Below are 144,179 nucleotides of genomic sequence, written 5' to 3' on the forward strand. Positions count from 1 at the left end.
GACGGAATCCCTCATTTGCTCAGTGCAGGGGTAGGCAACCTCGGCTCTTTTATGACTCGTGGACTTCAACTCCCAGAATTCCTGAGTCAGCATAGCTGACTCAGGAATTCTGGGAGTTGAAGTCCACGAGTCATAAAAGTCATAGGTTGCCTACCCCTGGCTCAGTGGCTTCAGTAATGATCGAAGGGCAACGTCATGCATACCACGCGGAGAAGTCTCGCGGATTTCACGGAGTCCGGTTTCTTGGTGCGAATATTTAAAACTCCTTTCCTAAAAAAGAATGGGGTGGTGGTGGTGGAAGCTGAAACGTCAGTAGCGCTTGCTACATAGCTTCAGTGCCTGTGATTCGAATTCTGCCTCAACAGAGTATTAGTCTCAGTGGGGCAGGAATCTTTAATTCACCCGCGTCGGGTGCTCCTAGGAACACAGGGATGAAACCTCATGCAAACGATGACGTGGATTTCCATCCACGAAAGCTGAAGTCCTTTAGGAAAAGAAATTACAAGAGTAAAACTTGTGTCCTTGTACAAGTTACCGCCACCAAGGTAGATTTCCTAGATTCCACTCGCCAATAGCGCGAGTAGAGGATTGAAAAAAACAAAACAAAAACGGGGCGTTTTGCTCTTTGGCTTATAATCCCCGCTTCAAAATTTCCCCTGTTCGGTCCGGGAAAGAAGCGGCATCATTCCCAAAACCAAAATGGCCGCGGCGCCGACAAATTCAATCACGTGGGTTTTGCGCTTTCCTTAGTCCAGGGGTAGGCAACCTCGGCTCTTTTATGACTCATGGACTTCAACTCCCAGAATTCCTGAGCCAGCTTGGCTGGCTCAGGAATTCTGGGAGTTGAAGTCCATGAGTCATAAAAGAGCCGAGGTTGCCTACCCCTGCCTTAGTCTGTCGCTCTCGCGATCTTGCTCGGTGTTGGCGGAACAGCCGCCTACTCTCGATGGGGAGAAAATCATCTGTTTCTTCGGATCCCAATCGACCCTTCCTCGTAGGGTCCCTCGCCGATCCAGTAAAACAGAGAAGAAAAGGAGTTCACGCAGCCCGCATTTATCTCGAGCTGTAGCTTAGCCAAGGCCAAGCCTGTCCTCAAAAGGAGGAAGGGGCGTTATAAGACAGGTGGGAGCTTTGGCGGGTGGCTGAGCGTAATCCCCTCGGCTGTATTACCATGCCTGTGGCGGCTCCGATCATCAGCTCTGTGCAAAAACTGGTGCTGTACGAAACTAGAGCTGTAAGTAACCCCCCACAGCGCCCTCTGCTACCCTACTGTTTTGCCATTGATTGGGGGGTCCCTATAGGTTTTGGACTGAGGAAAGTGGAAGAATCCTGGTTATTCCCATTAAACAGAAGTCCCCTAAGTGCAGGTTTTAGTCTGACTGGTGGATTTCTACAGTGTCCAGTCTAGAAGTGTTGTTTTCTGCCTTACAAGGAGCGCAGCCCATTTACACCATGGCTGCAGTAATAGGAACGGTTGTGTGCTCATCTCTCGTTTTCCAATGAACACCTATTAATTACCATACCATACTATGGAGAGCTACGTGGAGCCACTTTTGGAACTGTAGAAGAGTAACTAGGAAAGAATACTGGGATGAGTTGCATTGGCTTGAAGTTGTATTGGATTTTGAGGCCTAGTAAACTGGACAGATAGCTAACTGCAACCTATCTATTTAGAGCTAGCAGGTACTAGTGGAAGGACCTTGGCTGTTGTCATACCTAGGTGCAGCTTTGTCAGACGCACAACTTTTTGCAGTTGTGTTTCCACATGTTAAGCCAACATGCTTGGTTAATGAGCATAGGAGATCAAGCAGCTTTCCTCTTCCTAGAGCTTGTTTACTATATTTTAACCAAGATAAATCTATCATCAGAAAATGGGAGCCATTTCAAGTTTAGATAATATGCTAAGTCTTAAACCTTTGTTGAAATGCAATCTCAGTGAAGGCAGGGAATAAGATGCTGACGCATGCCATTCACTGGAACATTTTTTTAGCGAGTCATGCAAAGAGAACCTCAGAAATCCCTGACTAAATTAAATCCTTGGTCTGATGTAGATAGGCTTTTGTTTAAACCTTTTTTTCTCACTGTAGAAGAAATGATGGAAGTCTGCACCAGCTGTTTTGCTCCAGAACAGCTGGCTAGTATGCAACACATTCCAGGTGGAGATATTGATCAGTACTATACATTGGGACATCAGTTGTAAGAAAAGTGAACTTTAGAGTGAATGTTTCAGTATCCATTGAGAATATATCTGCAAACTGTCAAGTCTCCTATCTATTCCATCCTCTTAGATAGCACCTTTCTTGAATGCAGAACTGTTCTGGTATCTGAGCATTCATGACCCAGTGCCCAGAATTGGCTGAGCTACTGTACTTGTATTTAGGGAATTAATGCATAAATGGGGCAAGAAAATGAAGGTATTTTATTATGCTTAAGGTTGATGTTAGTAATATTGATATTAGTAGTGATACTTTGTAATCATCTTTGTTTATGTGCAAGCAGCTATGTAGATGCTTTATATTGGGAAATTAGTTATATAAAAGCAAATGTTTCATGATTTAGGTACAGGGGATTGCTTACATGAAAAGAACATGGTAAGGGGAGGGGGAAAAGGAGTTATGGTGGAACCTGGGTTGTTGTGTATGAGTGAGTCATCATCTAGGAATTATTTTTCTGTACCTTTTGGTTCCTAGTACCAAGACCAGATCTCTTTGTTCTGGAAAGGTATAAAAGGTGGAAGACATCTTTCCTGGTTATTGCCTTCATCTCTCTACCAGCCATGAAGAGAGATGTGGCCACCCGACTCTATTTTGATCAAAATAAAAGTTGTTTGCTTGCTGAAACCTCGGCTCAGGAGTTTCTTTTGGCTCTTTTAAATTCCTGAGTAATGCTGGGGCAATTGTGAGGCTAAGTGTGAAACCTTACAAAAAGATTTTATGGGAACAAAGAAAAAGTGTGATATTAAATTAACAAATATATATTGGGTAACCTGAGTTAATATTTCTAATCCTATGCAGTATTTTGAATAATGGAAGCACACAGTTCCTGAAATCTGCTTGGATTTATGTTTTGGTAATGATTGGTGTAATGGATACAGTAATCCGCTTTTTCAGTATCAGGAAATTATTTAAATGTCTTGAAGTCTGCCAGCAGATTATATGTTGGATACTACCTGAGTAACAAACTCCAAATCCATTGTTTGGCAAAGTTAATGTATGGTAGTTAAAAATATTTGTAGGATTTATACTGAATATCAGATTTCTGGTTTGCCCTTTGAAATAACATCCCCCACACTTTGCAAGAGTCTAACCCGGCAAAGGTTCTGCAAGTCTTTTAAATATACCTTTCCTCCCAGGTGATTTTGGTGAAGTATTTTAGGTACTTTTTGTCATATATATATATATATATATAAGGTAAAGGTCCCCCGCACATGCGTGCTAGTCATTTCCGACTCTAGGGGCCGGTGCTCATCTCCGTTTCAAAGCCGAAGAGCCAGCGCTTGTCCGAGGACGTCTCCGTGGTCATGTGGCCGGCATGACTAGATGCCAAAGGTGCACGGAACGCTGTTACCTTCCCACCGTAGTGGTCCCTATTTTTCTACTTGCATTTTTACGTGCTTTTGAACTGCTAGGTTGGCAGAAGCTGGGACGAGTAACAGGCGCTCACTCTGTTAGCGTCCTAACCCACTGAGCCACCGCGTCCCCCATATATATATATATATATATATGTATATATATATATATATATATATATATATATATATATATATAATCTTTTTAAATCTTATAAATAATGACCTTTAAAATTCTATTTTTTCAGATGCAAATCAGAATGTTGTGTATGGTTTGCAATAGATAATGCTAATTCTGTAACCAAAAATATCTGAAGAAAATACAGCAGTAATAAGCATCTATATACAATTTTGTACTTTGTTGATTTTTCGTACATTTTTTAAAGTTCCCTGTTGTTTAGCAAAGGCTAGCCTGATAATATTGGAACCCACTTTAAAATGTTTTGTTATCCTTTTAAAAAAAAGGTTAAGATGATCTTGCGTTACATATCTGTTCAATTAGTATAAAATGTTTTCATTTAGAAATTATTATAAGCAATGGTCAGTTGTTTGGCTTTAGGTTTATTTTCTAAATTATTGCTAAATTTGTGCAGATTGAAGGATGTAATAAATATATTTAGAAATGGATCATACTAGAAACAGCGGAAAAGGGAGCCACAGTTTATTTGGGATTATTGTATCATCTGTTGATTTGATACAAATGATTGTATTGTTAAAGTTAAAAATTATACTTAACCCAGGGATTCTCGTACTGTGGGTCATGACTGCAATAAGTAAGCGGGGGAGAGGACTAGGCAAAATTGGATGCTGTCAAAACTCATTTGTACTTTGCCTGGTAAGCCTGCAGAAAGGTTCTGCACAATAAATGGGGAGCAAAAGCCAAAACGAGTTTTGAGAGAGGATTGTTAACATACTGCTAATGTGCACTTTCCATGCGGAGAGTCAAACAATTGTTTATTTAAGGAATGGCAATATTGCAATGTTGATAACCTCTAGTTTAAACTATAAAGATTCATCCCAAAGGTGCTTTTTTGAAGGTAACTGGACTTTCTTTTTTCCTTGAAGATGTTTTGCTTGTCATCCAAGAAGCAAAATTCTTCACTTCTGACTAAATGGTGGAGACTGGTTTATATACCTTGCAAGAAAAAGCACCTTAGGGGCAACCAAGACCTGGATGACTGAGAATCATATTATGTAGTCAGTATGGCATAAAATGCTGTTTTACAATGTGGGGATTGGTCCTTCTGCATTCACAATACTGCAAGATTCTTACCAGTCAAGATAGTTAGATAATATTTAACTTCTCTTCAGACATGGGCTTTAGTATAGTATGCTCAGCTCCTGTCAAATCTTCCTGTCCTAGGATATTTTATTTATTTTTTTAAAAAAAGTTTTAATAAATAAATGGAAATAGTGTATTTCAGACATGTCAAGCTCGTGCTGGCAATGGGGTGGGCACGGTTTCCTTGCAACGCGTCTGGCCTGCGGGCTGGCAGTTTGACACCTCTGTTGTATCTCAAGAAGTGAAATAAGTCCAAGGACAAAGAAGCAGAAGATTTTGCTTTTAAATTTGGGGAGTGTGGCTTACAGGAGTAATGTAATATAATTACTTCAGTTAGCCATTGCATTACAGATAGTCCTTAGTTTAGTGGCCATTTTAAATTACAACGGCACTGAAAAAAGTGATTTATGACAGATTTTCAAACTTAAAATTGTTGCAGCATCCCCATAGTCACATGATCAAAATCCAGGTGCTTGGCAACTGGCATGAACTTATGCACTGTCCTGGGGTAATGTGATCACCATTTGTAATCTTCCTAGCCAGTTTCTGATAAGCAGAGTAAATGGAGGAAGCAATTCCATCCAGTGGCCTTCCAAGTTTTATTTTGTTGTATCTCCTGTGATATTGAGTTATCTAAAAAAAATATTCTTCTCATTATGCCTTTTTGCTACAAGTTTTAGTTTTAGTTTAGTTTAGTTTTATTGGATTTCTATACCGCCCTTCTCCCTAGGGACTCAGCAATAGCACTAGACTTATATACAGCTTCACAGTGCTTTACAACCCTCTCTAAGCCATTTACAGAGTCAGCATATTTTCCCCAACAATCTGGGTCCTCATTTTACCAACTTCGGAGGGATGGAAGGCTGAATCAACCCTGAGCCGGTGAGAATCAAACTGCCAAACTGCTGCAGTACTGCATTCTAACCATGGGTTCTTCAGCGCCACCATGGCTCTTCAAGGCAACTAAGTTGCATCATAGAAATTATTTCTTTTCTTTTTTATCGTTCATTTGCCAGAAGGAAATTAATCTATTGCATAGACAGGGATTAGGGAGAGAAGACCAAATGACTCACCCCTTGGAAGATAGGTGAATGTTGTAGTAATTTTAAGCAGCTACATTGGGATATTATCCCCAAATTGGGATATTTAATAGTTACATGCTTTGAGGCTTTACAGGTTTTTTTTCCTGAAAGCTAATGGTCCACTCCTAAATATTTTGCGGATAAGATCCATGAAATTCAATGGGATTCATTTTTGAAGCAAGTTAATATATGCTTCATTAGTATGATGAAAACACTTTGTTAAGACAATCATTCCTGATTCTTTAGTGTTCCTTGTATAAACACAATTTACTTTCTTCCAATATTTTTGTCAAATCATACGTCTAGTTACAATTGGTAGGATGTCATTTTTTACCTCAAAATTTTTAGAATTATTAGAATCACAAGTGGTGTTAACTGATTGCAGTTAATGTAAGAAGGTTGAAGTCAGTAATTAAAATAGAATGTGGTAGGACAGTTTATTAAAAACGTAAAATGTATATTTTTAAAAAATCAGGATGATAAATTATATTTGAAGAGTATTGTTAATAGAAGAATTGATTGAACTACTGTAAATGGGATGAACTTCATTCTTGTAAATGAAAGATCATGTCAATATAATCACATGACTTGCAGTAATTTAACTATTGTTTTACTGTTAATTCTTTTCTTTTTTATATCCCCAGCGATATTTTCTTGTTGGAAGCAACCATGCAGAAACCAAATATCGTGTTTTAAAAATCGATCGTACAGAACCCAAGGATTTAGTTGTTATTGATGACAGGGTAAGTACTTCAACATTTGAGATGTTACTATTCAAAAGAAAATATAAGAATTCAATATGATATTGCATTGGATTTAAGCTGCATTTAAGTGCTATACCTTTTTCCTCTTTATTACTTATTTTCATAACATTAATTTATCTTGTTTTACATGGGTTCCTAATAAATGAGTTAAGCAACAGTAAATAAATTGTGTGGAGAGAAAGCTTGGTTGTAGGGAGGAACAATTTCTGAATAAAAAGAATTATGGCATTGCCTTCCCTGATAGTTTTCATTCCTTTGAAAGAGTTCCTTCAGGTGAAGAAAGGTCATCTTTGGGTAAAGCTCAATTGGAAACCATGTCTTAGGTTCATTTTTTTTGCTCTAAAAGGGAAATTAATGAATTTCATCTCCCGTGCAATAGTAATAAGCCAGGAGGGATTCTTATTTTTCCTAGATTGTGGTTCTGAGTTAATTTTACCTGAGTCATATTATTCAAAATAAATTGCCAGTTTTTCTTAATAATCTCCCACAAAGAATATTACAAAGATGTTTTTTGGGGGGGGTATTTGGAACTTTGGGAGAAAATATAAAACATTTTGAATTTTAGGCAGCATTTTTCTTTTACCTTAGTGTAAAGATAAAATTCTGGATTTCCTTTCCAATATTTACAGGACATATGTGCTAAAAACGAATGCTTCTTCCTTTTGCTAATTTTCACCTCTCCCCCCTTTATTCCATCTATTTGTATGTGGGAATATACATACATACATACATACATACATACATACATACATACATATATATATATATATATATATATATATATATATATATATATATATATATATAATCTTTGGTCATTCGGGTTTTTCCCCACATACAAGTGGAGGTATCAGGGCAACGTTTCGATGAAATCTCATCCGTCATCCTCAGGCTGGTGACTTCAGCTTCGTTCTTCTGGGAGAAGTGTGTGGTAGTGGCTGTTTCTTCTTTTTTAAACACACACACACACACACACACACACACACACACACACATGTTTTGAGCACCTTGTCGACTCAGGGTGGGCAGGGGCAGGGGCTGTCAATGTAAATCTAGAAAGCCTCTGATTATTTTTTTATCTAAATTTTTTATAGGGCTAGGGAGTGGGGTGGGAGATAGCGGTTGTTCGGCTATGGGGGGTGGCCGATCTACCATGGTTCAGACCAGACTTGGGTCTGATCGCACGGGGGGAGAACGGGGTGGCGTTGTCGCCGGGGCTCATGAGCGGGTCGTGGGATTATCAATTCCCACGACGGGGAATGGCAGCAGGCGGATAGACAGGGGGCCGTATCGCTACCGGGAGGGCCGTCCCCGCTACTTGCAAGCGGTGAGGCGCTCCGACCCTCTGCTTCTTCCCCGAGATCCCGGGAGCGAGGATGTGCAGCCTCCTGAGCTCCGGCTGGTGTACCTGAATGCCAGGTCCGTGGTTAACAAAGCTCCCCTCGTTAGGGATTTAGTTGAGGGTGAGCATGCGGACCTGGCTTGCATCACGGAGACTTGGTTGGGCCCAGAGGGTGGGGTCCCTTTGGTTGACCTCTGCCCACCAGGCTTCCGGGTGCTACACCGGCCACGAGCTCATGGTAGGGGTGGGGGAGTGGCGGTTACTATTAGGGAGACCCTATGCCCGCGGGAGACCACCGTTTTTCAGATAGTCGGGTGTGAGTCTCTCTTTATGAGATTTGGTCCTGGGGCGCAGTTGGGCTTGCTGCTGGTGTACATTTCGCCTAGTCACGCAGCGGCAGCCCTGCCCGAGCTGCTCGATATCCTCTCGGGTTTGGTGGTTGAGTTTCCCAAACTTATAGTTTTGGGAGACTTCAATCTACCATCCCTGGGAGGTTCATCTGAGCTAGCTCGGGAGTTCATGGCTTCCATGGCGGCCATGGACCTGACGCAAGTAATTTCAGAACCAACTCATGAGGGAGGCCACACTCTTGACCTGATTTTTTTATCTAGACGGTGGTTGGATGATCTAGGTGGGGGCTCTCCATTTATTATGCCCCTGTCATGGACCGATCATCATCTCCTGCGGCTGGTCTTCCGTTTTGCCACCCCCCGCCGTGGGGGTACGGAGCCAATTAGATGGTACCGCCCCAGACGCTTAATGGATCCTGATAGATTCCAAGCGGCGCTGGGGTCCCCACCTGCCTCCACTGCTCACAGCTCGGCGGATGCCTTAGTGGAAGCCTGGGAAAGGGCAGCCACTGAGGCACTTGACCGGGTTGTACCCTTGCGGCCCCTGACCCGGCGCAGATCCCAGCGAGCTCCATGGTTTTCCGCGGAGCTCCGGGAGATGAAGCGTCGGAAACGGGGCCTAGAGAGCCGCTGGAGGTCTAGCCGATCCGAACCCGACCGGTTGCGGTTAAGAACCTATATTAGGTCTTATCTCGCAGCGATGAGGGTGGCGAGGTGTAATTACTTCTCCACCCTCATCGCGTCCGCAGATAATCGCCCGGCCGCCTTGTTTAGGGTGACTCGCTCACTTCTTAATCAGAAGGTGAGGGAGGATCCCTTGCAGGGTCGTGCCGAGGAATTTAGTCAACATCTGTCGGATAAAATCGCTCGGATTCGGACCGGTTTGGACTCCAGCTGGGCAGAGTCAGGCGGTCAGGACACGGGCGGTCTTGTCAACGTTACCTGGGAAGAGTTTGATTCTGTGACCCCTGATGAAGTGGACAGGATTATGGGGAGGCTGAGCTCCTCCACATGTTTGTTGGACCCGTGCCCTTCCTGGCTGGTTTATGCAGCTAGGGAGAGGACACGAGGCTGGCTCCAGGCGGTTATATCTGCTTCTTTGAGTGAGGGTTATTTCCCCACCGTCTTGAAGGAGGCGGTGGTGAGACCTCTCCTCAAGAAGCCTGCCTTGGACACAGCTGTATTGAACAACTTTCGTCCAGTCTCCAACCTTCGCTTTCTTGCGAAGGTTGTCGAGAGTGTGGTGGCGCATCAGCTCCCTCTGGTCCTGGATGAAGCGGATTATCTGGACCCCTACCAATCGGGTTTCAGGCCTGGGTACAGTACAGAGACGGCATTGGTCGCTCTGGTGAATGATCTCTGGAGGGCTCGGGATAGGGGATATTCCTCTGTCCTAGTCCTATTAGACCTCTCGGCGGCTTTCGATACCATCGACCATGGTATCTTGCTGCGGCGTCTCAGGGGATTGGGAGTGGGAGGCACAGTTCTTCAGTGGTTCTCCTCCTATCTCCTGGGACGCTCGCAGTCGGTGTTGGCAGGGGGGCAGAGATCGGCCCCTAGGTCTCTCGTTTGTGGAGTTCCTCAGGGGTCGGTTCTCTCGCCTCTCCTGTTCAACATCTACATGAAACCGCTGGGTGAGATCATTCGTGGTTTTGGAGTTGGGTATCATCAATATGCCGATGATACCCAACTTTTCGACCCCAAACCACCCCAGTGATGCCCTCGCTGTGATGTCCCGTTGCCTGGAGGCGGTTCGGGTCTGGATGGGGAGGAACAGACTTCAACTCAACCCTGACAAGACTGAGTGGCTGTACATCCCGGCATCCCGGGACATTCAAAATGTTCCATCTCTTTCTATGGGGGGTGAGCTCTTACCCCCCGTGGATAGGGCTCGCAACTTGGGAGTCCTCCTAGATTCACGGCTTACCCTGGAAGATCATATAGTGGCCGTGACTAGGGGGGCTTTCGCCCAGGTCCGCCTGGTGCGCCAGTTGCGGCCCTATCTGGACCGGGAGGCCCTGTGTACGGTCACTCATGCGCTCGTGACCTCTCGCCTTGACTACTGTAATGCTCTCTACATGGGGCTTCCCTTGAAGACCACTCGGAGGCTCCAACTGGTACAGAATGCGGCCGCGAGAGTTGTCTTGGGAGTTTCCCGGTACTCCCATGTTACACCTTTCCTCCGCGAGCTGCATTGGTTACCAGTTGTCTTCCGGGTGAGGTTCAAGGTTTTGGTTATGATCTTTAAGTCCTTACATGGCATGGGTCCGGGTTACCTCGGGGACCACCTGCTGCCGGCATCAACTCCCCTCCGCCCTGTGCGTTCCCACAGAGAGGGCCTCCTCAGGGTGCCGCCAGTCAGGGAATGCCGACTGGTGGCCCCCAGGGGGAGAGCCTTCTCTGTGGGCGCTCCGGCATTATGGAACCAACTGCCGGTGGAGCTCTGGACGGCATCAGATCTCCGAACTTTCCGTCGTGGCCTGAAGACCCACCTATTTGAATTAGCTGGTCTGGCCTGATGGGGGATTATGGGTTTTAAATTGTTGTTTTAGAATTGTATTACTGTTTTTAACTGGGCATTGGTTTAATCTTTTTTAATTTTTGTATTGTCTTTTTAATATATGCCCTGTGAACCGCCCTGAATCCCTACCAAGGAGAAGGGCGGTATACAAATTAAATAAAACTTAAACTTAAACTTAAATATGGGCGAAATCAGAAGGGTGTGGCTGATGAGAGCAAAAAAGCTTGAAATAGCTACATCAGTCTCCCTTTAATTCTTTGTTAGCAATCCAAATTTTACACACACACACACACACATACACACACACACATACACACGGGGAGATATGTCTTGAGTATTTTGAACACCTTGCCGGCCCAAATACGGGCCAAATCTATTTGCCTGTATCAGCCCAAACTTCCCTTCCCGATGCAGCTGACAAAGTGAGAAAGAGCCTGTGGCCTAGAGGTTAAAACAACTGCCTAATATGCAATCGGCCCAGGTTCGAATCTCAGAAGGGTGTGGCTGACTGATGAGAACAAATAAGTGTGAAATAGCTATATCAGTCTCCCTTTAATTCTTTGTTAGCAATCCAAAAAAAAATATTCCCTGCCACTTGCACTAACTAGCCTACTTCTCAGGATGTTGTATGGCATCACTGCATCCCATTATCTCTCCTCTGGCAAATCACCCTTAAAATGTCCCTTGCATTTTTATTTCTTTAACAATGCTTATCAGTCTCCCTTGGGGTCAGAGGGATTCTTTGAAAAAAAAGATAATGATATAAATTAGTACATTTGATTTGAGTATAGTAGCATCCCAATAAAAATACTACTTTAAAAAATAATAAATATGTAAAAGTGATGTGAGACAAGAATCACTGAATATCTACAACCCTGATGGAAACTTGACTCACAGTTGACTCAGCCTTCCATCATTCCGGGGTCGGTAGAATGAGAGTCCAGATTGTTGGAGGGCTGACTCTAAACCACTTAGGGCAATAAAAGCACTGTGAAGCGGTATATAAGTCTAAGTGCTATTTGTAGTTATCAACCTGTCTACATATAATACAGGTAGTCTTCAACTTACAACCACAATTGAGCCCAAAATTTCTGTTAAGGGAGAGATTTGTTAAGTGAGTTTTGCCCCATTTTTCGACCTTTTCTTGCCACAGTTGTTAAGTGAATCGCTGCAGTTGATAAGTTAGTAGCCCAGTTGTTAAGTGAATCTGGCTTCCCTATTGACTTTACTTGTGAGGAGGTCACAAAAGGTGATCACATGACATGTCACATTTTTCAGTGCCATTGTAACTTTGAATGGTCACTAAATGAACTGTTGTAATTTGAGGACTACCTATACTAGAAAGATTCTTAGTATTGTTATGCCTTTATTGGCAAATTATGTCAAACAAAGGTAACTGCTGTCCCTGAGCACATGCAAAATAGGTTCTTCTGCCCTAGGAAGGTGACTGAAACAGCTGTGTAGAAGTTAGCAGTGAAGTTTTTAACTCATTCAGAAATATTTAGATGACTATACATTTTCATTTTCAAGCATGTATATACCCAGCAAGAGGTGAGAGAGCTACTAGGCCGTTTAGATCTGGGCAATCGGACAAAAATTGGACAAAAGGGCTCATCTGGATTATTACGTGCTGTCTCTGCTTTTGGGATAGTAGGTAAGTTTATTTTTTATTAGCTTGTTTTGATAACAGCCAAGGGACTGCAATTATGATTTTGAACATAAGCACAAAACACGTATGAAGCAAAATTCAAACAAAAGCTCTGCAAATCAGGATAGGTGAATAATTTGGAACAGTTAGGTGGATTCGAAATTTTTGTGGATCAGTGGCATCTTAGAAATCTCTCTTAATTTACCCTTGAAATACAATTCATAACATATAAAATACGTGATTTTATAAAATTTTAGTTTGCTTTTTAGCGCAACGAATTGTATGATCTATAATGTTAATGGCAAAAAATGTAGATTTTTTAAAAGAGTTTAAAGACAGAACAGCATCAAAGCAGATGCAAAATATTTTACACTCTCAGTAAAATATAGCAGACTTTATTGTACTTAAAGGCTACTGGTGATACATAATAGTGTGATGAGAAAGCAAGTGTGCAAAACAGATTTTTACTTTTCATCTTGGACCCTGGTGAATTAATTGATATTGAATTATAACTTAATACATCTATACCACAATAAAAATATATTTCACATTTTAATAAAAATACTTCCTAATATCCTTTTCATTCATGAAGAAAACATAAAGCTAAACATAAACCTTCATTTATAACAGAATCAAAAGCTAAAACGTTGACTAGAGAGTTTAAGCTGTGACATTTATTTATGAGAAACAATGAAAAAAGGATAACTATAGTCTAGTTAAAAACAAACAAGAATTGTTTTTTTAAAGCCTGTGCTCAGCTCTTCAGAATTAAAAATCTCAATTCTCAAAAAAGAATGCAAACAACATTCGAAAAAATACTTTTTCCAAAGACAAGATGATAAGCTCAGAACCAGGATGGACAGGGTTTTTTCCTCATAGAACGCTCATTTTGCAAAAAAAGAGGTCCCTCTATTAGCTTTAGGAGTAGCCAATCTTAGCTCTTTTTTTATAACTTGTGCACTTCAACTCCCAAAAATCCTGAGCCAGCCACGCTGAGGGGAAAGAGAGAGGTTTCCATGCTGAGCCATGCTGGCTCAGGAATTCTGGGAGTTGAAGTCCTTGAGTCATAAAAGAGCCAAGGTTGCCTACCCTGCACTAGAGGAGTACATTAAAATTATTTACAAGGTTACTTCTTTAGGAACTAAACTTTTAGAATCTAAAACGGCTAATTCACAGAATCACAGAAAAATAGAGTCGGAAGGAACCTTTGAGGTCTTCTAGTCCAACCCCCTGTAGAAGCAGGACCCTATACCATTCTAGACAAATGGCCATCCAATCTCTTTTTGAAAACCTCCAGTGATGGAGCACCCACAACTACTGGAAGTAATTCAAAAAAGCCAGCAGGAAAGAACCTCACATTTTTCATCTGCTTCTGTCTTTTGGAAGGTAAAATTAGATAATAATAATAAACCTTTATTGTCAAAGTACAACATGTGTACATTGAGATTAGCTGAGCCTCCCCCCGTGCTCTCTCCCCACAACACACAGTGACAACAAACCCTCCATCCTACCACACCATGTGAACCAACTACACCACACACCGGCCTCCCAAGTCAATTCTGCATAAGATTATGTCCCATTTAAAAGCCTAACAGCCCACGGATAAAAGCTATTTTTCAGCCTGTTGGTACGGCTGGCTATATTCCTATATCTATATTCCTATATCCTATATAACAAAGTAATCTATTTCCTATGTTAACATCTCTGCAATGAAATCAATAAAGGTAACAGGAAAGAAATGAGAAACATTTTTCTCAATGTATAATTTAGCTGATGCTAGAAAAAAATAGTATCTTTTGTACATACTCTATTACAACTAAACCACTTTAAATTAAACAATTCTTAAGAATGAAATATTCTTAATTTGGACTTTACGTTTACTGTTTGGACTGTTGTGTGTTTTGAAAAATAGATTATTTAGAATCTAGTTATGTTGCACTTCAGTCTTTAAATAATTAACCTAGTATATACATAACAATATATGAGGTTTTCCACGGTGAGCTTAACATCAATAACAACATTTATTAAAAAGGCTAAAATAATTTCTGGTGGTATTATCTGTACATTAAAATTTTGTTTAGTCACAATCTTTCACTTTTCACATTCTGGACAAGCAGTGGTCATATATCCTAGCAAAAGATGTTACATATGTGCATAAGTGTAGTCAGTAGCATATGCCTTTTTAAAAATATCAAACATGCAAAGAAACAAAAATAAGTCCAAAATATCTGTATTACATCCAGAAATGCCAACTTTGCAACCAATATTTCTCATCCATAACTATGGCACGCTAAGGATACCTGCATACATGCAAATGCTTCTGTGGGATCAGTAATGCAGCAGGGATTGCTTTTTCCTTCCAGTAACAGATTGCTGGGAAATGCCAAACATGGCCTTGAGAATTCTAATGTTTGTTACAAATTTTTCTGGATATGGTTGGAAAGAGGCTGTTTGGCACCAGAGACCACTGCCACAAGGAACACAGCTCTGGGTTGGGGTTCAGAGCAGCTCCGGATGGGGGCTCAGCATGGGCCGCGCCGTGGCAACTGCGGGGAGGGGAATCCCCATGGCGGCTGTGGGGAGGGGAATCCCCGTGGCATGTGGCTCCGAGCCGCAGAGGCAGGGGCGCAAAGGATGGGCGGCAACACCGTAGCAAGACACCGGCATCGCTCCCAGTGACAGCACCTTTGAGTTCCGGCACCTTTTTTTTTTTTTTTTTAGAAAAAAAGCACTGTATAGATATTAACATTTGAAATATGAACCACAGTAGTTGATAATCAACTTATAGCTTCTTTTTCAGACTAGACATGCTCTTATGAAAGAGTTTATTGCTCAGTCCAATACTGTTTTTGAGAAGTTGGATAGTGAAAGGTTTTTTCATACAGTCATGGCCGAAATTGTTGGTACCCCAGAACTTTTTCCAGAAAATCAAGTATTTCTCACAGAAAAGTATTGCAGGAACACATGTTTTGCTATACACAGGTTTATTCCCTTTGTGTGTATTGGAACACAACAAAAAAGGGAGGAAAAAAAGCAAATTGGACATAATGTCAAACAAAACTCCAAAAATGGGCCGGACAAAATTATTGGCAACCTTTCAAAATTGTGGATAAATAAGATTGTTTCAAGCATGTGATGCTCCTTTAAACTCACCTGGGGCAAGTAACAGGTGTGGGCAATATAAAAATCACACCTGAAAGCAGATAAAAAGGAGAGATGTTCACTTAGTCTTTTCATTGTGTGTCTGTGTGTGCCACACTAAGCATGGACAACAGAAAGAGGAGAAGAGAACTGTCTAAGGTCTTGAGAACCAAAATTGTGGACAAATATCAACAATCTCAAGGTTACAAGTCCATCTCCAGAGATCTAGATTTGCCTTTGACCACAGTGCGCAACATTATCAAGAGGTTTGCAACCCATGGCACTGTAGCTAATCTCCCTGGTCGTGGACGGAAGAGAGAAATTGATGAAAGGTTGCAACGCAGGATAGTCCGGATGGTGGATAAGCAGCCCCATGGAAGAGCCTTGGTGGAGCAGTGGGCTAATGCCTCCTTAAGTAACACCAGCTGCCTGCAATTAGTGCAGGTTCACATCCCACCAGGCTCAAGGTTTACTCAGCCTTCCATCCTTCCGAGGTAGGTAAAATGAGGACCCAGATTGTTGGGGGCAATAAGCTGACTTTGTAAAAATGCCACTTGGGGGCCCCCGAAAGCCCTAATAAGCAGGTATATACATAGAATGAAGGCTATTGCTAAGTACATTGTGCTTTAGATTGTAAGCCGCCCTGAGTCTTCGGAGAAGGGCGGGATATAAATGGGATTAAAAAAAAAGTTCCAAAGGAATGCAAGCTGTCCTGCAGGCTCAGGGAGCATCAGTGTCAGTGCGAACTATCCGTCAACATTTAAATGAAATGAAACGTTATGGCAGGAGACCCAGGAGGACCCCAGTGCTGACACAGAGTCATAAAAAAGCAAGATTACAGTTTTCCAAAATGTACTTGAGTAAGCCAAAATCCTTCTGGGAAAACGTCTTGTGGACAGATGAGACCAAGATAGAGCTTTTTGGTAAAGATGTGCATTCTACTGTTTACCAAAAACGAAATGAGGCCTACAAAGAAAAGAACACAGTACCTACAGTGAAATATGGTGGAGGTTCAATGATGTTTTGGGGTTGTTTTGCTGCCTCTGGCACTGGGTGCCTTGAATGTGTGCAAGGCATCATGAAATCTGAGGATTACCAAAGGATTTTGGGTCGCACTGTAGAGCCCAGTGTCAGAAAGCTGGGTTTGCGTCCGAGATCTTGGGTCTTCCAGCAGGACAATGACCCCAAACATACGTCAAAAAGCACCCAGAAATGGATGGCAAGAAAGTGCTGGAGAGTTCTGAAGTGGCCAGCAATGAGTCCAGATCTGAATCCCATTGAACACCTATGTAGAGATCTTAAAATTGCTGTTGGGAAAAGGTGCCCTTCCAATAAGAGAGAACTGGAGCAGTTTGCAAAGGAAGAGTGGTCCAAAATTCCGAGTGAGAGGTGTAAGAAGCTTATTAATGGTTATAGGAAGTGACTGATTTCAGTTATTTTTTTCCAAAGGGTATGCAACCAAATATTAAGTTAAGGGTGCCAATAATTTTGTCCAGCCCATTTTTGGAGTTTTGTTTGACATTATGTCCAATTTGCTTTTTCCCCTCCCTTTTTTGTTGTGTTCCAATACACACAAAGGGAATAAACCTGTGTATAGCAAAACGTGTTCCTGCAATACTTTTCTGTGAGAAATACTTGATTTTCTGGAAAGATTTCTGGGGTACCAACAATTTCGGCCATGACTGTACCTACACTTATACAATGACTAATTTCTTGGGACTGATGCATGAAGTATTTATTTGTGATAAAGTTAACAGTCTAACTTTCTTCAAGAGCTACAAAGTTCTCACTAATTGTCAAGAACACCTAAAAACATTTTTTCCATATGTTCATGCCAATGTACATCCCTGTTTACTGTCACAAGTAGCATGACCTGAAAATAGCTGCTATTCTAAATTAATGGCACTTTCTTCTATAGTCTGGAATGGAAGGGTAAAAGCCATGAGTATCACTGATTTGTGAATTCTCACAAGAACTGCTGCCGACAAGAATGCAGATTTGCTATGAAAATTTCAGTGGCGACTGGAAAAGCAGCTGTTATGCAATTACATGTTGTTGCTCAAGAATCCCATAAGATACTCAATGAAATGTTTATTGTTCAACTGGGACTGTGAAACAAAGTAATAATTGGGCATCTGACAGACCGTGATGGAAGACGACTAAACTGTATTGTGCTTGATGCATCATTATCTAGGCAGGGATAATTTGTATTGAAAGATCAGTCTGTACCCAATTCTGCATGTATATCTTGTTTTTCTCTGTGCAATTTACCATGACTTAGAGTGGGAATAGGCACAAAGATGAACCCTAATGTCTGTCATAACTGAAAGAAGCTGTGCTTGTCACAGTAGCATGGAGAGCCTTGCTTATAAAGTCACCAAGAGTCAAACACAACTGAATGGTTAAAACAATAACAATGTCTGTCAGCTTTATTGTGGGCAAATATGGGAGCTCTCCAAAGTATACAGTTACAGATTGCCCATTTTTTACTTAAAGGCTCCAATATCTCCTGTTCATTAAAAAACCCCATTATTTTTGCATGGTTTTGCATATAACACTTAAGACTGACTCAAGATGGCTTCTAAAAATATTTAAATATGAAGACAGCATCATTACATTTTCAGCAGCAGAAAAGTATAACAATAGTAGTGCAGTTTTCTAGAAGTAAATAATGGTACTATGACACCCATACTACAAGGTTATTTTCTTCCATAATTCTTAGGAAAACAATGCCAGGTACACTTTTAAAAAGCAGGCACAGAGACACAATGTCAGAAATAATGAAGAAAGAAATGAACTACATTTTTGCCTACTCAACTGTGCGTAAAAACACATAATTTTTTTCCTAATAATTTTGCAATAACTATTTTCTAAATATGAAACTAAAAATATCAATTATTGATTTTATTTTTTAAATCTGCGGATCAGTTTTTGCTTTTCCAGGTGGGGTTTACTCATGCTTCATTTCGAATAATGACAACTGTGTTTCCCTGAAAATAAGACCTGGTGCCTCTTATTTTTTTGCCTCCAAAAGAGGCACCAGGTCTTATTTTTGGGGGGAGGAGTGTCTTTTGCACTCTGGCACTGACAGCCCTGCCCAGCCGGCCCGTGTCTTCTGTTGCCAAAGGAGCAGCTTCATTCTGCAGCTGAGAATGGAGCTCCAGCCTACATTTCGCAATCAAAGGCCTTTCTGGAAGGCCACTGCAGCCGACAACCGAGCTATGGATTCAATCCATAGCTTGGTTCTCCACTGCAGTGGCTTTCTGGAAAAGCCTCTGACTGCGAAATGCAGGCCTGGGGATGCCATAGAAGAAGTGGGCTGGCAAGGAGAGGCGTGGCTGCAAGGTAAGTGGGTGCAGGGCGCGTGGGGCAGCTCCACCTCCCCCTGCCCTAGCTTGCTTTTTAGGCATGCACCTCACCCCGCTTATATTAGGCCAACCCCCCCCCCCCAAGTCAAGCTAGGGCTTATTTTCGGGGTAGGTCTTACTTTTGGAGAAACACGGAATTATTAACTACTAACACTTGGACATACATAGAAGATCTTCACTACTGCACTTCAATTGCTAGCATACCTGTGCGTACTATAATTCTGGCAGCTCTTAATTACTGTATGAATCGTGATCATTTTTATGTTTACAACATACAACCAATTTAGGTAAATTAAGGAACTGACTATTTTCAAAGATTAATATGTATTCCTCCCCTTAAACTGCTTTTATTTTTTACTTTTTAGTTGAAAGACAAGATTTAAGAGCTAGTTACTCTATGGTTAAAGTCCTTATTGATTATATGTGTGTGTTTTTTGCTCCCAGAACAAAATTGTCAGGTTTATAAATAATATCAAAGCCTTTATACCTTGAACCACCATGAGAATTGTGGCCAGTATAACAGAAGCACTTTCAGCTTTCTGGAAAAAAAAGCCTGTTTCCTCCCTGAGAAGTTTAGAAAAATATGCTGATGTTGCAATGAAATCAGAACATGAATTTCCAATCAGACAATTCTCAGATTAATATTATTTTACATAACTGACTCTTTTGTCATTGTAGGAATTTATTTTATAAGACTTTTATTTTTCTTAAAGCTAGTTTTCCTAATCATTTGTTTTTTAAAACTTATTTTACAATATTAAATCTTCTATGATGATAAAACTGTACTGATATCTTATCCATCTTCTAGTTAACGTCTGACAATAAGCAAGTATTGCTTATTACTAGGAATGAGTGTGCAATTTCAGTGAGGCCAGCATGAAGCCCAGTGGCTGCTCTGCATAGAAACGACTTTACATTTGAACCACCCTAATCCAATACAGATGTCAACACTGTAAACATTGGATGTTTCCACTCTGACAACTGATGAAAATTGCAGCCTTTTTCTCTTTGCTTTTAACATGCTTTTTCTTCTATTTAGAAATCAGGTGCAGAAAGGGGGTTGGGGTGAATGCTTGAGCTCAGCTAGCCATAATAATAATGCTGCTCTGTGGGAACCCAAGGACAAACCGATAACGTTTTGGCAGGCTGAGGAGCTGGGGAGAAAGCCTGCCTTTCAGGCTAATTGGAGAACGTGATTTATGACTGCTTCTTGGGGGGTGGGTGGGAATTGCAATTTGTTACTTTGTATCTGGGAGAAGGGAATCTAGTTTTGGGTTCAACTATGTAGTGCCGATACTTTGTTTCCTGAATACAATGTTCTTTGGGGAAGAATTTGTGCTTTGAAGTTCATTTGATGGGTCTCATCTATCAGAGCCATGACAACAGATTTGTTCTGTCTTGTAAAGTATTGATTACTTTGTAAGCTCACTTCCAGAGGAGCAACATTTGCCCATTCAAAATCAGAACCTCCTTGAGCAGAATCCAGTGTTGTGCAAATGGAAATTCCATCTTCAAAGTGACTTATGCAATTTCACCTGCAGCTGAAAAAGCTGCCTCCAAAATTATTCAGTTCTGTTTCTGTTCAGACAGAATCACTCTGACCTCCATTGCTTTCTATGCATCCCAAATCTCTAAAGTAACTTTAGAGGGTACACTGTGAAATGGAGGAGAGAAAAAATATCACTAGATATCACTAGAGAAATGATGTTGTTGGATGCCTCCCAAGGTGGTTACATTTCTTATGACAAATGCTGTTATCTTCACGTAAAAGGCCATAGGCAGTTTTTACAGCATTCCATATGGTAGCAGAAATACCAGTACACAGCGGGAATGCATAGCTATTAAAATATCATACTACGCAAGTATATTCAACTTATTTCGCACATTTGTACATAATTTCTACTTCACACAAAACGCAGTAGTATTTCTCTTTGAGTTTGATATGAGATTTACCTGAGCAAGGCAGAACTGCTCAATTTTGAACAATCAGGTGTGCCACAGCTAGTCATTCCTACATAAAAACATTTGGTGGAACAAATATTTTGTGGAATTAATGGGACCTATTGGCATGGCCAAGACATTGGAAGAATGAACTGATACGGTAATATCAACTACTCAGAACTTTTGTTTATTGCAGCATCTTCCTCAGATGAACTCTGGTCTCAACCTTGAGTATTTTTCTTATCCTTTGAAATTCTTCCCTTTTTCAGTTTTTTTTAAAACAGAGCTTTCAAAGTCTCTTGTCTTCAAATTAGTCTTTAGATCAGTGTTTCTCACCCTTAGCCACTTTTAGATGTGCAGACTCAAACTCACAGAACCTGAAAATGGACAGAACCTGTTTTAAATAATCTTCAGATTGGGCCAGGTCACCATCCAGCCACTGAGTGTGCTTGTCTACCATCTCATAGGCCTGCATGGCCTATGATTTGCATTTTGCATAACATTTGGCAAGCTTTGATGGCACTCCTCACATTTGAAATCTATTGTCCTGCAACCAGGAGAAAACAGTTTGTGGAAGTACTCCTGAAGTAGAAGTAATGATGTTGTAGAGAGATGACAGGAAAAAATCTGTTGCACCTGTTTGCTTTCTCTATATGCAGCACTGTGTACATTCCAGTTGAGTATATAACAAAAGGTGTTCCACTGAAAATAGTGCCACTATTGAAAAAGTTCAGTTGTCTGGTGCTTTTTTATTAGAAGCATTTGAAACAGGCTGATGGGGGGAAAAACCAACCTCTTTTAGAATGCACACAGTTTCACATTGAAGTACTTGGCTGCAACACTTGCGATGAAATTGAGCATCATACCGTTTTCAATTATTACAATATACAGAATGACTGTCTAAATAGACAGGTAACTATAAATCCTTTGTAGAATCACAATAAAAGGTCATTTGGCAGAATTCTTGATAACTGATGATTGAAGGAGTGAAAAGTTAATTTGATGTGTCATGTCAAATATTGTAGATTGAAAAATTTTCATTATGGGAAAGGCTAATAGTCTGGATTTGCTAGGAAATATACCATACATTGCAGTGCTGAACAGTTGTTTCAGATGGAGGCTAAAAACAACAACATATATCTGTCTTTGTAGTGTCAGGTATTAATGGAAGCATGTGAAATTAGATTTATCTATTTAGGAGTGGTATACTTCTGCGTTTATTTGGTGGGTGGGTATGGGTATGGATGGGTAAAATATAATTTAAAATGACAAATCAAGCGCTCTCCTCTTGTATTAACTCTTCCTAATAGTTTAATTATGTTTTCTCAATTTACTTAGCTGGACAATTAAAAATGTATTTAATACATTATATGTATTATACATATAATATTACACACACATGTATATAACATAAGTTTAAAGAAGTAGAGCACTGTGCTTATTTCCAGAATGATACTTTGCCACAGAGATCAGTGTCTCTCCTTTTGTGTATGCAATTATTTTCCTTTCCTTTCCTTTCCTTTCCTTTCCTTTCCTTTCCTTTCCTTTCCTTTCCTTTCCTTTCCTTTCCTTTCCTTTCCTTTCCTTTCCTTTCCTTTCCTTTCCTTTCCTTTCCTTTCCTTCCCTTCCCTTCCCTTCCCTTCCCTTCCCTTCCCTTCCCTTCCCTTTCTGTTGTTTCCAGCTCTTTTATCCTTCTCCCCTGTGTTCTTTATACAGAAATGCTCAGTTAACTGTTTACTTAGATTTTATCTCAGTGGGATATTTCATTTTCCTCAGTTTACCCCTGCATTGATTTGATGAAATATGCTTTGAGAATGCAGTAAATAATTTTTCAAGAGATGAAGTGAACAGCCATGTTGAAAAATACTTTTCAGTTTATATTCATTACTTATTTCATGTATAATTTAATAGGAAAAGGAGGTTAATTTAGCAAAAATTCTGTAGATTAAATATTTATTCAGGAATGACAGGTTTCCCCCCCCCCCCACACCAATCTCTAGTGTTATAAGGTGCCAGAAATACAAATAGTTATTGCAACCTTGACAGAATTTGTGCTTGTTTTTTAGCCTTCTGGTAGTGTAGTGAATCAAGTGACAGATACAAATGATACGTAATTTATTCTGTTTCTTGCAGGTTTTGTCAGATTCTTAGAAGGTTATTACATTGTGCTAATTACAAAGAGGAGAAAGATGGCAGATATTGGAGGACATGCAGTATATAAAATAGAAGATACAAATATGATCTACATTCCAAATGACTCTGTGCGAGTGAGTCATCCTGATGAAGCAAGGTAATTTTTAGTCTCCATTTAGCTTTTATGATAACAGGGACCAAGATGCGATAACCATATACTGTTTACCTTAGCTGATCTTAAAAAGCCATTGGCTAAACTAGAAAAAGAAAGTAATGTAAACCACTTCCATATTATTGCCAAGAAAACAACTTAAATAAAGCTTGGATCAAGAGAGTCTTTATACCTGTAGGATTAGAAACTTGGGCACCATATTATGATAGCTCATTAAAAAAGTAGATGAAGAGCATGGCACTTAATTTTCATACTGAGTTGATCAGGCTGAGATAATAGCATGTGGTAGGCACTTAATGTCGGTAGTTAATGACAGCAAAAAACCAGCAAACCTGAGCAAGAGCTTTGGGGGAAAAGAGAGGGGAAAACCTTTTGAAAAAACTGTGCCCAGCAAGTAGCGTTGGTGTAGGTTGTATGATTTATTGCTTCTCTTCCTTACCAGTGACACACTTAGTATTAGAAATAAATGTTTCTGCAATATGGTTTTCAGAGGATGTACATAACCAATACAGCCATTAGAAACTCTAGATTTTCTCCCTTTAGCTTGAATTAATGAGCAAAATTAAAACTTTAGACTTGCTTCTAGATTCTTGCTCCTGGACCATGCTGGCATGTTTAATTTTGAAAAGAGAGGTGAGATATGATAGCATTCTTCAAATACTTGAAACAATGTCACTTGGAAGATATAACCTGTTAGAAGGCTGCCCTTCACTATGTGTACTTAAATGGAAGGATACAGAAATCTGTTTGGGAGACTTTAATTTGGATTTCTGCACTGGGCAGAAGTTTGACTTCAAGGACCTATATGGCCCCATCCAAGTCTATAACTTTGGGTAATTCATTGGTATTTGGTGTGCATTAATATGAGACTCTTATGTTAATTACTAGCAGTTCTGTTATGGAAGTATCTATGGATTAAGAACTTGGTTCTTGTAACAAAAGGTATTTGTTTTATGGATACTGGAGTGACCCTCTCATCTTATATAATCACATTTTATATAATCTCCAAATTATATAAAAGAAACAGGTTAGGATTTAGCAACAGAACTATAGTAGATTGTCTACTTGGCAAGGTGTAATGCTAAATATAGGTTTTGTGAAAGACCATATACTTTATAAGAGATAAAGATCTATTTTAATTCAACTGCTATTCTTAGATAATATTTTTTTGCTAAAGAAAGTTATTATTATGGCATCTTCATTTTTATAGAAGAGGAAACACTTTGAATTCAGAAAGCAGAAATGTAAATTAAGTCATTGACAAGTTAATGAATAAAAACTAAAGTTTTAGTTAATACATGCCAACAACCCTGTATCCCAGTGTATATGCCCTTACATTGCCAGGGAGATTGAAACAATCCAATATGTCCTTGTTTACTGTAACATCTGTGTAATTATATCTCCCATTTTACTATGAGTGCTGAGGGGAATGGACAAGTTCTATATCCATTACCTCTTTCAGTCTCAAATCATGATATCACATAGTAGCTGAATTTATATCTGCAACAGTTGAAACTAGGCAAAAATTACCTTCAGACTTAACCTGATAACTTTGTGTCCTTGGACTGCTGTATTTTTCTTTTCTTTCTCTTTCATTTTCTTTTCATCCTATACAGTATAACCCAAAATTGTGATACTGATAAACAATTAAGTAGCTATTAAGTAAAAATCATCAATTATGCTTAATGTATTCCAGATAGAATTTTATTATTTTAGTGTATGCTTCTACATTTTGTCACCACATTTTGTTTATCTAAATTTTAATATATTACTATTTAATACCCTATAGACCATCATATAGGGACGCGGTGGCTCAGTGGGTTAGGACGCTGAGCTTGTTGATCAGAAGGTCGGCAGTTTGGCGAGTTGAATCCCGAGTACAGAGTGAGTGCCTGTTACTCGTCCCAGCTTCTGCCAACCTAGCAGTTCGAAAGCACGTAAAAATGCAAGTAGAAAAATAGGGACCACTACGGTGGGAAGGTAACAGTGTTCTGTGCGCCTTTGGCATCTAGTCATGCCGGCCACATGACCACGGAGACGTCTTCGGACAAGCGCTGGCTCTTCGGCTTTGAAACGGAGATGAGCACCGGCCCCTAGAGTCTGAAACGACTAGCACGCATGTGCGGGGGAACCTTTACCTTTTTTTTTAGACCATCATATACAAATATAGCTTGTACTTAATAGTGAAGTATTATTTTTGCTGCCTTACATTAAGTATAGTCTGCTACTCTTGTTCCTATATTTTTACTTTTCTTCTCCTTTTTTGTGTGTAATTTACTTACCTATATCTCATTCCCTGTGCCCTCTGTAATATTGTTACTGAACTGTATTTACATCTCATCATTGACCATAATAAAGGATGTTATTTGATATAGTAGTACAAAAGGTTTTGATAGAGAGTGCCAAAAACAGCATATTATTTCTGCATAAAATATCTTTTATTATCTTTTGGATTTTTTTTTCTATAGATACCTCCGAATTTTTCAGAATGTGGACCTCTCCAGTAATTTTTATTTCAGGTATGTTTCTAATTTGAAATATTCATTGGAATTATTAACAATAACACTAGCAATAGCACTTAGACACACACACACACACACACACACACACACACACACACACACACGAGCAGTTTATAATGTCAGCATATTGCCCCCAACAATCTGGATCCTCATCTACTGATTTCAGAAAGATGAAAGGCTGAGTCATCCTTGAGTTGATCAGGATCGAACTCCAGACTGGGCAGAATTAGCCTGCAATACTGCATTCTAACCACTGCCCAACCAGGGCTCCTTGATTTATTATTAATTGAGGTTGACCTAGATTTTTCATATTTCCTTCTCTTATTGTCTTATAATAGAATTCATAAATTGTGCCAAGGGCTGAAATACAACATCCCCATGAGCAAGTTACACAGCTCTCTCTCTCTCTCTTGCTTACCTTTTCCCCAATATATATAAGCCGATCTTTGTTGATCTACTATATTCTGTTCCTCTGGAGTGTACATATTTTCATCTGGTGTAGGAAAAGATCTGAAAGATTATGTGGTATTATTAAAGTAGGAAAAGCTTTTAAATTGGCAGCATTTAGAAGGCTTTGAATATTGTTTAGAAAAATAATAGAGCTTAAAGGAAACAATCTACCTCAGTGGGAGGAAATTAGAAGATGGCTTGTTACTAGGAATGATTTTTTTGTGTCAAAAGAAACTAAAATGGCTGTGCATAACAGTTCCTTGTGTCTACTTTGTTATATGAAATAAGATTTGAGTATTTGGGGGAAATATAATAGTGATCATCCTCATGTTATGACCTTCAGTGGCTGGTCAAACTTGCAATGGTGATAAAAGGGAGTTATGACAGGTACTTATTTCCAGTTGTCACAACATCTGCACAGTCACATGATTGTGATCTGGGTACTTGGTACCCAGCTCACAATTACAGTGTTGCAGCAAGCTGTGATCACATGATTGCAATTTCTGATGTTTCTTGCCAGTTTCCCACAAGTAAAGTCTATGGGAAAGCCAGGAGGATGTTGAAAATCGCAGTCACGTGAGGCTCTTGCTTAACAACCTGTGCAGTCATCACTTAACTATGGCAACCGGGACTGCCAGAGGTGCCATTGCTAAGCAACGTGATCACATAACATCACACTTTATAATCTTATCACTTAACAATGGTAGTTCCAGTCCCAATTGCTATTGTAACCCAAGAACTATTTTTAAGTTGGAATACAGTGAGATTGGAGATACTTAGTAAGTGTGCAATTAGAATTAGGTTAGGAATGAAGAAGTCCTAAATGAACGTGAATTGAATACAATGAACAATCATTTGGATGGAATTAATAAAATCCTCCAAAATGGAGAGATGAGAAGTTTAAAGAGCAAAGGATGATGTATGAATTAGTATATGGTAGAAAACAATTATGTTTTGTAAGTAGAGAAAGGTACGTAAAGAAATTAGTGTAAACTATATTCAGCTACTGCATATTCTTTTTCTTTTTTTCATTTTCAATATCTTGCATTTAATATCTTTGGTTTACTTTCCATCCTTTTGTTCAGTTGCTTACCCCCCAAAAGAATAATGTGATGGATTGGAATGCATGTATGGATGGATTCAATCTTGTCCTTATAATAAAAAAACTCCCTTTTTATAACCTTGTAATATACTATAAGATTATATTTTGTGAATAGATATCATCATTTTGATTTCTTGGACTGGACAATCTAGAATTGTGACTCATAATTCACTTAATTTGTTATACATTTGCACACATTTGAAATTCAGTCCATAAAGCATACTGATGGGTCATTATCATTGGATGAATTGGGATTTTATTACTATGGAACTGTACAATTAGATGATACAGAACTGTAAATTAGAGCATCTTGTTTTGGATAACTAAAAACTTTACAGAATGATGGCCAGTAATATTTTCAGATTTTTTTTATTTTTCTCCAAACTTTAGTTATAGCTACGATCTGTCCCACTCCCTTCAATATAACCTTACTGTTTTGAGAATGCCTCTAGATGTACTTAAAACAGAAACTACACGAACTCGTCAAGAGTGTTTTGATATTTTTGAAGATGAGGGACTTGCTACTCAAGATGGAAATTGTAAGTATCCCTTGCATGCAAATAAGTCCAATTTTGTAATGCTTTTAATTGCAGAGACCTCTTTTAAGTTAATTAGTATCACACTGAAAGTGTTCAGAGTTAATAAAGGATTACATAAAATATTGATTACACCTAGTTTGATTTTTAAAGTAAAACAATTTCTATAAATTATTGATCCCTTATTTTGGTTACGTTAGCATATAAGTTAAGATAATCATTTAGACAAGTGATTGTTACTATTTTACAAAAATTCATTTATATAAAAATATCAGTGGTTATGGATTTATTTATAAGAAATTTATAAACTAATTTATAATCTATTAGTGATATATAACTACTATCAATAGATACTATGTCCATATTAAATGGGAAAAATATTGTGGTTCTCTGATACCTTTGGGTTATAAACAATGATAATTGATTAAAAGCCTTCAGTTTTTAATTCACCGGTGTGAAGTAATTAAAATTAAATCATACTTAATTATTTATACTGGTTATTTCTTCCCACAAGTTACGACTGTAAATGTGTGAAAAATTCTCTTCAACCTCAGAATTTTCTACCAAGTTACAATTCTTTATATCTGGAGGTCATAAGCCTGGAAACATTATATAGGTCTATAGTCTCATCCAGGCAGTATGTAAATACTACATAATTGTGAGGAAGATTGCATATGGATTTCATTCTATAAAGAAAGCAAATGGAAGCCAAGTAGTGCCCTTTTACTAGTGATAGCTTCCCTAAATGTTGTAAAAAGGGGCGCATTTAGTGTCTTCCAATTCTGTCAAATGGTAGATTGTAAGATCTCATAAAGCAGGGGTGTCAAACTGGCGGCCCATGGGCCGGATGCATCACACACAGGCCACATCCACCCCAGCTCCACAAAGACAAAAAAAAAAGAAAGACATTGCAGTACGTAATGATACATCACATGATGCAATCACGTTTGACACCCATGTCATAAAGCATTTGGATTGGTATTTAGAATTAGGAACAGTAGTCACTTTTCCTATGCTGTTGCTGAAAGCCTTCTGTCAATAGAGCAACACACTTTTGAATTCTACCAGTTTCTTAAAGAAGTGGAGAAGAGTGGGAACTTTACTGCGTGTCTTTTTGTGTCAAGGAATATGCTCTTGAACAGTGGCTTATATACTTTCCCCCCTTTTTTCCCTTTAAAAACGTACAGGCCTTGCTTGCTGTTGTAGTGTAAAGGGAAGAACTCTACCATATCAGATCAAAAAGTAATATAGATAAATATCTTGTTTCCAGTAGCAGTGAACAAAATGTTTCTGGTATTCTGATCTGTCTAATCTTACGCAATGATTCAGATATTATATGGCTCTTTTTGTTTGTGTTCCATAACATCCTTAGCATGGCCAGAATCTCTGGCCTTTGTTTATTCACCAGTTATATTGCAAGTTAATAAACAAAGATACTTATCGAAATAGCTACTGCATGTGTGTGATATAAACTGACAATGATCGATCTAACTTAAGGTTCAAAATAATGTTCTGTTTTTCCATAATTTTTCAGGTGTATTTGGAATTTGCAGTGAACCTTACAGAAAATATGTATGGAATGGGAAATTGCTTGATGTTGTCAAAACTGCAGTTCATCGAGACTGGCTTTTGTATGTTATTCATGGATTTTGTGGGCAGTCGAGTATCCTTCTTCTGTTAGTTATTAATGTTTGTTTCAGTAACAGCAAATTGCTATTCTAGAAAGAAAACTGAATCATGGTAACATACAATAAAGTCCTTCCTTAGGTTCTTTGTATATAGCTATTAAACTCACCCACCAATTAATTATCTGTTTTAAAAAGAACCTCTTAGATCTTAAGAGCTGGAAAACAAATTTTCAGTGTTCATGTATATGCAGATAATGAAGCACAATGAAGGAAAATTCTTATTCTAAGCATGCCTATTACGAGAAATCATGAATGGGGTTAGTGTTGCCAGTGAAGAAATAAAGACCAAATAAAGACTTCATTTCCTACCACAATGACTGTGTCGGACTTCACTGTGAAATTAGCTTGCAGTGGAATAATTGAGCCTACTCCTTTTGGAGCAGATAGTAGAATAGCTAACAAAACTTGATTACTATTAAATGCATTTTTAATATAATAGAAAAATAGACACAGATATACCAAAGTAAATGAGACCTTATTTATTATTTTAGAGTACATACATAACTGTTCTAGGTTACATTCAACATTTGATTTAAGAAAAGTTCTACTTTTAGATCAGTTGAAGGAGCAATGTGATTTTTGTGCATTTCCTTTTCTTTTTTTGAAATAGTTGTTATTAAAAGATTTTATATAGATAATAAGTATATTCAAAGAAAAACATAAATGTGAAAGAGAGAAAAAAGAAAGAAAATAAAAAAGACAAAAGAGGTAGAAAAAAAGAACAGAACAGCAGACATGAACAGAAATATAAGAAATGGCTTCTGATCTTCTTGGCATTTATACATACAATTCTAATCAAATCCCTCTCTCTAGGATTACATCATATTTCTCTTCTTTCTATAGACTATTTTTTCTAATCAACAAAACCCAAAGTCAGAAAATCATATTTTTATATAAAAGTCCATAAAGAGTTTGCAGTCATTAATGACCTTTCTCTAATCAAAGAATTCAGTTTAGTTATCTCAGTCCATTTTACCAATTATTCATGGTTGGTAGTGCTGAATGTTTCCATCTTTGTGCATATAATAGTTTTTGCCCAGTGATCATAAATTGAAACAGTCTTCTAAGACTCTTTTCTAATTGTGTATCCATCAATTCTAAGGGGAAAAGGTCTAGCTTTAATTGAATATTACTCTTTACAATCCTTCGTTTGAATGTGTTTATTTTAATCCTTTTTTTTTTTAAATTTTTTTTACATGTTTACCAAGCATGATACAATGTCCCTTCATGTTGCTCGTATTTAAAACAGACATTTAGAATACCTGGATATATTGTAGATCAGGGGTGTCAAACTTAATTTCATTGAGGGCCGCATCAGCATTGCGGTTGCCCTCAGGGTGGGCGTGGCCTACTGGGTGGGCGTGGCCAGCTCTACATCGTTCGCATCAAGGGTGCCTATGGGGGCCTGGGCAGGAGTGGGACAGATCTGAGGGTCTCTGGCAGAAGGAGGGTCTCTGGGCCAGGACCAAGGCAGTGGGGCCCATTCCCTCACTGTTTCCAGGATGGCCATGAAACCACTTCACGGGGCGGATCTGGCCCCCGGGCCTTGTGTTTGACATGTCTCTTCTAGATAATATCTCTGACATTACCTACCAATCATACATCAGTTTATACTTTTGTAGCCTTTCAATCGTGGCTTTTGGCAATTCCCCCACTCTTCCTTACAGAAATTGTCTAGCTCAAAAATATTCTTTAAGGAAAACTGGGAAAATGCCATCATGTTAATATTTAATTGAATCTGTTCTTTTTGTCTATGGAGATTCTCAGTCATCCAGGTCATGGTTGTCCCAAAGGTGCTTTTCCAGAAGGTAACTAGACTTTGTTTTTCCTTGAAGACATTTTGCTCCTCATCCAAGAAGGTTCTTCAGTTCTTTGTTTTTCTCCTTGAAACATCTTCAAGGAAAAACAAAGTCCAGTTGCCTTTTGAAAAAGCACCTTTGGGACAATCTGTTCTTTTGTTTGGCCACATAATATTTACTGTATTAGTGGCTGTTGCACAATCTCAGAGAGTAATAAGGCCACTCCATGATTAATAATTGGCAAGATGATATTCTAGTAGAGATTGGTTTACTATCTTGTCCTGAATTCAACAGCTTAAAAATTTGGTCTTTTTAAGCAGTGTTTCTCATAGTTGAAATTGCCAACTGAAAGTAGTTAGAATTTTTTTTAATAAACCTTACCCTGATTTGTAAGAGTGAATTGCCTTCATTTTCAAATCCTTGGATAGTTGCTTAAAGGAACCCATGGTTATTAAAATAGAACAATGATCACAACCAGAGATTTACAGTTGCAAGAAAAAGTATGTGAACCCTTTGGGATTACGTGGAGTTTTGCATGAATTGGCCATAAAATGTGCTCTAAACATCATGTAAGTCACAACAATAGAAAAACAGTCTGCTTAAAATAATACTACACAAACATTAGCTGTTGTCATGTTTTAATTGAACATAAGATGGAAACATTCACAGTGCAGGGTGGAAAAAGTATGTGAACCTTTGGACTTAATAACTGGTTGACCCTCCTTTGGCAGCAATAACCTCAACCAAACGTTTCCTGTAGTTGCAGATCAGACCTGCACAACGATCTGGAGTAATTTTGGACCACTCCTCTTCACAAAACTCTTTTAGTGTAGCAATATTCTTGGGATGTCTGGTGTGAATCGCTCTCTTAAGGTCATGCCACAGCATTTCAATCGTGTTGAGGTCAGGACTCTAACTGGGCCACTCCAGAAGGCGTATTCTGTTCTGTTGAAGCCATTGTTTTGTTGAATTACTTGTATGCTTTGGGTCATTGTCCTGTTGCATCTCCCATCCTCTGCGGAGCTTCAGTTGGCGGACAGATGGTCATATGTTTTCCTGCAAAATGTCCTGATAAACTCTGGAATTCATTTTCCCATCACTGACAACAATCCGTCCAGGCCCTGAGGCAGCAAAGCAGCCCCAAACCATGACGCTCCCTCCGCCATGTTGTACAGTGGGGATGAGGTTTTGATGTTGGTGTGTTGTGCCTTTTTTTCTCCACACATAGTGGTGTGTGTTTTTCCCAAACAACTCAATTTTGGTTTCATCTCTCCACAGTATATTTTGCCAGTAGTGTTGTGGCACATCCAGGTGCTCTTTTGCAAACTTCAAACGTGCTGCAATATTTTTTTTTGACAGCAATGGCTTCCTCTGTGGTGTCCTCCCATGTACTCCATTCTTGTTTAATGTTTTCCTTATTGTAGATGTGTCAACAAAAATGTTAGCATGTGCCAGAGATTTCTGTAGGTCTTTAGCTGACACTCTAGGATTCTTCTTTACCTCACTAAGCATTATGCGCTGTGCTCTTACAGTCATTTGTACAGGACGACCACGCCTAGGGAGAGTAGCAACAGTGCTAAACTTTCTCCATTTGTAGACAGTCTGTCTTACCATGGACACATGAACATCAAGGCTTTTGGAGATACTTTTGTAACCCTTTCCAGCTTCATGCAAGTCAACAATTCTTGATCGTAGATCTTCTGAGAGCTCTTTTCTGCAAGGCATGGTTCACATCAGACAGTGCTTCTTGAGACCAGTAAACCCAAAACAGGTGTGTGTTTCTAAAGGACAGGACGGCTGTCAGCAACACATCCAATATCATCACACTGATTAGAGTCAAGGTTGGCTCACTCCTGGCTCCAATTAGCTCTTGGAGAAGTCATTAGGCTAGGGGTTCACATACTTTTTCCACCCTGCACTGTGAATGTTTACATGTTATGTTCAATTAAAACATGACAACAGCTAATGTTTGTGTAGTATTATTTTAAGCAGACTGTGTTTTTCTATTGTTGTGACTTACATGACGTGTAGAGCGCATTTTATGGCCAATTCATGCAAAACTCCATGTAATCCCAAAGGGTTCACATACTTTTTCTTGCAACTGTAGAAGAGTCAAGAGTATTTATTTACCTCTGAAAGTCTGGCTAATTGTGCCATAAGCATAATGAGTAACAGATTTGGAGGCCTGATTGATAGCTTTACTATATATAGTGTAGTTTGTTTGTTTTTCAAAAAGCAATACTGAATCAATTGGAATGGCATCCAAGCTTGTGCAACTGCAGTATTCACTGTTTTCTTATTTTGAATCTTTAAATGGTTGAATGTACTTCAGATTTCCCAAAAGATACAATGTTTAATTTTTTTTTATCATGCAGAGGTTATGTTAACTTGTGTTCACCAAGGAATGCACAAAACACAGTTTGACCAGCAGGGCCTGATATTTTTGCATTCAGCTCTTAAATAGAATTTCTGCCTTTCTTGTTTTTTGTTAGGGTAGTTTGAAAGATTAAAATGTCATATTGCTAGACTAAAAGAATATTCTTTTTTTAAAAAAGAACTGTACACCTGCTTTGTGTTTATATGCCAGGACTAAAAGGGAATTAAAAGAAGAATGTGGGGTAGTGAATGACATATATTTATAAACCTTATCTTGGATTCCAAGAACTGCTTATTTATGGTCGTCCAGTGTATGTCACTTTGATAGCTAGAAGATCAAGTAAATTTGCTGGAACACGGTTTCTAAAGAGAGGAGCAAACTGTGAGGTAATACATATAATAGAGGTTTTTTCATTGTTATATGAAAATGTTGCATGAGATGTACTCCCCCCTCCCCCCCTCCAGGCTTGGACTTGGTGGTAAGTGTTTTTTGCCATTTAGGCAAATCTAAAATTCTAAATCATATTTTTCTTGGTTTTGGAAAGTGTATATAATGAGGTCCAAGACAAGCTAGTTTATACTTCATTTGTTTTATTAATATGATCAATCATCTTAAATAAAATTACAAAACCTCTGCGTAATTTTATGATTGCAGTGTATGTGTGCCCAGAGGAATGTTCATTTATGCATGTCAGATTTAAGATTTCTTTGACAAAACATTGCAAGTTAGTAGAATTTAGATTTTTATCATAAATCCACAGGAGCTTCAAGGTCAAACTTTTTGATCGAGTTGCAAACTTAGGGACTTACTCAAAACTGCTTGATCTTCTTTTTCTTAATGTCTGGAAAAATATTGATACTCATTTACGCAAGCAAATTTCTTAAATATGCATTAAGGTGGAAGGGCTTTTTCCCCCTGAGTTTTGGAGATCAGTTATTGTGGTATGATATTTTTTAACCCCTGTGGGCTTTCTCTGTTCTGCTGTTGGTATCCTCCTTCACTCTTTTCCTCTCTCTTCTAATTGCCCCATGGACACTTCAGATAACCAAGCTCCAAGCAAATATGAATCATATCTAAGAATTGTAGATATTAAGAATGTATGTTATTTAGTGGTAGTGTATCCATCAATACAGTGCCACTTCTGAATCAATCATATTAATACAGAATTTAAATAGAGATATGTTTAATGTCATGATCATCTGGCTCCATCAATATCAGTCTACTGTATATCAAAGTGACTTTCTGTTTCTAGTTGCACAGCAGAATTCTTTTCAGGGGACCACATACCACGATGGAGGATGCATAGTTAGATACTTCCATAGCACAGCGTTCTCCTGTTGTCACGATATCTGGTTTGGAGTAACGGTAGATTTAGGAACAGAAGGAAAAACCACAATTTCAGTGTAGATGAGAGCAAAATGAAATTAGTGAGACATTTTTCCAAATAAACTTAATTAGATCTAGAGTTACAGAAATTATTGTTGAATGAGCAAGACAACGCCATGAATCATAATCCATCCCGTGAATCAATCAATTTTTCCTGTGCTAAAATGAAAACTCGGGTGACAATTGAGTGATGATACTTTTGAAGAGGATGTTGATAATTTGAAGTATCATAAAGTTCCTGCTTTTTTCATGCAGGGAGATGTAGCAAATGAAGTGGAAACTGAGCAAATACTTTATGATGCTTCAGTAATGTCATTTTCTGCTGGAAGCTATTCATCTTACGTCCAAGTGCGAGGTTCAGTCCCTCTGTATTGGTCTCAGGACATATCGACTATGATGCCTAAGCCACCAATTACGCGTACGTACAAAATATTGATTTGTCGCTTGTTTGCAGATTATGTGTTGGTAAATTACTGATTCTTGTGCTTCCAGCTGTAGTTTCAAGATGGAAAAAATAATATTTTGACCAGTCAGAGCTAATTGCAAATTGTACTGGTAAAAGTTTTCTAAGTGATAGCATTAATATATACTCTGGTTATGCAATCTATACTATCATGGGAAAGTGGCCATGAATCCTTTTAATATTTTATAGACAAGCCATTTCAAGACATAGACAAATATATTTTCTTCCTCATACCCACACCTTAACACACCTCTTTTGTCTTTTCTAAGGGCAGCCACCTAGTTTTGCAGATAACCTCCCAATTGAAATTTAAACAGGATCATGTTGTTACATTAGGAACAGAGCTTTTGTAGGTAGGTAGTGAGGGAAAGGCTATTCTTTCAAAATAAATATGTTAATTAGACACAATGTGAGGTTCAGCTTTCTTAAAGAGGCTGCTGGCCTCATAGCATCCTTGTGTTATTCTCCTAGCAAGGAGTATCTCTCGCAAGACTGTAGGGGGCTCTGATTTTTAAGGAAGTTCTGTTTGTTTGTGGAGTGTGTGGAGCCTCCTTAAAAACGCTGCTCACTACAGTCTTGTGAGAAGTACTACTTACGGTACTAGGAGAATAGCATGACGTTGCCCTGAGGCTGTAATCTACAAGAAAGTTGAGCATCACACTGCATTGCATCTCATGGGAGCAGGCCGAACCCTGGAGAGCCCCTAGGGACAAGAAGCAGGGCACCAGGTGCCTCATCTGTGGGAGGCCTCGGCAGGCAAACCTGGTCCTGTGCTAGGCTTCTAAAGGCCTCTCCCACCAGATGCTCCATTTAAAAACCCACATGCTCATTTAACAATTGAATTGGAAGGGTCATTAGATAAGATACTTCACTTAACTGTGATGACATAATGGGCTGACTCCATTACAGTCCTAAATTGAGGACTACCTGTAATAAGTATTATCCATGCAGGGATGGGTGTAGTGTTGGACCAACAGAGCTATGACAGTTTTTTAGAAATTCAATAATATATTAATCATTTAGTTAACTGGCTACCAAAAGCATTTACTTATCTTTATTACCTATCACTTACATAGAAAAAATAGTATTCCTTGCTTCTTCTGGTAGGCTGCTTAGGTTAACAGAACAGAACTTAAAAGACAGAGACTAAATCAGGCATAAAACCATTGCTGCTTTGTTGTCTTCTTTTGCTCTCAAATAGAAAATATGAAATATTGTGTTATTGAATTATGGATTTGTTTTATCTATCACAAGTAGTTATATAAGATGGCGCCAGGGGATTAAAAATAAGTTGTACTGTGTGTTTTAAAACTCATCAAAAAGGAAAGTAAAAAGGCAATTTTATCACTTCACTGATCCAGTAAAACTTCAGATACTGAAATTAAGAAAGATTTCCCTCTTTTACCTTTATCCCATCTATGCTGCCCAGTTGGTTAAGCTTTTTGAACAACATCATTAGTGGGATAGGAAGCTGCAGAAAGAAGTAAAAATCATTGGAAATTGTATCTCTGCTGGTTGCACTTTGATAAGATAGTGGATCAAACCATTCTATCATCCAAGTGATAATAACTGACTGCAATCCATTATTTGTTCAGTTTTTTTCTTGATGAGATCATTAAGTTAGTAGGTAAAATTGAAAGGGTCAGTACCTCATACTTACCATTCTGAACTCCAGGAGAAACAGTGGAATTTAAATGCAACAGATAAAACCATAGTGAAGTGGGAACTGTGACAAGGTCATGCTCATTCATCTAATTACAGCTAATTCAGAACCTATGTCTTATTCATACTTCTGTGTGGCCAAAGTAGAAACCTAAACCAGAGTCCCCTTCTGCATTGAATTCTTCCAAATATTGTATTCCAACACTGTCAGCCAAGTGAGTTGTTGGGAAATATTTGCTTAGCATGCATCTCACTACTTTTTTCTGGTATAGGTTTGTTAAAAACAGATCATGCAAAAGCAATCTTATTTCATTCTTTGACAAAGTGACTAAATTAATAGACTACTGAAATGCTGTGGACATAGTATACTTAGACTTCAGCAAGGCATTTGACAAAGTAGACCATAACCTATTTCTTGGTAAGCTAGAAGAATGTGGGATCACCACCAGATGGATTTGTAACTGGCTAACAATCTATACTCAACAAGTAGCCCTTAATACGACTACATGGAGGGAACTAACTAGTGGGATACCACAAGGTTCCATCTTAAGCCCAGTACTCTTCAATATCTTCATAAATGACTTAGATGAGGGAATGGAAGATGAGATAAGATAAGATAACCTTTATTGTTATTTTTTTTACTGTGGGCACAACGGTACACATGAAAAATGAAATTTAGCTGCCCGCTCTCAAAGTGGAACACATACATGACACACACGTAACCATACGATATACACATATGTACAGACCCACAAATAAATATTAAATAGTGTGTGTGTAGGGAAATCACTTCAGATTTAGAAAAAAATATTAAAAAATAGTCGAGAGGAAAAGAGTATTATCTGTCCTGAAAATAAGCTCAATTGGTTTCCATCTACTTTGTAGTTTCCATGAAGATTGCTAATGAAATGTGTAGCACATGAAGATCTAATAAGATCCTAGGACTCTGTTCATGTAATATGAATTACTCTTTTTCTAGTGGATCAGGCAGATCCATTTGCTCATGTAGCTGCTCTTCACTTTGATCAAATGCTCCAGAGATTTGGCTCTCCGATCATCATTTTGAATCTTGTGAAGGTAAACATTTTTGCTTGTGTTAATTCCTAAATGTTGTCAGCTCTTGGAGATAGAGATAGAGAGAGAGACCATAAAGACCAAGATCTTGGCATTCAGAAAAATCAAATAAATTATATATCTTATTAAACCATTCAAAAATATTACAAAAAAGTGTTAATGTACATGGGATCATTTTCCTGATTTATTTTCAGGTAAGTCTTTATGATTTTGTGAAATATTTTTGCTTTAATATTTTCAGTACATTCTAATTATTTATTTTATTAATTTTTAACGTTGACTATAAGCTGCATTTATGGAAGGTATTATTGCTACTACCTTGTGTAGGGAGGCTTGTAATTACTTCTATTTTCCAATCCATGTAGCATTCCCATGGAAAGCTGCTACAAAAATTCTTTGACCTTTCAGAGACAAGTTCTCAGAGCTATGCTTCCCTTTTGCAGTTTTTTAATTGTAACTTGTCAGTGAGTAAAATAAATTATTGCTTTTGGTAAAGAGTTTTAAATAAATATGGCTAGTGACTTAATGCAGTGTTTTGTTCGATCAAGAATTTCTGTCGTCTTAAGGATTTCAGCTATGTCTTTGCATATATGGAAACTGAGTACATTAGTACATTTTGAAATATAATTCCTAAATGTTCCTAAATGTGCCAAACAGAGGATAAAAGTCAGTTCTTATAATAAACTTTCTGCTTCTTCTAAATATTTTGCAAAAAATACATTTCTTAAGAATCCACAGTTAGCTTGTGTATACAGTATATCCTACATACCAGTTTCATATCTCAAGATTTTAGCAAATGATGCATGGATGTACAGTATATTCAGAAACTATTCAGATTCCCTTTACTTTTGTCAATGTAGAATCAGGCTGCAGCATAAAAAAACTGTCAAAAGTGAAGGGGGTCTGAATACTTTCTGAATGCACTGAATATCTTTCTAGGCACAGCTGTAAGGAAAGGAGTGTCTCTGAAGAAGCATGCAGAGTTTGACTGAAACAACCAATGCCAACATCAGTTTGGAGATTAACCATTATTAGCCTACTCTTTGGAGGTACAGATTAAGGGAAAGACATTTTTAGTTCTTCAGTATGAATTAGATGGAGGAAAAAGATGTTTATACGAAGCAAAGTTTTTAAAAGTTGCCATGAACTTGCCAAAATTGAATTTGATAATAAGCAATCGTATAGAGGTTCTCTATACAATTCTATTAGAGGTTCTCAAGTTGGAATGCTTCTTTTATTCCTTATGTGTTAGAAGAGAAAATTGAAAGTTTTCAGCAGCGATCAAAAGAAGATAACAATTGCATTATAAAACCATAGTGTTCATAGTTGATTTACTTGCTCAGTTCCAAATCTTAGTTTGTAAAGCCTGATCTTAGTTTATGATTTTAACATGAGGTTAAATTGCTCTTCTATACTGAGGAATGGGGGAAGATTAATAGTGTTCAGGTACATTGTGGCATCTGAATTCTGATATCAATGAATCATCAATCAAGTTCAACATTGTCTATGCTGATTGGCTACATTTCAGCTAGCAGTTTTTCTGAGCCCTACCTGGAGATGCCAGGGTTTGAAGGTGAGATTCTACTACAAAGGGTTTGCTCTAGTCCAAACCTATGGTCCCTCCGTCTTTAGAGAGATCTTTTGTAGGTTTCCACTATAAGAATGTTGCATCATTTCTGGTAGCCAACTGGCAAGCCTTAAGCTTGCATTCTAATAGAATTAGCCTACATTATTAATGTAACTTGTTTATTTTAAACCACTGTTTAAAATACTGTATGGCAGTATTTTACATTTGTGATATTGTAAACTTGTACTAGAATTCAATTCACATAATTTTAATATCAAAAATAATGTTAAAGAGCAAGAATTCCAGTCTTTATAATTGTGTCAACACTTGAATTCTCCTAATTGTTCTTTTTGTCAGCAGCCACTGAAGAGAAAACTTAGACACACAATATTTTTTTAATTTTCTTTTTCAGCCACATTAATTAACAGGCTGGCCCTTTGATCACTTTAGAACACGGGTGTCAAATTGCTGGCCCGTGGGCTGGATGCATCACGCCAAAACCGCACCCACCCCATTGCCGGCAATGAGGAAAAAGTCATGATACGTCACAACAAGTCACATGACATTTAAAACCCCTGCTTTAGAACATAAATTACTCACTGAGAATGACACAGTGGGGAAAAATGAAGCAAATAATTTATTTTCACTTGCTTTGTTGTAAGTTTCTTACAGAACAGCTGCTCAAGATCCAATCTGACATTCCAAAAAGCCATTTATCTGACAGAATATACTGATCCCTAGGAGTATTTGAATGCTATTCTTGCTTACACCCTCTCAGCATTATTAGTGGCTGAGCCAAGGAGAAAGATTAGTGTTGTTATGTTAAAAACACTATATAACCAAGTTATACAGGTACATATACAGAGCCAAAATGCTTATAATCTAAATGGTGGAAGTATTTTTAGCTGCCATTGTTCATAGAGTTTAAAAGTTCAAACCCAGTGATAGAAAAAGAATGATACAGAAAAGAGGCTAACTTAGTAAAAAGATGACCCTAGTAACAAATCATGATGTTAAATTACCTGCATTTTTTGATTATCCCCGATTTTCCAAATGATTATTCCTTTGTACATTTGCGGGATTGGGGGAGAGAGAGAAGAAAATGTAGAAGAAAATATCTTAAGAGTGAAGAGTTCTGATGCATTTCAAGAAAGTCTGAAAAACCTCAAACAGATATGCAAGCTTCCTATAGAAGCTTGGGATGTTGAAGATAGTGTGTCAGTTATTTGTTATGAAGAAAAGTTCCTCCTCTGAGAGGACAGAAGTGGAAAAGATGTGAAGTGATTTTATGATCTCTGTCAATTGTTGCTTCCTTGGTACCCTAGAATCCCTCATGGGATTGTTGATATTACAGATAAAATTACTGAGTGCATAGCATATGTGCAGCATTACTCAGTATATCATTATTTATATTAATAGCTAACTGGATAAACATGTTTTCTAGGTGATATAGTCATGGGTAGGGAAAGCATGCTTAAAACGAAAAATGAAGGTAAGATATGTTAGGGTTCTTTGCTCTCCAAGGATTGAGCACAACACAGCATATCAAATACTTGATTGCAGCACACAGCTTCCCTAATAATAGGCCATTGCTCTGAATCTACTCCATCCTTCTCAGACTTTGCAAAGTGAGGCTGCCACGTAACTATCTCTTCAATACGCAGGTTCTTTGTATTTGGTCTGTGAATACTCAGTGCAAAGAACAGTCCCAGAGTCTTTAAAGTAACGTCAACCTTTGCCATATTCCAGAAGTTCTTATATTACATAAAATGGGGTGCCGTTTCAATGTGCTTGCTCCTTTTCTAGTGGCTGCCAAGCTCCAGACAAAGCTCCAAGCAGGACTCCCACCAGGATATCCAGCTCACCCGTAGTTTGTGATCCTGGCAGTGGACTGGTAGTCTTCTTGCCTGCTTATAACAGCTGCCAATCTTCAGGTGTTTCCTCCGCTTCCCTGTCTCTACATTGGCTTATCACCTTTTTTTCCCTACACTCCTCCTCACTTTGTATTAGTGTGTGCTTTTCTTAGCTAAGAACCTGGGTGAGGAGAAGTTGCCTCTGGACATCAGTAGTTCCTTTCAAAAAAGCAGATGGCATCCCAACGTCACTCCCCCTCACAATATCTGAGTAGTACTTCACATATGACTTCAAATGTCTCTATTATTGGTAGAGGAAAGCTTGGATTTAGCCCAAAGTGCTTTTGTGTTGTAGCTTTTTAGAAACTGGAAAAGAAAGGAAGGAAGTGTCAAATTAAGAGTAAAAGAATACTTAAAATAATCAAAACTCCTTCTGAAGTTGCTGGAAAATCAAAAAGTAGCAAATGAAACAAGATTTCCAGCTACAATAAAAATGTTAGTTAAGAGTCTGCTGCCTATGGTAAAAAAAAAAAGCTAGTGATGATCGTCTCTGTAAATCTCAGCATACGGTAACAACATGAATGAAGGCTACTGCTAAGCTTGTAAGCCGCCCTGAGTCTTCGGAGAAGGGCGGGATATAAATGGAATTAAAATAATAAATGAATAACATGGCTAGTTTTGTTCACAGAGGCTAAGCAGAAAGAGGTCTGCTTAAATCTGGCTTCCTCGTTGGCTTTGTTTGTGGGTAGTTTGGAAACGGTGATCGCGTGACCCCAGGACACTGCAAAATGTCATTAATAGGAGTCAGTTGCCAAGCGTCTGAATTTTAATCACGTGACCATGGGGAGGATGCTACAATGGTTGTCAATGTGAAAAACAGTCTTTAAGTCATTTTTTCCAGTGCTGTTGTAACTCTTCACGGTCACTAAATGAACTGTTGTAAGTTGAGGACTATCTGTAAGATGCCATCCTGCATACACATGTGAGCTGCATTCAGTACCAAATCCATGAGCTCCCTTCTCCCTAATTCATGTGAACTTCTCCCTAATTCATGTGAACTGCTTCTCCCTAATTCATGTGAACTGCTTCAAGTGCTCTTGGAAGGAAACATTCACAGCAAGCCAAATTGACCCCAAGCTAGGCAACAGAGGGAGGTGTTGTGATTCAGGGTCAGCCTGTGGGTTCGGGAGTTGGGTCGGACGACTCGGAGGAGGAGGGGGGTGTTGAAGAGCTTGCTGAGGGGATTGGACAGCTTGATGAGAGCCCCCTGCAAGGCCCCTCTCATCTGGTCATGATGCAGACCCAGCTGTGTGAGCCTGACAGCGTGGATGAAGATGACCCACAGCTGGCCCTGTTCAAGGACGCCCGACGCAGGAGGCAGTCAGTCAGGAGTAAACAGAGGGAGGCAATGGGGCACCTCGGAAGGAGGCACAGAGAGGCCACGCCCTGAACTGTATTTAAGGGGAATGTGTGGGAGGGCTGGTTTGCTGAAGGCAACCGCTTGGATTGTTCCTGCGTCTTAGCTCGTGTTTTATGGTTGGTGTCTTGTCTTGCTCTTGTTTTATGTGAATAAATTTGGCAGGCTTTATTCCAGCCTCTTGCCGTTTGTAAAGGGGTCGTCCCTGCTTTTGCTGCAGGGCCGGTAGCAGGCTGGTACAGAACAGGAGGAATCAGTGAGGAACAAGTGGTTCAATAAACCAGATGGTTGATATTCACTGACCACATCTCAAAAGATAGTATAGCTAGTATGCTAACCCAGAGAGGGATAAAAAGTGACACTCAGGTGGGTTTGTTAAAACCATTCCACTGTCATGCAGTATAATTTGCACAGTATCTGCCTTTTAAAAAAAAATCTTGTGTTTGAAATGTAGTGGGTCAAAGGTGTGTAAGCCATGTTTCTGCTTTCGCTCAGGTCTGCTCAGCAAGCTGCCAGGGTTTTGCTGGGAGCCTGGTGTACATTGCAGTTGTTTGCAAACCTAATAGATTTACATTGTATCTTTAAGGTGATATGGTTATTTTAAGTGAACCTCTATTGTGGAGACTATTTCTAACACAGTCAGAAAAAAAAAACACCAGCCTGAAACTGAAAGAGTTTCTTACTGAATCAAGAGGCAGGTGGAAAAACTATCTCTTATCTAAGAAAGAAAAACTTTAAGCTCATTGAACCACATTCTGCCCCAAATCTATGTAAATTATCAGCAAGATGATTGGCCTGACATATTGCATATTTTTAAAGTTCACAAATGACAACATGCTGACGTGTAGCCATTCAGACCTTGTTTAGTTACCAACCATACATATTGCCATCTTGTGCCTTATCCTGCTTTGTATCTGACGCCTTACATTTTCTATGGGAATTTCAGGCAACCAGATGGATTTTTCTTTTCAAAACTTCAAAGAAATGTACTGCTGACCACCACAATCTAGAACAGTTCTCATTGCTATTAGGTCTTTCTACTTAATTCTTACCTTACAGACGCTTTCCCCAAAAACTCAATTCCAAATTTATTGGCCTGTTCGCTTTTATTAGCACAAATCAACCCAGTTGTTGTTCACCCTTTCGTTGCTTCCTGATCTCTGAATATATTGCTGTCTAACCTTCCCAGTCTCAGTTACAGGAAGGATGAATTTGTGGTGAAAACTCTTGGATCCTTGAGACTGGAAGGCCAGACGAATATCTGGTTCATTGGAAGATATAAACAGAGGCACAGACTCTGGGAAGTAGCAAAGGTTATCCAGGCATGGCACCTTCTTCAGCAGTTCCATTTGCCATATCCACAGTAATTAAAATCTCCTAACTGAGCTTGCAATGTTGCTTAATCACTTACTTAGTCTTGTTCTGTCAATGGACATAACTACGGTCATTCAGGGATACAAGAGCTACTTTACTGTAGAAAAATTAATAAAGTCACTACAAAAGAATCCAAACTACTGCAACTGTATCTCAGATATAGGTGCTATTGTTGTGAAATCAAGCTTCATATTCTTATGCCTTTATTTCCTGCCATGCAGTGCAGTTACCTTCAAACCTGTCTCTTTTGGGAGCAGGGGATAATTTCCATCTGACTTGCTTTGTTAACACACTAAGACACAGCAGTTGATCCACTCACAGTAATAATCCTTTTGATGTCAGCCAAATAGGACAAAACCCAACCATGTGAAGTATTGTTCCAATTCCTGAATTGTATTTCCAATGACAAGATGATTGAAACCAACCCCTATTCTCTGAGGTGTCCAATGTTCATAAAGCCATTTTTTGTTGTTGTGTTAGCCTCATTTTAAGTTCACAGAAATTTTATATTGTTTAAATTGATCTCCCTCAGTTTACTAGGACAGAAACATTCAAGATCGTTATTCCATAGTTTTTCTTTTATTGCGGGTAGACTGCATATGCACACTGAGAAGCACAACGTGATCTGCATGTCCTTCTCTCTGCATCCCATTGCCAGAAAAGAAGGAGGCTTAGAATCGGGGAGGTAGCAGCATTCTGAGCAGCTCCCCAACTATTTCTCCCACTGGTTGCATTGGGGGCAATCTTTCCTTTTCCTGTCATGTTTTACTTTGCAGCCTTGTCCTGATTTGGTCCACTCTTAACTCACTTTTCCAATTTCTTTCCTCAGTTCAAAGTTAGTCCTATTTGGGCTCAGCTGCAAAATCATCTGTAATAGCTGTTTGAATTAGCTTTTGAGCATTAACATGTGAAGGGATGAATAGACAAAGTTCTGAATTCCATTACAAAGTTTCCTTTTGTATAGCTGTGAACGTTTTAGTAGAGACAGACTACTGTGTGAGAATTGGAGGACGAATATAGAAAAATGAAACGGGGGAGGAGAAAGAATGAAATCGATTTGAATCTAAAGCATTCTCATCATTTTTGAACTCCCTTGTTTAATCATAAAAGTGTTGGGTTGTAAAGAGAGCCAGTACAAAATTTCAAAGAAACGTTTGCTTTGATTCAGTCTTTGAAGCGCTCCTTGAATTAAACTCCACTAAATGTGGAATGAACTGCCTCCGGAGCTGCGGACGGCCCCTGACCTTCGGTCAATCTGCCGTGACCTGAAGACTTGGCTATTCCAACAAGCGGGTCTGGACTGACTATGTTTTTTAAATTTGGCTTTTATTGAGTTAAATTGTCACGTATCTATTACATTTATTGTTTAATTCTTTTTTAAATTTTGTATTCAATGTTTCTTAAATTTTTTGTTGTGAGCCGCCCTGAGTCCTTAGGGAGAAGGGCAGCATATAAATTCAATAAATCTAATCTAATCTAAATGTTACTGCAGCAGTGATTCTGCACTATGTTAACATAGCCATTTTGTTGGCATCCAGTAAATGTCTGTACACACGTGTGTGCATAGAACAGTGGTTCCCAACCTTTTCTATATCCTGCACCCCTAGAACGCTTCTGATATATTCTCAGACCCTTCACAAAAGTTCGAAATAGCAGCAACGAATTATGCATATGCACTATAATTTTGAAAACCCAAGTTTTTGCACCCCCTGGAATATCGTCTTGTACCCCCAGGGGCGGGGTCATCACCCCTGGTTGGGAACCCCTGGCATAGAAGTTATGTCTATTAAAGCAAACAGGAACGGACTGCCTCCATTCATTGGAAGCGCTGAGGAAGAGATCCTGGTTCACTATGTTGGGGATGGGGGCACTTGGAAGGGCAGAACTGAGCAGATCAAAGAGGTACCACTTCATAGAACTCTTAACCTATCTCATAGCGTTTCTGTTGTTAAAGTGTACAAAACAGATAACAATGTATTTTTCTTTATCATCTGTGTAATAAATTGCAGATTAACTGAGGGTAAGAAGGAAAGTTGGCAGTTTGAGACCCAAGCACCACATAATGGGGTGAGCTCCCATTCTTGCCTCAGCTTCGGTCAACCTAGCAGTTCAAAAGCATGCAAATGCAAGTAGATAAATAGGTACCACTTCAGTGGGAAGGTAACTGCACTCCATGCATCTCAATGTACAGTCATGCCGGCCACAAGACCACAGAAGCATCTTCAGACAACTCTAGCTTTCTTGGTAGGAAAGGGAGATGAGCAGTACATCCTAGAGTTGGACATGACTGGACAGGAGAAACCTTTTTTTTTTAAAGAAGGTTTAGCTTCTTGAATCAGGCTTTCTTAGCAACAACAAAATGATGCTACAGTTATTAAAGCTAAGGGAGGAGGCTGTTCCTTTGAGACAGCAAAGAATTAATCATTCAGTTAAACAGAACTACAGTAGCATTTGTTCAAGTATAGTGCCAGTGTGCCTGTTTTGTAAGTTAGACTTTTTAAACAAATTAAAAGCTAAATGAACAATTGCAGTAGGTAAAAAAAATAAAGGAAAACATGCTTCATGTAGCCTGTGGGCAATAACTAGCCTAGTATCCTCTGGCACATTAAAGGTGGAACGGAAGTGCAGGCAGAAGAGGTTGGGAAAAGATAGTGGCGAGAACTCCATGCTCTTTCTAGCCATCATTGGATCAACTGGAAGAAAAGAAGCTATTGATTTGCTGAGGAAGTAGCAGCCCAGGATGAAATACTGGGCAATAAGCAGCCAGAAGAAGAGTCATGGTACCAGGCACTATAGCAAAACAGAGCTGGGAATATCTAGCAAGTGAATCTCCTGGAAGGATTTTAGACAGCTTAGGACAGAAAATGGCTTTATATATAGGGCAGTGGTGGCGAACCTATGGCACGGGTGCCAGAGGTGGCACTCAGAGCTCTCTCTGTGGGCACCCGTGCCATGCCCCGGAGGTGGCAACTGCCCCTCTTCAACCAGCCACCTGCTAATTTGCCGAGATCCCATGTGGCTGAATGCATCCCGGCGTGGCTGGTTTATCTCCTCCCCATCCTGTCCATCCTGGCCTTGCATGCTCTCCTTTTCCCAGGCACGACCCACTGCATCACCTCCTCAGCTGTTGGCCAACCATCCATCTCGGAGGCGGCTTCTTTGAGCTGCTGGCGATGGGCTACGGAACCCCAGAGTGTGCCTGTCGAGGGGCTGGCAGGCTGTGGCTACTGACAGACACCGTTGGCCCCAATGCGCTCGCTAGCCTCTGTCTGCGGGGGCCAATGGTGTCAGGCAGCAGCTGCCCCAGCCCTTGCCTTGCCCCATGGCAATGGCACCCACAGGATGAGTCTCCTGCCTACCGCCCCACCTGCCAGAGACCTGGAGCTCCCCAACCCTGCCCACCCCCCACAGGTGCCCCTCCCTAAGAGCAACATTGAGGTGACCACATCAGCCTTGGCCACACCCACCCAATCTTCGATGAGCACCACAGCCACACCCACCCAGTGGGCCATGCCCACTTGGCACCCAGCGATAAATAAGTGGATTTTGGGTTGCAGTTTGTGCACTCGGTCTCTAAAAGGTTCGCCACCACTGATACAGGGATTCATTTATAGTGGAGTAGGAGTGGGTGGAGAGTTATCCATTTCGTCACTCAAAATATGGTTAGATGGCCCATACCAGTGATGAGGAAAGTGCTGGTATAGAGCACAGATCTGGCCTTAGTTCTTTTTAGTATTTTGAAGGCACTTTATTCCTGTTCCATATTGTCAGCCTATGAATGTACCTCTTGTGTTTCTGAAAATGTGCAAACTGAGACTTTGTGAATCAATCAGCCAAAATGTAAACAGATTCCTCTTCCCCCCCTTCACACACGCCCCCGGCCAATTTGGAGATAACAGTTTCCAGAAGCTGAGCTGGAGGCTGTTGTAAACAAATATTAGACACAGTTAGTAACAAAATGGTGTTGGCTGTTAAATTTTTTGATTTAATTACAGCTGTCATGTGTATCTAAGCTCACGTGACTCTGCCAGGTGAATCATTGTATGCTGTTATTCACAGGGCTTCTGGAGTATGGCTGAAAATGCGCTTCTCTGAAGGTGCTCAGTACTAGAAAACCCCATTAACAATTTCTTGTCATTTATGTGTGGGAGAAGAGGATATTATCCTAGACATCTGAGCCAATCTTGAATCACTTGCCTAATCAGATGTAGAGCCTATGTATTTTTACTTAGACACATAATTTCAGAAAAATGTTTTTTAAACAATGATTTGCTATTTAGTAAGATGTGAAAATAGGAAATAGTAAAGCGCTTTCTCTGTTATTTGCATACTTATCATTTTCATAGGAAAGGGTTTAACACTGTTGTGAAGCTTCATGATTAGAGCAACATGAGCTTCAGGAGTTGGCATCTAAAACATTTTTATGGGACAAATAATATGAATTTGATTTTTTAAAAATCTGATAAAAATAAAGTATTCTTGGCAAAAAAAATCCATGAAATTCATGATAACTAAAGTTTATAATATAATTCAGTTGTATTCTTTTATATTAATTGATTATCATCAATGTTTTTGAGTTCGTGTTTAGGGTGTAGAACTAAAGGATAGTTTGTTACAAATGTTGTTAAAAAGAGAAAAGTGGATATTGGTCAGTTTATATGGGGATGCTTTTTCTATTCAGCACCATTGCCACATGGAAATGTATTTCAAAGAATCATAGAACTGGAAGGTTCATTTAAACTTTTGAGTTCAACATCCAAGTGCAATGCAGGAATCCAAATTAAAGCATCCTGGACAAATGGCTGTTTAACTTTGTTCAAACAGACCCAATGAAAGCTAGACTGTTAGATCGCTTTTATTGTTAAGTATTTTGCAACTTTCAACTGAACATATCTTAGTGTAGCTTCAATCTATTATTCCATGCCTTGCAATCCTGGAACAAGAAGTAATGAGTCTTAATTTTATTCCTTGGGAATCTTTTCAGATATTTGAAGGGTGAGTTCATAATTGTCAGTCTCTGTTCTTTTCTCAAGGCTTAGCATACTGTATTCAACTCAAAATGACTTGAGGGAGCACCTGTCCAATCTATATCCTTCTAAAACTCTTGTATTTGTAACCTTTAACCGGATGAAACAATGCATGATAGGACATCATTTTTTTTGAACCAAGTTACTGCAAATGGGCTAACTTATAGAATGCATCCAAAATCTGAGACCTAGGGCTCCCATGGGATTGTAATTGCGCAAATTTGTGATTACTTCAGTGGCAGTTAGACTTCCATGCTTCCACCCAGAGGTTCAGTAGACCAGTTGTTCTGAACCAGCCCTCTTCTCGCACCCCTAATCAAAAGAAGAGACTGGAAAGCGTCCAAGGCTAAAAGGCTTCTGCCAAGATTTAATAGTAAACACACAAGAGCTTATCTTCTCAAGCAAAAGAGTTGCTTTCAGCAACCAGCCCCTCCCCAAACACTCCTTTTATAGAGAGCTCAGGGCGTGGTCTCCCTGTGCCTCCTCCCGAGGAGTCCCATAGCCTTTCTTTGTTTGTCCCTGCTCGACTGCCTCCTGCGTCGGGCGTCCTTGAACAGGGCCAGCTGTCGGTCATCATCCTCCGCACTCTCGGGCTCACACAGCTGAGCAGAGGTTCCAGGCTGAGGACTCTGCAAAGTCTCCAAATCATCATCAGCCGGTTCGTTTCCCTCCTCCCCCACATCTGAGTCCTCCGATACATCGGAGCCGGCTGTCGGACCCACAGGCTGACCCTGAGTCACAACACCAGTCTCTCTCTAGACTGCTGGAGGCTAGGTCCACTATCACAGCGGTCCCCAACCTTTCTGGCTTGGTTGTGTGAGTGGAGCTGTGTGTGCATGCACCGGCCCACCTCTCATTCCACCTGGTTTCAAAAAGGCCACAGCCCGCTAGTGGATCACAGCCTGGGGGGTGGTCAGAGTGTGGTCAGTTGTAACCAAACCAGCAGAAAGTCAGAGGTTGCTACTGCTCCCATTGCTTTTTTTTTTTTTTGCCCTTGGTCAGGGGTAGCCAACCTTGGCTCTTTTATGACTCGTGGACTTCAACTCCCAGAATTCTTGAGCCAGCCACGCTGAGGAGAAAGGGAGAGTTTCCAAGCTGAGCCATGCTGGCTCAGGAATTCTGGGAGTTGAAGTCCACAAGTCATAAAAGAGCCAAGGTTGCCTACCCCTGTCCTTGGTCATTCTGTGTTTCCAGTTAGGTAAGGAAACACAGTACAATGCAAAAAACGGAAACCAAAGGCAATTAACTAGGGACAAAAATAACCCATAGCATAATATAACTTCTATGCTCCCAACTGAGTATGCTGTTATGTGGTGTACCATATGGTGTGCCCTGTTTGGGTGGATATATCTGAGGTGCACTTTTTAAAGTTGTTGTTAGTTCTGTGTCACTATAGATTTCTGAAAGAGTGCCCTGACTAACGATTGGCCACATTTTGAAAATGCAAAAATTGTTTGTATTCTTCAGTGTTTTGTTTTGTTTACTAATATATATAGTTTGCTCTAGCAGAGGTTTTTTTTCCTCCCTAAGAGCCTAAATCATTTAACACACACACACACACATATATATATGCCATTTCACCTAATGCTTTCTTTTTAAGGAACGTGAAAAAAGAAAACATGAAAGGATACTAAGCGAGGAGCTTGTTGCTGCTGTAACTTACCTCAATCAGTTTTTACCTCCTGAACATGCTATTGTATACATTCCTTGGGATATGGCCAAATACACAAAGAGGTACGCATGGTTGTGAGTATGTTTATAGAGCATATGAACAAGTAAAGCTTACCCACATGTGCAGCCCTTGCCTTTGGTAAAAATTTGGTAGGTGCTTTTGCTAATTGTGGTACAATATGTAAATTTAAAAAAAAGTTGTCTAACTTGATATAATGCTACAAGGCAGGGGTAGGCAACCTTGGCTCTTTTATGACTCGTGGACTTCAACTCCCAGAATTCCTGAGCCAGCATGGCTCAGCTTGGAAACTCTCCCTTTCTTCTCAGAGTGGCTGGCTCAAGAATTCTGGGAGTTGAAGTCCACGAGTCATAAAAGAGCCAAGGTTGCCTACCCCTGGTATAAGGAAAGGTCTTAGTAGACAAGGGGAAGAGCCACAGCCAAGGGAACAGTCGAACAAGAGGTAGCTTAGCCAAAAAAAAGGAATGTGGATGTGGTAAACCTCTCAGAAGGGACCTTCCCTAGTTTCTTGGACTGTAAAGGCAATAGGCAGAAATATGCTTTCAGACTTGCAAGATTCTATTATTAACCTTATAGTAAAATAGAATTAGCCCATTTGATCATGTTTCCTGTCTGGATCACCTCATTAACCTGATTCCTTAATACTGCCATAATTTAACAGATGTTGGGGAGTGCAACTGAAAAAAAAAAGTTCTTCCAGCTTTGGAACATACAAAAGAACACCAGCAGTGAACTGCTGATCTAACCCTGGCCTCTCTAGTCCAGCAGTTCTTCTTACAGTGGCCAATCAACTGGACAAGGAAACCTCCTAGTGTCCCAGCAGATGTCCTTCAAATGCAATCCCACTGCCATCAATAGCCCTTGATCCCCAGAACTTGCTTCAGTTGAGTCAAGCTGTTTTTGAAACAGCCAAACTGTTAGCCCATATCACACCTAGTGGTAGCAAATTCCAAAGCTGTATTATGCATTATGTGAAAAACTATTTCGTTCGTCTGTCCTTTTTCAGGATTCAATTTCATTGGATGAACTCTTTCAGTATTTTGGGAAGGAAAAAAAAGCAGTGCGTCTTTGTCCATGTTGTCCATGCCATGCACAATTTTGTACTCCTCAATTGTGTCCCCTCTCGTTTGTCTCACCAAAGCACCAAATGGAAGCTCCTCCAGCCCTGTGATCATCTTAGTTGCCACCCTCTGTATCTTCTCTAGCTCCACTGTGTCCAGGATTGCACAGATTGTTCCAAATGCAGTCACATCATTGATTTATATAAGGGCATTACGATATTGGCACCTCTATTTTCAGTACTGTTTCTTATTATTGGCAATGTGCTATTGATCTTTTTTATGCGGATACACACTATGTTGAATGGTTTACCCGTTCAGTGCTTTATAAAAGGTCTGAAAAAAGAAGCATTTTAAAGGCCTTTAAAAAACTTATGAGATTAGGATCTGAACATAGAAACCTATAAAACCACATCAGTTTTATTTAGAGGGATCCGGATGGTTTTTAACCTCTTACGACTCTTTCCAGACCAGTTTATGACATTTATTTTTACCATCTTTCATTTCGTGTATGATAGGTGGACTTCTGCATTTACACTATCAGTGCTTGTAAATCAGACAATAAAACAAAAGTTATTCTTGTATTTTAAAAAAATGCTTTACATTTGATTCAATAAAAATATTTTCAACAAAAGGAAAAAAAATACAGTTTTTACTTTTATTCTCACCTAGCAAACTGTGCAATGTCCTTGATCGACTAAATGTGATTGCCGAAAACGTAGTGAAGAAAACTGGTTTCTTTGTAAATCGATCTGATTCCTTCTGCAATGTTTTGCGACCAGATGAAAAGTAAGTATTAGAATGGCCAGAGTGCTAGATATCATTTGTAATTGCTCTTTAAATACCCTTGTAAAAATCTCTGTTGTCTAGTACATTAATATCCAGACATGCCTCGAATACAAAATTATGGTCCATGTGTTTTCATACCAATTAGAGATGACTTGTAACTTTATTCAACACACATCAGTGTTGTATGCAATGGTGAGTAAATGTAGTATGAGTTTTAATTCTCAAAATAGCGTACAATCTGACATAAAAAATAAGACATATCAATATATTGAAGCATAGTCAAAATTATTATAGTTGGATGCACAATCAGCCAGAAGTTTAACTGCATTTTTATCCACCTATCAAATCTTTCCCAAAAACCTAAGATAGGCAGGTATTGTTGTTTAATGGTGTTAAAGGTATTATCACAAAGTGTAAGCTGTTGCAATTAAAACTGCTGTTTGCAATTGACTGATGGTGATTTTTGTCAACGCTAATGGTGTTTAAACAACGTTTTGGAATTGCATCTGCCTACCGTTACTTGTATAATCTTTGCTTTTCTTTGCCTTAGTCATTCTACTTCTATTTGCAGATCTTTGTAGTTTTTCTCCAGTTCTTTCCCTTCTATTCTGCTGACACCAGGTATTGCAACATCCACAATCCAAACTGATTTGTTTTTCTTATCAACAATTGTTAGGTCTGGGGTATTATGTGGTAGGTGCTTATCTATTTGAAGAGTACTTTAGCTTCTTCATTTTTTTTTATTACTTTCTTTATTGTATGGTCCCACCAATTCTGGCTTGCAGGCAAAAGGTACTTCTTGCAGATGTTACAGTGCAACATTGTTGCTACTTTGTCACTTTGTAGCTTGTAGTCAGTCTGTGTAATCTTGCAGCAGCTAACTAGGTGGTGCACTGTTTTCTTTGACTTCTTGCAAAGGTGGCATTTATTGTCTGTTGCTGTCTTCTCAATTCTGGCTTTGTATGTATTTGTTCTTATGCAGCCAGAATTAGCCCCTTCAATTTTCTAGCCCTTAGCCATTGCCAGTTTTGTTGTTATCTGCTTTGTCTTCTATTTTTGTAATGTAGTGACAATGTAATACTTTGACTTGCCATGTCTTTTTTCGATTTTCTTTATTGTTCCTCAGGTATAGACAGATATCTTGCTAACCTAAGGCAGACCATTAGCATCATTAAACATGCACTCTGATAATAATAATAATAATAATAATAATAATAATAATAATAATAATAATAATAATAATAATAATAATAATAATAATAATAATTTAATTTCTATACCGCCCTTCTCCCGAAGGACTCAGGGCGGTGTACAGGGCAAATACAGTAAAAATACAATGTACAAAAGTTAAAAAAGAATTAAATAATATAGCCCAATTCCAATAAAATTAATATAGTTAATATTAAAAAACCCCAACCCATCAGACCAGGCCGGCTTGTTCAAATAAGTATGTTTTTAGGTCACGTCAGAAGGAGCGAAGGTCGGGAGCCGTCCGGAGCTCCACTGGTAAACGGTTCCAAAGGTCTGGCACGCCCACAGGGAAGAGAGAACTAGGGAAGAGCCGTGTTAACTCTCTTTCTCCCACATAAACTTATTTTTGCTCCTCTAGAATACACTCCCTCCCTCCTGACAATCTGCATTACATTTCACCACACTCCAGTACTTAGTAAGCCTTTATGGTGTATTAGCTTCAGTGCATCTTCAGATATTTTTCTAATGGCCTTTTTTCTTCTTCAGTTGTCTGGTGTACTTGCAACATTCCTCACCCACTGATTTTCCTTAGTAAGTGGAATCTGCCAACTTCACTGCATGGATGAAGGGCATGATTCATAGTCATTATTTTTCTCGTCTTCCTATCCAGGGCTTTTAGTTCTGCTTGAGTCCAGTCCACTATTCCAGCTGTGTATCTAATGACTGGGGTTGCCTAGTTGTTAATTGCCTTAATGGTATTTCCTCCAGAGAATTTGGACCTTTGAAATCTTTTTCACTCTCATGATATATTCACTTCTAACCTTAGTTTTGACTTTAGTGTGCTTGATGTTTTCAGCCTGAACAATGCCTAGATATATATAGTGATCTTCATCCAGACTCTTGATGTTATTTTTATAGGGCATCTTGATTCCTTCAGTTTACACTGTTTTTCCTCTGTCGATAGTGAGGGTGGCACATTTGTCCAGTTCAAACTCCATTGCAATATCTTGGCTGTTTACATGGACAATGTTGAGTGATGATTCTATTTCATATGGTGTTTTTCCATACAGCTTCAGATAGTCCATGTAAGGGAGGTGGAATAGTCTGGCAGATGTTTTTGATATTTGAAAGCCATGGCCCGAATTCTTTGGTATTGTTGACAGAGGAATCAGTGCAATAACAAACAGTATGATGGTATTATTATTTAAACTTAAATATATTTAAATTATGCTGCCTAACTCCAGTGATTCTGGGTGATTACAAATGAAATGTTAAAAACAAGAAAAATGCAGTGATAGAGAAAAAAGCTTAAAGATGTCAAGGATGACAGAAAAACCCCCAGACACGAACAAAAAAACCCTCAAATCCATACAGTCCAAAGGGAATTTTACTCACCCTCATCAAAGGGTAAAGAAGCCAGTTTTCAAGGCTCTTTGAAACACTAGCAGGATGGAGGACAGCCAGATCTGCATAGCAATCTCATTCCAGAATCAATCTTAGAGCCAAATTTTAATTCAGAGTTTTATATGAGATGTTTACTCGCCCCACTCCTAATTGATAGAAACCTATTCGTTTAATTGAACATATGTGTCTCTGAACTGGTCTACTTTAGAAAAAAAATGTGGAGAAGGCAGACAAAAATAGTAAGAGAGTACATGACTTTTTTCATAGTGGAATAGCAATTAAAAGAGTTGAAATCCAAATACATCTAGACGACACCAGACTGGAGAAGGTACAGTATGTCTTACCCATAGAATACAGTGTTGTGGACCTGAACACTAGTATGTTTTTGGTCATTCTTTTTTTTAAATTGGTTCAGAGTATTATATATTGTTCATTATAAATGCAGCAGACATTTAGGAAGCAAAATAAAAATCTTTAAAATGTATATATGTCAAAAGGACTATTGATTCTTCATTACAATTCATGAATTAATTTGGGTATGTTACACAGTTATTGATCAATTGCCTAGAATTCCTTAATACTGCTAATGTATCTTCATGCATTATTCAACAGCAAGTAAGCCATTAATATTAAAGAATAATATTTAATATTAACAGTCACTTCACTTATTAAGGGCTGTATTATGAGACAATCTTGGGAACAATTTATCTTAAGGTTTGAGCTTTCTATTCCCTGCCAAACTTACAGCTAGCTTCATCTACATGTTAATGCCATTTCCCAGTAACTACGCAAAAAGTGTTTTCTCTAGCTGGAAGCATGATAAGAAGTCTCAGCTCTTAGAGTTGGCAAAAAAAAAACACCAAACCCCCCTTTTAATAATAGAATCAGTATTTCAGAATTCCCATCCTTTAGATTATTTATGAGAGGACATGTCTGTGATTCCTTTTTCAAGAGCTCAAGGGTAGGACCAGGTCATGGAAAGGGTTTTCTGTGTGAGGTTGCCCCAACCTTATGGATACTGTTCTCTTCAAATTAGTACCCCTTCAATATCATTTCAGAGAGTTGAAGACTATCCTCTTGTGCTGGGCTTATGGATTATGTGTGGTTATAAAGAATGATTCTACACTCTGTGCCCAATCATTGTTTGTACTGAATCTGTATTTGTTTTTTATAGTTTTTACGTGTTCTTCATTGCACAATGTATTAGCTAATAGCTGTTGGTTTTCCAACAGCACAGTATTTAAATAGAATCGTAGTATATTCATGAACCTTCGTATGTTTTGAAAATTAGCATCTACTAGAGCCAGAGAAGAATGCCTGTAATTTAAGGAAAGGAATGCTAAATAAAGAAATCATAACAGTGTGGCTGGATTGAATGAGGAAGTAAAGCTTAAAGATTTTAAGTATTTTTTTAAATTACAAAATATAAGAAGAGCACTAAGATGAACAGCAATAATAAAATTAAAGCAAAACGTGCAAAAATGAAAAATAAATTTTAACAAAATTAAAAAAAACAGGCAAAATTATAGTTATTGGTTCACAAAAATATAATACAATATTATAATCAGATAAAAATAGTATTGTAATTATGCCAACAAAGAACGTATTATTTCAGCCTCTGGTTAGTAGAAAATACAGACTTTTCAGGACTGAAAAGTTCTTTATTTCCAAAGGCCACTCGTTAATGTTTGAAATAATATCACATTTCCAATTTCTCAAAATTATTCTTTTTGGCAACTCCTCACCCCCTCCCCATCATACCCCCCCCACCTTATTCACTACTACCATAATTCCAGAATTCCTCCTAGTTAGATATCAGAGGTCTGATGTATAATTGACATTAATTTCTTTAGCATTTAAATATTTCCCCAGAAATCTACTTGCATACATTAAAATACCATTCCCAAAAATGTCAACAATTTGTGGCTCACATGGTTAGGATCTACGCTGGAGATTAGCAAGCCCACGTTTGAGACCAGAGTGCCGCTGTATGGTGGTGAGCTCTATTACTCTCTCCAGCTCCTTGATGGGGACATGAAATGACCCCTTCCATGGGGGTCCCTGGGCAACTGTGATGGCTAATTGTTTCAACCTGGAAACACCATAAATGTGCCTTGACACAAATGCAACGGGATCATGTGAGTGAGTGAATCCTCAATTTTTTTACAGAGAAAATCTGATGCTCATGATATGATAGACATGGGAGCTTGCAGAGTCCCCTGAAGTGGGTAGGGCAAATCTTTTGTCCTGTTTTGTATGAGGGATTAAAGAACAAAATATGTGTCTTAAGTCTTGCAAAAGTGCATATTATCTTTTAACACACAAACTTAGTCCAGTTTTTTCTGATTCTGAATCTATTCGGGGATAGCTTGGCTCCTCAAATATCCCCATTCCCAAAGAATTTGCCCAAATTTTGTCTCTTCTTATCTGTTGACATAGTACCATTAGTTACTCTACTGTACAAGGAATAATACTTCCTTCATAAGAATGCCTTCTTAAAATTCAGGCAATTTTATTATAGGCGTTATACAGCTTTTTTTGGAATTTGTTTATTTTCTTAAAGTCTGAACAAGATTTTTACATATAGAAAACTGTAGGTATGCTTTTGTTTTGTTTCATTTTGTTTGTTTTTCTGATTTTTACTTTTCATGATAAAACAATAAATAATATTTGAAAAAAAGATGTTTAGAAAAAATAGAAAACTGTATGTTATAAAGCACTTATATTTCTACACTACAGATGGAGTGAACTAGGAGGATTCGTAGTTCCCAGTGGCCGTTTACAGGTAAATGAAACGAACTTTTTCAAATTGTTGTCACAGTATTGTCGATCAGTATTCTCAGATAGCTAAGCTTTATTTATCACTAGAGAAAGCGGTTTTTTGAAGAATTATTGTGAATTTACATAAAAGTGATGCTTCTAATTTAGAGTCATAAAAGCATTTTAAAAATGCTACACTATGAGTAGAAATACAGCACATCTCATAACAAGGAAGCTCATAATAAAAATATTTGATCATCTGCTCAGTGTTAAGGAATTTGGACACCTGAGAAAAAAGTATGAAAAAAATGTTACTTGATTACAGCCAATATAGTTGATCTTGAATCAGAAAAAGGAAGTCCAGTATATCCATACACACAACTTTCCTCCCATAAACAAGATGCTCATTCTTTTCATACAGAATTGCATTGGCTGCAATACGTTTCAATAAACAAAATTGTGAAAACTCTACAAGTTTACTATGTATCCAAATTGTTTATTTCATTCATTTAATTTAATTTAATTTAATTTAATTTTTAATTTATTAATATTTCTATACCGCCCTTCTCCCGAAGGATTCAGGGCGGTGTACAGGGCAAGAATAAAACACAAAGCTACAAAAATTAAAAAGTAATTAAATACATGCCCATAAAAAACAATAAATACATTAATAAAACCCCAATAAAATGATAGTAAAAACCCCACCAATCCCCCCTCAGGCCAGGCCGGCTTGTTCGAACAGGTATGTTTTCAGATCGCGGCGAAAGGAGCGAAGATCGGGCGCCGTCCGGAGCTCAACCGGTAACTGGTTCCATAGCTCCGGGGTGCCCACAGAGAAAGATCTCCCCCTGGGGGCCACCAATCTACATTCTCTGACCGGTGGCACCCTGAGGAGGCCCTCTCTGTGGGAACGCACAGGGCGGAGGGAAGTTGACGCCGGCAACTTATATGTTGCATTTATTTTTTATTATTATTTTTGCATTTGGGAAAATCTGCACAATAGACAAATGTGCAGCCTTGTAGATTATGTTCTCTGGTTTGAGAGCAAAAAACCAAAAACCCTATCCTGGAGGAGACTTTGGCATTTCCTGATGTGTTTTGAGCTAATTACAGACACTGCATTTATGAAAATGATTTTTCAGACAGGAGTTCTTCGAACCAATTGTGTGGACTGCTTAGATCGCACGAATACGGCCCAATTTATGGTTGGAAAGTGTGCTTTAGCCTACCAACTCTATTCCTTGGGATTGATTGACAAACCCAATCTTTTATTTGACACAGATGCTGTTAGGTAAGACTTTCCTTCTGAAACATTAGTAAATATAGCCATTTGTTTTATACTAGTAATTCTTTTCTAAACCTCTTATTTCTGCACACCATTTCACGTTAACGTGAATATTTTCACATATTTAAATGGAAATTTGTTTATCTGACAGCTGAAAAATCTTTTACTGTTCCCGAAAGCACAGATGGATAGATGGATTTATTTATTTATTGTGGAAACAGCTTTGCTGCTCCAGTCTAATTAAAGCAGCTTTTGTACAGTACCAGTTGACTTTAAATTGACATTTCATCTTTCTCAAATCTTTTTTGGTAAAAATTAATGTAAGCTTTGTGAAATTGGACAGGTTCTTCAGTTCCTATGAGGTTGAATGACAGATGATAATGGGTATTGGTTATGAGAAAAATTAAAGTGCCAGTTGATAATTACTCTTTTTACTGCAGAAAAAAATAATAAAAAATAAAATAAATCTGTTTGCAACAAGCTTCCCTAATTTAATACCTAAGAAGAATATTTTTATGTTTGGCTTTTAATGCTTTCCTCTATGCTCTGTTTTTGGGAAATGCTTACAGATTCAAAGCTCAGTTGCCCATATGGATCAGGGGAAATTGAGATAGTAAAGTGCGTTTTTACAAAGCTTGTGTTATAGTGATGTCCATAAAGAACTCTGTGTCCATTTTAGCTAGGATTTCAGTCAAGCGAGATACATCTTATCAACGTTTTGTTTTAGCTGATAATTGCTGAGCAGGAACGACAGACAAAGCAAATGTCTTGTGTGGGAGCTTTGCTATTGGCCACATGAGGTCAATATCAATTATTCTTGCTTTGCTTTGAGTGATGGTTTTAAATCCATACTGTCTGGATATAATGGAAGTTTTTAGCTTGCATTGTATCTAAGATAGTAATACAATCCTAAAGTTACTGCATGTCAATATATTTCTGCCTGCTCAAGAAATAGCTAAAGTTTTCTCATTTGTATCTGTTCCACTAGATGCAATTCTAAACTATGTTGTTCCTCCTGCTTTAGATTATTTGAAGAATTATATGAAGATCATGGGGATACATTGTCACTCCAGTATGGTGGCTCTCAACTGGTTCACAGAGTAAAAACGTACAGAAAAATAGCACCCTGGACCCAGCATTCTAAAGATATTATGCAAACGCTTTCAAGATACTATAGCAATGCTTTTTCAGGTATTGAATTGAATTCTGGTTTTGAAGATTTTTTTTTCATATCACTTAAGAGGCACTTTAGAGGTATTTTTATAATTAATAATAATTAATAGCAGTCCCTTGTAGGACCATGGGCCACCTAATAAATAACATGCTTTCAGCAAGGACCTTTCAAGTCATCATGGGCGATAAAATTAGTAAGCAAAGACATCTGAATAATGGACTCCCTCAGGGCTCTGTATTGGCCCCATCCCTATTCAACTTATATATTTCCGATGTACCACCCATGCTATCAACAAAGTTCTCTTACGCTGATGACTTGGCATTAGCATAAAGCAACAAGGGCATCGAAGTTACAGAAGGTGTACTTACAGCCGACCTTACAACTCTGAGCACATACTTCCACCAATGGAGGTTAATCCCAAGAGTAAGTAAGACAGTCACATCATGTTTCCACCTTAATAATAAACTGGCAAAAAGAGAACTCAATGTGTACCTAAATAACAAATTGCTCCCATATGAGGCAACTCCAAAGTATCTGGGGGTCACCTTACACAGGACCCTGTCTTTTAAAAAACATATTCAGAATATGGCTGCCAAGGTTAACAGCAGAAACAACATTCTGCAAAAACTACGCGGAACAACTTGGGGAGCTTCAGCTCCAACTCTTCGATGCGCAACCCTTGGCCTTTGCTACTCTGTAGCGGAATACTGTGCACCTGTATGGATAAACAGCTCACATACAAGACTTGTTGATGTTCAACTCAACCATACGATGAGATTAATTACTGGGTGCATAAAATCTACACCTATTCACTGGCTACCAGTTCTTAGCCACATACTTCCCCCGCACTTACGACGACAAGAAGCTCTCATTCGGGAGTATAGTAAGATCCTGCTAAACTCCTGTATACCCATTCATGCCTATACCTCTGATCTCTTAAGATGTCGATTAAAGTCAAGAAATCCACCACTCCTCACAGCGCTTAAGCTGCTGGCCGAACATCAGAGCACTATACAAAAGTGGATGGAAGCATGGAGTAGCTATACCTCCCAAGATATTTCTGAGCATATTAATCCTAATAGTATACCTCCAGGATTTAATCTACCCCGACACATATGGGTGACATACAATAGAATTAGAATGACTCATGGGGTGTGTGCCGATTCTCTGTATAAATGGGGAAAGACACCTTCAGCACAATGTGATTGAGGGGCTCCCCGACAGACTATCCAACATATAGTGAGGGAATGCACTAATAGAAGATACCCAGGAGATTTTAAGGACTTCCTCTGCGTAACAACGGCAGCTACTGACTGGATCTCCAAACTCGACATTAACCTCTGAAATGTTATTTCTGTTGTCCTCTTAGGTTTTATAATTGCTTCTTTTTTAAAAAAAATTGTTTTAACTGTTCTAACTTGTAAATATGAAGTCCTTTTAATTCTGTGTGTGACCAGCCATACGCTAAATAAATAAATAGCAGTCAGGTTTGACAGAGAATATTGTTTTGATTAAAAAGAGCCTTATCAAATAAAAGCAGTATGGATATGTCTAGGTAGTCAACAATAAATTTTGTTTTATGAAAATGAACGTATTCTCAAGTGGAGATAAGTTATTGTACATACGTACAATTGTATAATAAGTTCAGGGTGTATCCAAATTTAATGTTCCACGTATTACTGTACTGGAAATTAATTTACACAGAATAGCCAGGATTATAATACTCTTGCTGCACATAAACTGTGAGCTGTTGAATAGACTCGGCATGATTCCTGTTTTGCTAAAGGAAAGTGTATTAGTTAAAGAAGAGATCATTTTTAAAGTATAATAGGGAAGCATTGAAGGAATAACCCAGCTTCCAAGTTTAATGTAAAGGAAATACATTGGAAAATAAGTTCTCTAGTCTAGAAGATAAATCTATAATAAAACTGAAATAAAATAAAATTGATTTTAAGGGGAAGGGAAATGGAACTTGTGTTAGGCAACATGGAACAGCATATTAGAAAAAATATGGAAAGGCTGTAGGAAACACACAGATATATATTCCATATGCATGGAAATTGCTACTGTATTGTGTTCTCTTGTAAGGAGAATACTGGGCTACAGTTGCAAGAAAAAGTATGTGAACCCTTTGGGATTACGTGGAGTTTTGCATGAATTAGCCATAAAATGCGCTCTAAACGTCATGTAAGTCGCAACAATAGAAAAACACAGTCTGCTTAAAATAATACTACACAAACATTAGCTGTTGTCATGTTTTAATTAAACATAAGATGTAAACATTCACAGTGCAGGGTGGAAAATGTATGTGAACCCCTAGCCTAATGACTTCTCCAAGAGCTAATTGGAGCCAGGAGTGAGCCAACCTTGACTCCAATCAGTGTGATGATATTGGATGTGTTGCTGACAGCCATCCTGCCCTTTAAAAACACACACCTGTTTTGGGTTTACTGGTCTCAAGAAGCACTGTCTGATGTGAACCATGCCTTGCAGAAAAGAGCTCTCAGAAGATCTACGATCAAGAATTGTTGACTTGCATGAAGCTGGAAAGGGTTACAAAAGTATCTCCAAAAGCCTTGATGTTCATGTGTCCACGGTAAGACAGACTGTCTACAAATGGAGAAAGTTTAGCACTGTTGCTACTCTCCCTAGGCGTGGTCGTCCTGTAAAAATGACTGCAAGAGCACAGCGCATAATGCTTAATGAGGTAAAGAAGAATCCTAGAGTGTCAGCTAAAGACCTACAGAAATCTCTGGCACATGCTAACATTTTTGTTGACACATCTACAATAATGAAAACATTAAACAAGAATGGAGTACATGGGAGGACACCACGGAGGAAGGCATTGCTGTCCAAAAAAATATATATTGCAGCACGTTTGAAGTTTGCAAAAGAGCACCTGGATGTTCCACAGCACTACTGGCAAAATATACTGTGGAGAGATGAAACCAAAATTGAGTTGTTTGGGAAAAACACACAACACTGTGTGGAGAAAAAAAGGCACAGCACACCAACATCAAAACCTCATCCCCACTGTAAAACATGGCGGAGGGAGCATCATGGTTTGGGGCTGCTTTGCTGCCTCAGGGCCTGGACGGATTGTTGTCAGTGATGGGAAAATGAATTCCAGAGTTTATCAGGACATTTTGCAGGAAAACGTATGACCATCTGTCCGCCAACTGAAGCTCCGCAGAGGATGGGAGATGCAACAGGACAATGACCCAAAGCATACAAGTAATTCAACAAAACAATGGCTTCAACAGAACAGAATATGCCTTCTGGAGTGGCCCAGTCAGAGTCCTGACCTCAACACGATTGAAATGCTGTGGCATGACCTTAAGAGAGCGATTCACACCAGACATCCCAAGAGTATTGCTACACTGAAACAGTTTTGTGAAGAGGAGTGGTCCAAAATTACTCCAGATCGTTGTGCAGGTCTGATCTGCAACTACAGGAAACGTTTGGTTGAGGTTATTGCTGCCAAAGGAGGGTCAACCAGTTATTAAGTCCAAAGGTTCACATACCTTTTCCACCCTGCACTGAATGTTTCCATCTTATGTTCAATTAAAACATGACAACAGCTAGTGTTTGTGTAGTATTATTTTAAGCAGACTGTGTTTTTCTATTGTTGTGACTTACATGACGTTTAGAGCGCATTTTATGGCCAATTCATGCAAAACTCCACGTAATCCCAAAGGGTTCACATACTTTTTCTTGCAACTGTATGTGTGAACTTATCCAAAGTGATTGCCTGCTGCAGGCAGGAAGAAATGCCCAAAATATAATGATGGCTTTTCAGTGTGCTTTTGCAAATACGTTAAGAAATAATTTGAAACAAAAAATCTGTTTGCAGTTATAGACCTGGGTTTCTATAATGTTAATCTTCTGTCATTCTAACTCTACTTCCGTCTTTCCCCATTCTGATTTTAAGCTTTCTGGCAGTAGAACTAATGATAAATTTTGAGAGAATATGTATTTTTTAAAAAATAAATTAAATCCCTTTCCTTGTATCTTTTAGATGCTGACCGGCAAGATTCTATTAACTTGTTTCTAGGAGTATTTCAGCCTGAAGAAGGGAAGTCTCATCTCTGGGAACTTCCTACTGATTTTTATTTGCATCAAAAGGATACAATGAATCTTCTTCAGACAAGGCGAAGGTATTTTATTTCAATATTCCCTAAGCACAGAAAATCAGTTCCATTCCATTTCCTTCTACCTCCATCCTATGATTTAGTGGGTTATAGGGACTTTCAAGAGACATAGCATAGGGTTTTTCTGCCATTTTTACTGACAGAAACCTGTGCAAGAATTTTTATTGCAAGCAGAAACTTCCATTAATACATTTTACTTTTTTGAAAATCTTTCCATTCATAGTTTATCTATCTATCTATCTATCTATCTATCTATCTATCTATCTATCTATCTATCTATCTTATCTTATCTTATCTTATCTTATCTTATCTTATCTATCTATCTATCTATCTATCTATCTATCTATCTATCTATCTATCTATTTTATGCAGTTCTGCCCTGTTCTATCTCAAACAAATGTATTAGACATGATTTTCCCTACTGTTATTGGCAATTTCTTTCTGCTCTATCTATATAATTGAAATAAGTAATGTTTAAATATATCACAATGAAAGGAATTGGCAAGGGATCCCTCAAAGAACTTTTTCAGGACTAAAGTATTCCAACTTCTTTATAAATAAACTGGACTTAGCGGCATGGAGGCATATTGGCTGGTGACAGTTAATTCAGGGTGCTAAAAACAAAAGATTTCCAAAATTGTGTCTCCAAACTAAATAAAGATTGAAATGAAAAACTGTGTTTCAGTAGAATTTATTGTCATACACTGGGACAAAAATAATAGTTTAGAATTGGAAAACATGCTAATACTTACTGTATAGCAAAATCATTAGGAGTATTGAGCAGCTGTACTATGAGGAAAAGTTTCAACTTTTGTAGAGAGAGAGAGAAAATGACGTGAAATTCAGAATACAGAAGAGAAAAGTATGATAAATTACAAAGTCATCATAGGCAGTATGAAAGATAATTTTAAAAGAACCAGATAAATTTATGGATGATATGACAGTGAATGGCTACCACTCATAAATGCTCAATACTTATTGAGCATTTATGAGCTTACTGCATTATTATATGCTCAATACTTATTGAGTATATAATAATATATATAATAATATAATAAGTATTAATGCTCAATACCTATTGAGCATTATTGAGCTTACTGCACTTGAATATTACTTATTGTGGAACAACATGAGTAAGGTTATTTCATTTATGTTCTGCTTGTAAGGTTCCCAAAAATATCCCATTGGACACTATCAGAAGCAATATTAGTTGCATAAGTTGTATTATCATGATACAGTTACAATATGAAGATAGTTTATACTGGAAACTATAGATCTAGTATTTTAGTGTCAGTTTAGTTGATTGCCTTGAGATATGATTCAGAATTACAGACTTGATCTCAATTTGTACAGTCAGAGTGACCATGATGGAGAAAGCAGCTAGAACTTATTCGTTGATTATATTGGTTTGTAAAATGTACTATCTTTGTAGAGAATGGCTTTTTGATGACTAAGGATAAGATTATTATCCAGATCAATATGAGGAGACATATGTTTAGTCATCTTCAGAGATTTCATCATGCCACAGAGAACAAAAAGCAAGAACATGGCTGATAGCCAAAATGACACACATACAGAAATTGAACAGTGTAAGGATTTGTCAAGAGTAGAAGACAAAGAAGCTTTTGCATTGGTGGGAAATACCTACTATTTTTAAGGATAGCAGATACATTAATTTGCTTCTAATATATTACTTTACAAGGGTTCAAAAGGTTTTTCACAATAGTTATATATGCCAGATATAGTACTCTACAACTACTTGTATATGATCATTTCCATTTGCCAGCAGAAAAATGAAACTTTTTGCAGGATTTGGGGGAGTAAAATTAATCCTAGGTCACTGGTCTGAACAACCCAAACACTCAATTAACACTAAAACAGCAAGAGAAAATGTCAGATTAATTTTATTACATTTTCACAATACACAGTTGATTGCCTTGGAATATTTCCCAGCAAAGTTATTTGTAGGCCCTCTATTAAAGACACCCTTCCAGTTTAATATATCTTCAAATAGTCCCAAATGTGCTTTTTTTTCAAAGGATAACTGGACTTTCTTGGGGTTTTTTTTCCTTTGAAAACCTTCCACTTCTCATCCAAGAAGCTTCTTCAGTTTTCACAATCTCTTCAAATAACTTTTCAGTCTAAGGTTTTCTATTATGAGACCTGTGGAGTGAGAAAGCATACTGTAACAGTTGGCTAAGTTATTATGAATTTTTAAATCATGAGATTCCATGTGCATGGTAACAGCATAAAGTTGGCAGTCGGAAAGGACAACAGTTACCATATCCAGAGCCGTGGTTTTACTTTGTTGACATATTAATAAATAAAAGATACTGATGCAAAAGAAGATATTTGAAAGCGAATGAAATAACCTCAAGTTCTAAACAGAGAGGTTATGAATTATTAGTAGTGTTTTAATGTCAGATATAGCAAACTAGACTAGCATAGTAGTGTCTTCAACAATTGGTTCTATTTCACAAATGGCAGAAACTGAAAGAGATGGAGGTTGGGACAGGTTCATCAATGCTAAGTTAACACATTTGAAAGGAACTGTGCAGGCACTACAGCTCTACAGCAGCCAAAAGCTAAACGTATGTTATTCTTTTATTCAGAATTAAGATAGTTTACACTTTTACAAATGCTTTGAAATCATTTAATAATCAGTGCAAATATATAGTTTTTAATATAACTGAGCAATGTTGTAATTGTTTTATGTCACAAGTTATAATGGAAGGGGAAGATGCATATTTTTGCTACTTTAACACTAATTGCCTATAATTGAAAGTTGGATTATACATAGATGGTTTCTTAAGGATGTTACGTTGTTCTACTTTAGTAGGCTGTTTTGTTAAGAAGGATATACATTCTTGACTGAAGTAAGGAATGTATTATATGTAAAAGATGGGTGTTAAGATAGATAATTATTTAACCTCAACCTCACAGCTAATTTCTCATTTATCTTTATAATAATATTAATTTGCTGCATAATATAATAAAGTATTTATAATCTAAAATTTGGATAATATAGAATGTGTAATTTCATCTACATATATTTGGGCTTAGCAGCTGTAGAGCATGAGGAATAGAGTGAGGGTTTGGGTAGAGGGCTCCAAGATCAGCAAGATGAGAAGCATCATGGGCCAAGAGGCAATTGCAAATATAATATATGTGAAGGATGTATGTATGTTTTTTTCATTTTATGTTTTTGTTTTTTTTTGCTTAAAGCTACACTTTTTGGTGGACTCCTGGTGTTTTAAAATATTTGCCACTGCCTTATGATGAAGGTAAATTATATTTGTATAATAACGAACACTATATAACTTGTATAATATGCATCATAAAGTGGGCATAATAAAAATGTTCCTGAACATAATGGTGAATTAAGCTTGAGTATTGTTAATGAGGCATCTCTTTATGTAGATATATGAAATATGGATTTAGCAGTATATAATTCTCGGATTATCTCTCTCATCCATCTTAATATATTACGTTTCCCCCATTTTTCAGTTTCATGCATTAATATAACTGTCAAAAAGCATAAGTACCAAAAAATTGAAAGAGGGGCAGATAATTAAAACAAGATACCAGCAAATAGCCTGAATCTGCCAGGACAGAGTCAGGAAGGCCAGGGCTCAGAATGAACTAAGACTTAAAACAAACACCAAAAATAACAAAAAAAGTTTCTTTCAATATGGAGCAAAAAAAATATATCAAGGAAACTAATGGAAGAAGATGATGATAATAAGATGATGGGTATCAGGGAGAAAGCACAACTGATTAATTCCTTCTTTGTGTCTGTCTTCACGCAAAACGGAAAATAGTCCAACCTATCAAAAACAGCACTGAGGGAGACAGAACAGGAATGCAGGTCAAAATAGGGAAGGATCTGCCTAAAGATCACAGAATGTGATAGTACCACTCTATATTGCACTTGCAAGGCCACATTTGGAACACTGCATCTAGTTCTGGTCACCATGATGCAAAAAAAGTCCCTGGAAAGAGTGTAGAGAAGAGCAGCAAAGGTGATAAGGGGTCTAGAGGCCAAATCATATGATAAATAACTAAGGGAACTAAGTACATTTAGCCTAACAAAGAAAAGACTTAGGTGAGATCTGATAGCAGTCTTCCAATACTTGAAGCTGTCACAGGGAAGAGGGGTTTATACATCTGAGGGTAGAACAAGAAGCAATGGGTGGAAGATCATCAAAGGGAAATAACGAGGAATTTCCTGACAATAAGAATAATCAATGGAACAGTTCCCTCCTGGGGTTTTGGGTGCTCTGTCACTGGAGGTTTTCAAGAAGTTTGGACAACCATTTGTCCAGAATGGTATAAAGATGCCTCGTTTGTTCAGGGGGTTGGATTAGAAGACCTCAAAGGTCCCTTCTAGCCCTATGATTCTAGATGGACCTAGTTGGCTATAGAGCAAGGCTTTTCAACCTTTTCACCCATTGTACCACTTTTAGGATATGGCAACATCCGAGTACCACCAGTTGCCTAGCAAGGTGTCAAAAACCTGACCAAAAAAAGAGGAAAAAAGTGATGAAGTACAAGTAGTCCTCAACTTACAACAGTTCACTTAGTGACTGTTTGAAGTTACAGTGGCCCTGAAAAAAGTGCCCCCAAGCCATAGTCGAGCAAGACGCCTGCCTGCCCGGCGGCGCTCTTTCTCCTGTCCGAGGTTTTCATTGTGAGCATTTCTGTTGAGGATTGGCAGTGGGGGTGGGGTGGGGTGGGTGTTTGGTTTTTATTCCCCCCCTTCTGCTGGGTGGTTGCAGCAGGTTTTGGTCACTTCACATGACCCTGGGACACTGTGACCATCATAAATATGAATCAGTTGCCAAGCATCTGAATGTAAATCACAAGACCCTGGGGATGCTGCAATATTCCAGCTGATCGGTGCTTCTTCTGGGCTCAGCAGAAGCGCCAGGATCAGCACTGAGCTCCAGCTGGAGCCTGGCGCATCCACTGAGCCCTGACAGCCCTGCAGGTCCAGCCATCTCTCGCTCAGGCTTCTGCGGTGCTGCCACCGGTCTAGCTCATTCCCCTCCCCCATTACCACTTCTAGGATGGTTGCGTACCACCTGCTAGGTGCCAGTATACCACAGGTGGTACCCGTACCACTGGTTGAAATGCCCTGTTATAGAGGACTGTTCTGTGTAGGAATGGTCCTTCAGGCCAAAAACCCAATTTGTTTTTGTAATATATGTACTGTCACCTAAAGTCACTAACAGAACTTGGTACCAGAAATTGGCTGGGAAAAATGGGGAGGGAGTTATTTGCTACTATTTTTAAAAAGAGAAGGGGGAGAGAGATTACACATTTTAACCTGGAAAATGTACAATTCTCAATATGCCAATAATAAAAATATTCATAAAATGATAAAATGCAACATTTAAGTGTTTGGATTTAATGCATCCAGAAATCTACAAATTAATGCAAGCTGTATTTTTCCTTTTCACTTCAAACTGTATATGCCTCTACTTGTTTTAGTGACATGTGCTGAAAACCAGAGGAAGCTAATAGTGAAGAGATTTCGTAGGTTTGATGAAGAGATTGACATTCATAACGATTTTTTTCGACCGTATGAACTCAGCAGTTTTGATGAAATCTTTTGCTTGGCAATGACAAATTCAATGCGGTATGTTTGTTTCTTTTTTAATGATGTTGCATTTTGAACTTGCTTTTTTATTCCAAACTCTTATTCAATTTTCCTTAAAAAGTATATAGTAGAAAATATACCTTAAGATATTAACAGCAATGGATGTTAGAAATTACGTACTATTTCTCTTTTAATTCAATAAATGATGTGCTAAAATTCCATAGAATTCTGTACTGTCAGCTTCCAGTTTCAAAAAAAACCTTAGTTCTGTCCAGTTTCCATCACACTGCATTTATAAACCAACCTAGTTTTGCAGGAATCCACTAATATAAGACATTCTGAAATATTTGCATTTTGCTGGTAAGTGTGTGGAATAGGTTGGCTGTGTGAATCAGTTATCAAAAAGTGAATTTGAAATGATTTTGGTTATTTAACAAGAGAAATATAATTTAATACATGCAGAAAACAGTGCTGTTGGAAATGCCCAATCCAGCCAGTAATACAAATAAGTCACATCATAACTTGAATGTAAAAAAGAACTTCTCTATATATTACATTTGAATTTGTTTTATAGATTTTACTGACGGGACTTAACTATGACAAAGATATTTGGGAGGCTCTAAATAGTTCAGGAAAAAACATACATTTTTATGGCAATTATGTCTGAAGTTCTCTATTTATTCTATAGAAAAATATAACTTCAGAAAAGTAACATAGCTTTTTATTTGATTATTGATTTTTCTTTCTCCTACACATTTCTTCAGAGATTTTATGCCCAAGAATGTTCCCATTGATCCCAGCCCATTTACTGTACGTAAACCAGATGAAACTGGAAAATCTGTTTTGGGGTAAGGAAAGAATCACTGTAAAAAGCATAATATTGCTTTATTTATTTAGCTATATTTACATTATCTGCTATTGTTTTGATGTTGGATAGAATGCAGTGTAAATTGGACCAATGACTATTTTTTGTGTTAAAAAGATATAAGCAGATTAGGCACAGGGGTGAAATGGATGCACAAGGCTGGAGTTTGAATTTCAGCTTCTAAATCTAGAATAGAATAGAATAGAATAGAATAGAATAGAATAGAATAGAATAGAATAGAATAGAATAGAATAGAATAGAATAGAATAGAATAGAATAGAATAGAATAGAATAAGGAAGGGATTTTGGAGGTCTTCTAGTCCAGCCCCGTGCTCGAGCAGGAGAACCTATAGTAGTTTAATATATTTACAGTAAACCATCTTTCTGCCTGCAAAACCCACAAAAGATTGGCATCTGTCTTTGCTTCTGTCAGAGAGATTTATGCTGGACTTCTACATAGACTAAACTAAGATAATACCAAGTAGTGGAAGTATAACTAGCTGCCAGAGTGCATTCAGTGCTTTTTCTCTAAATGTAAATACTCTTTTATAATAGGGGGAGTAAAAAACTAGAATAATCTGACAATTGCAGAACTAGTCCAATGTCTTATTGCCATTTGATGCATGAAATTTCATTTTAGTATTTCTACTGTTAAGTCCTTTATAATAAAGGTAATAAGTGTTTTTGCTGATTTACCTAGAGTCTACCTTTATACCTAACAAAAGTTGCTTGGTTAGCAACATTTCCGTTATTGGGGTAGAATTCAAATCAAATTTGAGATAAGCATCCTTCTTCTGTTTTCTTCTTCGTTTTTTGCATTAGTACTTCACCAGCCAGATCTTGTCTTAGGAAAAATTCATTCTTGTTTCTTCAATTAGGCTTATCTCTAAATCTTACCATACTTCAAGATAGACAGTTACTGACTAAAGAGCTTGGCATTGTAGCAGCTGGTAAAGTAAGAATTATACAGAAGTATGTAACATTGCAAGAATTTTTAATATGGGATAGATAATGTCCTCGGGGTTCAGAGTATAATTTAGCCTTCTGACTCGCTTGTAAGCTGCAGAAGGCCTTCTGGTTGCTTGTGATCCACAGACTGCTCATTTTAAAGCAATAGATCTTTTTTTCTCCAGGAAAAAAAATAAAGTGTATTTCTACACATACAAATAAATAAAATATGTTTATAAAAATATGTTTAGTTTCTAAAAATAAAAAGCAGAATCTTATTCAGATAATTATAAATTGACAGTATTGATCACATTTACTGTACCTTTCTGAATATTTTCCAGGCTTCTGCATTTCTAATGATATACTCCTGTTCGCTGATCTATTCAGCATACAATATGTCTCTCTTTATTTCTGTGTATTTAAAATCTTATTTTGCTACCAATGTTACTATGAGGTACAGGTCCTGTTATGTTTTAGAAAAGTAACTCAGTTACTACTATCAGATCCAGCTGAAACAAGATGAGTCAGAACATCGTGTCCATTTCGATTTATTTTTTATCTATTCCACAGTCTGAATTGAATTGGACTTTTGGTACTTACAATTCAACACATATGAAGGTCTGTAGGTTGAGATAAGTTTATACAGTCTGCATACTTGTTGGTTCTATGCTGGATTGCAAGAAAAGACTAGTTCCAAGTGTCTTGCCTTTTGCATAATAAATCTTTTGAGCTATCTTCACCTGTGGTGTTGAGAAGCATGACTTCTACAGATATGTTTCCCTACTAAAATTTATTGTTGCAACACTGTACTAACATAAGTCCGCCCATTCCCACAGTGCATTAAGCAGTCTTAAGGATTCATAATAGATCTAGAACTCTACCTAAAAAAATTGCAGAGATAATATTTAGTTAATGGTCTTGTGACAACTGAAGTTACAGAGTTTTCTGCGTTGAGAGATCTTCGAACTCTGATGATTATCCTAGTTTTGCTCAAATATTTTGTAACGTGCCTGGTGAAAGAGTTTACTTTTAATATTATAACTATTGAATCAGGACTAACTACGGCTTCATTTGAGTACATCCAGGAATTTTTTTCTTAAATTTTTACATTCTGTTCTTATTTTTGTCCCTTTTTTTAAAAAAAAGAACATAAGGGTAGTTTCATTTCTTCATCTCGCTCCTCAGTCTCTAAAAATCCATTTGCTGAAAGCAGCATTCTTATATGTCCTTAAGGAGGTAATTGCTATAATTGCATGCAAGGGATCAATAAGATTATCTGTTCTGAAAATCTAAAGTCATATTTTGTTCTTAATATATCATGCCTCATAGAGAATAGATCAATTGCATTTTTTTCCCTCTTGAAATAGGTCAGAGACTTTAAATCATTACTCTTTCAAAGATATCAGTGTCAAAATGTTCTGATCTTGATCTGGAGCCATTTAACCACTAGTTTGCAAGTTATTGTTTTCTAGGCTGGACTTTTATGTGATGGCAAATGACTCAGTTCAGCTAACAAAGCCTTTGAAAGTCATCCTTTGCTCTCACCTTTGTTTGTAGAGCTTTACCTGATAACCTGAACATTAAAAGCCATTTTAATTGGGTACTTGTTTCCTAATGTTTTTGCACCTTAGATTAAAACGTGTAGTCAAAATTATAGATGACATTAAGGGGCCAAGTGGTCCAGAGGCAGAACAAACTGTAGTTATAGCTGGAACAGAAAGTCTAACAGAATTTAGCCTCAGAGGATCAAGGACTCTAGCAAGTGAAAAGAATCAAAGCATAGCATGATATTTTATGGAGAAATCCATGAAGCTTCTCTTAAAGAGGCATTATGTGCCATGTCTTACTGCAGCTATAGTGTTCCAGATCTGTTAATCAAGAGGCATATCAGGGATAGTGGTGTCTCTCCCTCCCCCCCCCCCATTGTTCAAGTTTCAATGGTTTATTTATTTATTCTAGAATATTACTAACCATCAGTATTTTAGTAGTTTACTAGAAAACCATTAAAATTCAAGACGTTAAAAAAGCTCAAATACTAATGTTATATGTCAGCTCTTTGAGGTAGATCAGGTCAGGAAACAGAACTACTATGCTATTGTAAAGTGTATTAACATAAACTTAAAGACTTGCAAGAATCTTCCCTTTCCACCTCTTAAACCAGAGTCAAAGCAGGATGATTTTGATCTTTCCTCTCCTCTTCTAATACTCATCTTATTTTACTCCTTATCTTATTCTTCCACACCCACAAGCTCTGCAGAAAATGCTGTTCAAAGAAAGAAGGCTCAAATCTTTTCCAAACAAGCTTGTGACAATTTTAGGTGAAATGAAAGCTACATTAAGGATGGTTTTTTTCTGTTTGACAAAATTGTATACTGCACAATTCCCAATAAAATCAGCTTCTAGTAGTTAATAGTGGGAAACACAACAATGCATAATGTATCTATCTTACATTTTGGGAGGAAAAAAAACATACCATCCACCCTTGTGTTCAGCTACAGTTATTTCAAGATATATTATTATTGTACACAATGTTTTCTCCCTTGATCTTATGAGCTTTTCTCTTCCTAGTAGCCATAACTATAAGCTGGATATTATTCATTCATTCATTCATTCATTCATTCATTCATTCATTCATTCATTCATTCATTCATTCCATTTCTATAGCTCCCCATCTCAACCAATACCTCTGAATAGCTTCCAGTTCCAAAGATATAAAAAAGCCTTAAAATATTTAGAACAATAAAAACATCTAAAATAAATATATGCAAATATAATTAACCAGTAAATAATAGAATAGTAGAAAATAATAGTAAAGCCAAGAAATGGATCCCTTAACACATTCAGAGCCCTAGGCTTGGGTACAGAGCCAAGTTTATAAAGCCTTACAAAAGGCCAGCAGGGTTGGGGCCATTCTAATCTCTGAGGGGAGACTATTCCACAAAACAGGGCCTTCTCAGGAAAGGCCCATCTTCAGAGCCCCACCAGCCGACACTGCTAGATGAAATTGGATATTTTATTTCCCTTTGGATCAGTGTTATTAAGAATATTGGTGAGAGATTGAGAGCAGTCCCAGGGGTTCTCATGTTCCTTTACCAGAACCTCCGTTTTAAATGAATGTTTTCCCACAACCACCATTTATAGTTAATTGGTTTAACAATTAACATAAGCCATACTTCTTTCCTACTTATGTTTATTTTAGGGAAATAGGACTTCCTGAAGAGAAAAGAAACTGAAAATTTTTACTCCTATCCCCAAAGTGTCAAATGTGTACAGAATCAGGATGACAGTCAGGCGCCCCCCCACAGACAAAAAAAGCTGTGGGTGAACTGATGAACATGTTTCCAAAGTTTATTAAATATCAATTGTTAAATCACAACAAAAGACAAGCTAAGAAACAAGCTACTGTTAATTTCAGTTCATTAACTATTGAATTTTAATGAGGTTTAAATGAAATTCAATCAGATTTTGGTATGGATCTTGTCCATCTATTATTTTTAAGTGGGTGACTTCTGGCACGTTAGTCAACAGTTAAGTGCAGCTTTGACTCTGATGAAATATCAAGAGGGACCGTTAACATAAGGAAAAGAAGAAGAATTCTTTCCTTCTGGTTCTGTTTTTTTTTTATTCACAATTCTGTTTTTCCTCAGAAACAAAAGCAACCGAGGAGAAGAAACCGTACTGCAACGTAAAACGGCTGCTAGTGCTCCTCCACCCCCCAGTGAGGAGGCCGTGTCCAGCAGCTCTGAGGATGATTCTGGAACTGATAAAGAAGACGAGGGTGCCACCTCTCAGCGTTCAACACCTGTGAAAATATCAGATACTGGAGACAATACCAAAATAACAGAAGTAAGGAATTGGGGTGCCACAAAAACAGGCATTGTTTTGTATGTGCTCTTCTGCTTTGTATTCAATATGTACCGAAGGCTTACACATCTGATTTTCTCTCTCCATTATGGACATATTTTTTTTTGCTAAGATATAAAGGCAATCACAAGAAGATAAAACCAAAATAAAAACACTGAGGAGGGGCCTAGGAAAGCAGATGGAGTACTTAAAAAACAATTTTAAAAGGGATTGTGCAACTGATTAGATTTCATGCAGAAAATATACCGTGAAGTACTTGATATGTATCAGTGTTTTAAATTAAACTAGGTAATTTAGCCAGGATGAAAAACGGGTTAATAGAATATTGCCTTAATATAGAAATATAGCTTACTACTACATTTTCAAATGGGAATACTAATTTAGCCAGACGATACCCTTGTGCAGACTGATTCACTACCATTATAATGCTTCAATATCTGGTGATGTTAATGAAGACATGTAAACACAATAAGATGAGGCATCTTGGCAATTTTTTTTCAGCACAATGCAGACATTTAAGATTGTACAAGGAAAAGTTCAGAGCACAACTGTATGGACAATCAAAGATCAAAAAGTGTGTTGTCTTTCAAAACATGATATGCAAGAAGAATTTTATATTTCTGGCCAGATTGGGACTATGAGCCATAGTTGAGACTGTGGGTGGGTGGGTAGGTGTCGGTGTATCTTGGGATTTACTATCTCTGGTCTTGGATGGGGTTGCTCTGCCCTAGATGGACCTAATGTGTAACCTGAGAATCCTCCTGTACTCATGATTCCTGCTTGAGGAGCAGGTAGCAGACAGAGCTAGGAGGGCCTTTGCAGAACTTTGAACTATGTGACAGCTCCTTAATTAGGAGCCCTTCCCTCAATCACTCATCCCCTGGTCATCTCCCACATGGACTACTACAATGTGCTGTACATGGGACTATCCTTAAAGAGTTTCTGGTAGGAGATACAGGAATATAGCCAGCCGTACCAACAGGCTGAAAAATAGCTTTTATCCGTGGGCTGTTAGGCTTTTAAACGGGACATAATCTTATGCAGAATTGACTTGGGAGGCCGGTGTGTGGTGTAGTTGGTTCACATGGTGTGGTAGGATGGAGGTTTTGTTGTCACTGTGTGTTGGGGGGAGAGAGCACGGGGGGGCTCAGTTAATCTCAATGTACACATGTTGTACTTTGACAATAAAGGTTTATTTATTTATTCATTCATTCATTCATTCATTTATTTATTTATTTATTTATTTATTTATTTATTTATTTATTTATTTATTTATTTATTTATTTATTTATTTAATTTTATTTTATTTCCAGAAGCTGCAGCTGGTGCATGTAACCTCTGCTGCATGAGCTGCACTGGATGCTTGTTTGCTTCCAAGTCCAAACATTTTTGCTTTTAGTTTTACATTAATCAGGACTTACTGTGATTCCCAAATTTGGAGAATTGTAATATGTTCAAATTGTAGTTAGTGAGAACAAGTGAGCGCCAAACCATGTTCTTATATTAAACAGATGCTGTCAAGTATGGGTTTCATCTAATACCTAAATATTAAATATTTAAATTTACTGTATTTATTGTTTTATTTACTTTATTTACTTATAAATTAGTTTGAATACATTTATATTTGAAAGTTTATTTTCCCTTTCAGATGCCAAAGAGGAGGTTTGGTGGGGTATATAGCATAATATTCTGAAATCCATGGAATATTAGGTTTTTTTAGTCTCTTCATCTGGGAAAAAACATATGGCCTCTTTGGAGGTGTGCATTTGAATATGCACACATAGACTCTTTCTCACTGCTGATCTTTTACCTGCTTTGATTTTGCATGGCTAGATTGCATAGGTTGAGGATTAATGGGAAAAATCTTCATTATTGCAGATTATTTGTGGGATCCTTCTTGTACACATCATCAAACATCATCTGAAATGTTGGCCCATTTTTTTAGTTCTTTGCCCTAAATGCTTTCAAAGAGGAAGTCTAATAGCCTCCCCAAAGCTGAGTTGCTGTGCCTTACTGAAGTTGGGGGAATTAGATGGAAACATGTGTGTCATTGAGCTGTGGCTCTTAATTCCTTTTACGCCAACCTTTGCCCCAAAATCACTACTCTGCTTCTATGTAGATGCCTAGATAAACTAGAGGAGGATTTTATTCTTTTACTATGAGACCAGTACTCTGAGACCATAAAGGAGATGGCAAGGTTCTTTTCTGTCACTAGTCTGATACATTGCTAATTACTGGAAATGCCCTAAATTGAGTAATAGTAAACACTTTGTGTTGAGCACAAGTTTTGTGATAATTTTTTTTCTTTTTTCTGGAATCCTGACCATTGATAGAAATATATCATGTCACACTTAAGGGGCCCTAATGCTCTTAGCACCACTCTTTCCCCACCCCAAGCAGCAGGGCTAGCAAATTAACTGACCGTGGTTTGTTTAAAATTGCATGTATTCTTGAGAAGCAAAATGAAGATGATTTTGGCTGGAGCTATCTGGAGAACACAGCCGTCATTTGGTAATCCATCTTTTATCCAGTTTTATGATTACACATTCTACTGAAAAAAACCCCATGAAGAATTAAAATTAAGCTGGTCAAAAGAATAGATAGCACATAGATATATTTTTATAAGAAGAAAGATATGGTTTATAATTAAAATAGCACTCTCTTTTGATATGGGAATTACAAAGGCACTAGGATGGCTTGCATAAATGAAATCTCTGGCTACATAAATGTAACTAATTTTGAGAAAATCATAACTGAGATATTTTGAATACTGATGGAAAATTAAACTTAAATAAGAGCTCAAAAAACAGGACATTGATTTAATAAGGAGACTTTAATTGCAAATACAATTTAAATATAAAGTGGTCAGAGAAGAGGTTATAAATTGGTACTATTGTTATTTGTATAAGACTAGAAAAATATGAAGAGGATGTGTATATCTAATTTTGTATTAATAGTAGTAAGAACTGTATTTAATGTTGAGAAAATGAAAACACTATGGGAAGAAGAGAGGATCAGGGGAAAAAAACCACTGGATTGTGTAGCATTGAACAGATTTATATTGAAGTTAAGATGCAATATTGAGTAACAAATATACCCGGACATCACATTTGTTTACTAAATATTTATGATTTATAATTGTAGCGGGGCTGGCTGAAAGGCTTTGCGGGAGCCTGGCCGGAGAAAGGGAAGTAGGAAGCTCGGACAGGTGCTGCCGGTTTGGGCGCAGCGGGCGTGGATCGGGCGGAAGGAAAGAAAAGGGGAAGGAGAAAGAGGGGTGGGTGTGTGGTTGTTGTTGTCAGGGAGAGACCAGGTGAAGCTGAAGAGGAGTTTGGGGTTTTATGTGATTCTTTTCCTCTGAAATAGAGGGAAGCAGAGAGAGAAAGCAGAGTTTTATTAATTTCTTTCGCAGGGGGATATCTCGAGCGAAGGGAAGAGTGAGAGTGAGAAGAGGGAGAGCTTGGTGGGGTTTTAAATCCAGGTTTTAACTAGAAAGGAAGGAGGGGGGGATTTGGCATAAGAGACCTGGGACTACGAGTGCCGACAGAAGAGAAGGAGAGGCTGGTTGTTACTGCTTCGGAGACCAGCAGCCATCTGAACTTTGATCATTATCACCTGTGCAAGCTGTAGACATTGTGGGGAGCTGCCCTCGCGGGGCAAGCTGTTGCTGCAGAGCGCTGACTACCTTTGCTCTTGCTTTCCGTTGCCTGGAGCCGGAGGGCCTCCCCCCTGTTTTCCCAAGAGGCTGCTATAAGCCATTGACTATTATTGTCATGACTGCTAGAGGGTTGATAAACACTGTCACACACTGCCGTGGCTGGGGGTTGGTCATCTTTGTTCCTGTAAACCCCCTTTGACGCCGAGTACCTGCCACCCCTTCACTCTGCGTGAGTTCCCGATAAAAAGAACATTTTGTCAACGCCTTGAGAGCGTGGCTGCTGAGCGTAACTGAAGGGGGGGCTAGGAGCGCCTGGGTTTTGGTGGCCTCTGAGGGGGTTACGTTACATAATAATAGAAAATGAATAAAATACTTATTTAAAAAAACAAGAATTAATCTAATTGTTCAGTTAGGAACCAGCAGCCACAGTATGTGTGTCCTACAGATACTTCCAATAAGAACAAAATTGACTATAGATATCTAATGAATAGTACTAGATCAAAAAAGAAAAAAGAAAAAAAAGGATCAGCATTAATATGTTATTTATTACCAGTCTTTTGTGGATTGAACAATTGTTTACACATATAAATGAAGAAAAGGTTTTTTTTATAAATTTATACATTACATGTTCTGTTTCTTTTCATCCACTATAACATTATACCTCTGAAATACGTTTTTGGATATTACTTACTCTTCTCTGCTGTTCTTTGTATTCTTATATTTACTCTTTTTTTTCTTCTAGTTATTTCTTATTTCATTTCTGTTTCCTTTTCTCCTTTTCGTGAAGGTTGCTTTACCTTTCACCACAGGTGTTATGTCCTGAAGACACTATTTTACATAAGACACACTTATTCCACTACAGTTTTTCCCCATGTATCCTGAAACGTTACATCCTGAACTCAGATCATTGCTCTCCTGCCTGCTTGTCTGTTGGCTTGCCATGAACTTTGGCCATTTCTTTCTCACTTAAGCACCTATTTGTTCCTGACAGCATGGCACAAAATTAACCTTGCTCCATTACCTGGCTGGCTCATCTTCTCTGCCCTTCACACTTGTAACTGGAGAAAAAAAATGAGTCACAGGAGCTTATGGGAACATACAAGAGACAAAGAAAAGTAATTCAAATAATTGTTCCAGTAATTTAAAAATGCAAAAATGTCCCACAAAATAATTTGGGTAAAGTTAACACTTGTAGCGTTGACACATGCACTGTAGTGTAACATTGCAACCAATTTATACTTATTTTTAAAAAAATTCTTTTGAAATTCAATAAAATTATTTGAAATCTCAGAAGTAGCATCTAGTTTTCCTGTATAATAAAAGCAGGTATCTACAACATTTTAACTCCAGCTCATTTATCTGTGTTCAGAGATCCTAAAATTCCCAAGTAGCCTAACCTATTTTTTTACTAGCATATGAAAAAAACCCTTTTTAAAAAAGAAAAACCTGCATCAGAATGTTGAAATGCAGTGCACCCCTGTGAAAGGTTTTAGATAGCTAATCGTGTAAGATTTCCCCCATACCTGAGATTCTATTCATTTTCTTCTCTTCCAATGCATTTCAGAATTACCCTTCTTAATTGGACATGTTCTGTCCTCATTTGCTTGTTTGTGATGGCCTCAGACCTCTTAGGGTTTTTCAGAAGTATTGGGGGAATTCTTTTGATTCTATTGATACATGTTCTCCATGTAAAAGTTACTTTTTAAGTGTGTTGGAAGATGTTGCCCTATTGCAAAGATAGAAATAAGACTTTGTGTGTGAAATGGAGTAAAGAAGCTCTTGTTTTTGTTCTCTGGCATGAAAATGTTCAAATATTGTCTCTCCATAGGCTGTAAGATACAGCATAGCATTAATGTCTAGCTAACATCTCTCATGCAAGCAATATATTCTAATTAGTAGCTTCTTTTACAGTAAAGAAAGAACAGTAACTATGAGAGGGATCTAGGACTCCTAGTGGACAACCATTTAAGTATTAGCTAGCAGTGTGCCACAGCTGCCAGAAAAGCCAATGCAGTCTAGTCTGCATCAACATAGGAATAGTAGGAAGATCATATGAAGTACTACCACTATATAGTGCTTTGGTAAGACCACACTTGGAATATTGTATCCATTTTTAGTCATTGTGATACAAAAAACATATTGAGTCTCTAGAAAGAGTGTAGAGAAGAGCAACAAAGATGATTAAAGGGTTAGAGGCTAAAACATGAAGAATGGTTGCAGGAATTTGGTATGCCTAGCCCAGGGGTAGGCAACCTCGGCTCTTTTATGATTTGTGGACTTTAACTCCTAGAATTCCTGAGCCAGCTATGCTGGGAGTTGAAGTCCACGAGTCATAAAAGAGCCGAGGTTGCCTACCCCTGGCCTAGCCTAATGAAGAGAAGGACTGGGGTGACATGATAGCAGTCTTCCAATATTTAAAGGATTGTCACAGAGAAGAGGAGGACAACCTATTCACCAAAGCACCTGAAGGCAAGATAAAAAGTAATAGATGGAAACTTAGAGAGAGATCCAACCTAGCTAAGGAGAGATTTCTTGTCAATAAGAACAACTAATCAATGGAACAGCTTTCCTTCTTAAATTGTGGGTGCTCCATCACTGGAGATTTTAAAGAAGAAGAGATTGGAAGCCATTTGTCTGAAATGATTTAGGATTTCATGCTTGAGCAGGGGATTGGATTAGAACACCTCCAAAGTCTTTTCCAACAGTTATTCTACATTCTGTAAATCAAACCCAATAGCCTAATTCTTTTTCACTCCCCTTATGCAGGGTAGTAAATATCACTAGTATGTGAGAATCAGATTTATGCTTTTGCCCTGATGACATTGCCTAGCTTTGAAATCATTTTAAAATGGCAGATGTGCCTATAAATGGCACTCTCTTATCACAGCCATGTTTGCAGCTTTTCTCAGTCTTCATTGAACCTTGTTTTCTTTTGTGAGGAAGCTGGAGATACAGATACTATAGCTGTGCATCAAGCATTCCAGCTTGTGGTAGTTGGTGAGATCAGGTCTACAGTCTGAGTCACACTACGACTACTTTGGAGAAACACAGGATAGCCAAGGCAGCCATGCTTGTAAGTTCTTTAGTTGGAGCAAATATATCTGTTGTTGAATATAATAAATGAAGTGGGGATGGAGAGTTGAGAAGCGATGGAGAGGTCTTGAGATTGGGAGCTAAATGGATGGGTTTTGTAGGATGGAGGCTCATTACAAGGGGAAAAAAGCTGTTAGAGAGTGAATGAAGCAGAAAAACAGCATGAGAATATAAAAAGAGCCTGCTCTGTGAGGCCAATCTGACCAAAACGCAGAAATATCAAACATGTCAACATTCATCTTACACATGAAATAGCTGTGTAATTGCTACCCTGACTGTGAAGAAAGTTCTAATGAGGAATTTGCTTTATAAAGGAAGCCAAATTTTTACCAGGACTCTGGACTGTTAACTGCAAACCCAAATATACCCAGTATATAACTTTGTCTCAAAAGGAATACTCCTGATGAAAGATACTTTCCCTGAAGTGTGGGTGGGACCATGTATGCAGGGAGATCTCCCTTCCTTTCTCTGGAGAGAAAAATGGTTGGTATTTTTGACTATAGATTAGAAATGGCTGGACAAGAGGCTGGGAACCAGTAAGATTTATTATTTCCATTCAGCCTCAGCTTGAAATGAAAATTGGCAGGAAACAGGATTTCTGACACAGCATAATTGACACTGTGGTAACATATGCTCTAAGGTTAATGTAGGAAAATATTTGCTAAGAATTTCTTTCTCTGTATACTGTCTGAAGAAATTAAGCTCTGGATTCATGGTCAATAAATTATGTGCTTTTATGCAATGTGGAACCTTTATACATCAGAGTTCAGACTAACAATATCTTGTGATTACCCAGAACCTTAATAGACTTTTATGGGGTTGTGAGAAATTCTTTTCTGAGGTTCTGTCTGTTCTGAATGGTTCCATATTTGCTATTGAATGTTGTACCTATGTCTTAAATGTTTGTATTTACTTCCCCACTCCTTTTTTTTTTAAAAAAGCTAAAGAAATAAAGTAATTTATTGCTTGTGAGATTGCTCTGTCTCCAAAGAAGGTGGGGGACTGATTATCCCTAGTCACACTCCTCTTGATACGAAAGTAGGAGGTGGCATTAGAAATTGTATTTCCTTTTTTATCCTCTTATTGTTTTTATTATTTGTCAATAAAGCATCCTGGCTGTGAGGAAGGTTAAGTGAGAAGAATTCTACGTAAAGGCAGTCATCCTCTGTGGAAGATAGGTGATGTAAGTAATAACTACCTTCAGTTATACTACAGCAAGAAGGTAGCCAGAACGTGTAAACCCAGAGTCCTTCTGGGAGAAGAAGGTTGAGCCTCCCTTTAAGCCTATCAACCATGTTGCTACAAGGGATAAATATGAAGAGCGAAGGATAATACAGGATATATTTTGTAGCAACTTTCTCACAAGTTTTGCAGAGATAAGTGAAAGCTGATAATTCTTTTGCTTGGTCAAGTAAGATATTCTGTTCAGATGCCTGAAAAGCAAAAATCAGGAAAGTACTAGCATCTGAACCCAGTAACTCCAAAATTGAATGATAAAGTTGGTAACTAATGATAACAGCTTAATGTACTGTACTGGGTAAAAAGTGATTGTGCTGGATACACATTGTGCTGGATCTATAGTATTAGGAGGAAAAGTATTGTAGTACCATTTACAAGTCATAGTGATGCCTTTTTGAGCCACATATACTGTACAAGGGTTTGTCATAAAAATTTATTTTATGGCCTTGGTTTTCCTTGTATGTAGCTTCAGTGGAGTCTGGATTCTGATAATGCTGATATTGTGGCTAAGAATATTGTATTACATCATGTACGAATAACATGCTCCATAATATATGCTCACAGACTCACATATACATATACATAAACACACATGTCTATCTATAACCAGATGCCTCTTTTTTAAAAGCTAAAAATGGTTTAAGTTGTCATATTTCTTCTTAGGGGATATGTTCTAGGCTTCTAAAATTATTTCCATAATAACATGGTCATTTTTTGGCATATCCCCTAGCTCCATGGTATCATTGTTGAGACAGTAGCCCCAATTATATACTGTAATCAGTAGAGTTACACCCAAAAGTTATATTAGGAAATTGTTGTATTGGTAGTTTTATACCCAGTCCTTCTATGATATGCATTACATTTAATAATTATTGAATTCTGTATTTATGTTTGATTCTCAGGTGTATTATACAATAATAGTTGGCTAATTTGAACACAATACAAAACCTATCCTTTCAAATTTCCTGTTTAAAGATTATTTCTTTGGGAAGCACTTGTGTCTCTGCTTTGCTGGTGGGTTTATTGCATTTCATTGTCTTCTTGGAGAAGGGGGTTAGCTATTGCTGCTTTTTAAATTGTATTTCTTAAAATATTTGAACAAACATATATCCGTCCTAAGGCATGTTGCCCTTAAGATTTTTATCTTGCTTTGTTTCAGAATGTAGTACAACCTGCCAAAGATGTCTATGGGATTAATTTTTCAGAATCTCCTTCAGAAGATGATCTCAGCATATATACAAGGTGGGTTTTCCTATTATCTTGCTAATCCTGATAGAAAGCAAACCTAAATATTTGAAAATGAAAAGAAAATGGACATGTTTCAATCAGAAGTATGCACATTTACATTTTACTCACCTCAGTGAGAGAATCCACAGATTGTTTATTTTGCTTAGGTTAGTGAGTATAGATCATTAAAGATTGTTTAATCTTGATTGTATCTAAAATAAACACCTATATCTTTTTTTAAAGAAAATGTCTATCTCTAAGAAAATCTGGAAGTAAAAAGTATGGATGATAGTTCTCATCATCATGCTTAACCATTTTTTTTATTTAAAACAACAGTATAAAAAATAGATCACACCATTGGCTGCGTTGCTAAATATGATTTTAAATCTAGATTTCCACAGTCTTAAATCCAAGATGCTAGCCACTCTAGCTTTGACTTAAAAAGCCTGCCAAGTGATACTAAGCTCTGCTATCTATTGCATGGCAAATCACTCACCTTGTCCACGATTTCTTGTTATTAAGAGCAAATCTCTATTGTCTATGGATTTCACAATAATGTATGGAAAAGAGTAAGGAAGACTCCAATAGATATTGCACCTTTCTGCTAATGCTGGTATTTTTAAGCCTGGAGCTAGAGTATGGTATTTAACCTGCTGGGTAATAGGCCTCATTGGAGCCAATTACTGAGCAATATCTAAGCTTTTGAGTATTAAGTCTAGTTCAACAAGTGAATTGACTAGCTAGTGTTCACACGAAGACTTCTTCAACTCTCTCATTCTCACTAGATGAAATCTATGGAAAGAACACATATATATTTCTACATGAAAGATACATACTAAAGTCTTACCTTTGTACATTAACATGTTACTAGAAAAAGGTTGTCTTTATTTACTCTGTGATCCTTTGAATAAAATGTATTTGGCTTTTAGTGAAAGGAAAGCTATGAAGAACCTCAAATGTAAATTACACTAGCCTAAAACTATTTCAACACTTGTATTACTCACTCACAAATTAACGTCAATGAAAGGATATTGTATTTTCAAGCTGCCTTTAATGGAACTTGATGTCCCTTACTGATGTATGACTCTTACAAAGTCTGCAAGAAACATATTATTTTCATTATTTCAGACAGTACTTTCCACAGTGTGCTTATTCTGTCTCTGTTCATAGGTTTGTTCAGTTGGGACAGAGTCAACAGAAGCAAGAAAAAAGTTCCCAAACTTTCTCTCCTAAAAACTTAGATGGAGTTATACAATTGTAAGTATGAGGTGCTCAGTCTGTCTACTTAAATTGTTTCAAAAGTTCTTTTCCAATCTTTTTCTGATTAATAATTAAGGATGAGATGATATTATTGTTGTTGTTGTTGTTGTTGTTGTTATTATTATTATTATTATTATTATTATTATTATTATTATTATGGTCTTTTTTGTCACGAAGGAAGATGAATATATGTGTCCTAGGATAATGTTACAGGATCTAAAGAGGTTTTGTCTTCTGAGTTTTCAGATACATACTGGAGCCCATCTTCAGGGAACTTCTCTTTCCATTTACCCTGAAGATAGGCTCCATCGTGAGTCCAAAAGTTCAGAAGACAAAATCTCTGGTCCCGGTAACCAACCCAGATTGGATCCTTGTCTTTTTTGTATTTAACAAAACAACTAGTAAACATTAAAACAATACTTTTTTAAAAAGTAACATCTATTTCTTGGAGGAACAGAATTATAATTTATGCTTTTACTTTAGTAAGATAATATATAGAGACTCTACAGAAACTTAAGTTATTATCTTCTAGTTTATTTTCAATATTAAGGGTTCGCAGTGTTTTCATGAAGTTGACTTAGGAATAGTAAAGTCATAGGTGGTGTCATTAGGCAGTTCCTAATATATAGAATGACAAAGACAAAAAGCAGAATATTTTGAAGACTTTTGAATGGTGGGATGGGAAGAGCAAAATTAGTAACATGAAGTGCACTTAAATGTAAGAATAGAAATCTAATAGGAAACCATACTATTAAGAGAGTTTGGCCTGCATGTGGGATCACAGAAAAGCCATTATAGAGCCAGGGTAGGACATCACATATTCACAGTAATGAAACAGATAAAATATGGTCATAGTAGAATGCTGCATAGCCATGAAAGCCCCAGAATAGATTGAAAAGTAGAAAGAGATGTCTGCTATGTTAATACTGATAATCAGTCATGATCATGAACATAGGGTTTTAGAAAAAAAGATGAGAAATATCTTTGCTGAACTTGCGCAAGACAAGTTCCTACGTGTATTCCTTTTACCAAAATTGGTGTTACTAGTCCCTAAGCCTTCAGAATCAATTTTAGTAATGACAGGGGCAGCAAAGGAGGAAGATTTAACTGTCCCTCTTCTGTTGACTAAAATAGTTGCATAAGCAGAGCAATAGGTGCCCAATTAGATTTTATACCATTAGTATTATGACATTGTTTGTCTTTTATATGTCCCATCTTTCTTCTACAGCCCACTACTGTGCATAGAGGTTTCTATTTATTTTAACTACATAATAACACTTAAGTTGATTGGGGTGAGAATTAATTGCTGCTCCAAAGTTGCCTCATGAATTCCATGGTGAAGGGATATGAACTAGTCTGTACAGTGTCATTCCAACACCTAAACTACTATTGAACAACAAAATGAAATTTCGTTGATATTTGTCAGACTTCAATAACATCAAGTGACATGGGAATAAGGTAGAATTAAAAATAAAATTAAGGTAAATAAAATAATCCCAAAGGAGCTTCTTCACGAGGCAACTGGACCTTCTTGTTTTTCTTTGAAGACGCTTCGCTTCTCATCCAAGAAGCTTCAAAGAAAAACAAGAAAGTCCAGTTGCCTCGTGAAGAAGCTCCTTTGGGATAACTATAACCTGACTGATTGAGAATCTCCACAGACATAAATAAAATAAAATAAACATAGCCAGCACGGATATAAGTTCCTTAAGAGACAGACCATCATAAATTGTAGCAAAAAATAGGGAAGCAGGAAAGTTAGCAGCTAGTATAACTGCTAAATTTTGAGAACAGGCAAATTCTTCCAGGTTATCTGACTACATCATTTCCTTCTTTTCTGCATGCTGACGTTTTGTGAGCTACAGTTCAGTAGCAGATATTTTGGATACAGGAAGCTTTTAAAAATCTTTAACAATGTCACAAGATAAAAACCACAGAGGACAGTAAAACATGTAAGGCATATGTCACTCACTTTTTTAAATATTACCATGTGAATAATTAAGAAAGAGAAGCCTTTGAATGGTATCGTTGATGTCTACAAAAGAAAATCTCAGATTAGAATTTCTATCTTGCCTATTGAAATTTCTCCTGAATTTAACATTTATTTTATTAACTTTTCACAGAACACCCATCTCTGCTTTCTCCCAGGACAACATTTATGAAGTTCAACCACCTAAAGTAGACAGGAAATCTATTGAGATTTTTCATGCTCACATCCAAGCAAGCAAGGGCATTATGCAGCCTTTGGGAAAAGATGACATCTTCCTGTACCGAGAATATATTAGAAACAGATACCTGTGAAAAAATGACAGTGCTTCATCTCTTCTGAATGTAACTGCAATGAATCTTAGATAGGTGTTGCAAGGAAAGTTAGGAGGAAAGTACCATGAATGCCTCTTATATGTATTTCTTCTTCCCACAACTCCCAAGGAGGACAGATGACTTATTCTTTAATGGCTTTGTGGTACTAATACAAATAATTTGAAGTGCAAATAATTAGTTAAAAAATGAACTGAATATACCTATTGAAAATGATTCAGATTATTAAAGATTTTGATCAGCAGTATTTTGTACAAATGAAAGTGCATACACATATTGTCTGTGTACACGCATGTATAGATATCCGTAAGTAAATTTAGATGCACAGTTTGACATAGAGAGCGAAAAGTTGCCACCTAATTAAATTGAAGTTCAACCTTTATGCATGCCCAAAGTCCCGGCAACATGCCTAAAAAGATCTAAAAACATGTTCGCTATAAAGTAATTTCTAATAATTTTCTATTAGAGGTCAGGGTAAGGAAATTTTTATTTGATAAAGAAGAGAGGTGTTTTATAATTTAATAAATGTATTAGAGAAAATTGGATAATGAAATATCTGCAAACATACAGTCAGCTCAGAGAGCATCAAGGACTCCATAGTTTCTAATTTACTGTCCTCAATCTTCATTAGGCCCAACTGATCAGAAAATAAAAGGAATGCTTAGCAATTTTTGTGCATTGCTAAGTGGATTGTGCATTGTGTTTCTGTGAGAGCACAACTTGCAGAGTCAATCCCAGTCTTCACTCAAGCAAGTACAGTAGGCATGGCAGGAGACAATTTTGTTGCCATCTACTGTGAAGTCCTTGGAATTGTTGTACAAGCTTCAGAGAGGGATGTCAGTTTCTATTGCATCTGAATCGCAATCATATTTATTTATTTTATTAAATTTATTTATTTTATTAAATTTATATACTGCCCTTTCCCGAAGGACTCAGGGCGGTTTACAGGGCATTTAAAACAAACAATACAAAAGTTAAAAACAAATTTAAAAAGATTAAATCATCCCTAGAATTAAAAACCCCAGTTAAAAATTCTCAGCCTGGGCCGGAGAGCTCAAAGAGCCAGGTTTTCAGGTCCCGGCGAAATGTGCGGAGGTCGGGGGCAGTCCTAAGCTCCACGGGCAGCTGGTTCCAGAGGGCAGGCGCACCCACAGAGAAGGCCCTTCCCCTGGGTGTTATCCACCGACAATCTTTTATCAGCGGCACCCTGAGAAGACCCTCCCTGTGGGAGCGCACTGGACGAAGGGAGCTTGATGCCGGCAGCAGGTGTTCCCTTAGATATGACCATGGGACCACTGTAAGTCCCCTCATTCATTAAAGTTTGAATGGTCGCTGAATGAGTGGTCATAATCTGAGGATTACTTGTATCAATATGAATCTTTATAGAGATTGTGCACCAGATATAATGGTTCACTCCACATTGTCTTCTGAAGTAGTGTGTGATGTATTTCTGATATAATCTATGAAATTTCTGTTCCCTATGAATAATACCAACTTACAGTAATAATGCCAAATAATAATTAACACCAAGATTAATATCTGACCAACAATCAAGAAGTAAACAATATCCCAATCAAGGAACTGTCAAACAAACAGTTAACAGCCCAACCCAAGAACCACCAGGACCACTCTCTACTAACACTGACAGGGCAAGCCACTGGAATATAAATTGAGAACAAACCTCACTTCTTACTAGCACTGATGATGTTACCTAGTTTGGGTAAACCCTAAGCTACAAATATTCTCCTTTATCAGACCTGTTGATACAGTTGAGCAACACTGTTTGACTATAGAAGAAATTAATGCAGCTTGGAAACAATATACTGAGAAGTTGCTTGCAAGATTGTTTGATATTAAAGTAGAAGATATAGAAAACAACAAATTTTATTGGATAAAATGCTGCATTACAAAAGCAATAAGGAAAACGATGCTCTAGATCTGCAAAATTGTTTTACAAATGAAACCAGTTGATGTTTTAATAATTAAAGGGGATTAAGTGTCAAGATCATCCAGAAAACAGCGCACTAAGCAGCAGGATGAATTTTTCCGCCAACAAGCAACAGATTTTGCTTTCAAACCTGGCTCTTTGGGAGTGCGCTCCCCAGATTTCAACTGGAGCACCTATGAAAGACTCAAGACAACTCATATGACTGTGTACTAGCCTGAGAATAGGAAGCTAGACGATTGCACTTCTCCATAAGAGCGACCACAGGGTTGGGTCTCCATCTTTTCCTATCATCATTTGATGTTTTTAAGGTGTGCCTCAGTTTTAAGTATCATATCATTTTGAACATTATTTTTTTTGCTTTTGACCTATATTTTTAATTAATTGGTTGAATGCTGATTTATTTTATACCCCCTTGCTGGACTGTGAACATTTTATTTTTTTTATTGCTTTGCTTTGGAGTCAGGAAACATTTTATTTTTGCTGAATGGAAGGCGACAGCACAAAGACTTTCTCCTTGGTAGTGAAAGTGATCTGATTTGATTTACATCTGCACCAGTCTACTGCAAGGATTTTGTATTTTACTAGTTTTTAAAAGAACTTTGTTGCTTTATTTTGTTTTTCTATATCTTTTTGTCACTTTTTTTCCTCTGAAGAGATGGCAATTTTGTCTTTTTTTTTTACTCTCACGGGAAATATCTTACCTTTTTCTGCAGACATTTTGTTATGGAACATCTGCTTCTTTTGTTTTTTAGAAGAATTACCTACATTTTGTTGTGAAAGTCTGGCAATAAGAGAAATTTGAAGTATATTAAAAATGAAAACAACAATAAATTGAGGATTAACAGTACATATTATATACTCTTTACAATCCCCACAAAAAGAGATACAAAAGAAAGGCAAGAGCCAGATCAATTTCATGTCAAAGTCTTCTTGGAAGTCTTCAAAAAAAGATGCTTTTCAAATTACAAGCTCTGAATGAAAATTTAAATAAAAGATTTGATGATTTAACAACAGGCATAAATCAAACTAAGCATGATATTCAGATATAGTTAATAGCAGCTACAGTACACTTGCAGTTGGGTGGATTGGTGCAGTTAGTTTGCTGACAGAATTAAAGGAGGAGCTTTGTTTAAGAATTGCAGGTTTGTTAGAGAAAGCTGAATGGTATGAATTTAAAAGGCTTAGAGATGGCAGTATGGATTATTATTATTATTTATTATTTATTAATTTAATTTATATACCGCCCTTCTCCCGAAGGACTCAGGGCGGTGAACAGGGCAATACATAATAAAAACAGGATACAAAAATTAAAAATTATTAAAAGTAATTAAATAGCAATGCCCATAATAAATTAGTACAAATTAAAATTAAAACCAATTTATAAAACCCAACCCCAACCTATCAGGCCAGGCCAGCTTGTTCAAAAAAGTGGGTTTTAAGATCACGCCGGAATGAGCGGAGATCAGGCGCCATCCGGAGCTCGACCCGAAGATGGTTCCATAAATCCGGCGCGCCCACAGATTAGCAATGAACTCGACTTTCTTAAGAAAACTGATGGAGATTGTGGAATAGATGTATTATATTCAGTCAGAAGATAACTGTTAAAGACGTGATTCAACTTGCATGAAAAACTACTGAACAACAAGTGTTGTGGAGATACAACAGAGAGCTATTACTTTGGGGGACGAGATGCAATTGTTGGAAAAGATGCCAATTATAATTTTAAGAAAAATGTTTATTATTAAGTATCAATTGAAAATACTTGATCCTGGACAAATCAATGATAATGATTGCAGCGGTTTATGGTAGATTAGAAGCCACTGTGGACTTTCTGCATGTGAAATACAATAACAGATTGTTAATAGAGGGCTTTGAAGTTTAGTTTTGTTGTCGGCTTTACCTGTTAACTCTTTTTTTCAGTAAATAGATGGTAGGTCAAATTAGCTTGGCAAATAGAGTTGTAGAAATTTATGAACTGTAGACCTGTTTTGCAAGGGAGAAAACAATTATTGTTGAAATGTATCTATCTGGGGTACAATATATGTATATGTTCTTTTTAATGCACTTTTTTGTCATTTGATTTTTGCTTTGTTGTTTCCCTTTTTTCTGTTGAAGTTTGTATTTTAAATTTGAAAATAAAATTAAAAATAATTAAAAAGTCATGCAAATAATAAATCAAAATAAAGACTTGGAAGGTCCTCTCCTGTTGGGTTTACAAAAAGAAGTTGTTCAACTAATCAAACTGTTCCTAAGAGTAGACAAAGAGAAATTATTCAAGCTATTCCTAAAAAAAGACAAATAAAAAATGATAACTAATCTATTTCTGGGATATTATTTAATGGGATTGAAGATTATCCTTTTAAAAAGGAAAACAAGATATATAAAGTGAATTTATCTGATCAGAATTAAAATATATACACTGCAGTTTTTGGTAGGTATTAATTGGATTTCTTTTTGACCAGTATTGAATGATGAGGCTTTAAAGAATGGTTTATAAATAGAGACTTTTTTTGTTTAATTTAGGAAAAGTGATAAATTTGATTAAAAAACATTTATTTGATTTAAGATTAAAATATATAGTTACTATTCCTGATAGCTCTTTAGCTGATTAGGACTGAAAGATTTTTGTTAATATAACTTTATATTGGTAAGTGATGAGATATGGGAAGGAGAACCTTTTTTATTATTATTGACCTACAAAAAAATATGTTAAGTTACTGAAATTGCTTATACTTATTTGGAGTGTGAAGAGAGTCATATCAGGCACGAGCAACCAAAAACATTTGTAAATAGCCTCAAGCCGAAATTTTATTATCACCTGTGTTACGAGAATCTTAACAAACTTTGCCTTCCCCTGAGAACAACCAGGTAAGGTTTCATGGATTCTGTGGGAGGCCATGCTTACGGCATTTATAGCAATGTAATAACTCCAAGCTCGGCCATCGTTTGACTTTGCAGTCTAGCTGAAAATTCCTTCGAATTTTTATCTCTTTTCCTTTCTCAATCCTTTTTTTTCCAATTTTCATATCTTCAGTGGTTTTTATTAGTTTTTATATTTATAAACTTTAATTCTTATGTCAAAAAACAAAAATTTAGTGTTTGTTGTTTTTATTTATGGTATGCCACCCAGTGACACAGCTAAATAAATGTGTAAATCAATCAGGAAAAGAAACAGTCCAATTTCTTTTCCCGAATTATTTTTGTGTAAGTTCATGTCTTATTTTTTTAGACAATTACAATTTCCATTTTCTAAAAAAAGCTCCACATTTTTTTTAAAAACCCCCTGGTTTTATCTATTTTTTTAAAAATGGCTTATTAATCATACTGGTGGTGGTGTTAATTTAGTGATTCCTTTCTAAATCTTTCCTACATTGGAATTATTGGTAAAGGAATTTGTAACATGATAAAAATAAACTAAAAGTTCCTTTAAATCAAGCTCCATTCCTAATGAAGGCATCAACATTGTATTCCAGCTGGATTTGCTGTAATCACATCCAAATTCTGACCAGACCTAACAAGGCTTGGTTTTCAAGATTAGCTAAAATCAGCTATGTGCTGCCACTGAATCAGATGCTCTTTTAAGAATTTTTTCATAATATGAAAGTGATAGAAATATGCAATAAAATTTGAGATTCAAACATCTCTTTTGAAATACTGAGTTCATTGTACATCAGTCAAAATCCATGGGAACTTATGTTAGCCAACATTAACTGTTGACAATTATTTTCCCTTTGCCATATAAAGTTTAGGCACCTTGAACATTATTTTCTTTCCTTTCCCAGAAAAATTGAATACAACATTCTTGCTTTATTGACCATTGTCCCCCCTCTGCTTGCCTCTGTTTGAAATTACTCTGATTACAGTGATCTCTATTGCCGTTATATATTTCACTTGCTATTTTCACTCCTGCTCAAAGAATACTCATTTTTGTAGCATCAATCAATTCTTAGTTCAACATAACTTGAATTTTGTGAAGCAACTGCTAGTATCCTGCAGTCATAAAAGATTTCATTATGCACTACAGAAGTGATGGTTATTCCATAAATCCCCAGAGCTTGTTCTTATACACATTTTGCTATCAATCAATTTTTTTTGTCTTTGCCTACATTTAAATTTACTGTCCAAACACTATATTCTCCCATCACTATTAGTATCAACTCATCCATGTTAACATGTTCCACTGAATTTGCAAACCACTGAACATTATAGTGATAGCTTTCCTTTTTCAGAAATAGTTTAAAATTTCTCTTATGATTCTCTTAAAGCTCACCAACTGCGTTGTTATTCATATCCTAATAATTTTGTACTGAATGATTCCTGTCTCCCCTCTCTTTTGGCCCCTTGACCCTAGGTCACATTAAATAGTTATGCCCAAAGATTGCCTAGAAAACATTTTTGTGATATATACCTGAGCCTCTCTCAAAAATGCCACTTCAAACTAGAGGAATTGCCTTTTATTTTTAATTTTGATTACTACTTATTGTCAGCCAGATGTTCAGACTGGTTGTTATGGGGAAAATAGGAAGAGGAAGCTATGTGGGATATGTCTGCCACCTTGAGTTATTTGTAAAATTAAGAAAGGCAGGAAATAAATGAATTACGATTATTGTTTTCTACAAATAACCCAAGGTAGTGAATATATCTACCTTTCTTTTATTGTCTCCACAACAACAACTGTCTGAAGTGGGTTGGCCTGAGGGACAGTGATTCGCACAAATTCACCCAATAACTCAGTCCCCAAGGCAGGATTAAAACTCACACAGTCTTGATTTCTACCCTGGTGCTTTAACCACTAGGCTAAACTGGCCCTCTCAGTTCATTTTTTGCATATTATTCAGGGCAAGATTGACAAACAGGTTTGGTAACTGCAGTGTGGCATCTTTGGATTGAATGGAAGAAGAAAAAATACTGTAAACTACAGGCTAATCATTTAATGAATGTTGATTATAGATATTTCATATTTAAGTTGCAGAAATAGTAGAGAAGATTTTTTTATTCTCTGACTGAGGAAGAGATTAAACCGATTAATCTGCCTCTTAGAATCAGCCAACTATTCAGAAAAGCTATGCAACCCAATGACATTTTGAATGGACTCTCATGAAGGAGCATATGATCATCATTGCCTTACCTGACCCAAAATTTAAAAATAACATTTAAATTTCATTTTCACAATTTGTCAGGGAAAGCTTGAATATTTAATATAATAAAGCCAGAACAAAAACTCCATGTACCAAGCTTTAGTAATCCAGTAACGGTTAGGGTTCAAAAGAATAATTTGTCTATATATGACAAATGTCCACACCTTCTTTTAGAGAACATTTTTCTGTTCCCTGGATGAAAAAAAAATATGCAGTGTGTTTTCTGAGATTATATACTATACAACTAATTTGATTTTAATTAGGTCATCTGTTCATTATCATCTCTTGCTCTTATTATAAACTTTTCCACCATAGTCCTTTCATATTCTTAATTTTCTAAGCTCTTCCAGAGACCACATCTAAATGTGGCAAACCTTGTTGGAAATAGAGAACCATTCTTCTCTTGTCAGTTGATTTCTCAATGTATTTATTAGTGATGAAGTTTCGGTGTGACTCTGTTGACTCAGTGATAGAAGTGCCAATCAAAAGAAAGAGTCCATTGATATTGGGCTGCTCCTACCAAATGCATACAGTACATTCCAGCAAAACGACAGGACTAGGAGGAGGTATTCATGGAAGTATGGATCTGAGGGAAGCTCAGAATCTAAGCCTAGAAAAGCTTTAATCTGTCAGGGAGTTTGTTTAAGAATCTTTTTAGGATTGGGCTAGGCTAATACTGATGAGATACAGATAACAGATAAGACACTACTTTTTAGGGCTAAGAGAGAATGAGTGACTAGTTGGCTTTGTGCCTAAGGTGTATCTAGAACTCACAATCACTATGTTTCTAGTCCAGGGTCTTAATAACTACACCAAACTGGTTCTGTCTCCCAAATTCAGCCATTTTTACTCCTTTTTTTAAGCAACAGACCATGTAACTTTTAATTAGCATTTCTACATTTTAATAATTCTTCTTCCATTTCTCCACCTTTAATAAACATTCTGTCAATGTACAAAGATTTGTCTACTTCCCCTAGTTTTTCATAATTTATGTGCAACTTGAAATTGTTCGTTCCATTTTCCCTGTCAAATCCTTGGTCTTTAATACATTAATATTCAGATCCATATTCCTCATTTAATTGTACAGTCTGCCTAACATTGCATGAATATGAAAGTAACAGAAAGGATATGGATTAAGTAGCCTGGTTATGATTTATTAAATCTGTACATTTCCCAACTCCTAACAACTCTAAACTGGTGGATTAATTCTGTAAAACAGAGTTGATACATACATGCAGGGAAATGAAGATGTAGCTTTTATTCAGATTGTTTTAAGGGGATAATAATGTGGAATTGAAATCAGTGTAATAAATGTTAAGTCATCATCATTTTAGCCATTGTCTATCCACTGCAGGATGAAGGCCTCTTTTGGATGCTTCCAACCAATCCTGAGCTTGCTTTTGCCAATTGGGCCTGCAATACTTGATGATATCATTGATTCATCTTGTTTTATGTCTCTTTGTGGATACTTTTTAACAAGTGGGATCCATTCTATGACTGCCTTGGTCCACCTGCCATCAGTTCTTGCTATGTGACCAACCCATCTCCATTTCAATTCTTTTACTCTCTTGATGATATTGTATATTTTCATTTGTTCTCTAATCCATATGCAGATCTTTCTATCTTCTCTTGTAATGCCAATCATGTCTTTCCATGGCTCTCTGTGCCACTTGTAGCTTTTGTATCTCTCCTAAAAAATGGATGAAAAGGAAATGATAAAATGCTATGAAAACATTAAAAATGGCAAGGAAGTAACTGGTGTAAGAAGAAAAATCAGAAGAATGTTGTTATTGTTCCATTAAATAGAAAGATAACAAGAAAGAATACAAGTATACGGGGATTCCATCTTCTCATCCTAACAATTGCTACCATTTATTTGTTTTCTCTTGGTATAGAGTTACTCTCAGTGAGAAGAATAAAGCCATGAGCCGCCTTCCGTTAGAATCAGAAGTCTTCAGAGGTTGGAACTGAAGACCTCTACAGAAACAGGATACTTAACAGATGCTCAAGCATTCCATGTCTATCTGCCAGAACATCTTGCATTCATTTGCTCTTCACGTATACTCCTAAGTGTTTAAAGGTTCTATATTTTTAACCTTTTTCAGCAGTTGTGTTTTCAATGAAAGTGTTGGTTTTTAATCTCACACTGGTTAATCACAAATCCAGTTAAAATATTCAGTAACACATTTGTGATCTTAAGGTGTGCTTTTTAAGTTGGCTATTGTTACAGATTGTTTCTTTCTCTTTCCTTCCTAAGATCTTAAGAGACAAAACTGGATGTTCAGTTAAGCAGAAATTATCCAAGTTTCAATTATCAAGAGAAGTTGTATTCTACTGTACTTTATGCTGCTTTGGATAACATAGCTGTAGCTTGTTCTTTGTAATTAAATTGTGCTTATGTTAGTTTATTCTAAAATAAATTATTCAACAAAATTTACTTTGGAATAGTATACCAGAGTATGGGGCCTTGATGTTCTTAGATTTGCTTGTTCAGTTGCAGAAGTTTTCTTATCTGATTAATAACCTCGTCAGTGCTTTAGTACGTAGAACAACCAAGTTCAGAGAACACCAAGGACTCTGCAGTTCAACCACAATGCTGCTTGTCATTCATACCCTGCTTGCACGTTTCTCAGGATAATCACAGTCAAAGACAAAATGCTGCCCTAATGTATCTTGGTATCATCAGAAAGATAATATTTAGAGAAAACACATCTCTCTCCCAAATTTATACACATTCTGAACTTGATATCAGTCATGCTGACAAATCAATTGCATAGAAGATAGACAGAAAATAGAGCCATCATCAGGAAGACGTTCATGCATAATCTGAAGAAATCTTTAGAAATAAGATATATATTATATAAGACAAAATAATAATAATAATAATAATAATAATAATAATAATAATAATAATAATAATAATAATAATAATAAAAAGTTGGAAGGGACCTTGGAGGTCATCTAGTTCAGCCCTCTGCTCAGGCAGGAAACCCTATACCATTTCAGACAAATGGCTGTCCAGCCTCTACTTAAAGACTTCCAGTGTTGGAGTATTCACAGCTCCTGGAGGCAGTTTGTTAATTAATAGATAGCAAAGTATTTTGTTAGGTATTCATTTTTAAATCTAACTAAATTAGAAAATCAGTACTTTGGGATTTTTTTCATAGTCTAGATTGCATGATGTAATTCTGAATTAATAAAATATATTTAAAAGCATTAGTAATAGGGAAAGTAATAGCCAAAATATATAAATAAGCAAAGGGTATGTGAGAAAGCAAAAGTGAGCTTTCTCATTTTAAATAGGCAAAAAGATATTGTAATGTGCAGACAAAATATTATGTCATCATTGATTTTTCAGTTTTCTCCATTTTGCTGGTCATTTTTCAGATCTGGTGACATTACAAATGTGTCTAGTCTTTCAGTCCCAGATCCAGGCTTTTAATTCTTTTTCACTTTTATCCACTGAAATTCCTCACTGCTGGCATTCTATATATTGACATTTCACACTATATGAATCCTGCTGAATTTCTGAAACCATCTCAAAGGACATTCTGACACATACTGCCAGCTATGGTATAGTTGAAAAGGATTTTCATAGTTTGTGCTTGACAGAACATACCTCATTTGAAATTATGCCACAGAAGGCCAAACACTGATTGGACTTTCATTCTTTTATTTTTCTATTGAGAGTTAAAAAACACACAGCTTTAACATCAGAAGGCTACTGGAAAAATAAAGACAAATCACTCGGCTTGTAGCTTTTTCTTAGATTGCATCTAAAAAGAATGAGTTTGTTTCATATGAAGGAGATGTGGGCAATTTTTTCTGGTCATCAAACCACATTTTTTAATTTATTTTTTTATTTCCCTTTTAAGGGTCATGATGGTGATGGAGCTTTGTTAATGAGAAGGACTTGGCTTTGTATTCACCAGGCTGCATGTTCCAAATAGGCATTGTACGTCTATCAAAAGCTTAACATACCTATGTGACTTCTTAACTCCTCCTCCTCCTCCTCCTCCTCATCATCATCATCAGCAGCAGCAGCAGCAGCAGCAGCCTCATGATGTTCATCATCTGTATATTCCCTATAGACTGAGGGTAGCATATGTGGCTTTTTCAGGGTTCATGTAGCATAGGGGTGGGCAACCTTTCATTGGTGTAAAATTGATCAGGATGATGGGGATATGATCTAGGGCAGGGCAGCATAGAATATGCAGAGATACTGTCTAGGTTGACTCTCAAGGTGGTTCTTTCTGCTTGCAACTTGACAAAGTAGCTAAGGGAGGGGGGATAGGTATGATTGGAATGTGTGGGAAGCTGGGAGGAAGAAAAGGAATTTATGTGAGCCGTTTGCAGCCTGGGAAAATCTTGCAACCCCAAGGTTAGACGCTGAAGACTTTTGAAAGGTGCAGACTGTTTTCATAAAATAAAACCTTAACCTGGATTGGTGAACAGTGGACATTGGGCGGCCTGGGAAAGGAAATAGGGTGTTTTACTATGCTGCGCTTCACACCAAAACCTTAGAACTGGCTTTGCTTCTTATGTGCTTGTACAGATCTGTCAGTAAAATTTTACTCCTGATAACAAAAAAATATCCCAGGAGTTTCTTTTCAATGTACATGCCAAAGGGACAGTTGACAGATACAAAGGGATGTCATTTTGCATCTCCTTACAGAGGACAGCCATGTGATCTCAAGAAAAGATGCAGCTGCTTTAAAGAGTCATAGAAGCATCTGCTTACCTTTCAGTCCCCAGGACTGTATAATCCTTATGTGCTTTAGTGGATGGATTGTTGCTTTACTCATAAGTAAGACCAGGATTTCCTGCATTTTGCTGGTTTTATGACATCTCCTTGTATGAAAGACAGCCTAATGGCTCAAAAGCTGCAGAGCACTCTGCTTGGCATATGGAGCCCACATTCTGGAAATGGGTAGGACCAGGACCCTTTGGGAAGTTTTCCTGGGTTTTTAAATAAAGGAAGGGAGAGGAAGCAGATGTCGGCAAGGCCACATTGCTGTGCATTTTTCATTACCTGTGCTCCCCTGCTGGCAAGGCTATTGCATGAATAATTGTTTAACAGATCTTTTCAGAGCATAAAAAAAATCCCTGTCTTTTTTGCCTTCTTCTGGCAATAGAAACACTAATTCACACCCTGGAACAGGCAAAGTCTGCCTTTCATTTATTTGTCCAATCGCTAGAAAAATACGGCAACCAAAATCAATTTCACTCAATTGTTCCTCTTCAGAGATTCAGCACCAATCCAATCTTGGCCTGTGTAATTCACAGAAATACGTACCAATATGAAATTTGGACTCCACTTAAAAAGAGGCAATAGCTCAGTGACAGAGCACTATTCAGACATGTAAACTTCACTCCCGGTCTAATCTATGGCATCTGGGACTGACCCACCCCACTTGTGCCTGCAGAAAAGCCACGCTGTGGGCTCCTTCAGCCAAGGAATTCTGGCTGGCAGGGTTCAGGACAAGAGCCTTTTCTGCTGTGGCACTTGCCCTTTGGAACATCTTACCCCCAAAGTGACATCTACTCCTTCCCTTCTGCCCTTCCATAAAGACTTGAAGACCTGGCTCTGCCAGCTAGCTTGGGGCCCCAGTTGGAGAGTATTGTGGTGGAGGTGGTTGATGGATATGTCAAGGTTCCAGCTAAGGATTCCAAAGAAGTAAATCCACCAGAGCCATTTAGATCTCTAACGCAAGACTTTATTGGATACATCATACTGGCACTATTGAATTGAAAACCAGCTCTGACAATATGGTGGGAAAAAGATAATTAAAAGAGTAAAACTTTCCCTCTCCTCTCTGACAGGTCAGGTCACATTGTCCAATTAATCCTTGAGCAGTTGTTATGAGAAGAACATCTCTGTCTGCCACAACATTCTTCCGGGGGCCTTGGGTCCCATCTGGATAGAATCCACCTGTGCATTCCAAACCTTCCCCCCCCCCCGCAACTGTAGGCAAGCTAGAAGTAGCATGGCAGCAATCTTCATAACTTGACAGGATCCTGCCCCTTCCCTCCCCATCTTCCAATCTTTTCCTGATTGTAATGCCATGTTATTATTTTCAGAAATATTTATATGTTATGGTTCTATAGCTTTTAATGTTGTAAGCTGCCCATAATCACCCCAAGGTGAGATGGGCAGCAAACAAATCAAGGCAGAGCTGGAAACATTTCTGTTTGAAATAGCAGAAAGCTATAGTGATCATCAGTATCTCCCAGGCTTCAGGCAGACTCATGGCTGGCTGACTGGTTGCTGCTTGGACATTCACTGGGTGACTTTAGGTCACTTGCCCTGTTTCAAGCCAGCCTACCTCACAGGGTTGCTACTGGGATAAAATGAAAAGAGTTTCCTAGGGAGGTCATCTTCAACTATACTATTGTAATAGAAGACTAAACAAATATACAGCAAGTTGTAAAGTAAAAATAAATAAATAAATTTATCTTCACAGCCTCTGGAGCCCTCGGATACATAGCACCAATACCGAGTAGCAAAAGATGATCCATTCAATACTCTTACTGTACCATTTTTGCCTTTGAAAAAAAATAGCCAGCTAGTCAAAAGTCAGCCCCCCCACAGAAGAGCAAGACTGTTGTTGTCCTCCTGGGGCTGTTACTGACACAATCCCTTAGACCAGGGGTGTCAAACTGCTGGCCTGCAGGCCAGATGCATCATGCCAAAACTGCGCCCACCCCATTGCCAGCAATAGGAAAAAAGTCACGATACATTGCGACACGTCACATGACATTGCGAGTTTGACACCCATGCCTTAGACCTTCCCAAACTAACAAAGTTAATCCAGCCACAAAATGGTTGTCTGTCCATGAGCTAAACGCCAGCAGTCTGTCCCATCTAAGACAAGTAACCTGGAATGTAACCCAGTTAAATCCTGGGTATTCTGGAGGACACCTTTTTCTTGACAGGTCCATAATGTGAACTTTTTAAAAAACAAGAGCTCCGTGTTTCTCACTGATCCTGTCCAGCCCTAGCAAGAGGCTGGCCAGGAACCGGTCCATGCAGATTGAAAAAGGCGAGCATGCTGAAGCAGCAGGCAGGCTCTCACAATTGTCCAAAGCTAATGCAAAAGTCAAGCGTGAGGGAATCAACAAGAAGAATAAATTGCCAGCCAGTAGCAAGATGTCATTTTTATAAAGCTCCTAAAGCTAAAACCACTGAAATTTCATACCTGTTTCAGCAGTCCCATTAATCCCTCCAGAAGCAACATTTCAGAAATGAGCTTTATACTAGAATAAAATCTTACTTCCAAGAAGGCCAATTAATTGGTCTTTGGCTTTGGTCCTTGACTTTGCCCTAGGATTTGCAAATGAATGGGTAAACCTTGTTCCCTCCAGAATTTGCTGTATGCAAGCAAGGAAGCTGAGCAGCCTTGGCATCAAGGACCCACAGGGAGGTCAAAAGAGACATTTGATTGTAAATAATTAATAATAATAATAATAATAATAATAATAATAATAATAATAATAATAATAATAATAATAATAATAATAGACCTTGGAGGTCATCTAGTTCAACCCCCTGTTCAGGCAGGAAACCCTATACCATTTCAGGCAAATGGCTGTCCAGTCTCTTCTTAAAAACTTCCAGTGTTGGAGCATTCACCACTTCTGGAGGCAGGTTGTTCTACTGGTTAATTGTTCTAACTGTCAGGAAGGTTCTCCTTAGTTCTAGGTTGCTTCTCTCCTTGACTAGTTTCCATCCATTGCTTCTTGTCCTGCTTTCAGGTGCTTTGGAGAATAGCTTGGCTCCCTCTTCTTTATGGCAGCCCCTGAGATATTGGAACACTGCTATCATGTCACCCCTCACCCTTCTCTTCATTAAACTACACATACCCAATTGCAGCAACCGTTCCTTATATGTTTTAGCCTCCAGTCCCACAATCATCTTTGTAGCTCTTCTCTGTACCCTTTCTAGAGTCTCAACATCTTTTTTACATCGTGGTGACCAAAACTGGATGCAGTATTCCAGGTGTGGCCTTACCAAAGCATTGTAAAGTGGTATTAGTACTTCACTTGATCTTGATTCTATCCCTCTGTTAATGCAGCCTAGCACTGTGCTGGCTTTTTTGGCAGCTGCAGCACTCTGCTGGCTCATATTGAAGTGATTGTCTACTAGGACTCCGAGATCCCTCTTACAGTTACTACTATTGAGCAAGGTACCATCTTTGCTATACCTGTGCATTTGATTTTTCCTGCCTAAAAGTAGAACCTTACTTTTTTCACCATTGAATTTCATTTTGTTAGATAGCGCCCAGTGTTCGAGTTTGTCCAGATCCTCCTGTATTTTAAGCCTATCTTCTGGAGTATTGGTTATTCCTGCCAGCTTGGTGTCGTCTGCAAATTTGATGAGTTTCCCATCTATCCCCTCATCCAAATCGTTGATGAAGATGTTGAAGAGCACTGGGCCCAGAACAGAGCCTGGGGCACCCCACTACACACTTCCTTCCATGTAGATGCAGTCCCATTGAGGACCACACGTTGAGTACAGCCTGTCAGCCAGCTACGAATCCATCTGGTGGTGATGCTATCTAACCCACATTTTTCTATCTTATCAAGTAATAGGTTGTAATCTACTTTATCAAATGCCTTACTGAAGTCCAAGTAAATTATATCTACAGCATTCCTCTGGTCCACTAATTTTGTCACTTGGTCAAAGAATGCAATAAGATTTGTCTGGCATAATCTGTTTTTGACAAACCCATGTTGGCTTTTAGTGATGACTTTGTTTGCATCAAGGTGTTTGCTGATTCATTGTTTGATTATCTTTTCCAGAATCTTCCCAGGTATTGAGGTCAGGCTGATAGGTCTGTAGTTTCCTGGATCTGTTTTTTTTCCCTTTTTTGAAGATGGGAACTACATCAGCTCTCTTCCAGTCCTCTGGTAGTTCCCCAGTGCTCCAGGATCTTTGAAAAATATAGTTCAGTGGTTCTGAGATCACGTCTGCCAGTTCCTTGAGAACCTTGGTGTGTAATCCATCTGGTCCTGGTGATTTGAACTCCTCTAGGCTGTACAGGTGCTCACTTACCATTTTCTTGCCTATCTTAACTTGTATTTCTGTTATGCTTTTTATGGCACTGTTTTTGGTAGGTTGGCCTGTTTTTTCCCTTTGTGTAAAGACAGATGCAAAAACCGAGTTAAATAGTTCTGCTTTCTCCCTGTTGCTTGTCACCTTCTTGCCACTTTCCCCCACTAATGGACCAATCATTTCCTTAACTTTTTTCTTGTTTTTTACATGTTGAAAGAAGCTTTTTTTTGTTATTTTTGACTTTGGTCGCAAGCCTTAGTTCATTTTGAGCCTTAGCTTCCCTCACTTCATCTTTGCAGGCACAGGCTATTTGCTGATATTCTGCCTTAGTTATGTGCCCCTCTTTCCACTTCTTATACTTGTCCTTTTTATTTTTCAATTTATCAGAGAGTTCTTTATGCAGCCATGCTGGTTTCTTTTGAGAGCTGTTATTTTTCTTCTTTGTTGGTATTGTACTAGACTGGGCCTTTATTATCTCACTTTTCAAAATTTCCCAAGCTTCTTGAGTTGTTTTCCCCTTTAGGATTCTCATCCATGGAATTCTTCCCAAGGTCTCTCTAAGTTTATTGAAATTAGCTCTTTTAAAGTCCAAGACTCTAATACAGAATAGGTGATATCTGGCTCAATAGTAGTAATTGCAAGAGGGATTTGGAGTCCTAGTGGACAGTCACTTAATCATGACCCAGCAGTGTGCTGCAGGTGCTAAAAAGACCTAATGCAGTCCTAGGCTGCATTAACAGAAAGATAGAATCAAGGTCACGTGAAGTGTTAGTACCACATTGTACTGTTTTGGTAAGACCACACTTGGAATATTGCATCCAGTTTTGGTTGCCACAATATAAAAAAGATATTGAGAATCTAGAAAGAGTGCAGGGAAGAGCAATAAAGATGATTAGGGGACTGGAGGCTAAAAAGTTTCATGAATTGGGTATGTCTACTTTAATGAAAGACTAGGGGTGACATGATAGAAGTGTTCCAATATTTAAAGGGATCCCATAAAAAAGAGGGGGCCACCCTATTCTTCAAAGCATCTGAAAGCAGGACAAGAAGCAACGGATGGAAACCAATCAAGGAGAGAACCAATCTAGAACAAAGGAGAAATTTCCTGACAGAGCAATTAATCAGTGGAACAAATTGCTTCTAGAAGTTGAGGATGCTCCAACACTGGAGGTTTTTAAGAAGAGATTGGACAGCCATTTGTGTGAAATGGTAAAGGATCTGCTGGTTAAGGAGGAGGTTGGACTACAGTAGAAGACCTTTCAACTCTGTTTTTCCATTATTCTATTTTTGAACCCTAGCCTCAAGAAAGAGCGGAAAAGTCTCTTCCGGGTGGCAAGGCTCCGTTGACAGCAGCCATTTCAGCTGTCAGCCCTGCTGTCTCCGTAGAGCCTCCAAAAACAGCGACGATCAGCTGTTTGGCGGCTCGGAAGCCCGCTCCTCGGGAGAAGAGGAGGGGGTGAGCGCCCAGGCAGGGGTAGAGCTCCCCCGGACCGCCAGAGTTGAAACTCTGGTGGTTGAAGGGTTGAGCCCCCCCGCACCCTGAGTTTGCTCCGGACTCCGGGACGCCTCTGCTCCAATGCTTTGGAGCAGAGCAGGACACTGCAACCATCCCTGCCAGCGAGAGTGAACTTTGGATTACTTGGATGCAGGCAGAGCTGTGCAGGAGAATGCTGTCAGAGCAAGTATTTGAACTTTAACTCAATAAACTTTCTGGAGACTTTTAAAAGTGAAAGTGCGCAATAGAATTAAGTGGGTGAAAATGGCTGCCAAGTCAACTAAAGTTCCTAGAAGCGCGTGGGCTTCGCCAGTTCAGCAATCTTCATTACAGGCTTTAATGCCCCCCCCTCCGGCACCCGCACCCGCACCAGCCTTGACAATAAAAGATCTGCAGGATGTTTTGCAAGAGGCTTTGAAAAAGCAATCTCAGCAATTAGCTGAGCTTATTGAGGAGAAGAATACAGAAATAAGGGCAGACATCTTACTTGCATTTCAAGGCATGGCTGTTTGTATTGAACGTCTGGATGAGAAAGTGGAAGAACTTAGCCAAAATAATATGAGATTAGATGCCAAAATGATGGATGCTGAAACAGTGATGGAAAAGATTGACGACAATTTGTTATTGGTCCAGCATAGAGAGATGGAGTTTGCTGTGAGAATTAGAGGGTTGAAGGAAGACCCTAAAGAAAATTTGAAAAAAGTAGTTTCAGAAGCTCTTGAACAGGTTCTGGGGCGCTCAGCAGAAGATATTGTGGTGGATATAGATAAAATATTTCGTGTTAATTCCTGGATTGCCAGACAAAGGAAGCTACCTAGAGATGTGGTGGTTTATTTTACAAAGAGAGCAATTAGAAATGAGGTTATTCAAGCCTTTTATAATAACAAATTTACAGTTGCAGAGCAAGAAGTTCTAATTTTAAAAGAGATCCCTCCAAGAATTTTAAGGAGAAGGAAAGAATTTGCTTTTCTGGCAGAAGAATTAAGAAGACGGGATATCCAGTTCAGATGGGAGGTCCCAGTAGGTATGGTGGTGATGCATGCAGGCACGAGATACCGTCTTCTCACAGTTTTACAGGCACGTGATTTTTATGCCAATGTTTTGAAGGCAGGCCCCATACCACTTCTGGAATCTAAAAGGAAGAATGGCGAAGGAGAGCGTCAACCACAAAGGGAGAGTATACAAGGTGCTGAAGGAGTTACGCAGTTGAAAGATGGAGAATTCCAGAAAGCTACAGGAGTGGATCAGATTTCAGTACCAACGGAGGAGGTCAGAGACCAAAGAATGACACGCGCTGCAGGTAGACGAATGAGATAAGAGCAAGAACAGCAGAGTGCTATGATTGCATCTCAAAAACTTACTTACAGTGAAGCAGTGGGAGGAGCGAAGCCAAAGAGAGTGCAGGTGATGTTGGAAGAGGCGCTCCAAAAGCTTCAGGTCGCAAAAGATGGCGACAAAGCTTGTAACTTGGAATGTTAATGGTCTAAATTCACCACATAAGAGAAAGAAAGTATTTCAATATCTAAAGCAATTTAAAAGCGATGTTATTTGCTTACAGGAAACACATATTTGAGCGGCTGATCAAAAGTACTTGGTAAACTTTAGGTTGGGCACACAGTTTATCGCTTCTGCGCCTGATAAGAAAAATGGAGTTGTTATTTATGTCAAGAATACTTTAACAGCGAGTTTAATTGAAGCAGACAAACAAGGAAGATATGTTATAATTGAATTATTAATAGAAGGCAAGAAAACGCTTTTGGTTGGATTATATGCTCCTAATCAACAGCAAGGAGATTTTTACAATTTATTACACAGCAAGATTATTCAGTGGGATTATAAATCTTGTATTTTTATGGGAGATTGGAATGGTGTCTTGGATGTACAAATGGACAAGGGAGGTCTTTTTAAAAGCACGCCAAGTCATGCTAAACTGCCTAAATCTTTTTTCGAGATGAAGTATGACTTGGAATTGAGAGATGTTTGGAGAGAAAGGAACTTGCAAGAAAAAGACTTTACTTTTTTCTCTGACAGGCATCAATCTTTTTCCAGGATTGACTTTGTATTAATTACTAATGATTTTTTTCTAGGATTAAGAAGATCAAGATTTGTCCAAGAACTATATCTGATCATAGTCCAGTATGGTTGGAGATAGAAAAAGATAATGGAGACAGACGGTCTTGGCTTTTAAATGAAAATTTGTTTAGATATCAGGAAAATGTGGAAGAGTGTAAAAAACAGATGAAAGAATTTTTTAAAATTAATATGCATAAAGGTACTTCTATTGAGATGGTTTGAGATGCAAGTAAAGCCTATATGAGAGGTGTATTAATATATTTGAACGATAAACATAGACGTAAATTGGAATTTAAGAGGAAAGAATTAGAGGATGAAATTAAGGAAAAAGAAAAGGCTTTAATTCTGAATCCATCTGATGGGAAGATCAAAGAGGTAATTACCTTACTAAGGGGTCAGTTTGATATGTTAATGGCAGATCAAGTGGCAACTAACCTACGGTATGCTAGACATAACACTTTTTGTAATGCTAATAAACCGGGTAGATGGTTAGCTTACTTGTTAAGGAAGAAGCAAAGAGCTTGCAATACAGATAGAATAGAACATAAGGGTAAAGTAGTGTATCCGCAGAATCTTATTAAAAAGACTTTTGTTGATTTTTATTCTAAGTTGTATGCTAGAGATAAAATTAGAGATGTAGATATAGATGGATACTTGATGAATGCTAATATTCCTGTTCTTACGCAAGAACAAAAGGAAGGGATGAACCAATTGATAACTGATGAAGAAATTTTTCTAGCAATTAAACAATTAAAAGTGGGTAAAGCACCGGGAACTGACGTTGGCTGCCGTTTATTATAAAAATTTACAGTTAGAAATGGTGAAACCCTTAAGAGAATTGTTTAAGACAATTCAATTGGGAGGAGGAGTGCCTCCATCGTGGAAAACTGCCTTTATTTCATTGATCCCGAAGGAAGATCAGGATGCTACCCAAGCCAAAAACTACAGACCAATATTGCTTTTAAATACTGACTATAAGATATTTGCAAAACTTTTAGCCAATAGATTAATGAAGGTAATGCAACAAGTGATTCATAGTGATCAAACTGGATTTATAAGTGGTAGACAAATGAAGAATAATGTGAGACATATTGTAGATCTATTGGAATTCTTGGAAAGAAATAATCAGATTCCCGCAGCGCTGATCTTTTTGGATGCGGAAAAAGCTTTTGATCAATTGGATTGGCAATTTTTGATGAAAGTATTAGAGAAAATGGAATTTGGGGAAAATTTTTTACAACCTATTAGGGCAATATATCAGAAGCAAACAGCTCGTATAATAGTAAATATCAGTTTGACAGAATCATGCAATATGGGTACAAGACAGGGGTGTCCGCTGTCACCATTATTGTTTGTTTTAACATTGGAAATATTACTGATTAAAATACGAGATTCAAATAAAATTAGGGGAGTTCAAATAAGAGATCAGGATTACAGATTGAGGGTGTTTGCGGACGACCTGGTTATTACAGTAACTCAGCCGGATTACTCAGTTGTAGAATTGATGGAGATAATGTTATATGGGAAAGTTTCTGGATTTAAGATAAACACACAAAAAACTAAAATATTGTCTAAGAATATGACTGTACCACAAAAGGCTGCTTTAGAAGAGCTAACAGGATTTGAAATAGTTAAAAAGATTAAATATTTGGGGATATATCTGTCAGCCTCAAATGTGAAGTTATATAAAAATAATTATGAAATGTTATGGGGAAAAATACAAAAAGAATTAGATAGTTGGAAAAAATTACAATTGTCTTTATTGGGAAGAATTGCAGCAGTGAAGATGAATGTTTTGCCAAAATTTTTGTTTTTGTTTCAAATGATACTTAAAAAGGATTTAAATCTGGAGGAATGGCAAAAAGGAATTAATAAATTTGTTTGGGCAGGGAAAAAGCCACGAGTTAAATTTAAGATAATGCAAGATACGCGTGAAAGAGGTGGTCTTAAAATGCCTAATTTTAAATTATATTATGAGGCTGCTGCTTTGTCATCGATAAGTGACTGGTTTAATTTAACACAAGGGAGATTATTAAATCTTGAGGGTCATGATTTGTTATTTGGTTGGCATGCATATTTATTGTATGATAAGAAGGTGGATAATGTGTTTAAGATACATATTTTAAGGTATGCTCTGTTGCGAGTTTGGAAAAAGTATAGACATAAGTTAAATTATAAGATACCAATTTGGGCAATACCTAAACATGCAATAGAAAATATAAATGTGGGATTCAAACAGGATGAGACTACATATAAGGAAATTTTAAGTCTAGAAAGGAATGTATGTCAATTAAAGCCATATAATATTTTAAAAGAAGAAAAGATTGTACAAACTTGGTTTCAGTATGGGCAATTACAGGCAAGATGGAAAGAGGACCAGAAAGCTGGCTTTTTGATGACTGATGAAAATTTGGTAAAACAAATTAGAGATCAAGGTCAAGCACATATTAAAAGGATATATAATGCATTGATAGAAATTGACTCAGAAACGGAACTTGTTAAAGATTGTATGATAAAGTGGGCCCAGAATTTTCAAGAAGTTATAACAATGGACACTTGAGAAAAGATCTGGGTTAGAAATGTAAAATTTACACAGGCCCAAAACTTAAGAGAGAATTTTTATAAAATGCTTTATAGGTGGCACTTAGACCCTAAAAAATTAGCAAGTATGTATCTGAACTGCCAGCCCAAATGTTGGAGGTGTGGTTGTGAGGATGCAACATATTTTCATATATGGTGGACTTGTAAAAAGGTTAAAGCTTTTTGGATTAAAATTTGGTGGAATATGCAAAAGATATTTAAGAAAAGGATAAAGTTTTCCCCGCAATTGTTTTTATTGGGTATTATTACAGATACTACCGTAATAGACACTAAGTTGATGTTGAATCTAATTACGGCGGCAAGACTTTTAGTTGCGCAATACTGGAAGAAGGAGGAATTGCCAACTATAGAAGAGTGGACTTTGAAAGTTTCCAATTTGGCGGAAATGGCAAAGATTTCGGCATATTTGAAAGATCAATCGCAACAGAGATATATTGTGGAATGGAGAAGATGGATTGAATATATTCAGAATAAATATGGGACTAAAAAGTTTCATTTAGCATTTGAATAAGTAGTGGATTTTTATGATGTATGATTAGTCATTTGTTACTTTATTAATATTATGACTATGGAGAGTTAAAGTCCGATAGAACTTAATGTGTTATTTTTGTTGTTAGCATATTTTAGTTTATGTTTGTATTATTATACCCTGTATTCAGCTCTGGGAAGTCGGGGAAGGGGGAGGGGAGGGGAGGGTTGGGGAGAGGGGAGGGGGAGGAGGGAGTTTTTTGTATTTAAGAATGTATTGTAAAACTTTTCAATTAAAAAAAAAAGAAAGAGCGGAAAAGGAGGAAAGATGTGCCTGACCCAAGCCAAAAGCAAATTTCCTGAACCTATCTTTTTTGTTTATAAATATGTATCTTTAAGTCAGGGGTAGAATTGAGAAAGAGATTGTCGGAAGGCAGAAGATCACTATGAAGGTTGAATAAAAACCTATGGTGCACTGACCTTGTGGGGATAAGGCAATGCTTGGAAAGGAGATTGCAGGACACAAATCAACAAGGGAGTAAACTGCCTGGATCTGTAATAAAGAGCTGTGCTGCTTTCTCTGAAAGATGGAAATAAAGGTGCTGAATTGGGATCCAGAAGGAAAAGAGCAAAAGGAGAAAAGATAAATTGCTTCTAAGCCTCCAGATGAAAAGTAGAAATAGAAAATATTACTTTACAGCAGGGGTGTCAAACTCAATTTCATTGAGGGCCGCATCAGCAGTGTGGTTGCCCTCGGGGCCAGGTGGGTGTGGCCTACTGGGTGGGTGTGGCCTACTGGATGGGCGTGGCTAGAGTGCGTATGGCCTACTGGGTGAGCATGGCCAGCTATACATCATTCACATCAAGGGTGCCTATGGGGACCTGGGCAGGAGTGGGACAGATCTGAGGGTCTCTGGCAGAAGGAGGGTCTCTGGGCCAGGGCCAAGGCAGTGGGGGCCATTCCCTCACTGTTTCCAGGATGGCTTCATGGGCCACAGGAAACCACTTCGTGGGCCAGATCCGGCCCCCGGGCCTTGTGTTTGACATGTCTGTTTTACAGAAAGGAGTAGTGGAAACCTGGAACCAACTTCCAGCAGCAGTAGTGGGTCAATCATCAATAACTGATTTTAAACATCCTTGGATAAACATATGTCTAAGAAAAAATTAAAACATAAATAATAATTAAAAATAATAAATAAATAAACTAAAAAGAAAACATAACAAGAAAAAAAAGCTCAGAGGGCAGACTTGGTGGATCACTAAGTCCTTTTCTAGGAAATCTGCTAGAAGAAGAATTTATCTAGTAATCCTTGAATCACAGAGTATCAGAAATCCATAACTGGAATGCAGTGTCATGTTTGATGCCTTATTTTTCAGGAGCTGTGTCTGTTTCATTGAGTCTGGTAATTGCCTCTCAACTTTTCCAATGAGGTTTGCTGAACTTATGAAAAGCAAACTCAGTTCTTGTATACTTTGGTCCATTGTAAACTTTGGGTCCTTCTGCACATGGTGGATCTGTGCCCAGGATCCGTGTAGCATGTTATGGAAGATTAATGATTAAGTCACTGGTGGTGATTTTTTTTTTGTCAGCAATCTAGTCCTTATTTCACCCACTTGTAATTGTTTGGGGCATTTGGCCACCAAAAATTAACAGGAACTTTTCCCTTTCCTATGTTTAATCCATCTGATTTTTAAAATATAGCACTGTTCTCATTTTGTTTCCATTCACCTTATAAAAAGAGGGCACTTGCTTTCTTGGGTCTCAGACCTTAAAATGGGTCAGCAGTGGAAACTACAATAGTCAGTTTCCATCGTCATCATCACCCCCAATTTACTGCCAAGTAAGTCTCAGGATATGTAAGTTCTTCATCTGTCTCAAAACCAGTGTTAAAGAGAGGATGCTGGGCCACAACATTCCTTTCCCTTGGAAATATGGAATTTATGGTAGAAATGCTACAGGAGGGAGGGAGGACCACATGGTGTGCTTACTCCCAGAAAACTCCTGGTTGGGCGGGGGGGGGGAGTAGCAACATCAAGATTCCTGCCTTTATGTTCCATCCTATGAACTTCCAGCCCTTTGCCTCAACATAAGGGTTCAAGCTGCTGAGGATGAATATGGGTGTTCTGTGACTGGTGAAAGCCTGGCCTCCATATTTTTCACCCCAGTGATCTTCGCAGCTGTAATTGTAGTGACCAAGTTAGCTCTGGAACTTTTAGATCAAGGGCAATGGCAGCTTATTATTGGGCAATCTTTTAGTCACAGAGGAAATTATTTTTGATCAGGACAGCCAATTTATACATTTAGCCCAGTATTGCCAATAAAAGAAATGAGCAATTTCTGACAATACGTTGCAGGCATTCAACTTCCAAAAAAAAAAAAAATGGGGATAGGGAGGGGTGAGAGAAGAGGCAATGTTTTTAGCCCCATCTATTCTGGGCAGGCTCTAGAGCCCAAACAATTTGTATCTTGAGCTCTACTGATTGCCCCTTCTGAAGCAGAAACCTTTGATATCATCTGATAGTGAAGAAAAGGATAATGGAAGATGCTAAGATGCTAAGCCCATCTGCCTGCAAAGTATTCCTGTGCTCCACAAGCGAGCTGCAATCCCTTCCCTAAACACCCATCAGGAACGGATCTTTTACAGCAGAGAAACTGAAAATCTGCTTTGCTGCACAGCACTTTCTCCCATTAGGATAAATAAGCATCACACAACCTTACTCTTATTTGGTGCATGCTTTTTTTAAGCAACTGAGTCAAGCTGCCTTCTCTTGCAAAATTCCACGAAACCAGAATACAGATTGTTGATTTTCTACTTGTTTGTATTGTTTGAAGACTATGGTTGGCTTTTGAGTGGCAGACTGGTGATGTCACAGCCCAATTTGTTTATAGTAAATTCAGAATTAATTGCTGTTGAATTAATTGGGTTGATATGTCTATTATTATTTTTTTCATATTTCCCCCTTCTAATTATAAATTACATTGGGAGGGACCCACATCTCTGGTGTTGGATACCCAGATTGTAAGACACCGACACAAATGAATGTTGAGTATGTATGGCTCATGATTAAAATATGCCATGTTTTGGTAAAAGTAATCTGCTTGTATCATGCAGTGAGCACTTTCAAATCAAATGCAAAAGAAGAGAAGGGAAATTAGTATACCATAAAGCAGCTTTCAGCATTAACCTTGTCAGGGGCAAGGGTATTAGTAATTTATAAGTATGTTCCATTATAGGCTGCAAGAGAGTGAAATGTTGATGTGTTTAGATTAATTAATAGTTAATTAATAATTAGAATAGATTAGTTTCTTGGCTAAGCTGGTATCCTACTGCAACAGAAGCTGATGGGAAGTTCAGTAACTATTTCCTAGAAATGCAGGCAGCCAAAATACTGACAGCAGGTGCTCATTTAGCCAGCAGCAAATACTGTAGAAGTCTCTGTTGAAAATACTTGTACAAATGCAGGTTGAAGACACAGGGCATAATGTGAATTTATTAAAGATTAATAGCCACAGTAAATTATTCACTTGAAAATGATCCAAAATCAACAGTTCAAAGACAGTTAGAATAGTAATGAGAAGATGCTTGGCTAAATCTGCTTTTTTTAAAAAAAATGTATTTGCATTCTATTTCAATTCTATTGGAGCTTCTTGTTATTCTTGTTGCTGCTGCTAACATCTGTCTTTTAGGTCTGCAAAACTAAACAACATATAGTAGGCTCTTGATGTACATCCTAAAGGATCCACTTGTCCTCTGCAGATACACTTATCAGGTTGAGAGAGGCAAATGTTTATTACTTTGGAAAAGGAAATGGTATCTGGTTTTCAGTTATTTTTTGGGTTATATGTCTAAACTTCTAATGTATATGTTTCCATCTATGGATTCAATAGCATCTACAGTATTTCTATATCTATCTATCTATCTATCTATCTATCTATCTATCTATCTATCTATCTATCTGCGTAAATTTTTTGGATTGCTAACAAAGAATTAAAGGGAGACTGATATAGCTATTTCGAACTTATTTGTTCTCATCAGTCAGCCACACCCTTCTGAGATTCAAACCTGGGCCGATTGCACATTAGGCAGTTGTTTTAACCTCTAGGCCACAGGCTCTTTCTCACTTTGCCAATTGCATCAGGGAGGGAAGAGACAGGGGAGATATGTCTTGAGTATTTTGAACACCTTGTTGGCCCAAATACGGGCCAAATCTTTTTGCTTGTATCAGCCCAAACTCGGGCCGTCCACAGACGGCAGTCACAACTGCGACAATTATCTATCTATCTATCTATCTATCTATCTATCTATCTATCTATCTATCTATCTATCTATCTATCATCTAATGGATTTCTTGATAATAGAAAAAAATCTTTATATTTATAAAACTTACACAAGAAAATGCTTGATCAATCAATGTCTTCCCAATATTCTTGTTTCAAGTGATGGCCAGCCTTAAACAAACTGTGCAGTTGAATACCAGCACAATCACACTCTCCAATATCTGTTGTTACAGTAATATTTTCCTGTATGTGACATTACTTCACAGATACAGTATGTCCAAGAGAATGATAGGGATTGAGATAGAGCTGAAAAGCCCTAGATTATAATCTGGCCTCAGCTATACATTCATTCCATTAAACATAACCCATTTTCTCTCCCTCAGCCTCAGTTTCCCCCTTTCCAGTAGAGAAGATAATGTCTTGCAGGATAACATTCAAACTGTCAGGCTGAGAGTGACTTTGGGTATTTTTAAGCCACTGAAGACTATTACAGGCTGCATCCAATTTGGGTCAGAGTAGATAGATTTAAAGCTGCTTTCAGTATGCTTAAGATTCAATGCAACCTGAAGAAATTATAGAATAGAATAGAATAGAATAGAATAGAATAGAATAGAATAGAATAGAATAGAATAGAATAGAATAGAATAGAATAATAAATTTATTGTCACTTTGAAAGTACACTAATCAGCATACATTAAAATGAAATTTTATTGCATACAGCTCTCAAAGGGTCACCAGCTCTAATACACTACATAAATATGACATAAATAAATAAATAAATAAATAAATAAATAAATAAATAAACAAACAAACAAACAAATAAATAAATAAATAAATAAATAAATAAATAAATAAATAAATAAATTCAAAATCAGAGACAGCCTACAGTCTAGTTGGTAAGATTTCAGTTAACATATCTATTGTGATTTGCCACAATGTAGTTCTTATTATGAATTTTAGGGAAATAAAGGGATTTAGGAATGGAACTTCCTCTTGGAACAGAAATGTCAGATTGTGTAAAACTGTCAATTCAATATTGGCAGTTTGTTTGCTTGGCATGGGACATACTCTGGAAAAACAACGTAGTCTGGAAAAGCAGTGTAGTCCGATATCCATGGGGAATATCTTTATTACTAAGAAAGTCCATCAAAAAACTTTCCCATCCTCTTCTTTCTACCCTCAGTGTTCAGTACCCATGATTCCCAATGCCCCCATTCTGTGGGATAGGTTGGAGGAAAAAGATAGGAATTAATTTCTTCCATGGATTTCCTAATAATAATTTCTTCCCTTAATTTCTTTCAGTCACTTCAAATATAAAGTATTGGATTCTGAATGATGAAAAGACTTGAAATAACTATTATTTCCATGCAGAAAAAATATCATAGGAAAGAAAGTAAAAGCCAGCCTTAATGTAATGTTTGTTTTTGGCTTAGTGCAACCGAATGCTATGGTTTGTGAGCTAGTTTGTGGCGTAATATGTTGTGTTAACCCATCAATTGTGGCTTAATCAATAACCGTGATTATGATTGAGCACAATGTGGAAGTCCAGTGTGTTGTATCAGCTGATGTCCCTTCATATTCATTTTTGTTCACCCTCTTCTCTGTAAGGCATGAAACATATTGTAGAATCCATATTTCCCCATGGCTGAAACATCTCATTTGGGTTCATTAATTTCAATTTCCACTCAAGGTCATAGTCAGCCTGGCAGCGTTCACACTAATTTTCCATGGAAGAATGGGGCTGTTTACATGGCTGACTGAGATTAGCTTACATGTTGCAAAAAGCACAACAAGAGAGGAATTAGACTCCCTTTGTTCTGAAGCCCTGCACAACCTGTGTTTACTCTCACCGTCTCTCTCCTCCTGTCCTTTTTCGAGTTTGTCACCTTGTTCTGAGAAGCAATAGTGCAACATTTCCCTCACACACTTGGAAAAGTGTCTAAATGACACCTCCTGCTACTTTTTAAATCTTTGTTCTTGCACTTTGCTTAATGTGCACAGAGCTGGCAGTGCTTTTGAAATTTTCCACCTTAGTATTGAACCAATCTTTGAGTTGTCAGCCAGTGTTTTCAAACATCTATGGAAGTGAATCAGTGCAGTATCCAAGCAACAAGAGAGACGGCCACATTGAAAGATCTTGTGATAGATATTTTTTTCCCTGAACTCCAAAAGCTCAGGAGTATCATTAGAACCTAACCATGAAGGAGAGCTAATTCATTTTTAATGATTGTTGCCCATCCCAAGTGCTATACCATAGGACTCCAACTGTGGGAAAAACATGTTGCTTGGTAACAGTTTAGATAAAATAAGATAATTTTTTTTCTGGAGGAATCCCTCACATGTGAAGTAGCACAGTGTCAGAAGTTTCCAAGTTCAAATCTGTTTTTTCTACTTCCTACTTTGACAGGACATCAAGAAAAGCCCTTTCAGAAAACCAAGCTAACTATTTCAAATGTTCTTTTTATGGGTTCTGGTACGTTCCAACAGAAAACTTTTTTTTCTCTGCATGGAAAATCATTAAACATCACAAGAAATTGTACATAACTTCAGCTCTGCGTGGGATGTGCCTTGCAGTTTTTCCATCCATAGAAAAATAATAATCACACACAATCAATTCAGCAAAATCACTACTGATTTTTTTTAAAATGAGCGCAAGAAACATTCTAAGATAGAAGATTAAAGGTACAGGAGAAATGAGAAATTTAAAAGGTCACCTTTTTTGCAACCTAAAGCACTGGAATTGCATGGTTCATTTGTTGCTTTATGCTGAAGTCCCTGTAGGTGTCTGAAAATGCAAATGTATGTTAAAAAAAAGCAATGACAGAATATCAAAAACTGCTTACTCATTGGAGCAGTTTCCTTTTTTGTTCCTGCAGAGATAAAAATCATTCTGAAAAAATATTGAGAATTTTTCACTGTGTTCCTCTGGGTGAGTAATGGTAAATTAAGATGTTTCTGAATGAGTGGAGACAACCTCTGCAGCTAAGGCTGAAGGACAGTCCCACGGAATCTCTCTGGATAAGAAGAGAATGGGAGATTATCCACTTGTACTTTGGATGCTGCACCTAGTGAGATTATAGGACATCAGTTTTCCACAGATTTGAGTGCTGGGAGACAAAGGAAACCATCATGATCTTAACCGTAGTGGAGCCTTTTTGTTCTGTACCAGCCTGCTACCGGCCCTGCAGAAAAGGCAGGGACAACCCCTTTTACAAGAAGGCAAGAGGCTGGAATTACGCCTGCCAAATTTATTGCTACAAAAACAAATAGAACAAGACACAAACCAAGAAACAGGAGCTTTTCAAGCGGTTGCCTTCAGCAAACCAGCCCTCCCACGCATTCCCCCTTAAATACAGTTCAGGGCGTGGTTTCTCTCTGCCTCCTTTCGAGGAGCCCCATTGCCTTTGTCTGTTTACTCCTGATTGACTGCCTCCTGCATCGGGCATCCTTGAACAGGGCCAGCTGTGGGTCATCTTCATCCACGCTGTCAGGCTCACACAGCTGGGTCTGCGTCATGACCAGATGAGAGGGGCCTGGCTGAGGACTCTCATCAAGCTCTTCAACACCCCCCTCCTCCTCCTCCTCTGAGTCATCCGACCCAACTGCCAAACCCACAGGCTGACCCTGAATCACAACACTTTTAAAGGACACTGAGCTTTCTCACTTCCTTTCTAATCACTCTCAGAAATTATCTAAGGATATTAGAGATTTTTAAAATCTTTTGCTGACATTAGCATTTAAGGTTAATGATTTATGGATTTGCATGTGGGTAAGGAATGGGAAGGTCGGCAGTTTGGCGGGTCGAATCCCGAGTGCCGTGTAACAGAGTGAGCGCCTGTTACTCGTCCCAGCTTCTGCCAACCTAGCAGTTCGAAAGGACGTAAAAATGCAAGTAGAAAAATAGGGACCACTACGGTGGGAAGGTAACAGCGCTCCGTGCACCTCTGACGTCTAGTCATGCCAGCCACATGACCATGGAGACGTCCTCGGACAAGCGCTGGCTCTTCGGCTTTGAAACGGAGATGAGCACCGGCCCCTAGAGTTGGAAATGACTAGCACGCATGTGCGGGGGAACCTTTACCTTTACCTTTTAAGGAATGGGTTATTAAGAGATTTGCATTTAATGTTATGGGGGTGATAAATTATTAGGTTTATACTTGTGTTGAAGATCAGAAAGTACTTCTTTGCATTCCTTTTTCTTTTCTTTTTTTCTGTATACCTACTACTCTTTTTTCTTTACTTTAACCTTCTTTTGGAGTTTAATTGCATTTTCTTTTTACTACTGTTGTTAAAACTTTTGATAAACATTATTTTTTAAAAAAAATGAAAGATACTTAAAATATTTCCTAGGACAAGTTAGGAACTGAGATTTTGCTTCCTTTTGTAAAAATTAACACTTTGGTGGCTTCAATTATGCTGTCTGTGCTTAGATGAAAAAATAGTGGTGACATCTGCAGCTGTCTCTCTTCACAGAGGAACTACTGAAGCTGTGTGAAATGCCTTTGATGAAGAGAATAATGCTTTTTTCTTGCGCTACAGAGCCAATGCTGGTGGTTCCATCTTCTCTTCTCTCCCAATCACACAGTCTCAGGAGATCTCATTCCAGAGGGCAGGTGCCACAATAGAGAAGTTATGTTTCCTGGGACCCAATGAATGCCATTATTTAATCAAAGTAATTCTGAGTATGACAATGCTGCCAGCTCAAACATGGGAGATTGGGTATCCCCTCACATTACCTGGTCCCATGTCATGTAGAGCTTTATAGGTAATAATGAGCACCTTGAATTACACTTGGACGCATAATTGCACTAGGTGCAGCTTGCAAAGCAGAGATGCAACGTGGACATACTGAGGCATGCCCATTAATGCCTGTGTCCTTCTAGACCATTGAAGCTTCCAAGAGGTCTTCAAGGGCAACTCCATGTAGAGGGCATTGTAACTATTCAGCTTGGGGCATGAGTGACTGTCTGAAGGGATTCTTATTCCCAGGAAAAGGTACAACTGGCACAGAAGATGAAGCTATGGAAATACCTTCTTGGACACATCTGCCACCTACTCTTTGAGCAGAAGCTGTGAAACTAAGAAAATACCCCATCCCAGATAGTGCATTACTCTTGAATAGGAAAGTGCTATCCTATTTAAGATTAAAGAAGAAAAATCACCAAATAATCCAGAACCGTTCAATCTTGATAGAATTGAGGGGTGGGGCTTAATGTCAGTTTTTGACAGTTTATAGCCTGATGATTTAACCACTGTACCTTAGGAAGCTTTTGGCTATATTAGCTCAAAATCAAAGTAAAAAAAGGTATTACAAATACGGATTTATGTGTGTGTGTGTGTGTGTGTGTGTGTGTGTGCATGTGTGACAGAGAGGGGGGGAGAGGGAAAGAAAGCAAGGGAGAGGGAGAAAGAGAGGGAGGGAAGGAGGGGATGAGAGAGACAGAGACATTTATATGCAAGAACTTGTGGTTACTCTTTGACATAAAGCCCATTTCTTGGCACGTTCCTGACAGGAACATTACTACAGATCACTTCATCCACTGAACAAACAGTTACAAGTGGCCTTGTAGTTATTTCTGGGATCTGTAGAAACAGAGAGTCCTTTGGCACCAATTGTGCTTTTTCTACTTCAAGAGATACTAATGAGAAAGGAGGGCTGAGAACTTCTCTAGTAAGTGATTGAGTCGAGAAGCTGTAAAAGTAAAAGCAAAGAGAGAGGTGCTGTTACAGGCTGAGCTTTTCTTGTTTTGGAGGAGATGAAAAAATAGCAGGAGGTAATGGCTACTATATTTGTGGAAACAGAAGGCTATCCTGATTTTTAACTTGACCCTGCCTATAAAAGCAAAAGAAGACCAAACACAAACAAAAATACTCCATTAGAAGAAATTCAGTGCATCTCTTGTTTTAAAGATAAATTATATAGAATAGAATAGAATAGAATAGAATAGAATGGAATAGAATGGAATAGAATGGAATAGAATGGAATGGAATGGAATGGAATGGAATGGAATGGAATGGAATAGAATAGAATAGAATAGAATAGAATAGAATAGAATAGAATAGAATAGAATAGAATAGAATAGAATAGAATAGAATAGAATAGAATAGAATAGAATAGAATAGAATAAGAACTTTATTGTCACTTTGAATGAACACTAATCGGCACACATTGAAGTGAAATTTCGTTGCATACAGCTCTCAAAGGGTCAACACTTCCTATATACACTACATAAATATGACAAAAATAAATATATACAGAATTATGCATATACCCCTGTATATTATATGACACAGAGAAACAACAGTCTAGTTCGGGTTATGTATACCTGTGCATGGCGAGAAACACGAATCTTGTGACTTTACCACATGGATGGCATAGGGAACAAAGCTATCACAGAATCGGGTAGTTCTGCTACAAATATGTAAGTGGGTGTGTGGGGTCTTTGGGCTCTAAGCAGAAAGCGCTTATAAAGCAGCATCCTGAATACCAGGCAGTGAACTTCCTATGATCTTCTCGGCTGTCCTTACGATTCTCTGTATGGACTTTCTATCTGAGGCACTGCTGCCACCAAACCAGACAGTGATGCAGTTTGTTAAAATGCTTTCAGTTGTGCCTCTGTAAAAAGTGGCTAGGATGGAAGGAGAAAGATGTGCTCTCCTCATCTGACACAGGAAGTGCAAATGCCGGTTTGCATGCTTTACTAAGGATGACGTGTGGAGAGACCAGTTCAGATTGTTAGTTATCTGCACTCCCAGATTCTTAAAACTGTTGACCACGTCTACAACTTCATCCTTGATACTGAGTCGAGTATGACTATGCTGGCTCTTTCTGAAATCTACAACGATCTCCTTTGTTTTACCAACATTTAGAAACAGGTTACTTTTATTGCACCAGTCCACCAGAGCCTTCACCTCTTCCCTATAAGCATCTTCACTGTCATCCTGGATAAAGACCCACCACTGCCACGTCATCTGCATACTTCGCAATATGATTCGCAGGAGATTTGGCATAGCAGTCATGGCTCATCAAGGTGAACATTAGCGGATTCAGGACACAGCCCTATGGAGAACCTGTGCTCAAGGAGATGGAATTGGAAACTTTCTTTCCAACTCGCACAACCTGGGGCCTATTTGGTGAAAAGCCTAGAGATCTTTTCAGATAAACAGAATAGAAATCCTGCCTCTCATTCTGCTGCAAATATATTCATCAATCAAAGCAGAAGTTTCTGAAATCCACTGAAAGTGGCCAGTTGCCCATCTTGGCATTTGTAGCCAGCTCCAAAGATTTTACAGGCTGCCTACAGAACTCATGCTGCTCTCGGGACATTACAATTCTGATCATAAATCCTGTCAGTCACAAGGCAAGAAACACATTTATGTGCATCTATCCTGTGCATTATACTATTGCCTGAATCCAGAAATGACTGAAATTTAGTTCATTCACACAGGTTTTTTGGCTCCTTCCACTCACTACAACTCCTCCTCCCCTACTCAACCCCAACTAATGTTACCTAAAGCCAGTTATCACAATGGCCCTGTAAGAAATATTTGATGCTATACCAGCCTGGGCAACAATTACTGATGAAATTACTTTCCATATGTGTGTGGGTAAAAGTCAGGCTTGCTTCTTCTGCACTTACAATTTTCGACATGTTTTGTTTTGGGGGGAAAATAGAAGTTACTGGGGAAGTTTGGCTGGCTACCACAATATCACAGACTCAGGGGATGCTTAGATATTTGTATCAACTGCACTCTGTTCCCAGATCTCTTAACAGAAGCAGGAAACATCAACATGAAATAAAATAAGTGCCATCAGTGTGCTTCTAAATTCAGCAACTAAGATCCTTTGTCCCACTCCTATACCAACATGGCTTATCTCAACTATTCTATTCATCTCCAATATTTAAAAATTGCCCATCTGCATTCATTTCAAATGCAGTGAAAGAAACCTCAGAAGATAGCTATCACTCTGTTTATTTTCAATTCGTTTCTCCAAAGAGATGTTCCAAGGCATAGTATTTAGACAGTGTGAATAAAAGGCAGTCAAAACCGGGCTGCATGCAATGACATTTGGAATCATAAATGCATTGTTCAGATTAAACAGATTGCCAAACAATATTGCTTCATTTTTACCTAGCTTAATAATGATAACTCGATTTAAAAATTATGAAGACTCTAGAAAGGGTACAGAGAAGAGCAACAAAGATGATTAGAGGTCTGGAGGCTAAAACATACTGTATAAGGATCGGCTGCTGGAATTGGGTATGTCTAGTTTAATGAAGAGAAGGGTGAGGGGTGACATGATAGCAGTGTTCCAATATCTCAGGGGCTGCCACAAAGAAGAGGGAGTCGAGCTATTCTCCAGAGCGCCCGAAGGCAGGACAAGAAGCAACGGATGGAAACTAGTCAAGGAGAGAAGCAACCTAAAACTAAGGAGAACCTTCCTGACAGTTAGAACAATTAACCAGTGGAACAACCTGCCTCCAGAAGTGGTGAATGCTCCAACACTGGAAGTTTTTAAGAAGAGACTGGACAGCCATTTGCTTGAAATGGTATAGGGTTTCCTGCCTGAGCAGGGGGTTGAACTAGATGACCTCCAAGGTCTATTATTATTATTATTATTATTATTATTATTATTATTATTATTATTATTATTATTATTAATTATTTACAATCACATGTCTCTTTTGACCTCCCTGTGGGTCCCTGATGCCAAGGCTGCTCAGCTTCCTTGCTTGCATACAGCAAATTCTGGAGGGAACAAGGTTTACCCATTCATTTGCAAATCCTAGGGCAAAGTCAAGGACCAAAGCCAAAGACCAAATTAATTGGCCTTCTTGGAAGTAAGATTTTATTCTAGTATAAAGCTCATTTCTGAAATGTTGCTTCTGGAGGGATTAATGGGACTGCTGAAACAGGTATGAAATTTCAGTGGTTTTAGCTTTATGAGCTTTATAAAAATGACATCTTGCTACTGGCTGGCAATTTATTCTTCTTGTTGATTCCCTCACGCTTGACTTTTGCATTAGCTTTGGACAATTGTGAGAGCCTGCCTGCTGCTTCAGCATGCTCGCCTTTTTCAATCTGCATGTGAAGCTTTCTGGACCAGTTCCTGGACAGCCTCTTGCTAGGGCTGGACAGAATCAGTGAGAAACACGGAGCTCTTGGTTTTTAAAAAGTTCACATTATGGACCTGTCAAGAAAAAGGGTGCAGCATTACTCTGAGTTATATTCCAGAGAAAATGGGGTAACTGAAGAAGCATTAAATAATATTGAGTGCCTGACTGTCTTGGAGGAGCTTGACAGTGAACCAACTTTAGAAGAACTGAACGCAGCCCTGGATTCACTTGCCTCCGGCAAGGCACCCAGGAAAGATAACATCCTTGCTGAAATTCTGAACTGCTGCAAAGAAAACATCCCCACTGAACTGCATGAAATATTCTGTCTTTGTTGGAGGGAAGGTGGAGTTCCACAGGACATGAAGGATGCAAATATTGTCACACTGTATAAGAACAAAGGCAACAGGGATGACTGTAACAACTACCGCGGCATCTCTCTTCTCAGTGTTGTAGGGAAGCTGCTTGCCCATGTCGTACTGAAGAGGCTCCAGCCACTTGCAGAGAGAGTCTACCCAGAATCACAGTTTGGATTCCAAGCCAACAGGTCCACTACTGACATGGTATTTTCCCTTTGACAGTTGCAGGAGAAATGCAGGGAACAAAGACAGCCACTTTTCGTAGCTGTAGATCTTACAAAGGCTTTTGACTTGATTAGTAGGGATGGCCTTTATAAAATTCTCCCCAAGATTGGATGTCCACCTCAGCTCCTCAACATCATCATGTCCTTTTATGAGGAAATGAAGGGCACTGTAGTTTTTAATGGCTTAACATCAGATTCCTTTGACATTCGAAGTGGAGTGAAGCAGGGCTGCGTCCTCGCACCAACTTTATTTGGGATCTTTTTTGCTGTCATGCTGAAAAAACGCTTTTGGAACTGCAACAGAGGATATTTATCTCTGGACCAGATCAGATGGAAAACTCTTTAATCTCTCTAGATTGAGAACAAAGTCTAAAGTCCAGCTGAAATGCCTACGGGATTTCCTCTTCGCTGACGATGCTGCCATTACTGCTCACTCTGCCGAAGACCTTCAACAACTTATGGACTGTTTTAGCAAGGCCTGCCAAGACTTTGGACTAACAATCAGCCTGAAAAAAACACAAGTCATGGGTCAGGATGTGGATTCACCTCCCTGTATTACAATCTCTGCACAAGAACTGGAGGTCATCCATGACTTCGTGTACCTTGGCTCAACCATCTCCGACACTCTCTCTTTAGATACTGAGCTGAATAAATGTATTGGTAAAGCGGCCACCATATTTTCCAGACTTACAAAGAGAGTATGGCTTAATAAGAAGCTGGCAGAACATACAAAGATCCAGGTCTATAGAGCCTGCGTCCTGAGCATAGTCTTGTACTGCAGTGAGTCTTGGCTTTACGCACGGCAGGAGAGAAAGTTAAACACCTTTCATATGCGCTGCTCTCCGACATATTCTTGGCATCATCTGGCATGACAAAGTTCCAAATAGCGCAGTCCTGGAATGTGCTGGAATTTCTAGCATGTTTACACTATTGAAACAGCGACATCTACGCTGGCTTGGGCATGTCGTGAGAATGTCTGATGGTCGGATTCCGAAAGATCTCCTGTATGGAGAACTAGTGCAGGGAAAGCGCCCCAGAGGGAGAGCAGTATTGCAATATAAGGACATCTGCAAGAGGGATCTAAAGGCCTTGGGAATGGACATTAACAGCTGGGAAACCTTGACCTCTGATAGCTCAGCTTGGAGGCTAAAGATGCAGCATGGCCTTCTCCAATTCGAAGAGACACTTGTGCAGCAGGCTGAGGCAAAGAGGAAGTCCCGGAACCAGCGAAATCTGGGGACTGGACAGAGGACAGATTGTATCTGCCCTCAGTGTGGAAGGGACTGCCACTCTCGAATTGGCCTTTTTAGCCACACCAGATGCTGCTTTAGGACCTCTTTCCAGAGCACGATACCATAGTCTCTCGAGACTGAAAGATGCCAATGACAAGCTCTCTGGAAAAGACTTTGATGCTGGGAAGTGTAGAAGGAAAGAGAACAGGATAGCCAGCTGCAAGTTTGGTGGACTCAATTACAGTAGCAATGAATTCACTGTCTTAGGGACAGATCATCATGGAAAAAAATATTTGGTCATTAAGAGTCAAAACCAATTTGATGGCACAGCAACAGCAACAGTCCTACTTTTCTGACAGTGGGGTTTGCCATGCTCCTCATACACACAAAAAACATCTATTAGACAGTTGTCAAGATAGATAATGTCCACCATTTCTGGTAGCTTGTGCCTTGCTGAATGTATCAAATTCTATCTAAGCAGAAATGAAGAATTGGTAGCAACTCTCCATTATCTCAAGATTCAGTAACATTGCTGTTGCATTCTGCCTCAGGTTGCCCTTCATGATTTTTGTGGAAGCTCAGCTGTTGCCAAACTCAATAGATCAGGTTTTTATGAGTTACAAACTGCATGACTGCTTCAATATCTCTGCTAGTTCTCAACAGATACATTTTAGTGTGACAGAACTGATACGCAAAACGCTTAGCAGCTTGATTCTGTATCCCTAAACCTGCCTTTTCCTCTTTGTCCTGTTACAATCATTAATATAAACTATGAATTTCTTCTTGGAGATGCTTTCCATGCAGCCAACTTAGAAAAAGAGAAATTGTATGCTGGAGGTCTCATAATTAAATAATATTCCCTAACAGATTAATTAAAATTGGAATCTAAGTAATTTCCAGAACACCTACAAAACTTTCCTCTTTGGTTGTGTGATCAGTTGCAAAGATTAACCAGGAATCCAAATATATTACAATGTTTGTAAATGTATGTCTTTGAGGGTTTGTCCATTTTTTCTTGCAGATTTCCACAACTTTATCAATACCTCAAAACTGAATGCAGTTTTGTCACTGGAGAGCATATTCTATCCAATTTCCAGGTACTATCGTGGCCTTCAACTTCTATTCTCTCACATATTTGCAGATTCTTTGAAACTTCCAATAAATAAGCAAGGATTTAAAATCATACATAGAAATATGTAGAGAATAATGATCTAATGCAGGGGTAAACATATATGAGGTTATACTTTAGCAGGTGAAAAAAATAATTTAGGCAACGTGATATAAGAAGTTTCTTGTCAGGAAGTGGTGGCCAGTATCAAAACTTGAATTCTTAAATTTTATCATGCAAAAAATGCTGTCTGGGGTTGTCATTCTCAAGCAATCTGGGCTGAGGGAAAAGGTCTTTTGGTTTGTATTGCTATCATTAAACAACTGAGAATCAGAACATTCTGCTGATCTAAATAAAATTCACCAGGGCTCAACTAGTAAATCTTTTCTGATGTTTTCCTAACACCAGCCTGAACAGATGCAGGAGTAAAACTATGTTGGTATTGGGAATTTCTGGGCAACATATTTCTTTGTAATGGCAAAATGAAAGAAAAGATAAGAGTAAATAAATACATTTTGTTAAGCAGGCCATGCCTTTTGAAGGAAAATTAATGAAGAGAAGGGTGAGGGGTGACATGATAGCAGTGTTCCAATATCTAAGGGTTTGCCACAAAGAGGAGGGAGTCAAGCTATTCTCCAAAGTGCCCGAAGGCAGGACAAGAAGCAACGGATGGAAACTAGTCAAGGAGAGAAGCAACCTAGAACTAAGGAGGAACTTCCTGGCAGTTAGAACAACTAACCAGTGGAACAACCTGCCTCCAGAAGCTGTGACTGCTCCAACACTGGAAGTTTTTAAGAAGAGACTGGAGAGCCATTTGTCTGAAATGGTATATGGCAAGGGTGTCAAACTGCCAGCCCTCAGGCCAGACACGTCATCAAGAAACCACACCCACCCCATTGCCAGCAATGGAGAAAAAGCTTCGACACGTTGCGCAATGTCATGTGACATCGCGAGTTTGACATGTCTGGTATAGGGTTTCCTGTCTGGTGTTGTACTAGATGACCTCCAAGGTACCTTCCATCATCATCATCATCATCATCATCATCATCATCATCATCATCATTATTAGCCTGTCATTCTGGAGAGTTGCAATTAAAAGAATTGAAAATTGTTGAAAGAGCATTAAAAGAATTGAAAATGGATCAATTGATATGCTACTTTCTAACAGTTCTTAGATTTTATCTCCTTGTGTCTCATGTTAAACCAAGTTCAAAAATCTTTAAAACAATACAGAAGTGTCCAAGTTTTATTGACTGAAATGAAAGTGTGATAAAAGCACATATTTAATTTCCCCCTTTCTCCTGGGAGAAAAAGAAAATGCAATTCCTTTGCCTGAAGTAATCTTCAGTCAACAACCAAGTGGCTCAGTGGCTGAGCTGTCCTTGGTGCTAAATTTCCAGCCATTGCATTCAGTAGAAGCATGCAACTCTTTTTAGTTTAGGAAACAAGAAGCAAATAGATGATGATGGAAGTGTATATAATTATTCATAGTGCAGAGAAAATTGTGATCACAATCTTCACTGTTACTGTGGAGGGAGACTTGAGACAGATAAAAGGTACTTGTTCTTTTGAACAATCACAACAAGCAAGCAAAAAACAGCACCTGGTTACCGGTAAACTATGGAATTTGCTATTACAAGCTGCAGTAGAATTTGGCTTTCCAAATAAGATTAGGCACAATATAGAAAAGAAGGTTGTCAATGGCTACTGGTGGATTTTATCCAATTATTACCCTGATAACTTTGAAGGACTAAATGAATTGCACATAGGATATTGAAGGAACTTGCTGGTGGTCTGACCAAACCTTGCATTATATATGAGAAATACTGGAGAACTATTAAGGTGCCAAATGACTGGAGGAGGGCAAATGTTGACCGTATCTACAAAAAGGTGGAAAAAGAAGCAAACTACTGACCAGTCACTCTGATCAGGGATGTCTGTTTATGTTTATGTTAAAGCAAAATCTTCAAGTATCCTGAAAACAATGTGTTACTGCAATTATCAGAAGTCAACATAGATTTGTGAAGCCCAAGCCTGAACAGACTAATCATAGCTCACTTTATTCAATTTAACGTTGATAGATAGCTTCTTTAATAGATGCTAGGGATGTTATCCCCTTCATGGATTACTGCCTTGTCGTGGCGAAGGGGCTTGCGTAATTCAATGAAGCTATGAGCTATGCTGTGCAGGGCCACCCAAGACGGAAAGGTCACAGCAGAGAGTTCTGACAAAACGTGATCCACTGGAGAAGGAAATGGCAAACCACTCCAGTATCTTATTTTCCTGGGCTCCAAGATCACTGCAGATGGGGACTGTAGCCAAGAAATTAAAAGACGCTTGCTCCTCGGGAGGAAAGCCATGGCAAATCTAGACAGCACACTAAAAAGCAGAGACATCACCCTGTCAACAAAAGTGCGTATAGTCAAGGCTATGGTCTTCCCAGTTGCAATGTATGGCAGTGAAAGCTGGACCATAAGAAAGGCTGAGCGCCAAAGAATTGAGGCCTTTGAACTATGGTGCTGGAGAAGACTCCTGCGAGTTCCTTGGACTGCAAGGCGATCAAACCGGTCAGTCCTAGAGGAGATCAACCCTGACTGCTCTTTAGAAGGCCAGATCCTGAAGCTAAAACTCAAATACTTTGGCCACCTAATGAGAAGGAAGGACTCACTGGAGAAGAGCCTAATGCTGGGAAAGATTGAGGGCAATAGAAGAAGGGGACGACAGAGAATGAGGTGGCTGGATGGAGTCACTGAAGCAGTAGGCGTGAGCTTAAATGGACTCCAGAAGATGGTAGAGGACAGGAAGGCCTGGAGGAACATTGTCCATAGGGTCGTGATGGGTCGGACACGACTTCGCAACTAACAACAACAACAACAACAACAGGGATGTTATAACAAAGTATATGGTATGATATAAGCAACTTGTTAAATGGTGGCTAAATGGCATGGCAGAAGTGTACACATAACTGTTTTGAAAATCATATTTAATGAAAGGGAACTAACATTTGGAAGGCTAGATTGTGGGATCAGATAGACATTTGGCTGGCTGATATGAGCAAAGAGAAGTTAATTATGTAATCATTGATTTAGTCATCCTGACACTCTTTGAATTTTTATCAGCATTTCACAGCCAAAGATGAAGCCAGCAGCACTAGCCACAGTAACTCATACTGGTATGTCAGGATTGATGGCGAGTCCCAATAACACAAATGAACTTCATATTAGTGCCCATTCATTTATACTACTATGATATATCCAAATCATAAGCATAATGTTTCCAAGTAACATGGAATTATGGAAAAAGAATAAGCCAATATTGGTTGCTTCTTGGCTTGTTTGGAGGAGGTTTGTTACCCTTGATAACAGAGCAAAAGACTTGCAGGTGTAGGCAATATCTGATGAAGTCTAGTGTGTAAAGTCTAGCAAATAAACCATGTTTGACATTTAATGTACAATAAATTCCACTATTTTGCCATATTGAATTAGTAATAGTCTATATCAGATTATAAATATCAGAATTAGATGACTGCATATTGACATTACTCATACACTTTAAGGCAACAACATATTTTAAACTTTCTTCGTTTTCATTCCAGATTCCAAAACTGACATCAAAATTTAATTTTGGAAATTTGAAAGATTATTTTGTAAATATTTTGCTAAAATATTTCACCAGTAGCATATTCTGATAGAGGCTTTGCTTTTATTCACTGAATGCATCCAGGAAATTAATATTCTGTTCTTTGCCCAACATGTAAACATGTTCTTTTGACAGAGTTATTTCAAAGTTGTGAGATCAATCTTTGAGCAGCAAGCAGAATTTGCCACAAAGTTACGAATATCATGCTTACAATTGTGAATCCTTGCCTGAAGTTTGCAACTGAAAGCATGTGCAATACCGGTATAATAAAATTAATTTTCCTTGTTGCTCTAGAAACATATCCTTGCTGATTTTCTAATCACAATGCTCAAAGATGCTAATTTTATTTAGAACATCTCAAACAAAAATGTTTGCTTTTCAGTTTGTTCAGAGCACACTAAGGGCCAAAAGATTCTACGATTTATGCAGCAAGCAGTTTTAAAAGAGGCTTTGATGAATCTTGCTTTGTTCAGCTTGTAAACTAACTAGTATTCAGCTTCTAATATTAGAAACTCCCACAGAGCTTGCAAACTTGCACCTAAGGCTTGTTTCCTTGGTGACCAATGATTGGTTTACTGGGTGATAACATTGGCTCATTTTGAGGAATGTGTCCTTTGAATACATCTTGATAACAATGATTCATCAAAAATACCCAGTCGCCAACAATTCAGGGAATAAAAATTATTTTATGCTGGGTGACAAGGATCTCAGGGTTTATTTTTAGTGTGCTGTATACTGTCCTCCTGCTCATTTCATAGGGATGATCAATTTGCAGCTGATGATCCACCATCACTCAGGCAATTGCATTCTGTCAAAGTATGTCAGATGTGGTCCAGCTGACCTCCCGCATATTGTTTGATTTATTTTCTTGTCCAAGGGTCTTCACACTTGGCCCCTTCATGATTTGTGGACTTCAATTCCCAGAATTCCTCAACCAGCATGCCAGACTGAGGAATTCTGGGAGTTGAAGTCCACAAGTCATAAAAAGGCCAAGTTTGAAGACCCCTGATCTTGCCTTTCTGTTTGCCTACACAGGAAATGTAGGTTGCAAATGGTATCCATTAGCTTCTTCCATTGCAATGATTATTGGCTGTGGGGAAAAAAGCTTTCTGTCATTTAAACGAATGGCAGCCATGTTCATAAGTAGGTTTCATCTGTGCAGCATTAAATCTTATATCTTACTTTATTGAACGAATAAATCAAAGAAGGGACAAAGAACTGTACAGTGTAAGTGTGGGTAGAGACAAATATGATGATGGTAGGATGGTAGGATGCACTCTGACCCTAGATATTCATGAACATCCTTGAACCCTGACCTCTCCAGTCAGAAGAAAATAGCAGAAGGAGGAAAAGTCCCATGCCTGAAAGCAGGAGAGCCACCTCAAGTTACAATACAAAGCTTCTTGTTATTCCTCTGTTTATGAGCTGAACGCAAACTCTAACTTGTTGCCTTGAATGAAAGAAAAATACAGATAAACTTGAGAAATTGCACAAAATCTTTAAAATTCCTTAGGAAAATAAAACAACAGTGCTCACTAAGAACCAACCATGCTTAATGTTTGAGCAGCACTGAGTGACAATGCCTTGATCAAAGAGAAAATGAAATACAACACCTTGGAGGATAACTGGCATACTATGGATTGTAATTGATTGGATGCAAACATTGGATGGTGCAACATCTGGTTGTAGATCCCACCTATTTTTATAAGTGTGGTTTCATGGTATTAGAGTTAACGTATGTTGGAATGTTAGTGTTATATTTTCAGTTCTTAGGCATTAAGCAAGACTAGGTGTTGAAACAGCAAACAAGTTTATTAACTCAGAACAGAAGCAAGCTAATAGCTGCTGAGCAGCTATTTATATGGTTGGCCTCTAGGCAGCAACCAATAGGTTTAAAGTAGCAGTTTCCCACCCCAAACCTAATTATCAGCCTGGAGACAGCAAGTCTGGCTCAGTAACAGCAAATGTTACATAACACAGAAAATGTAGGTCAGACATTAAGCAAGTCATTTGAAACAGAAATGGCCAATACATTACACCCCTTCCCCCTAGATGGCTCAAACTCTCAATTGTTTGACATAATCTTTCAGATAATTAGGTGGCCTTCTTGACTGTTCAGAATGTCTAGGGTTACAGGGACCTCCCGGTCTACCTGCTTGCCTGCCAGGCTGGGTAGACCAGGACTCTGAGGTTCAGTGGAGTCAGCTGATGACTCGAGTCCCTTTGGTTGGCCAGTCTCAGTCAGCCCAAACCAAAGTCCAATTGTGCAGCGAAGTCTGCAGGGCTGTCCCTCAGTGAAGTTTGCTTGTCCTGATAAGCAGATGCAGTCTGTGTGTCTGGAGGAGACTCTTCTACGGCCATTTCCCTGTCACCATGAGCAAGAGTTATTTCAGAGCATGCAAGCTGCTCTGTTGGACTGCTGTCATGTGGGCCCTGTGTTTGGCTCTCTTGGGAGTCCTGAGCCAGCAACTGATCTGCTAGCCACCGACGCAGCTGATCAATGTGCCAGCGAATGACTCGCCCATCTTCCAGGACCACTTCGTAGGATAGTGGTGAAAGGGAGCTGACGTGACATGCCTTATGAGATTTGCCCTGAGGAAGGCCTGGAATTCTGAAGCAGTGAATTGAGCCCCATTGTCAGAGACTAAGACGTCTGGAAGCCCATGTGTTGCAAATAATCTGCGCAGCACCTGGATGGTCCTAGCAGTAGTCATAGTGGAAATTGGTACAACCTCTAACCATTTAGAGTGGCTGTCAACCACTATTAAAAACAGCTGTCCCTGAAAGGGCCTGGCAAAGTCGATGTGGATTCTTGACCACAGTGTGTGAGTGTCCTCCCATCAGTGGATAGGGGCCTGTGGCATCTCCAGTCTGGATTGTTGGCATGTGTAGCAACCATGTACTTGGGCCTCGATAGCTTTATCTAGCCCTGGCCACCAAAGGTAGCTCCTCACCAGTGCCTTCATCCAGACTATTCCCAGATAGCCTTCATGCAGATACTCCAGAACTCTGGGTCTTAACAAGATGTGGACTATGACTCTACTTCCCCAAAAAATACACCCTTTATGAGCTGAAAGCTCATCTTTCCTCATGAAAAAACTTTGAAATTCTGGCCCTGGACATTTGTCCACCCATCCTGTGTGAACCCAAATTAGCACATGGCTAAGTGTTTTGTCAGCTGCTGTCTCAGCAACTACGTCTCCAGCATGGAGAGGAGACTCTGGCAAGTCCTGTATAGCTAGGATGCATGCAGCTGGAGCCGGATCTGGCTCCATGTGTGGCAAGGGCAATCTGCTAAGGCCATCTGCATGGCCCATTTCTTTGCCTGGTTTGTGAATCAGCCTGTAGCTGTAGGCTGAAAGGAATATAGATCACCTCAGCATTCGAGGAGACAGAATCTGAGGTGTCTGACTGTTCATAGTAAACAACCCTAGAAGTGGCTTGTGGTCCGTAAAGACCGTGAATTGGTGGCCATATAAATATTCATAGAACTTTTTAACCCTGGCCACAATGGCCAAGGCCTCCTTTTCAATCTGCACGTAATTGCATTCCGCATAAGACAGGGTCCTCGAATAATAAGCGATGGGAAACTGTTTCCCATCAGCCGACAAATGGCTCAACACATCCCCAAACCCATATGGGGATGCATCACACGTGTTGCAGACTGGCAGCTTTTCGTTAAAATAAGTGAGCACTGAGTTCGAGGACAGCAGTGGTTTGACTGCCTGGAAACTACTTTCGTGGACATTGGTCCACTGCCACTGAGCTTTTTTGTCTAAGAGCCAGTCTAACAGCTCTGCCACTGTGACCTTATGAGGAATGCGTGATAAAAATTAAGAAGGCCCAAGAAGGCTTGAAACTCCCCTTTGGACCTAGGGCTTGGGGCCTGCTGAATCACTTTCAGCTTTGAATCTGCAGGATGAATGGCGTTGGCATCAATGCGGAACCCAAGGAACTCAACTGACTGTACCGCAATCTTGCACTTTTCTTTTTTAAATTTAAGTCCCGCTGTGCAGAACCACTAAAGGATGGCTCTAAGCCGTTCAGCTAGAACTTCTGTAGACTCCCTGGCAATGAGTACATCATCGAAGTAGGGGCAGACCTCCAGACCTCCTTGAGCTTGCGCTCCATTACTCCCTGGAAAATCCCTGGGGCTACACTCACTGTAGGCGCTTGACCTTGAAGGCCCCCTGATGGGTAACAATGGTGACTTCAGACTCTTGTGATGAAGCAGCACATCCCACGCTCGTCATCAGTGTTATATTTTCGGTTCTTAGGCATTAAGTGAGACGAGGTGTTGAAACAGCAGACAGGTTTATTAACTCAGAACAGAAGCAAGCTAACAGCTGCTGTGCAGCTATTTATATGGTTGGCCTCTAGGCGACAACCAATAAGTTTAAAGTAGCAGTTTCCTGCCCCAAACCTAATTATCAGCCTGGAGACAGCAAGTCTGGCTCAGTAACAGCAAACATTACATAACACAGAAAAAGTAGGTCAGACATTAAGCAAGTGATCAGACATTAAGCAAGTGATTTTAAAGAGAAATGGCCAATACATTACAGTAAGATTACTGATCATCTAATACAGAGATCTTCAAACTTGGCCCTTTTATGACTTGTGGACTTCAACTCCCAGAATTCCTCAGCCAGGCAGGCTGGCTGAGGAATTCTGGGAGTTGAAGTTCACAAGGCATAAAAGGGCCAAGTTTGAAGAACCCTGATCTAGTGGGCCAAGTTCCTAGCACTAAGCATACTTCCAAAATGATTCAGAAGAAATACTTTGATCCTTTTATAAGCCCTTCAAGCTCTTCCATGAACCTAGGAAAAAATATTTCATTGCTTTAGTGGCATTAACTTTAAGGACAAGATGGAGGGGGGCATTAAAATTCATTCATTTATTTTATTATTTATTTTTTGATGATAAGTTGATTATTATTTCTGTTATGTTTGTTGCACAGTCAACCAGATGTTCAGACTGGATTTGGTATTTTTTGTTCATTGATCCAGTCTTTCCCAAGGACCTGGAATAGGCAGATGTGAATGTTTGATAGAGTTACAGATATCATCATGGGATGTAACCTGTTCAAGTAAAATTGCCTTTTGCAATTGACTGATTGAGAATTTGTCATTGCTGATGATATTCAAGTGGTGTTCCAGTTGTTCTGGGCCCCAAGGCACTTATTACTATTGGTACTACCTTTGCCTTCTTTTGCCACTGTAATTCTATTTGTAATTGCGGGTCTTTGTATCCTGCTACCTTCTCCAGTTCTTTATTTTCTGTTCTGCTGACTCGAGGTACTGCCATGTCCACTATCCAGGCTTGTTTTTGACTTTCTTATCAACAATTTCTAACTGGGGTATTATGTGGCAGGTGCCTGTCTGTTTGAATTCTAAAGTCCAACAGCACTTTAGCTTCTTCTTTTTCTATGACTTTCTCTATTTTACGTCTCACCAGTTCTTGCTTTGCAGGCAAATGGTATTTCTTGCAGATCTTCTAATGATCCATTGTTATTGTTCATTGCACAGTCAGCCACATGTCCAGGCTGGATTTGGCATTTTTGTCCACCTATCGAGTCCTTCCCAAGGACCTGGAATGGGCAGATATGGATGTGTGATGGTGTTACAGATATTATCATAAGATGTAAGCTGTTGCAAGTAAAGCTAACTTTTGCAATTGACTGATGGTAAATTTGTCAATGCCAACGGTGTTCAAGTGGTGCTCCAATGTTTTGGGATTGTACCCAAGGCACCTATTACTATTGATACTACTTTTACTTTCTTTTGCCACAGTTGTTCTACTTCTATTTGCAGGTTCTTTGTATTTTGTTATCTTCTCCAGTTCTTTCTCTTCTATTTTGCTGTCTCCAGGTATTGCCACATCCACTATATAGACTTTGTCTTTCTTATTGACAGTTGTTAAGTTTGAGGAAGATGAGAGCTGTGCCAGTTGTTCAACCATACTGGACAGATCTTATCAGAGGAGTCAGACAAAGAGTGTCTCTCTCATAAAAAATATGGTGAGACATAAATGACAGAAAACCATACTGGCTCAGCCGTCTTCCTGGTCAACAAGGACCAGAACTACTGAGTCGAAAGTGCTGTTGGAGAGAAATTCATAAGTAGACCACAGCTCCGTCTCCCTTCTCAGCTATTTGCATAATGATGACCTTGGTCCATTTGTCTAAGTCAAACCCAGGACCTCCATGGTCTGTGACAAAAATAATTTAGTTGTAAGGATCTGCAGAACTGGATCAGTCACAATAAGAACACATTAGCATTGCTTCCAAGGAGAAAGACTTCCCTCCCACCACCAAATACAGGCTGTATCTACTTTATAGAAGCAAAGAGACTGAAATGACAAATAGATTATTGATTATAAGGCAGCTGTCAAGCAGCTCCCTATCTGGATGCAAGTGAAGCCATGGTAAGATAAGCATGTGTTTTACATTTTAGAAAAATATGCACTAAGTAATTTCTTATCTCTACTCTGCTATGTGCCGGACTATGCTGTGTGCTGCTCTGTTAAGCCCATTATGTTTTCTATTTTCCTACAGTGCTTAGTCTGAGAAATACTCCCTCTCTCTCTCTCTCCCTCCCTCTCTCTCTCTCTCTCTCTCCTGTACATATCACCATTCCTCTTTTCCTTTCTTTCTTTTATCCTATCCAATGATAAATTGCCCAGTTGGTAAATTCACCCCTCCAATTTCTCTTAGATATTTATCTGCCTTCTTGGTTGAATGCAAGCTATTTCTTATTTAATCTCTTAGGGGTTAAGCAGACATGTCAAACTCATGATGTCACGTGACATCGTGCAACATATTGGAGCCTTTTTGCCATTGTCTGATGACGTGTCCGGCCCACGGGCCAGCAGTTTGACACCGCTGGGTTAAGGGCTTTTCATCTGGAAGTATAAGGAATGACTCAATGACATAAGGAATTCAATACTTGAGATCAGACAACAGAAAAACTCTGCCATTTGCCAATCTTGAATAATTTAATCTCTGTGGCAGTGCTATATTTAAAATACATTATACGGTAATAACATTTACTAACACTTCAATAACTATCAGAAGGGATTTCCTACCATGGTCTTACTGACACTAACACAAAGTCTTGACTTTCATCGTTAAGCGAGGCAGAAGATATTTCCAATCAAATCAGAAAATCTAATGTTACAGAAAATACAGATAACACGTCTGGGATGTATATGAATATTTGTATTAAACATTGGGCATTAACAAAGAAAAAGAACTATTCTTTTGTTTTCTAGGATCTCTCTCCCTTTCCCTATTCATCCATTCACTTACGTGTTCATCTACAAAAATACTTTCATGGAATAATCTTCAAAGAATTGTTACAGCTCTGCTGGTCAGGAGAAATCCAAATTGCCTCTTTAATTTTTGTTTCTATTTTTAAATTAATTGGACTGATGTAAGAAATGGCTCCATCTCTCTTTCTCATTATAATCAAATGTTTTGGTTGACAGTAGCAATCAAATAGTACTGACAGAGCCGGATCCCAGGCTGTTTATCACTGTGACTCTGAACAGTAACCAGTTTTTCTAGGTCAGCACTCAAGCTGTTTTTGGTGGTTCTACAGCCCTTTCTCACATACTCTACTGTGGGACTTGCATATAGTGTGGTTTTGGAATATTTGTAAATATTCCCAAGGTATGAATAAATAAATACAATAAGCAGCACTAGGGGATTGTAGAAGAAAAGACCAAGAATTGGAGAAGATCTATATAATAATAGTCAAGAGCTTCTTTAGAACTGCATAAAGACACTGTTATACAGCCATTCAGTGTGTAACAAGAAAAAAAAAGAAATTAAAATAAATTAATTTTTGCTCATACAAATCAGAGTTAGTTTAGAGTTGTGCACAGAGGGTACTAGAATTTATTACAGTTAAGAAAGAGAATGATTGATTGAATTAAACAAAGAAATTGTCCTACAAATATATGTTATGCAATATTAGCAGTTTGGTTTGTTCATTTAACAAAAATATAAAGGAATTTAATATGTGCCTGCAAGCCGTATTTCTAAACAGTCCTCACAGCTTGATCACAATGGCGATCAAATACAATTTTTCCAGTATAATAACAGCGAGTTGTGTAACTGATGGAGAATGGGTGTTCTTTAGCATTGTATATTGTTTTGTAACTATAAAGGCACACAGTATTCACTTCCGCTGTCCCCGTTAGCTTCCAAATTCTTGGGATTGAACTCAAAAGAACACAAGCTTCTGAAAAATAAAAATCAATGACCCTTCCAGAACAAAATTAATATGTACTGTACTTATTTTTCTTCAAAAGTCAGCAATCACAAGTCAAAACATGGACCAGGATTGTATTTTAAATATATCAGCAACAATTGACTGAAGAATCTGAAATTATTAGTCCCTTGGCTACAACAAATAAATCCTGATTAATCAGAATGATCCAATTTGATTAAATTAAATCAAATAATTTGGGGAATACATCTTTTGGCATGCCATCCAAAGGTCAAAGCTATGCTCCTCTGGTTCAGATTTAAAAATGCAGAGCAAAAACAATTCTATTAGTTAGGATATTTTGCAGTCAGTTAGCAAGAATGCTAGATACATTTTAACAACTACATTTCTAAGTGGAATATACCTATAATTTGCACAAAGTTAATGATCATTATCTGATTTAGGAATTAGAGAGATAATTTGCACAAAGTTAATGATCTTTATCTGATTTAAGAATTAGAGAGATATAAATTGCCTGCTGGCAAAGAACTAGATCAAATATATAATTTTGATTTGCCTATGAGTTATTAAAAGAAATACACTCTTCCATTCCTTTCCTTGCTCTCACTTCTGCTTTTGAATCAGTGGAAATAATATTCTAAACTCAGGATTAATTTCAGAGGCATATGAGCCACAGATCTTCTAACCATCAAATGAAACTCTTAAAATGCTTTTTAAAGCCACTGGACAAAATGAAGATGTAGCATTTCATCGATGAAGAAATGGAGATATGGAGAAATCTCTATATGCTGAATTTCTGCCTGAAAGTCTCAGGAGTTGCTTAAAGAGAAAAATGAAAGAAAGTGGAAACTCTACTAGACTGAGTCAGCTTTGTGGAGGCTGATATACAGGCAGACCAACTTATCAAGAATTGCTCTTCTTTATAACATCGTCTTTAGAAGCAGACAATCGTAGCAGTTTGTATACAATTTCTGGTGTTAGCACTCCCCTTTCATCAAGATTAACTTATGGAGGAAAACTTGGTTTGATAGATATTCAAATGCCCATAATGGGGCAACTCTTAACCAAAAAGCACGTTAGTAGCATAATGATACAATTGTCATGGGAGCCATGTATTTTAATTCATTTTCTCTAATTAACACAACAGTCCCTTAAGCTATTATGACTCGATAATACCCATGCTAAAGGTCTGCTCAGCATTCTGTTTGGCCAAGTTTCTGTCCATGAATTACTGAAGTCACTGTCTCCTGTGCCCCTTAGAGAATCACAGAGAATAATTACTGTTGTTACTGCTGGCGCTGCTTGGCACTTAAAAGGCAGTGCTGGAACACTGAGCTCAGAAAAACCAGGATGAGAGAGAGGCATTGTCTGGGATACAAAAAAATACTTACTTGCTTGTCCCAAAGGTGCTTTTTCATGAGGCAACTGGACTTTCTTTTTTCTCTTAGAGAATGTTTTGCTTCTCATCCAAGAAGCTTCTTCAGCTCTGACTGGATGGTGGGGAATGGAAGGCTTTATATTCCTTGCAGACAGCTGGTCATTTGCATTCTTTTAGAGAGTCATTGATGCCATTTGGAGGCTTATCTGTGTCTTCAGGGCCATCTGAGTAGTGCAAATGGGTGTGGAGCCTTCTTGGAACTATTGAAAGGACTGTGTTGCAGACTGAAGGTAGATGATGTGCAGAAATATGAAATACCTAATGACTGTGCATTCTGAGTAGCCATAAAAATGATGGATAACTGAGGAAGGAGGAAATGAAATGAAATGGAGTTGAGTGGTTGATAGCTGAGTAGAGACCACTCTATGCTGCAACAGTTTGCTTTAGGCAAGAGCATTCAGGGAGGCTCAAGATGGCAGCCAAGACATGTCTTTAAGAGCCTTTCCTTGAAGGAGGAGGCAATGGGGGACCAATGGGGTTTAAATCACATCGTTGCAATCAACCCCCTGACCTTTTGAGCCTTTGTAGATATTTCTGTTTGCAGGTCCCCTTTCATTTATTTCTATTTAATTGAAGCACATCTGATGGTTAAGATGTTGGATGAAGATGGAGGAGACCAGGTTCAGGACCAACTGAGTGTGTTATTCTCTCTCAGACCAACCTTTATAATACTAATACCTGAATCTGAGCTGGAACCACTTGCACAAAGAGGAGCAAAAAGATAGCAAGCCTATTAGTATTTTAGATAGCTAATTGCAGTAATTCAAAATACTGCCGATCAAACTTTGAAAGAAATAAAGTTGTGACACCTTTTCTCCCATGTGGGAGAGGAGCTATGGTTCAGATAACCAAGTCCATAAAATTATCTCTCCAGTGTAGGATTGTTCATCCAACACCCTCAACTCCACCACATTCTTCCCACAAAGCAAATCCTTTACAGTAATTCACAAAGCAAAAACAGGAGCAGATAAAACAAGTGACTCAGCAAGTAAGAAAAATTAATTTCTGAATTTGGAAGCAGGAGCAAATGTGGGGGAGGGAAGCAAGATTGCTAATACAACTGATCAAGAGGCAGACAGAACTTTTCTATCCCACTGGTTGCAATCATTTGAATCCTAAGAGTGAAGCAAAACTCATTATTCCAGCTCCCTTGCCAGAACATATGAGATCAAACAAACGACTTACTTTAACTAATGAAATCTCTGATGTGCCCAGAAAAGGCAGGGGAAAAAGAACCCCAGATAGAAGGCAAATGAAAATACATTCTAAAGCCAAGAGATCATCCTTGCTCTTACATTTTCATGTAACTTATGTCCCAGGACTTTTATCTTTATTCCAGTTTAATTTTAAAAAGTACTACTCTACAAGATGAATCCTACTCTGTGCTTTATCATAGCAGAAGAAAGAGTTGTCACGGAAATGTTGCCTACTTGCAAGGGCAATGTGGTGGCCCTTGTTTCAGATGCTCGGTGAAAAAAGGCTGGGCCCAGCTGCTGAGCCACACAAGGTAAGGAGGGCAGGTTTGTTCAACAAATTCATTTTAGATTTAGCTGCATCAGTTTGCTCAATTAAACTACCCCCAAATCAAGTCTTTTTGCTATAGCTGCTGGAGTGTAAATGTCATCTCTAGCATCATTTCACCATTAGAGAAGTTGCTGGATGGGCTGGTTTCAGTAGCTAGCTAAGATAGCCTTCATCTTTGTTTAGAACTGCCACCATTGCCAGACAGCATAAGCTACAACAGGGGTCCCCAACCTATAGTCCTCAGCCCAGGATCGGGCTGCGGGCTCTTGGCCAGCAGGCTGCGAAAACAGCTGTCTGATGTGTGCATGTGTGAGCGCGCATTTCCCCCCCACTTGCGCTAGCACCCACGGCTCCATTTATGCGTGCGTGTGGGCACGAACGGGGATGCTACCTCTGGGTGGGTGCCCGCAACCCATTTGCACATATACTGCTAGCCTGGGTGGTGTGCATGGCCTGTTTGTGCATGTGCAAATGGGCCACTTGCCACCGTGGGTGGTGCACGACTTTTCAGCGTGCGCACGGCGCCAGTGCATGCTGCATGCGCAAACGGGACTGCTAGTGCCATGCCAGTGTATGTGGCCCCATGTGCACATGTGCGAGCATGCACACCAATTTTGAAGATGCTCTCCTTCCCTCCGGTTCTCGAACAAATTCGGAGTGCTTGGGTATGGTTAGGAGGCCATATACTTTTCTAGGCTGCCTTATCTATGTTTCCTGGTAAAATGCATGGGAAAATCCCATTGGAGGAAAATTCAACTTAGGTTTAGGGTTAGGTCACCATGAACTCATGCAGCAAAATGGACATTGCTAACAAATTTGCACTGCTTGGGTAAGGTTAGGAAGGCACTGACTTTTCTAGTCTGCCCTATCTATCTTCATGGTAAAATACATGGGAAAATCCCATAGGAGGAAAATTCCACTTAGGGTTAGGGTTAGGTCACCATGAACTCATAGAGCAAAATGGACATCGCCAATGAATTCGGAGTGCTTGGGTATGATTAGGGGGGCACTTACTTTTCTAGCATGTCCTATCTATGTTTCCTGCTAAAAACATGGGAAAATCCCATG

General features: G+C 38.3%; 1 protein-coding gene across 1 annotated transcript; it reads left to right on the forward strand.

Annotated features, from left to right (window-relative positions):
- Positions 1-895: 895 nt before the first annotated feature.
- FIG4 (FIG4 phosphoinositide 5-phosphatase) lies at positions 896-93,329 on the forward strand. The gene is made up of 23 exons (XM_083349280.1): positions 896-1,234; positions 6,577-6,675; positions 12,440-12,563; positions 23,141-23,297; positions 25,781-25,831; positions 27,777-27,925; positions 29,457-29,585; positions 34,072-34,172; positions 35,428-35,590; positions 38,277-38,374; positions 51,210-51,343; positions 53,030-53,146; positions 58,481-58,526; positions 59,644-59,792; positions 60,811-60,977; positions 64,979-65,117; positions 68,337-68,395; positions 70,605-70,752; positions 71,478-71,561; positions 76,174-76,372; positions 85,540-85,622; positions 86,778-86,864; positions 88,988-93,329. The coding sequence occupies exons 1-23, from the start codon at positions 1,172-1,174 to the stop codon at positions 89,163-89,165; spliced, it is 2,724 nt and encodes a 907-aa protein (XP_083205406.1). The 5' UTR covers positions 896-1,171; the 3' UTR covers positions 89,166-93,329.
- The last annotated feature ends 50,850 nt before the right edge of the window (positions 93,330-144,179 follow it).

This window comes from Vipera ursinii, assembly GCF_947247035.1.
Source record: "Vipera ursinii genome assembly, chromosome: 1".
Lineage (NCBI taxonomy): Eukaryota > Metazoa > Chordata > Lepidosauria > Squamata > Viperidae > Vipera > Vipera ursinii.

What these genes read in the sequence shown, in the direction of transcription:
- FIG4 (XM_083349280.1), top strand. Translation starts at nt 1,172, where the DNA reads ATGCCTGTGGCGGCTCCGATCATCAGCTCTGTGCAAAAACTGGTGCTG. An exon ending in CTCTGCTTTTGGGATAGTAG is followed by an intron (nt 12,564 to 23,140) that starts GTAAGTTTATTT and finishes TGTTTCTTGCAG; the next exon opens with GTTTTGTCAGATTCTTAGAA. An exon ending in ACAATACCAAAATAACAGAA is followed by an intron (nt 76,373 to 85,539) that starts GTAAGGAATTGG and finishes GCTTTGTTTCAG; the next exon opens with AATGTAGTACAACCTGCCAA.